A 144,179-nucleotide genomic window follows, 5' to 3' on the forward strand; every position below is an offset into this window, starting at 1 on the left:
CGGTGTCACGGCGAAATTCCACTTTTTTCCCCTCATGGAAGCCGTAAATTGACTTAGAAAAAAAACGACGAAAGGCAGGTGACAAGAACAAACGACATGAACGAATGCAGGTATCACCTTGAAATTTTCAGGGTACCTAGGTACCAACGTGAAAAGTTGCTCGCCGGAATTTAGTACTCATGGTACCTTTGGTTCCAGCGTAGCGCATGCGCGAAGTCAAATCCAGCTAAACTCGAAAACAACCTTGTCGGCACGGAAAACATCAAAGGAGAAATTCGAAAAAAAAATAATACAATGATTTCACACAACAGGCCAGCTATTAGCCTCTCGATTGACAAGAGTTTCATCGCCCTCCATTCATTATAACCAATGTCATCGTGCCCTAGAGAATCAACAAATCAGCTTGCTTATCTCTGCTTACCCTAGGCAAAAAATGCTCATCTTTGAACTCAATCATGACATTGACCTAGTGAACGCCTACACCAAGTTTGAACATTCTAGCTTAATTAGAAGGAGAGTTCTTGTGTTCCAAAGTCCCGGCCCTTCAAATTGCTTCTATTTTTCATTTTCAATTCAAAATGGTGACCATCACGTGACCGAAATCAAAATTCTGATCCGATAGATTTTTAGGTATTCCTTCCAGGATTCCGAAAATATGACGCCCGAGTCTGTAAGTAAAATAGCAAAAAAGCCTTTTTGATTTTTCACGTTTAAAGATGGTGGCACTTCCGGTTCGATCGACAAACTCCATATTTTGTGTACGAATCAGTAATTACTTGTCTAGTATCGAATTTTTTTTTTAGGTCATTCTGACCTATATTTCGACGATTTTTTTGAAAACTTTGATCCTTAATTTCACCAAGGGGAGATAATTTAGAAAATTTCCAAGGACATCATTGAAGTCGCATTGGCAAGATCTACTAACATTCTAAATTTCACGAAAATCGCACAACTATTAAAGAAGTTGTCAAATTGGTAATAACTTCCGGTTCGAAATGACAGCGACGAATTTTCGAAATGCCAAAATCCGAAATTGCAGATTTGAAGTAAATGTTTCAAGATACTCAAAGAAAAAAGAATTAGTAAAATAGGTCAAATAGTCACAGAGTTACAGCATTGTAGGTCAAATGCATTCCTTCGTAAAATTCGGTGATTTCGGATTCGTAAAACGTTTTGAAAATATATTTAATCAACAGCCACCACCCATTTTTGGGGGGATAGGTAAAAGTTTCAGAACGATCCTATGGTTAGATTCTGAGAAATCCGATTTGTGGACAAAACACAAAAAAAAAATAACAATAATAATCTTAACAGAAACAATAAGCTTTCATATGTAATATGAAAGCTTAATAATCTTAACAGAAACAATAAGCTTTCATATGTAATATGAAAGCTTAACTAGATCTGCTAAGCAGATATTAAAGCTTTCATATTCACAGTCACTGTCACATGTCATAGAAATAATATGAACAGAAAAAAAAAATCATTATAATGAGTAAAAATTTGGTGAAGTTAATTCGATTTTTCACTGGTAAATAATTAAATAGACAAGTGGCATAACTTGACCCGCATCCCATCAGCTATCCTGAAAAATGCTGGAAAAATTAAACAAGTAAATTGTGTTTAGTACTGGGTTAATTAAGACAGGCATATGCCTTTGCTATACAGGATGACATGAGGGAAATTTAGCTTGGGAGGTGTAGGCCTGCAGCCAAAATTTCTAGCTAGCTTAGAAACACAACTCCGCTACACGGTCTTCCATAAAAGAAAAACTATACATTTTTGGAAAGCTTATGATGCCAGGAAGACAAAATCTGGGAGTTCCAAGCAAAATGTTTGCAATTTATTGATTTAGGGCCAGATGAAATTCGTCAAAATTGTCAAATAAATGCCTTCATCCTTGACCATGAACAGTTTATTGGACAGATTTTGATGTAAATAAAAATGCTCAAAACACAAATGTCATGGGTGAATAAAGAATTGTGGAAATCCATTAACGGTAAAAAAGAATTATCTCCCTTTCTGTCAAATGCCTGTAATTGATAGACTATCAGGTCATATACTAAAGAGAACTTTATTAATCTATACATACTTTTGCTAATTTTATTGTTATATCTTGGTAGTAACATACCAATATAAATAGTAATATTGTTTCTAGATGAAGACTATTATAATTGAAATGAAATGGGATTTCACATCATAATGCTATGCACGGACTGGGCTAATAATGACAAAAAACTACAATGAATACAATAGTATAAAATGTTGCTATGAAATTAAATAAATGTTGTATACAATATTTAACCGGTTTAATACTATATTATACATAAAAGTGAATGAAATTCAATGTTTACTATTTTGCTTTATACATGAATATCACAGGTCAAATTATTGAAATAAATAATGCAAATAGATTATGATTTGAAACATCTTGTATGTCATTGTTCTATTTGTTATATAAGACTACATGATATAAACTTTTTGATAAGCCTCTTTTATCATATTTTGAACCAATGGAATAAAGAGCAAAGACCTAGAATATATTGTAAATATAATCAGGTTTTTGATCAACTGATCAAAGGAAAATATTGCGAATAAATTTGTTGTACTGCTATTGTAAAGAAATCATCATTGTTTTATTTGATATTTAGAATACACATAATCGTGTATATATTTGAAGTTAAGAGCAATTATGATTAGTGATACCTGTATGACCAACTCTCAAAAGATAATCTCATTAAACCAAGTACTTTTTTTCATTTGTATTAGTTGATATATACTGAATAAAGATAACACAAACAAACAAAAATGAGTTGGCTGTGTGAACACCTCAATGACAAGTGGTATCAGATGCCACTGAGAGAATATTCAAATGCTCCTTGTGATACATTTGTAACACAATTATAACCTAATGTATTACACGGGAGGGGAGTGGGTGGGTCGGGGGGCTTTTCGATTGGCAGGGGACTATTAAAATGGGTAAGCAGAGATAAGCAATTTGATGAAACTTTGTGTATAGTTTCATTACATTAGTACCTTGACCATATTACCTTGACCAAGTTCGACAATGAGCATTCTCTTAGTCAGGATAAGCAAAGCAACTTGATTGGCCGGGACTTTGAATTGGTTGATGCTTTGGGGTATGATAACTTTGGTTATAATGAAGTACTGGAACATAACAACCCAGCTTTTAATTGAGCTAGAATGTTTAAACTTGGTGTAGATGTTCATCAGGTCTTGACTGAACATTTTGAGCTACAGCTTGGCAATTTCATTGGTCGATGCTTTGGGACAAGATAACCTTGATTTCTATCTGACAGAGAGTGATGAAATTTACAGTATAGTTTGATTGCTCGATACTTTTGAAAAAAATATGAAAGTGCGATTAATTAATGTGTCATCTTTTACTTTGGGGTTTTGGCGGGAGACATCAGCCATACTGTTTGCTTGTTTAATATCCCCTATACAATATACGCTCGACCTCAGTACCCGAACTGGGGTAGAAAAGTGGGATCTTTGACAATGAGGCAATGAACTTGTACATTCTTTTGCAGCTGCACAAGAGGGAACATCAACGCCGGATTAACCATGGTGGTGGGGAGGGGGGCTGATACCGACCGTGAAGCCCCGCAAGGGGGTCGGGTCAGGGGGTTCTCCCGCTAAGAAATTTTAATTGGAGGCCGAAAACGTGATTTCATGGCATTTCAGGCACTTGTGTCGGAGCCATTTAGAAGTACCTCCCCCAGAAAAATAAAATTCTGCCACAAAATTAGCCACAATCCATGCGGGTGCTGTGAAATTTCTAGAGGAGGGAGCTGGAACCCATGAGCCCGTTAAATTCGCCACTGTAAATGAGCAGAGCTACATCAAACCTAATTTTGAGTCCCTCAGTGATAAATAACTTGATTCAAAATCGTATTATAGCCCCAACGACGATTTGATGAATGGAGACCGTAACGTTACGACAAAGTCTAACACTGTAAGTACCAAATAGTCATACGAGATATGTGCATCTCATCAAATTCAGCTTATACCATACCCACAATAATGTTACGGAGTCAGTGAGTTCAAGTTAGACAATACGCTGACCTTCCACTGACCATGCTTATAATATAAAATCTGTCAATGACAGCTGATTCATTGTTTAGCTTTTTATATGATATATTTAATATCAATAATATATGTATATGCATGCTTTATTTTACTTTACACGACCTCTAAAAATGCCCCAAATCGTAAAAATACGACTTTTTGGATTTCGATCTCCTTTTTTCGGCTACCCCGGACATTTTTAAAAAATGATACAATGATTTCACACAACAGGCCAGCTATTAGCCTCTCGATTGACAAGAGTTTCATCGCCCTCCATTCATTATAACTATGTCATCGTGCCCTAAAGAATCAACAAATCAGCTTGCTTATCTCTGCTTACCCTAGGCAAAAAATGCTCATCTTTGAACTCAATCATGACATTGACCTAGTGAACGCCTACACCAAGTTTGAACATTCTAGCTTAATTAGAAGGAGAGTTCTTGTGTTCCAAAGTCCCGGCCCTTCAAATTGCTTCTATTTTTCATTTTCAATTCAAAATGGTGACCATCACGTGACCGAAATCAAAATTCTGATCCGATAGATTTTTAAACATTCCTTCCAGGATTCCGAAAATATGACGCCCGAGTCTGTAAGTAAAATAGCAAAAAAGCCTTTTTGATTTTTCACGTTTAAAGATGGTGGCACTTCCGGTTCAATCGACAAACTCCATATTTTGTGTACGAATCAGTAATTACTTGCCTAGTATCGAACTTATTTTTAGGTCATTCTGACCTATATTTTTTGAAAACTTTGATCCTTAATTTCACCAAGGGGAGATAATTTAGAAAATTTCCAAGGACATCATTGAAGTCGCATTGGCAAGATCTACTAACATTCTAAATTTCACGAAAATCGCACAACTATTAAAGAAGTTGTCAAATTGGTAATAACTTCCGGTTCGAAATGACAGCGACGAATTTTCGAAATGCCAAAATCCGAAATTGCAGATTTGAAGTAAATGTTTCAAGATACTCAAAGAAAAAAGAATTAGTAAAATAGGTCAAATAGTCACAAAGTTACAGCATTGTAGGTCAAATGCATTCCTTCGTAAAATTCGGTGATTTCGGATTCGTAAAACGTTTTGAAAATATATTTAATCAACAGCCACCACCCATTTTTGGGGGGATAGGTAAAAGTTTCAGAACGATCCTATGGTTAGATTCTGAGAAATCCGATTTGTGGACAAAACACAAAAAAAAAATAACAATAATAATCTTAACAGAAACAATAAGCTTTCATATGTAATATGAAAGCTTAATAATCTTAACAGAAACAATAAGCTTTCATATGTAATATGAAAGCTTAATAATGATAATCATAATAAATATATAATAATGAATATCTTACTAATTTATTCACAACTACATGTACAGGTATGAGAGAGAGAGAGAGAGAGAGATGCGGTTTAACCTCCACTACACAAACTAGGTCATACTAGACACAAACTAGGTCATACTCGACACAAACTAGGTCATTTCAGGACTTACACATGGTTCAATTTTATTTCAAAAATTCGCATTAGCACTGGGAGGGAACCCTACCCTACCCTACTCCTTGTCAACCGGGGAAACGAAACTACGCTAGTTGACTCAATGACAGACCTCCTGATACAACGCGTACAGGTATGAGTATGAAAGTTATAACAAATATACTATTCAAAAAAAGTAGGGGATATTTGATTTTTAAGTGTTATTAAAGTCACCTAATGAAACTGACGAAGAAACAAATGACAAAATGAAATGAAGTTCACATTCATCGATTTATTCCAAATGATCGTTAGACTAAGTAAGGCACAGACTGACCATTATAAGGGTAAAATGATACCCGGGATCAAACAGCAAAGTTACCACAGCATCACAACCAAGTCAGTAACGGGTAAATCCTCCTCTGTTTGCCAAACAAGCATTGATCCGACGTGGTATACTCCTAATGAGACGTCTAAGGTCATTTTGGTCCAGATTGTCCCATTCCTGTTGCAACGCAGCAGCAAGTTCTTGGACATTGGCAGGACGTTGTTGACGTTGACGTAACCTCTGTCCAAGCATGTCCCAGACATGCTCGATGGGGGAGAAGTCGGGACTCAATGCTGGCCAAGGTAATGTGGTGATGTTCTGTTGTTGGAGGTAACCTGTAACGATCCTGGCCCTGTGACATCTTGCGTTGTCATCCTGGAAGATGAAACGGCGGCCATGACGTCGTGCGAACGGCACAACATGGACTGCCAAGATGTTGTCCCGGTAGTACTGGCCTGTAACACGGCCTGCAACAACATGTAAAGCCGTTCTTCCAGCAACAGTGATGCCTCCCCACACCATAACAGAACCACCCCCAAATCGATCATGTCTGATGACGTTAACTTCTTGGAAGCGCTCGTTTCGACGACGCCACACCCTCCTACGTCTGTCCAAAAAATCAACAGTGAACCTTGACTCATCTGAAAACATCACATTGCTCCAGCGTCGATTATCCCAGTGTTGACGATCCCTACACCAACGACGTCTTGCCTGAATGTGATGATCTCTCAAACGAGGACGTCGGGCGCGAAGGTGACCCCTATGCAGTCGATTCCTAATCGTCTGGCCACTCACTCTCACACCAGTGTCTGTTTGAAGACGAGCGCTGATCTGATTTGCTGTGATGACACGATTTCTCAAGGCCAAGGTACGGATAAATCGATCCTGGGCTTGAGTTGTCGCCCTTGGTCGACCTGAGCGTGGTCTGTCCTGTACAGATTGTGTATCACGGTATCTGGACCATAGCCTGCTTATGACAGACTGAGAAACATTCATCGTCCGCGCCACAACCGCCTGTGTTGTGCCGATCTGTAGCATGCCAAGGGCACGTAACCTGTCATTTTGGGTAAGCCGACGCATATCAAAATTTGTTTTCTGGTCACTAAAACAATTAAACTGATGTTTACACCCTGGAATTCAATGCCACAATGACTGTAACATTCAAAGTCAGAGTCGTGCAAATCTTGGGTTGGACCCCCATGATGATCCCAAGCATCACCTGCATTCCATGCGGTAGATATTGGTGCGTTTGGGCGTCACATGTAACTGGAAATGTTTCTTCTGTTAGGTTCTATAGTGACTTTTTTCGTAGTCATTTGCATATTTTAGTATTATGCCCCCAAAATCAAATATCCCCTACTTTTTTTGAATAGTATATTTCACACTGTGATGCTTTATAATATCTGATTTAATAAATATAAAACGTTTAATGTAAACATCTGATTTAACTATTTGACAAAAGTAGTCAGGTTCGCGAAATTAAACAGAGTGGCAAATGAAAAATATTGCCATTACGCACACTTTATAATTTCATAATCATTATGCATTTCTATTTTATTTTTAAAAACAAAATACAAGGAGAATACCGTTTTTAAGGAAGTACATACTTGGGCAGTTTTCAGAAACTTTGTAATGCTTAGGTTGTTTGAGGAAGATGCATAGCCATGTTATTTAATGATGGGTATTGTGACTCAGAATTTGCTGAAAATTTCAGTCAAATTGATCCACTATGAGCCGAGAAAGAAGCGGGTGAAATATTTGCATAGTCTCGGTCATCATTACTAAAATCATTAATATAAACAGCATAGTCTCGATTATCCACTTTTTCTGATTTAATTATCAACGGCCGTTAGCGGCATATAGGAATCTAATCCAGTCAACATCGAAGGCTAGCCTTGACATCGAGAGTTTATTATGGTCTGAATAAGTTAATTAATGCCTAATTGATAATTTAGATAACATTTCAGGCCTAAAGAAAGACTTGTAATAGGCAGATTTTGCTCTTGCATAATGCATGTTTAAGTTAAGAATTTACTCAAAATTGTTCTTCTTATTTTAACTATAATATAGCCCTTTATAAAACTTTTGTTGTTTTAATGTAGCAAATATATTGATAAGAAACTATGTGCAAAGTGTTGTGTTTCTAGATCAAAGATATTTCTCATAAACAGTGATTGAAAGTTGAGTAAAGTCTTAACTTGAATCTGAGAATGCTTCGTGAACTCGGGACCGGGTCAATATTCACCAAGACAACAACAGGATAAATGAATGATAATTTTATGGAGAGAATTGCTCCTGTCAAAAGGCAAAACCTAGTAACTCACTTTTTTCTTATTTTGAGAAAACAAAGGAAAACGGAATGAATGAATATTAAACCCCAGCTCATCCATTGATTTGACTATTGAGTTACTAGGTTTTGCTGTGGTATACTAGACAAATGAAGGAAGTTGCTAGGTTGTGTCATGGGTGTAACTGCTTACAAAATCAAACGATTGGAATATCTAGTACAACAACAGGAAGCACATACCCTGGTAACTACAAATTTGGCCCTAACTCAATTTTGATAAAAAAGTGAGTTACTAGGTTTTGCCTTTTGACGGGAGATTGTTAGTCCTGCCTAAAGCAAAGAAATAAAACTGTTTTATATCATGATATTTTTATGGATAAAAATAACGACCAAAACAATTTAAAGGTGTTTAATTAAGAGTGACTGGTTAGTTACTGAAGTGCCAAAAAAAATACATAAAAAAAAGAATCATAAAAAATCGATTCAGAGGCTTGCGATTCAATACGCAAATCGTGAGAAGGTGAATCGCAATACATAGAATCAACAATGTATCGTGCCAGCACTAGTGTTTATGTAGTTATTCAAATTTTTACGTTTTTATTAGGCCAATAAAAAAGTCATTCCGTTCCTCTGAATAACCTGTGTCACTTAAAAAAGGGCAACATGGCACAATTTTTACATTTTGTCTACCATATCACCCAAGGTGGAAGAGGACATAAAACCCTACGGACGAACGAACAAACATTTTTATATAAAAAAAAATTAAACGCAGTCTCATTAATTACTGATCAGCAAACCTGGAAATAAGTAGTTCAGCTCTGAACGTAGGTCTCATTACACTACAGGGTGAGTGTTATGAGACCTACGTTCAGAGCTGAACTAGGAAATAAGATACCTGTCACTGACAATGTTAGGCACAGATTCAGGCTTTGTCAGGCACAAAACCTCTGGTGCCTGTCATTTTGTCCGGCACTGATTTGTCTTTTTTATTGATATTATAATCCATGTCCGACACTAACTTGAAAATGTCAGGTACTATTTCATTAGTGTCTGACATTTTGTCAGGTACATCTAAAACTGTTATTTCCAGGCCTGCTGATCAATCTGATTCAAATACAGTTCTATATTTCGTTTTGGTTTTTTTATACTTTTGATGGCCTCAACTACATGAAGATGTGACCAGTTGTATTGGAAGGTCGCATCAAAGGTGATACGAGTCGTCTTTGACCGTATGTCGTCAGACTTTTGATTTACTAATGAGCGTTGATGCTTCTACTGGGATACCCACAGTTCCGTGCATCACATGCGAAAAATTTGCCGTAACAGACTGTTTCAATGACAAATCCCTCACATTAACCAGAACACGGGTTATATAACCACTCTTCTAGATCCTAGTGTAGTAAAGACAAGTAAAATGAAATTTTGAACCATAAAAAACGAAACAAAATAATATCTGTGTTTTAATCACATTGATTACTGATGGTTAAAGGGAAGTAACTCTACAAGGTTTTCTGATGAATCAAGACATTATCTAGTTCACACCCCTATACTGACAATAAAAGAGGTAATTTCAGACCTAACATATGGTTCAATTTTTTTTTATATTTCAATAATTCGCCTTGCACGTGTCGTAGACCCCAGAGAGAGAGAAAACACAAAAGGTTTAACAGGCAACCCCATTCCTTGTCACGTCCAAACGGGGAATCGAAACCATGTCACTTTATTCAGTGACAGACCTTATAATTTCACACACACTCATTAAGCCATTAGACCACCCAAACCCCCCTGAAATAAAAGCATGAAAATAAAAAAAACACCCTCCTGATTCAGATATTTGGGAATGACTGACTTTGAATCAGAATATTCGTTCTGTAAAGAATTTTGAATGCTAGTGCTCATTGTGAATATGCATCTGAAGGTTGTCTAACTCACTGAATGAATGTCCACAAAAAATACATTCATAACATTCACTTACAGAATGGACTAATCTGTGCTGTCGTAACGAATTCTTGCTAGCGAAAGATTTACGACAAACACTACAAAAGAAATGTCTTTTTGATTTATGAATTCTAACATGCATCATAAATGCACGACTTTCTTTGAAGGATTCATTACAAACACCACACGTGAGAAATGTTTCCCTGTCGATTCTCTGGCGTCTATTTTGAGCAGTAACGGCCATAAATTCACATACTTTACATTTAGAAGACTGTTCATTCCTGGAGTGGACTTCATTCATGTGCTTCTTTGCATTAAATTTATGCAGGAATGATTTATGACAAACGCTACATTTGTAATGTTTAACACCAAGTACCGTTCGAGATTTCACCATAGTTACCCAGATATCACTAACAAATGTCTTGGAACATATTTTACATTTTGACTTTTTTTCACCTGCATCTGTCTTCATCTTACCTGTTGCACTATATTTTGGTGAAAAGCATTTTTCACGTCGAAACAAATTTTTCTTGGTACCGTTGCATGCATATACCTTCATATGTTTTACTAAAGAGTTCTGTTCCCTAAATGCATGTTCACAAACATCACATTTAAAAAACTGTCCATGAGATTTTGTTTGATTATTGAGCCCCGAAAAAACGATGTAATTTTTACCAGAAATATTGCTTTGATCGGAATTCTTTATTGCTTTTTCCTCCGTGCATGTATGTTGACACAGATCTTTAAAGAAACTGAATGAATCATCACAGTGAAGACATTTATAGCTCAGTGTATCATCCGACCCTGTTGTAGTTTCTAAATCATCTGTACTTGCTTGACTTTGCGTAGCCAGTGTTGCTGTAGAATGCAGACATCCATGGCTCAGTGTATAGTCCGACTCCATTGTAGTCTCTGAATCATTTGTACCCGCTTGACTTTGCGTAGCCAGTGTTGACGTAGAATGAAGACATTTATAGCTCAGTGTATCGTCCGACTCCATGGTAGTTTTTGAATCATCTGTAGCTCCAGTGCTTTGCGTAGAGTCAAGGATATTATCCGTATCGTTTCTATTATTAAAATTAAACGTTCCAATAAAATGGTCTTGAATACAGATATGTTGTCTCAAATCGCTGTATTGTTGAAAACATTTGTCACAAACTTTATTTTCACATTCAAGAGAAGGGTCGTGTTTTGATTCTTGTACATGTATTTGATCTGAGATGTTGCTTTCTGTGTCACTGTGTTGTTGAAAGTTAAACGGATCGTTACTCACACCAAAGGGAACTGAAGAGCTTGCTGAAGACTCGTTAGTACATCCATCTTCACTAACCAGGTTTACATTCTTTATATCTTCCCACTCATCATAAATTTGTGCCTCTTCGTCTTTCTGGTTTTCATCAATATGTTCACTGCGAGATTTGAAATTCGTATTAATTACAGGATTTTCTTTTGGTTCCTTGTGTTCACTGTGTGGTTCAAAAGACATATTTATTACAGTACATGTATCTTCTAACTTAGTACACGGTTCAGCAGATTCTGTCAAAATGGTTCTGGGAGGAGACACACTTGTTTTCGATTCTTTCTCGTGAACAAGTGTTTGGCTACCTGAACATGCATGTTCTTCCAAATCTGTATACTGCCAAAAACTTTTCTTGCAATGTATACAATGATGTGAAATGTTTTTAATTAGTCTTTCTTCTTTGAAATGAATAATTGGTGGTTCATTATATTCATCTAGGTCTGTCTCCATAAAACCTAGTTTAATTTCTTCATCACATATTTCTTCATCAGGAATTATATTGCTGTGCTCGTTATTTGAGTTCTCTTTGTGTTGAGTGCTGTGGATTTCTAAGACACTGGCATTCTGGAACATCTGATCACAAACAACACACTGATGAAACGTTTCCACACGACCATCAACGTTTTTCTGAAGAAAAAAATATAGATACATATGTTTTAGAAAAGGATATTTAAAGGGACTATCCCGATTTCAACAGAGCCTCAAAAATAAAATTCCGAGTACGTAAGAAATTTAAGTGCCAAAATATAGATGAATGGTGTATTTACCTTGTCTCAAAATTTTAAGATTTCGGGTCAGTGTTTTCGTTGGGTGATCTGATAATCGATTCCTTAAGAGGTCTATACAGTGAATGACTGATGTGCTGTACTTGATAACGAAAGGTAAATTTCACCTACACATTATTTTTATACAATAAAAGTCTGGTACACCGGTCTCCATTTCCAGATGAAGACTGACCGGTTTAAATTGTTTGAAAACATATCACAAATATTGAGTTAGTTGCTCGGCCCTTAGGTACATAGAGGATTTTAAGGGATTTTAACACAAAATTAAGCAGTTTTATTCTCCAAAATATTATCGGGATTGACCCTTTAACGTCTTACTTTTTTGGCACAAACAACATGAATGAAGAGGGCATATTTTTTGCTGTATGCCACACTGCTATCGACTTAGGATTTTTTTATGGATGCACCCTACATCTAACCTCGGATGTAAAACTACTTTCAAGTTCATCTGATTTTCCACACTGATCAGCAGTGAATATTTGCTAGGCCGCTACAATCACTGATAAGGATGACATCAATGCAACTTAACGAGTCTCAAATATTACCTTTTTTCCACCGACAAATTAAATTCTAAATCATTTTTTTGATGTATTAGAAAAATCAATAAAGACGTTTGACGCATTTGTAGGTAAAAATTATTTCCTTTTTAGTATTAAAATGACTAAAAGGCAGCATTCTGCCCGAAGCAGTAACATCTTATGTAAACAATGCATGCGCCATTCAGCCAATGATTGACGCCGCGTGCTGTGACGGCACGTTTAAAGGCTTTTACAGAGATATTAGAGAAGACTTGTAATTCTTTGTGAAACAGATTGCTGATTTTCTTTAAACAAAGAACAACTTTGCAATTAAAACTCTACACATTATTCGAACAACGCATTTTGGGAACTTCTTTCTAAATGCAGCAAGTTTTCTTAATAAGTAAACCTGTAGCCGCATCACAATAGTATGGGTGTAGACTGTAGCTACATATCAGTTACCGCCATACAGCCGAGGTTGGATGTAGGGGGGTGTGGGTCAGTTCATCCCACAACCGTTTCACCTCGGGCTGTTTCATCCCAACCTATTTTTTTATCAGGTTGTTTCATCCCGGGCTGTTTCATCCCCCTTGTTATTATAATAGCAGTCAATTAACTGAGTTGTACTTATTGTTAAATAAACTGTTAAACACTTACTTATAGCTAAATAAACAATTTACATCGCTCGATTGTAAGCGATGTAATTTTAGTGAAATTGGTGTTGAGAATTGGTGTGGATTCGGAAAATAAGCTAAAGCGTATGCAAAGGAAGAAGTTGGACACTATTCATGATAAAATTGCATTGACATATTGTTCTTGGTATTAATGTATATATAAAATATTAAAAATTCATGTAATACCTGTATTTAAATTTTTAGGATGAAACGACCCGATATAAGTGCTATGAAACGACCCGTGTAAATTTGGGAGGAAACAGCCAGGATGAAAGAGCCTGAGATGAACCGGTTGTGGGATGAAACAACCTCCTCCCGATGTAGGGTACCAGAGTCGACTGCCAAGATTTGCCAACTGGATTTAGCTCTGAATTATTAAAATATTTTTTTAAAAAAAATATTGCCCCTTTATATGCTTACCTCTATGGTTTCTTCAGCATAGCTTGTTACTTTTGCAGGGAGAATGCTGGGAATAGCTCCAGCAAGAAGATTTTTCTTTTGACTGGGTAGGCCCAAGGTGACAAAAAATCGATGTTTGGAATCAAAGCAATCTTGGCTAAAATGTTCACTGCATATGTACTTGCATTTTGTCGGTTTCCAATTAGATTTCGATCTACTAAGGTTTACAAATGTAGTCCACGCCTCTCTTAAAGCTTCGTTCCTTGGAAATCTGTGCATTGATGTTCCACTCGGTCGACTCGAACCATTGTTTTTACAGCCCCCAACGCTACACCCTTTTGACCAGGGCATTTTTAAAAAAAAAAAAAAACAATACCGCAACTACGACCAAGATCATCAACTACGGCAGGCAACAATTTATTTCAGACGATGATAATACTGCTGTGGCTGTCGCTATGAATCAAAGTTCGACAGCCTGTTTTTTCTTTGGCAGCCATAAAATACTTTGGTTGTTTCTCTATTATGGACAAAGATCTTACATAATTAGTAACTCACATTATAGTCTCGGATATACATTGCCAAAACGAAGAGAGAGAGAGAGAGAGAGAGAGAGAGAGATGAGGTTTATGGTCCATTCGACACAAATTAGGTCATTTCGGGACTAACATATGGCTCAATTTTATTTCAATAATTCGCTTGCGCGTATGGGTCTTTATAATCAACTATGGGAGGAAACCGGAGAAAACGAAGTTGGACCGGTAAACTCTACTCCTTGTCACTCAGGGCCCTCCGAGGAAAATAAATGTGATGGTGACGAAACCTTTTTTTGCCCCCCCCCCCCCCCCCCGCCGCCCTCCTTTCCCACAATAGTCATATCTAGACAATTCAATAGATTATATAAACTCCAAAGGGACAATAAGAAAAATTCATGCATAATATTACCCATTTCAGTTTTGAACTTTGATATTCATGGGCCCCATAAACTCTTATGGACACCCCCATCCCCCTCCCCTTCCCCGCTCTAGAGGAATGTTGTCAGGAAATCGAAACCATAGCACTTCACTCAATCACAGACTTTACATGTATGATCTAACTCGCACACCTTAGACCACCCAACCCCACATTAGGTGAGTTGTTGACACCAATATACAAATTCACTGGATCTCATTTTGTTAACTTGAATAAAATCTTGTGTATTAACGACAACATCGGGGTAATAACATCAGAACGGGGCCCGGTTTCTCGAAATCTTAAAGATACATTAGTTAAACATGCATTATGCAAGAGCAAAATCTGCTTATTACAAGTCTTTCTTTATAGTGGGGTGGTTAAGCAAAAAATCGTGCACTTTGGTTTATAATCATGAAACTTGGCACATAGATGGCGTCAACCCTACTGATTATTTTGGGATGTGGATCCACCTCAGCAGCTCCCCCTGGTGGTCTTTACGGCCATCTTTTCCAAAATGGCCGCCTAATTTAGATAACATTTCAGGCCTAAAGAAAGACTTGTAATAAGCAGATTTTGCTCTTGCATAATGCATGTTTCATAGAGGACATATTACAAGGCATATCAAACAGAAAATTCACGATTATCCTAAAATTCTGGCCACCATTTTGAATTTCCCCCATCTTAGATTTTGGCAACTTTTTTTTTAGTTTGATTTTAAGTTTAATGACTTTGAAAACTCTTTATATTACATATTACAAATCATATCAAAGAGTGAAATGACTTTTATCTGACAAATCGACCATTTTAGATAAATGCTGGTTGCCATTTTGAATTTCAGCCATCTTGGATTTTGGAAACTATTTTTTTATTTAGATTAAATTTAAGTTCAGTGACAATATAAACCCTTTAAATTATATATTACAAACAAAATCAAACAGTGAAATGACTTTAATCTGATCAATCGGCCATTTTGGGTATATTATGGCCGCCATTTTGAATTTCCGCCATCTTGGATTTGGGAAAACTAGTTTGAGAGATTATTTTTCAGTTCAATTACAACAAAAACCTTATATTTGATATATTACAAGCCATATATTGCGTGATAATCACCCATCCCATCTGGGAATTCAGTTGTCTTCAAATTTTGGCGGCCATTTTTGAAATCAGCCAAACCCCAAACGAAAATGACGTCATAGATAAATCTTTTTTCAAAAATCGTGTTCAGCTAGCAATTTCGCCTTTGGAAATTGCTGGCCTGAAATGATTTGTAAAAGAAATTGTCTTATGGTGACACCCCTAGTTATATGTATATCAATGAATAGGCGGCCATTTTGGAAAAGATGGCCGTAACGACTACCAGGGGGAGCTGCTGAGGTGGATCCACATCCAAAAATAATCAGTAGCGTTGATGTCATATATGTGCCAAGTTTCATGCTTTTAACCCAAAATGCACGATTCTACCAAAAATTCTTCCTTAACCGCCCCACTATTAGGCCTGAAATGTTATCTAAATTACCAATTAAACATTAATTAACTTATCCAGACCATAATAAACTATAGATGGCATCGCTAGCCTTCGATATTGGCTGGATTAGATTCCTATATGCCGCTAACGGCTATTGATAATTAAATCAGAAAAAGTGGATAATCGAGACTATGCTGTTTATATTAATGATTTTAGTAATGATGACCGAGACTATGCAAAAATTTCACCCGCTTCTTTCTCGGCTCATAGTGGATCAATTTGACTGAAATTTTCAGCAAAATACCTTTACACTATCTAGTTTTTAACTATTATAGCGAGAACTGCCATATCTTTATCTTATCTCCCATAATGTATCTTTAAGAGTTTAATAAAGAGTTGGTCATTCTTGTTATAATGATTAAAAAATACATGATAAAAACAGAAAATATTGAAAATTTCATTCAAATTACTTCATTCTCAGCCAAGTTATCATTGTTTGTAGTTTTGACAAGATGTGTGCAAAGTGGTAACCAGGGCACTGGTATAATCGGGACTTAGCATCGGTTTCCCATTTTTAAATTAAATTTTTAAATGGCAAACCATTTCAATCTAGTTAAAATCTCGAGTATCCGATGCATCGAGAGTCGATTATGGTCTTGTTTTGTTAATAAATGTCTAATTAATAGTTTATATAACATTTCAGGCCTAAAGAAAGACCTGCAATATGCAGATTTAAATTTGCATAATGTATGTTTAACTAAAGATAAAATCCAAGTTTTAGTAGATACTTCAATTTTTTTCTAAGCAATTCAAACAAGTGCTTTAGAATTCAATTTGCAAAAGAAAGAAAATTAATACTGAGAGCTAATTAACTTGCACCGATGTCAGCCCTTTCAGTAAATGTAGCAGCCTAACGAATATTCACTGTTGATTAGTTTGAGGAAGAATTGGCAAAATAGCCTACATTATATACAGCATAACCAAACAGTGTGCTAAGAGGGAAATTTTGCCTAGGCAGCGGCACTATTTGGTCTACTCTTAGATCGAATTCCAGCTGCCAGGGGATCTTTTACATGCAGGGGATCACGTGGCTAAGTGGGTAAGGCGCTGGCTCGCTAGTCTGGAGGTCGGGTGTTCGATCCCTGCATTGGCCGAGAAAGTTCATCCAGATTTTCCGGCGTGGTTCCCCCTTGTCTGTGATGCAGGGCGGAGGGCCTGACAAGGACAGCTGTCTAGTCGTTCGGATGGGACGAAAAACCGAGGTCCCGTGTACACATTGGCGTGCACGTAAACGATCCCTTGGCAGATGGAATTCGATATAAGAGTAGGCCGTAGTGCCGCTGCCCGGGCAAAATTTCCCTCATAGCACACTGTATGACGTATGCCCGTCTTCATTAGCCCAGTTTAGGAGCAGAACAGTAGGACGTTAAACCCCATTTCATTTCATTTCATTTTTTTTACATGCACGCCAATTTCGTCCCATCCAAATGACTAGACATCTGCCCTTCTAAGGCCCTCCGTCTTGCACCACTTACAAGGGGAAACCACGCCGGAAAATTCCAATCAGCTTTCTCGGCCAATGCGCAGGGATCAAACACGACCTCCATTCTAGCGAGCCAGCGTTGTATCTAGATAACAAACATCCTCTCTCAACCCTCCGTGTTTCGAGATAAGAGATGGTGTTATATATAGTAGCAAAGCCCAACGCAAATCACATTGGGCCTCAGTAAGCAAAATTGGCAATATTTTTCATCAAAACAACGATTGATTATTGTTATTGAAAATATTTCTACCACATCCAACTACAATTAAACATATAATCCTAGCTGAAGCGGGTATAGATCATCGTATTTAAAATCGAGGCGTGAAGCCGTTACAATAAGAACGCCATTTTTAAACGGGGGATGTATGGCGGTGTTTGTCGGATAAAAACAACGCTTCATTAATTTAAACGCAAATATTTGGAGTTTAAAGGAGCTAAATCGCCAACATTTGGGACCTAGAAATTCACAAAAGTGGGTCGCAACGCCTATAATACTGTAATATGAATGTATATAAACTGATTTACATTTAATGGTGTCCGTTTTTACTCCAATTTCAAATCAGTTATGTTCGGCGAAATAAGTCAGCAATCTCAATCGAGTGCAAATTTCTAGCGTCTAGTTATTCTAGTCTACATAACTCCATTTGATTTGGTGCAATGTGTCTAGCCTCGTCCCTCGAGTCTCTCAATACAACTGGGTCTGAAGCGCATTATGGTACACGATTCGTGTACCAATGTTAAAAAAATTATTTTATCTTAAATATCGGATATCAGAAGCTCATCTTTTCCCGGTAAGTTTACATCATCAATGTTGATTTAAATTGACCAATAATTCGTGTTTTCGATGTCAAAGATTTTGGAGGATTTTGAGTTACGGACTTAGGTCCTTTAAGCGATAGTTGCGCCACAACATTGGCCTCTGTAAGTTTAATTAGTCATAATAGTATTAGATTAACTTATTTTAAAGATGTTACATGCATTAATAAAGAAACTGAGTTTGCCACTTGGAACTAAAGACCTCCAATCGTAGCTAAAAACAAGCACATCAGTATATTTCAACGATTTTAGCTACGTTCTCGTAGCTACGTTATACCACTTAGCCACCGTGGCTCCCCAGGACGTTAAATCACATTTTACTTCTAAATTATAAAGTAATTGGGTACTTGTATCATATTTAGCATTTCTGGGCCACAAGTAGCTAAGTCTTTAACTCAATATCATCCAAAGTCTTCGACATTGAAAACATGAATTATTTGGCAATTTAAATCAACACTGATGTTGTGATCTTACCGATAAAATAAATATTTTACCATTGGTATACGAATCGTGTACCATAATGCGTTTCAGCACCATTTGTAACAAGGGACTCGAAGAACAAGGCCAGACATTTTTTCCACAAGTCATGTCATACGGTGACCTCGTATTCTTATCTGGAGAGCATGCGCAATAAATATTATTGGTGTAGACCGGAATAACCAGACGCTACAGATTGCCATTCAATTGAGACTTCTGCCGTATCTCGCAAAACATAACTAATTAGAAATTACAGTCAAAACAGAAACGGTTGAATGTAAATCAGTTTATATACATTCATATTACGCATTGCGACCCTTTTGTGTCAATTTCTAGGTCCCAAATATTAGCGATTAAGCTCCTTTGTCTTTAACAGCCTTCAACGCAATATAGACATAACTGCTCTCATATAAATTGATTTCAATTGACAATTTAGCTATTTTTTGATGTAGTAAATTATATGACATAATCTCAGAATAAACTCGACTAACAGAGCACACAAGTTACCGAACAGAGTCATGGGTTACTCGTGTTCTGTGAGTCCACGTCTGATTTATTTAAACAACGATTCCCAAAATGGCTAATATGACAAACGTAAGGCGTTTTTATCGACCACTGATTAGCCAAAGTGATTTGCATTCAAACAGATTTTCATCTTTAACGTCCATCTAATTCAAATTGGTTACCCTAATCAACGAATTTATCGACACCGATTTCCGAAGCGATTACATCAAATCGCCAAATCACTTTTATCGATTTGGCAAGTCGATAAAAAAAAAGTCTGTAGCTTGGTCGCAACTGACGTCAAAATTTTTGGACCATTCCCGAATTTTTGGACAAAACCCAACCCTAACCCTAGCACGCGGTTCGTGTCAGTGTTGCTAAAAATTAACCATCATCTCGTTTATCAACGCGAGATTTCGTCAATTCACCATGGCCGGTATTGTGAGGAATGTCTCCCTTGTGCAAAATTTGACAAACGTAAGTTAACAAAAAACTGATCCTATAATAATTACAACGTTACCGTGACGGGCCCGACTAATCACCGGAATTCATTTACAATCACCGGAATTCACATATAATTACCGGAATTCACATATAATCACCGGAATTCACTTCGAAAACCCCCGATTCCTCCCACAAATCTAATTTATTTTAAATGTATAATACATTATAATGTAACGAATTACTATTTTGATATTCCCACAGGCCAAATAAAGGCCCTGTGGGTATATTTATTTGAAAGACTACCGGAATTCATTTCAAATATATGCATCATGATTATGATAACGTAGGGCGCGTCGTTAGGCCGAACTCCAAAATAACACTAAAAACAATTTGCGTCGAGTTACCCAATAACTCCAAAATAACAACCAATAACTTCAAAAATATTGACTGTGGAAACACAAAATAACTTATTTAAATTGATTTCATTTATTTATTTCAAAACAAGTTACGATGTCGATGACAGAAAATGACAATCAACACAATTTGCAATTATAAATAAATAAATATAGCTATAATATTAAATTGTCTATTGCACTATATATACCATAATATGTTTCGTGTTTATAATTACTGTTTTAATAAACTATTAATCAATCTTTTATTACAATACATTACAACGAATTGCAACGAAAGTGTACATTTGTTTCTTGTCAACAAAAATCACATACACGAGTTATCTCCCGTTTACCTCCGATTTGGGCACAAATCAGCGAGGCTTCTTAAATTCAACTAAATTGTTATTTTGTGTTTCCACAGTCAACATTTTTGGAGTTATTGGGTAATTTGACGCAAATTATTATTTTGTGTTACATGTATTTTAGAGTTCGGCCTATTGGGTAATACGACGCGCCCTACGTTATCATAATCATGATCGGTGCATATATTAGAAATGAATTCCGGTAGTCTTTCAAATAAATTCACCTACAGCGCCTAAAACATTCAGCAAAATTACATAGGTTTAGCAACTACAATACAAGAAAAGAATATCTTGACTTAAGTGCACAACTTACCCGAGTCTCCCCGAGTCTCCCCTACACACAAAAGTAGAACTAATAATCCCGTAATAAGACCTTAAATTCAACTAAATTGTTATTTTGTGTTTCCACAGTCAACATTTTTGGAGTTATTGGGTAATTCGACGCAAATTATTATTTTGTGTTACATGTATTTTGGAGTTCGGCCTATTGGGTAATACGACGCGCCCTACGTTATCATAATCATGATCGGTGCATATATTTGAAATGAATTCCGGTAGTCTTTCAAATAAATTCACCTACAGCGCCTAAAACATTCAGCAAAATTACGTAGGTTTAGCAACTACAATACAAGAAAAGAATATCTTGACTTAAGTGCACAACTTACCCGAGTCTCCCCGAGTCTCCCCTACACACAAAAGTAGAACTATTAATCCCGTAATAAGACCTTCCAGGCCATCAGTAAATATAAATATTTACTTTGAGAAATAACTGCACTACTGGTAGGCTACTACATGTTTAATCGTGTGAAAGCCGTAAAAAGTTGATGATAAGCTATCAATTTCCTATTATGCTAAATTTCAGGCTATCGAAGAAGAAATTGACAGTTTTGCTTATTGAAGTACTATCTGATTAGCATCATACTTTGCCAGGTAAAACTATATAGTAGTAATAGTACCATATCCCATCTCGAAACACACATGGTTGAGAGATGAGGTTTCTTATTATCTAGTGATTATATAGTATGAAAAACACAGAAATTTTCCTGGCGTGAAAAACGATACCGATTTCTTAGTGTCCTAATCCTACTTTATTTTATTTTTCAAGGTGATATGCGAAAGAAAATAGTTTTTAAAAAAAACAACAAGGAATGATGTTACCGATATATCTTTATATTGCATGAAATTAATTAATTGTGTTCTAATTTTTATATTACATAAAACTAATAATGTTATACATGTAATTTTTATACACCCACATTTTCATGTGGACCACTGTGGACGTATTATGCCGTCGCCCCTGTTTGTCCATCTGTCAGATTTGTAAAATGTATTCTTAATTGTATCTTAAAATAAAGATAATATTTTTTTTTTTAGAAAATCACAGAATTAGTCTACATTTACATTTCATCAGATAAATACAACGAAAAACAAATCTCGAACTACAATTTTCCAAATAAAAATCTACAAATACAAATCTTGCAAAACATTTCTCTGAAAACATTTCTCTGAAAACATTTCTCTGAAAACATTTCTCCAAATACATTTCTCCAAAAACATTTCTGGACATTTATCGAACCGGAACATTATGACGACATGAGCGGAAATCAATCTGGCATACAATAAGTCACCATACAATAATGGGGAATCGAGTATACATGAATCACCCTTCTCAAAAAAGGGCGTGTCACTGTTGCATTGTGGGAGGTCGGTGAACAACCCCACTCGTAGGCGGCCATTACTTTGCATTGAACTTCTGACCAAATTTCGAAAAACGCCGATTTTACGTTAATTGTAGTGATGGGGGATATTTCATATGATGTGATAGAGACAGAGATGGTTGATGCACGTAAAGGATACCCCAGAAAGCACATTTTGAAGTATACAGATCGCAAAAAGGTAACATTAAAACTTCAAAACAAACAGCTGTCAAAACTTAATGAGGACTTAAAATTTCGACCAACTAGTGTCTGTTCTCAAGCTGAGCTAACTGTAGAGAGAGTAGAGAGAGAGAGGGGGGGGGGGTCTTGATGATCATCTTATAGATTGGTAAAACATTCTGGGGAGCTACGGTGGCTAAGTGAGTAAGACGCTGACTCACTAGCCAGAAGGTCACGGGTTCGATTCCGGTGTTTGCCGAGAAAGTTCATCGGCATTTTTCCCAATGGTGAAGGACAGAGGACCTGACAAGGACAGCTTTCACCGAGGTCTCGTGTACACGTAAAATATCCCTCTGGGGTTGGAATTCTATATAAGAGTAAACCGTAGCGCCGCTGTCCAGGCAAATATCCCTCATAGGGCACTGTGTGTTGTATGCCCATCTTCATAAGCCAAGTCGGAGCAGAACAGTATAGGAATTAAACTCCATTTCATTTCGGTAAAACAATCTGCACATCGCTAAAAACAAGATGGACAACTGTTTTGCTTTTCTGGGACAAACTTTTATGTTTTATCAACGCCGAGCAATAACTTCGATCGCTTGACTGCTCATACTGACTTGCGTTTGTTTGGATTTGTTTCATCTGTTTTGTAATATTCTTGAGAATTAATGATAATATTTAGTTAGTAAGGTCCTAATATGTACACGAATAACTGGGGGAGGGTGGGGGTCACGGCCGAATGGTTAGCCCGTGTGCGCTGGTGCGCGCTGTATCATGATGTTTGTCATTGAGTCAACTGACGTGATTTCAATTTTCCCGGTTGCACTGCAGGCCCTCCCACTGCTACGCGCAAGTGAATTATTGAAATAACATTGAACCATGGTAGTCCCGAAATGACCTAGGCTGCGTCGAGTGGACGTCGACGAAGACTGGCTGCGTGTACAAAACAAAGATGTGTGGACTTGTAATTTTATCGATTTATGCTGTCTGCAGACATATTTATTGGTAGAAGTTTATTTTAAATCTGATCGAATCAAAGCCGGGAGATTATCTAGCGTTGATTTTTTGATTTTGTTTTCTTAATTAAATATTAAATAATGAATTTGGGTACAAGAGATCTTAAATTATGCCGTGAGAAATGTGTTATTGTTGCATCGTTACTTTAAAGGGGAAGACCAACGATTTTCAACAAGGTTTCCATAAACCTTAAATATATATTGATAAATAATCCCCTCTGTAACACAAGCAAAAAAGTTTTTTTAAGCGAGAAATTAATTTTTATTAAACCGGAAGTGACATAGTTGGTTCAACACGTTCACTGGTCTCTATAGTAAGCATACAGATTTGGCATAAGTTTACTCCTGTATTGTGTTCACGCGTCGTCCTTTGGCCAAAAATCTGATCAAATGGGTTGTTTATTAGGATATTATAAACACGAATTTATGTTTTTTTAACGTTTAGTACACAAAGCCGTCGCGGAAATTCACTCATACTGAACAGTACGCTGTGCCTCAATTCACTCCACATGGCTAATTGTTTAAATCACGTGGTTTGATTGACAGCTTGCAAGTGAGAGACGTTTCGTCTGCTTGAATGTTTTTGTGCGTGCTGAGTCTGCTGACATTGTTTTTATTTATTTCAACAAACTTTTGGCACATATATATTCAAATAAATATATAAATTTCCAAAGTATGTCAACGTCAAACACCAACGTATTGGAATAGAAAATATCTGTTCTATGGGTTTGCAGTAATGCCGTATAAACATTCGACCCCAGCCATTCTCAAGAGGAAATGGAAGAAAAAAGGGAAAGCCGTTCACGTCGACATTATGTGCCAAAATGCACTATATTATATGTCTTACATGCCCATAATTTTGATCTGTTTATGTTGGAAAAAGCTGTCAGCAAGCACAAAAACATCGAAGCAGACGAAATACATGTCACTTGCGAGTTGTCAATCAAACCACGTGATGTAAAGAATTAGCCATGTGGCGTGAATTGAGGCACAGCGTACTGTTCAGTATGAGTGAATTTACGCGGCGGCTTAGTGTACTAAACGTTAAAAAAACATAAATTCGTGTTTATAATATCCAAATAAACAGCCCATTTCATCAGATGTTTGGCCAAAGGACCACGCGTGAACACAATACAGCTGTAAAATTATGCCAAATCTGTATGCTTACTATAGAGACCGCTGAGTGTGTTGCACCAACTATGTCACTTCCTGTTTTAATAGAAATTAATTTCTCACTTACCAAAACTTTTTCGCTTGTGCTACAGAGGGGATTATTTATCAATATATATTTAAGGTTTATGGAAACCTTGTTGAAAATCGTTGGTCTTCCCCTTTAAGCCTGGTTGTTATATCGACACCTTTGCTGTTGCATCATCTGCACCCAGTAGTGTTTATTCATATACCATATAATGTTATGTGTATAACTACTGTATTAGCACACTAATGGATGGTACATTATTTTTAGTACAGTATTTATTGATTAATGGTTTAAATTTTAATTCAACCAATTTATCTAATAAACAAAGGTGTCTTGCATCAATAACTATGACGTTTATAGGGTGTCCTAATTGCAGAAGATTTTAATGCAAACAACTTACGTATTCTGTTTTCAAAATCTTACTTTAATTACAAACGCTGATTGCCCCATGATACTGGTTCAATAATGATCAGAAGATTATATTTTAATGGATATGTTATTCAAGATTTGCTACACATCACTGTCAGTAGCATTCAAGCGGTAATCGTTCCTCATTAAATTTTTTCGCTAAGTCACATTAATCGTTTTGTTTAATGGTAACGATATGAACTTTTTTGTGTGGGATAAACTTTTATTGCGGTTGATTAAGATTCTACGACATGTGGGTTTGGTTGTGTTTGTATTAGCTTGTATAAACCATCCCTGCTATAATGAATGTGATTATGAACTGTCGGTAATCTTGGTTTCAATCGCCCTGGCGGTCTACCGTGATGCCGAATGTCATCAATTTTCTCATTTCACAAAAACACGAATTATTCAGAATACATGTGATAATTCTAACCTTATGTTTACAAATAAAGTCAGGCGGCGTTTAGACTGTGGAATTTCTTGTACACGGGAGTCTAAGTGTAGAAGATATTTATACTGTTCTGTGAACTCCGAGTGTACATGAAGATTATACCAGGATGGTACAGATTGTATAAAGGCTGATGATACTACTGGTTGTTCTTGTTATAGAAAGGTTCGTATGATAATTAAAACAATTTGTACCCTATTCACACCATTATTAATTTTAAACATACTGTATTTCTAGTTTTCATATACCTTTTCACTAGTTATTGGTCTCCTTCGAAATTTTGTCTTTGGGATAGATCCCTTCCAGGGTACATTTCCTGCTATGTACGTCCTGGTGGTGGATGTAAAATTTGGGGAGGAATCTAAATAAAATGTTGTTGCAGATTACCTAAAATATTTGAATATTTCTGAAGACAAATACAATAAAGATAACATAATGTTTCAGGATATTGGTCAAACTGAATCATCAACGATAACGTGTCCGTTGGGATTTTATGGTGAAAGCTGCCAACATGTAATAATAGGTAATATTGTATTTCCATATATTTTTTTATGGGGAAACCTCTCCTGTCGTAAATATTGATTTAATTCACGACAAACATCTAGGGTGAACGACGGATGAAGTTAATTAATACAGTTTTGCCGCTCTAGAAACCATGCTTTTCATTAATATTACACATTACCAAATAGTAGCCTGTTCTGTTGGCTATTCGTCTCTTAAGCTATTTTCCACGGCTTAATACTATTTAACATGTAATCCACCTGCTTGAATTCAAAGGGATTATCTGATTAGATAATTCAGGTTAGGTTGTAGGTGGTACTGGCTTTTGATTGTATCCCGAAAATATCTGTTGCAGATATGTGATGCCGAATGTTGACAAATTACACACTTTATTAGCGTTAACCATTCGGCCACCAACCCCCTAATATTGCCCGAACAACGGTGTTACAGCCTACTTTTATGTCAAATTCCGATTTGTCATCGGGTACACGGGACCTCAGGGTTCCTGTCATTCGAAAGACTATACATTTTTATTGCCATGAGACCATCCGTCATGCGCCAAAGTTGGGGGGGGGGGGGAAGCCCCGCTGTAAACTATGAAATACAATTAAATGAATATATATCGTCCATTACAGATTGCATAGATGGCACACGACAGACCTTCAATATAAGTTCTAATTTTGCCCTATTCAACCAAGTGCAACATTTGAACCATTTGAAGTTGTATGTGATACTAAATATGGTGGTGGTACTATCATTCTGGAGAGAAGTATCAGATGCACTTATGAAAACTTTAATCGTTCACTGGAGGATTATGAAAAGGGATTTGGAGAAGTTCCAAAGAATAGATGGATCGGTTTTGATAAACTCCAGGCGATCATTAATGAAAACTTGGATTTGAATTATTACCTTCACTTCGTCCTTTTCAATTCAGACTGGATGGCATGTCATCAGTTTTACCAGGGATTGAAACTCGGAAACAAATCCTCTGGCTACGCAATGATGTTTGATTACAATGAGGGCGACTGTGGTGATTCCATAACTGGGAGTTGAAATCTTGAAGGACGGCCATTCCCCACCTATGACGCAGATTACACCGACTATCGATGTGCTAAACGATACAGAGGCGGCCGGTGGTTCGCGAACCATCCTAACTGTACCAGAAGCTTTCTCACTGGATCTATGGCTGACTGGATAACTAACAATATCTGGCTGGATGATAAAAACAACATGGTCATTACAACAGTGTTATTATTTGGACAAAACACGCAATAAAGCACATATAATGATGTTTACATTCGTTGTCCGTCGCCTGTTCGCATTTTCGACTCCTTTTCGATAACTGTCTTATCGATTTTTAAGCCAGAATTATAAGTTTGCATGTGCGATTCCTTTGACCCTAATCTATTAGTGTATCTCCACATTCGACTCCCCCGAAATAACATAATTTCAAATGCTAGTGCACCTTAAATGGACAACATTATATATCTGACGCACTTTCTTCTGCTTCTCTAACGCCTCCCCATGGAGTTTAAGTAAGTATGGTGGATGTTATTTCAGTCTGATTTGATCATATTTGATTCTATAAGAAAGTATGGTAAATCTATTGTTTGGATCTGGGTTGATCGCCTAAATCTGGGATGGTTTAAAAAGCGCCTATGTGGACACTTTTCGACTAATCGAAATATTTTAAACGGATGTTTGTTAAGCAAGGTTGTTATTATATTGATATAACGTTTTTGCTGATTTAATACACAAGTCAGACAGTTAATATACATTATGGACGAATAAATAACGAGCTGACAGTTCTCAACATAATAATCAAAAACTAGATAATGTAAGGGAATATGTCGAAAATATCAGTCAATTTGCTCCACCCTAAATTGAGATATTAGCCGTGGAATTTTAGGCCTAGCCTCGATCATTATCATCATTACTAAAGTCGGTACGATGAAAAAACATCAATGAACGTTGAGCAGAAAATCGGATTAAATTCAGATAAAATCCGACACATCAGATGACGTCAAAAGTTGATTATGGTCTGTTCGTGTTAATTAATGTCTAATTAATAGTTTATATAACATTTAAGGCCTAAAGAAAGACCTGCAATAGACAGATTAGCTCTTGCATACTGTATGTTTAATATTTATTTCAGGAGTCAAATGCATGTATCTTGTTAATTTACAAACTGTTGCTATTATATAATAAAACACAACTGAATATAAAAATGTATGTATCTTTTAGGTTTCAAATACATGAACCTTTTTCTAGATCCCCCTCCCCTCCCCTCCCGCCTTTCGAAGAAAGCAGGGACTATTAAAATGGGTCTGTCCGTCTGTCAAAGTTCGATAATGAGCTCAGGGTAAGCAGAGCGATAAGCAATTCCAATGGGCGAGACTTTGGATCACAATAACTCTCCTTCTGATTGAGCAAGAATGTTCAAACTTGATGGTGTTCAAAGGCGAGCATTTTCTGCTTAGACGAAGCACAGATAAGCAATTTGATTATTTGGTGCTTTGGGACACGATAACTTTAGTTCTAATGAAGTGAGAGTGGCGAAACTTGGTGTGTAGTTTCATTAATTACATGAATACCTTGACTAAATTCTATAATAAGCATGAAACTTAGAGTATAGTTTCATTACCAGGTATTCCAAAACTTTGACTTAAGTTTGATCGTGAATATTTTATGCTTAGACTAAGTATAGATAATCAGTTTGATTGCTCAATACTTTTGGAAAACATAAATGTGCAATTAATTGATATTTGTCATCTATATATTTTGGGATTTCCGCGGTGGACATCAACCTCAATGTTGCCATTAATATGTAATTAAGGAAAACGGAATACACAAATATCTGCTTGGGTGTGCTTGTGCAAATAGCGACATAGATATGAGTATACTTGTATTATGTACCATATTTGTCTGATGGCAGTGTGAGAGAGAGAGAGAGAGAGAGAGAGAGAGAGAGAGAGAGAGAGAGAGAGAGAGAAAATGGGGTTTAACTCCACTCGACACAAACTAGGTCATTTCGGGACTAACATATGGTTTAATTTTATTTCAATAATTCGCTTGCGCGTAGGGGTCTTTAGCAGTGGGGGAAACCGGAGGACCCGGAGAAAACCCACGAGGTTAGACAGGCGACCCTACTCCTTGTCACGTAAAACCCACGAGGTTAGACAGGCGACCCTACTCCTTGTCACGTACAACCGAGGATTCGAAACCACGCAAGTTGACTCAATGACAGGCCTTATGATACAGCGCGCACGTGCTAACCATTTGGCCACCCCCCTCCCCGCATTGTGAAAGCGATAGGCACTAACGGTTAGAACTGTAGGATTTATACTGAAAGTCACATTTTATACTACACGTAGCAACATCATTCTCAATTATTAATATCGTCGTGATCTATTGATGTTACATTCAGACTATATTACTTGAACGAGATATGCAATCTTCTTTGATTGACATTTAGTAATTGGAACATATTAACACAAGGAACAATTTTATTGATACAGAATTACTGAGTTTAATACTACGCGATGGTTTACTTGATAAAGACGAGAGTATCCTCGTCGAAACGTTGCATAATATTAAACATAGTAATTGTGTAACCATAAAATTGTTCCTTGTGTGAGATGTACACTCAGGCTCTAGGACAATTAAACAATAAATAGTTTCCCACTATGAATTGTTTAATTGATTTATGATTGAAAATTGAAAGGATTTGATTAACCCCCCCCCCCCCCTGCCCCCACGCACACCTCTACTGAGGGGTTTCAGAATTGGCAGTAAAAAGTAGTCTTCAGACAGGGAGGGGGGAGTGCGGGCTACTAATTTCTTCCTTCATTTGGCCTTCAAAACATGTAGAACGAATAGTCCTAGGGGACGATTAGACATAGGGGACGAATTGTCCGAGGACGAGTTATCCGAGGATGAATATTCCTAGAGGATTAATCGTCCAAGGGGACGAATAGTCCGGGGGGAAATTGTCCGGGGACGAATTGTCCCGTACCCGTACAATCATTCATTTTTATGAGTGGTGCGTTTTCATTGGGCCTGCATATGTAATTCCCGACAAAAAAACATACTATTATACAGGGACGAGGTAGGGCTAAAACACAGATACGAGGCCAAACAAAAAATCCGCTCTTAGAGAACCATCACAACCTGCTCCACTCAAGCTAGTCACATAAACTGGCGCCGCTCTTAAACGAATACTGATTACGAACTAGGGAGACAGACCTCATCCGATAAACGAAGACGGCGACATATTTATATTCCATTGACTTTATCTCATTAGCGCTGATAAGCTCCAGGACGGCATCGCAGGACTCCAGCAATATTGGCACGAATACGTACTTGGTTTGCTCCTCATGAAACTAACATTTCATTTTGAACGCTTTCTGTTTGCATCAATAGTTGATTGACACAATTTCCAATTACCGCGCATTTTTGCAAAGATCCACAGATTAAACATGTTTTACAACACAAGATGCACGTTGTATGTAGTTAAGGTGGTGAGACCAACCCTTCTATTGGAGATGCAAATTAACTGGACTACAAGGATAGGCATACGACCTTATACCTTAACACTCGACATGGGTGGCGCGGGTCTTACTGTTTTGGTTTCCGTATATGACCGTCCTGTAATCTGATAATGTAATAACAGAACAGAAACCAAGTTTAGCCTTCACAAATACCCCACTTCCAGTGCCGAGAGGGTCATTTAAAATAAACCACTTAATAATGATGTAGTATCAATTTTAGTTAAATTCTTTATTAATGTATATATTTTGCAATCACGAATCAAATATACAGTGTTTGTCAAAATAACGATATCAATGTGGTCACCAAAATCGACTAAATTTATTATAGAAATAAAAACTTCATAACCACTCCTATGGCACAAGTTCATAAAATGGACAGCAATTAACCATTTGCCAAGCCTTAAATTATGATTAGATTCATGCGAAATTGGCTATTTCGGGACAATGAACCCGAAATTGTTTTTATATATCCATTGATCGTATATCTTCTTACTATTAAAATTCATAACAATTAAGGAATAGACAGTTTTGTTAAAGGTTGAAAATACAGTTTTTGTCAAAAAAACGTCCCCACCGATGAACAACAATATTGTTTATTTGATTGAATATAACGACCATTTGTAGTCTCTGAGAAAATCCGAAAAATAAGCAGAGTGTTTTACTCCCTAATAAATATATCCATTTTTACAAGAATGGACATTATAAAATTGTGTAAATATATTTATTTGAGGTTTTCAAATGAATTCCTTAATAAAGGTAATCTACAATTTACATAATATTTGTAGAGCAAAATCTACATAACGTATTATTTTGGTGCAGTACATCAATATTTTCCAAAGCAATATGTAGATCAAAGCTTTATAATCTAAAGTAAAATATAAACAATATTAGATATAAATTTTATAAAATCAAATTAATGTACAGAATATTTGTACAGTGAAATCTACGTAACGTATAATATTATCTAGCAATCAGGCAATCTGTTTCACAGAGGATTACCAAAGTCTTCTAATATCTCTGTAAAATATGACTGCCTTCAACACGTGACGTCAAAACACGCGACGTCAATCATTGGCTCAATGCGCGTGCATTCTTTACACATGACGTTACTGGTCCGGGCAAAATATTGCCTTTTACTCATTTTAATATCCATTTACAATAAATAGGAAATAATTTTTACATCAAAATATATGGCGGGACGATTTACCCAATACTACCCAATACCACCCCAATACCACCTCAATATCACCACATACTACCAAATACTACAACATAATGATGCAAAATAGAAATATCGTTTGATTTTTTTCAAAAATAGAGAGTTATATCGCGGGAAATGTACTTCAAATGCGATACCGATATCTGGCTGTTCCATTTGCCTCCCTCTACCACCCCCCAAAATACCAATAACCCAATACTACCAAATAGTCATCAAATACTACCAAATAATACGCAATATGATCAAATAACAACCGAATATTGTCAAATAACAGCACATTATTATAATTACTGCAACGAATATTTGATAATTTACAGAAAATTGAAATATTTACGCAGTTATCTCCCTTTACAACTGACCAATAGAATTTAGATTGCTACTCAAATTAATCATCTTGTTGGGCTTTGCAGTTTGTTTCCTAGACGACGAAGTTAAAATAAGGAAAACAGGTTATTATAGATGCCTACGCTATAGTGTTATAAAATAAACAGCTAAACATCCAAATTAAAGAGTATTTTATAGGTTGATTTAAAACTGTTCATTTAACGGTCTCGTGATCTATTCAAAAGTCTTCTTGTACTATAATTATTTCTTCATCCTGGTGATTTTAGTAATATAACACGCTGTCTACAAGTGCACTCGGTCCTGTAAAAAATCATTTTGGTATAATATGTCAGGAAAGCACACGAATTTATCTTTATATCTGTCTCGTCTTCTTTGTCTTTGAAATGATTCCGGTTCCATACCAAGCGCCTTTGAAAAAAAAACCTCTTTTCAAATTTTACCGATTCTTCGAATATTGTCACTATTGAACAAATTCTAAGTATTCTACGGTATATACCCGCAGGTGACGATGTCGCGGTGATGTCATTATCGCCTAAATGAATAGACACGGTCTCCAGTTTCCTCCCACAATGTGTAATGCTTTACACGTATATACATTCAACCTGACTTAACAATTAATCGAAGGGGTTAAGATTGTTGATTGGGTAATCAAATTCTGTTTTATTTATATTATCAAAGAAACCGACAGAGCTGTAACAGGCCACAAATGATAGTTTTGATGAACTGAGATGTGTCGCGTCGAGAATTACACACTGGAAAGAAACATGTGCAATTTCGTTAATTTTAAAATACAACATCGTACAGTCAGTAAATACGCAATAACTTAATAGTTGACATGAAAAAAATGAACATAAACATTATGCAATTGTTTTGTTAAAGCATTAATTTTAAAATAGATACAAACAATCGACACTAACTAGGTAATTTCGGGACTAACATATAGTTCAATATTATTTCATTAACTCGCTTGAGCGAAGGGATGTTTAACAGTGAGATGAAACCGGGGGACCCGAGAAAACCAACCTTGTTTGACAGACGACCTTATCAAGTGGTAAGAGACAGACGGGTGATTTTGGGAATAAAATATGGTATATCGTCATACTTGTTTTTCTTATTTTAAGTTTGTCGTCTTCGAAACCAATTGCAAAGGCAAAGAAAATGATTAATCAGTGCAGCAATCTAAAATCTATTTACCGGTTGTAAAGGGAGATAACTGTGTAAAAATTTCAATTTTCTGCAAAATATCGAATATTCGTTGCAGTAATTATACTAATGTGCCGTTATTTGACAATATTAGGTTGTTATTTGATCATATTGGGTAGTATTTGGTAGCATTTGATGATTATTTGGTAGTATTGGGTTATTATTGGCTTTTTTGGAGTGGTAGAGGGAGGCAAATGGAACAGCCAGATATCGGTATCGCATTTGAAGTATATTTCCCGTGATATAACTCTCTATTTTTGAAAACAATCAAACGATATGTCTATTTTGCATCATTATGTTGTAGTATTGGGTAGTATGTGGTGATATTGAGGTGGTATTGGGCTGGTATTGGGTAGTATTGGGTAAATCGTCCCACCCTCCAAATACTTCAAACGTCTTTATTTATTTTCCTAATACATAAAAAAATGTTTTAGAATTTAATTTGTCGGAAGAAAAAAGTTAATATTTGTGGCTCATTAAGTCGCATCGATGTCATCCTTATCAGTGATTGTAGCGGCCTAGCGAATATTCACTGGTGATCAGCTTGATTATTTAGGTGCAGTAGATCAGTATTTCCTAAGCACTGTGTTGATCAAAAGCATTATAATATAAGGTAAAATATAACAATATTAGATATAAATAAAATCATTTCAAATTAACTTGGTCAAAGGCGATTAAAAAAATATCAATAATATTCAGCAAATTGAACGCTTATCTTAAATATATAACACTAATAATATCAAATTAAATGGGATTATACATTCTTTATAGAGGCATTGCGGGTGCTTCTAGGAACAATTAAATAATAAAAACAAAATGTCATGCAATTAATCATCAATAAAATCAATATCAAGCCTCATTACAAGTCTGTTGAAGAGCAGTTCGGAATACAATAAGGTATTTTTATCAAAAGTTGGCCATCCCTTCTTCTTGGGTTATACCAATTTACATTTCAATGACGACGGCATATGAAAGATCATCATTGTCCAGTGTTTAATCCGCAAATGTTTCACCATATTTAGGAGCACCAGAATTCGTTTCAGTTTTTTCCGTTACGTCACTTCCTGCAAAGACGCCTATGCTGAAATTGATGAAGGGTCAAAATGGTTAATTTGCAGTCAGGGTAACGTCAAATCTGTTAAAGGAAAAGGTCACTCAAGCATGTTATTTTGCTTACACGCTCTATTACAATAATATAATGACGGCACCATATTCTGGTATTCAATAATACTCAACCACTCAGAATTTAGATTGACGGTTGTCGTTAGAATGGACTAGCATTAAAGACGACATGCCTAAATGTAAAACGTTAGAGTGTTTAAATAAGACCAGCAAAATCGGAATTGGGCCCACTTTAAAATAACCAAACCCACATCGAATACCAGGGGAAAGGAACGGGGTTATTCTCTGGTTGAGAAATATTGGTACCGGTCAAGGCTGTGTTTGCCAACAGTTAACTGGTTCTTCACTGGATGACGTCACACATTCGGATACCAATTTGTATTTTCGTTATATTGTTGTTTTAGTGGACAAAACATTTTAATTATCAGAAGTATAAATTAAAATGTATTTCCCGGAGAATGTCTTGTTTACATGAATCATTCCTTTAAGTAAATCATTACATTGGTTTTACTTAAAATTATGACGTCATTGGCCCCGAGAAATGAACACAATGGTCGCAACGATAATAATCTATTATGAATGTCTATAAACTGATTTACATTCAGTCGTTTCTGTTTTTAGTGTAATTTGTAATCAGTTATGCTCGGCGAAATATGTCCAAATTGAATGGCAGTCTGGTTATTCCAGTTTACACTGATAGTATGTGTGATATGTTTAGTCTCCTGTTTGTGGACATGAAACTTCATTTTCTTGCACATTTAGGTCCCTTTTCCTTAATTAAAATGTGTTCTTTTGAAATGGATGTCATAAGAAAAAATCTAATTGAGAATATTTGTTTTGCAGGTGCATTTTTGAAATTAACCCAGATAACGCACAGAAATCATGAAAAAGAGGAAGACTCGAGTGTGCCAAAAAGTGATATAACTAATCACTAAACTGTCAAACTTTAAATGGATGAAGTACAGTTACAACAATAGCAACAATATACCGGTACTGTGAGACGGTATACGACGGTATAGATGCCACATTTTGGTTCAAGGTGCTTTAAATTCTGGACCACGGTTTGGTTAACATGGTACAGATATTTTAACTGTCCATTTTCATCCAATGCAGAATACTCCCCTGTAGTTCATGTGACAAGAAGGAGAAAAGATGGCTTTCGGCAATGAAACATGTGTCCTGCTGAAAGTACATTCCCCTCCGGCGAACCAAAAATCATGGATATAGGAACATTTTGAATCAAAAACGTCAGATGGAAAAGCAATGGCTAGAGAGCTGGAAACACGTCCAAGAAGAAATACTGCGATACGTATCGTTGCAGCCTATGATGCAATAATGTTCATGCATGTGCAAACTTTAGGGATAGGCCTATTGAGTTTATGGTTAGTTTTTATACACCAGCACATAGTGTGTATAAAATAGGTGATAAGGGCCCGAGCCACAACCAGTGATACTTTGTAAATGAGACTTTAAACGCACTGCAAGAAATCTTTTTAATGAATCTTCTTAATTAAACTTGAGATAAGATGTCCGTTTACTTTAATGGAAAAATCTTTTGGTCATTTAATTTGTCCATCAACCATTTGGTACATTTGTAAAATTATCCTCAGTTCATTTTGTCTCTAAATATGCGGCCGTGTTGCATAAACATTAAAAATGTGTAACTCTCATCTACACATTTCATTTTGGGACTGATTCATTAACTTTGTCAGTAGTCGAGTTCCATCTAAATTTTTATCAACGAGACTGAATTTATGCCATTCTCACTAAGGAATGTACATGCTTAGGCGGAGTTATTGTGCAAAATTTAATGATATACATTTTCAAACAGAGATAAAGCTAATCATTGAAACAAGCTGTACATTTAAGGTGGAATATTAGGAATTCTGCATTGATGCTGTTCTTGTTTTAAAGTCATGATACTTTTGGGGTTCAATAATTGTTAGATTTTAAATTGTTCATTTAAACATTTAGAATGCAAATTCGTTAATTCCCAAAATTTGAATTATTTCATTATTTCATTAGATCATGTTTTACTGTTATAATTTAGTTTCATGTTGATGTTTTAAATAATAGATTTGAGGTCAATATTACAACACCTTGGTTAAGATTTTAGAAAAAGATTTGAGGATAATTCTATTGTAACACACTGATTATATATTTGTAGAATAGATTCAGAATGTTGTTGTTGTACTATAAAAAGATTCATTTGAATATTATAATGTAAATGTTACATGTACAAGAATTTGAATGGATAATTTCGTTATTGTTAAATTTATATTTAGTTGCTACCCATTATTTGATACATCCATGAAAATTTTCACATACATTTTTTAATTGCTGGAAATTTTTGTTTGCTTGTCTTGTGAGAACTTGATAAATATTTTGGAGAGTTATTTCCCTTGTTAATAGGGCAACAAATTCTCTCTTTTTTTTAAAGTCGTCACTATTCCATGTACAAATGTTCATTATTATTAATGAAGAATTATGTAAGGAGCTTTGTTTTTGTTGAAATATACCACCAAACTGCTTGACATCCAAAGAATATGTTAGATCTCTAAACATTCTCCATATTGTAATATCAAATCTGCTCTTGATCCAATGTGTTAAAAATATGAATTTGTGGGTGACAGGTTTTTTTTTTTTAAGGCAGTTGTTAGCTTTACTTACTGACAGTAATCTCCAATTTCCAATATTTTCAGGTCTTTTATTATATCTTAAACTATCATGTAAAAGCATTTTTGAGGAATTGTATCTTATATTGTTTTGAATAATTAAATTCTGTTTTAAATCTTAAGTAAATGTCTTTTTGATGCTTATCATACCATAAGTTTTTTACAGCTGTAAAACATTTTCCGTAAAATTTATGAACAAATGGCTGGCAGCTAGGTTGCCAATCTTTGGTCGTAATTTTTACGACATGTTCGTAAAAATATATTTACGGTGTGTCGTAATTTTTACGTACATTGGTTGGCAACCTAGCTGCCAGCCATTTGTCCGTAAATTTTACGGAAAAAGTTTTACAGTGCACAATCCTTTGTGAATTTACATTTCGCTAACGGAGCTCCCTCCACCTGGATATATACAAGCCGAGATGGAGACCAAACCTACGACTTTTATCGATAACGGGACTTATGACCCCCCCCCCGACACACACACACACACACACACACACACTCATCGCCTACTCTTTACACAAAGTTTCTACTTACATTTTCAGACATTCACCTGGAACTTGAACTTGACGGTCCTGAAAGAAGTCGATGATGTATGACAAAGCCCTCTCTCACCTGCAAATAAAATTGAATAAATTCCATGTCCGGCCTGGAAGTTATTACATAACATCAATTATGAATCTTTTTCCATACATTTAAATTGACATTATGATTGTAAATTTGTATGTATTTCGTGCGTTCTGACTATTAAAATATTGTAGAAACATGGTTTGGATTAAAATGCAGTAATTTACTTTAAAAAAAAGATGGATATATTTTAATTACCTTTTTGTTCAGGCCACAGTGAAAGATGAAAAGAGACAAACCCTATAATACAAAAATACAATAATCATTATTGCTTGTTATGATTATTTAAACTATCATTAGCTTGTTATGACCTTTTAAATTACCATTAGCTTGTTATGATCTTTTAAATTATCATTAGCTTGTTATGATCTTTTATATTACCACTAGCTTGTTATGATAAAGTACAATCTTTATCATTAGCTTGTTCTGATCATTTAAATTATCATTATCGTGTTATGATATTTTATGATCTTTTAAATTACCATAACTTTATTATTATGGTCTTTTAGAGTACAATAATTACCATTAGCTTGTTATGATATTTAAATTACTCTGATCATAACTATGTTGTTATGGCTGTTAAAAGTGAGAATAACACCTAGACCTATAGGTAGTGTAACATACTTGAATGCAAATAGTCCAAATCATCTCCATTATGCAACAAGAATATTGTGTTCAGCAATTATTGCCAATGATCAGATTAATTATAGTAAGCAGTTACACGGATTAGGGTTGATATTAGTTCTATATCGCCTTGTTTAGGGTTGATATTAATACAGATAGTACTGTAATCATGCACATCCATCACGATTATAATAATATATATTATACCCAACAAACACATAACTCTACCCTGTCAAACAATAAACGCATAGGTGATGTGGACAGAAGAAAAAGGTTTTACAAAATATCGTTATTTGTACAATGTTGGCGCATGTCCATGTTTCTGCAATGGGATAGCATGCCCAAATGTCATCTAAGCACAAGCTGTGTGTTCATTGCAGGAAACAGGTGTGAACTGTTCAGATTTTTTCTCGAATGCACGCCAAATTAGGGGAAGAAGATTTCGGTAGTGGTGGGAATTTAAAGCTACGATGCTCGCAATGACGACAGTGACAAGAAACCAAGACTAAACTCGCCGAATCACCTCCGGGTAGATTAATCGCGTATTTTGTCATACAACACACGAACGTGCATCAGAGCACTATTCCAGGCCTCTGAGATAAGCACCAGCAGTTCCAATCAGTATAAAACCGTCCCCGAAGTAGAAGAAGTCGTATAACAACTGCAGTACAAAGCAAGATCGCTACATGTGGGTTCATTACTTGACGAGAGCCAAGTATGTGAAGGTGTCTGCACCAACAATTCGGAACCGACTTCGAGAAGCTGATTTATAAGCTAACAAACCCTATTTTGGCCCCGTCCTGTTGACCTCGACCTCGACGTTTACGGGTTCACTGATGTATGAATAAACAGGGGTGGAACTTTGGAAACTGGCGACGATTATTGTTAAGCGACAAGTCACGTTTCCATTTACAACCACGAAATGGAAGACAGCATATGTACAGGCGTCGCAATGAAAGTTTTGACAACAACTGCTTTGAGCAAGTTGGCACATTCGGTAGAGGTGTGTCATGATGTTGGAAGCCATCTCCTACAGCAGCAGAAGTGAACTTGTTCTCGTACAATGTAACCTAACAGGTGTTTACTTCCGGGATGGAATTCTTAACAGCGACATGCTTCCCATTTTGGATGATTAAGAGCACGTAAAACAGCACGTGTAATAATTGATTTCCTACAGAATGAGAACATTAATTTGCTGTTATAGCCACCAAGATCGCTAGATGTCAACCCCATTGAATATCCTTGGGATAAACTGGACAGACATCTATGTCGGCTTCACCCGGTGTCCCTGACGCTTCCGCAACTGTCACATGCACTGCAGGACGACTGCCACGCCCATGCGTTTCTTTTTTGACATAGTATATCACAACCAGCAAACACACTATACGAAACAACGACGCAAGAGTCACGTTACGCTTAGAGCTTTTTTTCCAGAATTTGTATCAGTATCAACAGTTATATTTCCGGTCCCTCGTCAATTTGTAAACACAAAATAATCATATTTTCGAAACATATATTAATGTTAGAAAACGACATAGCGCATCAATAATAATCACGATTATTTTTATTGAATAATCTTTTAGTATATTGCAAAACGAAATCACTAATTGATTTTGTATTGAACACCCTTTATATTATAAATCTTACCAATATTTTCGGATTGAAATGTCTCAGAATTTCCATCCGGTAGATTTTCCCCAACTAGTTTACTCACTTTGTCCATCGTTTCCATTAAATCTTTGATTATACTGCTATTCTAAATGAGGGAAACAAATTATAGACATTTCGTATATGATAATAAAGTCACCAAATAGTTTTATATATAATATTGTTTGTTTGCAAATACATACATATAAGTATATGCGTATAATACAAACGGGATCAGAACAAATTGTACAATTTACGAATATTATCCAAGTATAATCTAAAATATTTACAATTACCACTGAAATTTAATTTAATACATAGTTATATACATATATACATGCTACCTTAGGATAATAAATAAGTCCATTTCGTTACATGCTCAATGATTATTAACAGTGATAAACCACTGGAGAATTAGAATAATAGCTACAGATTACATGTGAATCGTTTCGTTTCTTTTATGTAATTTTGTACGGTGAGAAAAATGTGGATATTAAAAGATTTAGGAAATAGAGTAGAACCATCTAAATAAATTTTATGCAAGTAAGTGATGGCGCTGTAACACATATTTTGAGCAATCAAAGAAGTAGTGAAATGAATTTTCAATGCTTTTATTATCACATTTGCAGTATGGATTTTGAACGATGTTTGATTTATTAAGATCATAATTTAGATCACTACAGGTATGACGTATACGATTATGGTAAATGGATAATTTTCTGCTACCAATGTTTCTTAATTTTGGAGGTTTGACTTTAGTCTTGATATTGGTTTTAAACTCAGATAAAGATAGAGTGGATTTTAAACCCGGACGTAAACTATTAAATTGTTGAATGGTTTTAGGAAAAAATGAGTTCTTTGTTACAGTTAAACAAACAAGTGGTACTTTTAGATCATTACAGTTTCTAAGATTATAACTATTGCTATGATAACTTATTATGTCTTGAAGATAAGACGGTCCTGTTTTGTGAATAAGCTTATGTAGTAAGCACAATCGTCTTATCCTTCTGCGATCATGTAATTTAGTCCATGCAGTCTCAAAATAAAGCGATTCACGAGATGCATAAATAGTGCAACCAGTTACCGTGAGGGCAGCTTTAAGCTGCACTTTTTCTAGTTTTTCTGAGTTATAATTTGAACAGTTATCCTTTACTTCGCAGGCATACCAAATAGTTTTAAAAACGTTCAACAAAAATAAAAGAAAATAGCTTAGTCTACTCATGTCTCCGATGGGCATGATTCTTCACAAATACACACCACCGGATTTTTGTTCACATGGAATTTGGTTCCTTTAGATTTTAGGCAAATGGCCTTCAATTGCTGTATGTCTTGTGACTATAATATGTAAATTATAAATATTGTTACCTCGTATTCAAGTGTCTTCATATTTTCAGATTGCTCAGAGTCAAATAATGCGCTGACCAGTATTACTGATTCCTACAAATATGAATACCAATACAACTGAACTCACGATTTGTACAAACAAATAACATTCCAGTAGAAAGTGAACATATTTATATACTTTGTATCTACCCCACAAATACTCAAATTGATCACTGATCAAGAGGTTAAAATTAGATTTACATTAAATGTTATAATATATAGGGTAATAGTGTAATCACTTACCTTAGCAAAATGTTTAGTTTTATTCTGGGCTGAGGGCAAGTTTTGGGTTGTTTCATTTGTAATTTGTGTCAGGGTTTTCATAGCACTTATCATATGAAGAATTTCGCCCTTCTCTAATTTAGATTGTTTGGTTATTTTGGTCAGATTGGCTAGCAACTTATCGGGTTCGGAAACAACAATTCCGGCTTTTACCTGTTCAATCTGAAATAACCCAAATAAATAAACAAAATGAAATACATTTTGGACGGTCTATTACACTTCATTGCACTTCGGAAGGTCTATTACACTTCATTGCATTTCGGACGGTCTATTAAGATTTTTTTAAACAATATTTATTCAGAAACTGAGGGGATTGGGGAACAGGCAAAGCCTATATAAACCCCTCTTCCGGTTACAAATAAATTACATAATATACAATATATTGAAAAAAAAAACAAAGAAGAAAAAAAATGAATAGTCATATATATATATATATATATATACTATTCAAAAAAAGTAGGGGATATTTGATTTTGGGGGCATAATACTAAAATATGCAAATGACTATGAAAAAAGTCACTATAGAACCTAACAGAAGAAACATTTCCAGTTACATGTGACGCCCAAACGCACCAATAGCTACCGCATGGAATGCAGGTGATGCTTGGAATCATCATGGGGGTCCAACCCAAGATATGCACGACTCTGACTTTGAATGTTACAGTCATTGTGGCATTGAATTCCAGGGTGGAAACATCAGTTTAATTGTTTTAGTGAGCAGAAAACAAATTTTGATATGCGTCGGCTTACCCAAAATGAAAGGTTACGTGCCCTTGGCATGCTACAGATCGGCACAACACAGGCGGTTGTGACGCGGACGATGAATGTTTCTCAGTCTGTCATAAGCAGGCTATGGTCCAGATACCGTGATACACAATCTGTACAGGACAGACCACGCTCAGGTCGACCAAGGGCGACAACTCAAGCCCAGGATCGATTTATCCAAGAACTTGCTGCTGCGTTGCAACAGGAATGGGACAATCTGGACCAAAATGACCTTAGACGTCTCATTAGGAGTATGCCACGTCGGATCAATGCTTGTTTGGCAAACAGAGGAGGATTTACCCGTTACTGACTTGGTTGTGATGCTGTGGTAACTTTGCTGTTTGACCCCGGGTATCATTTTACCCTTATAATGGTCAGTCTGTGCCTTACTTAGTCTAACGATCATTTGAAATAAATCGATGAATGTGAACTTCATTTCATTTTGTCATTTGTTTCTTCGTCAGTTTCATTAGGTGACTTTAATAACACTTAAAAATCAAATATCCCCTACTTTTTTTGAATAGTATATATATATATATATGTACTCATAACCCAATAAAAATATTTACATGTAAACATAAATTTGAAATAATTAAAATCAGCTATTTTTTTAAAATTTAAATCTTTCGGTTTGTTCGATAAAATTATGTACCTCGCTAAATATTGACACGTTTTCGTCGTATGTTAGTGTTTCCGATCCACATAGTAGCACTTTAATGTTTTGCTGTGTCGATTGTTCTATGGCGAGCATCTGAATACGAGGAACATATAAGGAGGTAGTGGATAAGAATCTTCTATTGAATTACCACATGAACATTCGGGAGTATTTGAAATATGTCTTGTAAATTTATGAAAATTTAGATTACTGCAGCCTAGTATGTATAATTTGATTTTTACGTTTGCCAATATAATAAAAGAGAGGTATTTTCGGGTCATATTTAGAGAGTTCTTGTTTACATTTTGAGAGTGATAAGACATCTGTTATGGACGGATTTAGGCTGTTAGGAATTTGATGATTTTGTGATTGAAGATATATAGGGAATTGTGTCATAAGTAACAAATTCCGTTTATATAATTGTCATCTGTCAAAATGTATGTTTCCCTGTCGGATGTTCAATTACATTATACAGTTTTGTGATTGAAGGTCAACAGATTATTTTCTTTTACATCGAAATGAGTCTTTCTTGCATCGCATATCCCATCACAATTGTCCAGAATCCCAACTACTATTCAAATTATATCGAGAAAAGCTAAACTCAAGAAAATGATGTAATTAGATTAGAAAAAAACTGTCATGCTGTATTTAGCTCAATACAAGTGGTGAATGTGTGTAATAACGTAACCTGATTCATGATGGTTGTCAATGATGCTTGAATACACGAACTGTAATCTTCCGTCAACCACTTCCCATCGCTATTACAATATCTAGATACACTACCTATAAAGAAAGAACGGAAATGAAAAGTCCTACTGGGCTAATGAAGACGGGGAAAGTTTGTCAATTAAGATAATATAAGAAAAATATGCGACAGAATATCGTAGCTATATGTCAACTCCTCAATGAATTCTATAGAAACCTGATTATAGTACATGAACATATCTCACGGACTACGGTATTCGAAGAAGAGTCAGGAGGTAGTGACCGTAGGAGGTAGCCTTAAGTCTACTATTATTAAGGCATTTCCAAACGAACAGGCTTAATTTAATTCTAGATTTGGTGTCCCCTGGGGTCGGCCAGTCACATTCCCCTCTTTACAGAACTAGCCCATACAGCCAAGTCGTGGTGTAACAAACGAATTAAATTGTTGTTGTATTTTCAATTATATTGCGTGAAATATTACCTGCGTATCCCAATGGGCAAGACTGTTCAGCTGTGGCATCTTGTGACGCTTCCGGCCAATGTGTTCCTCTTTCATCAGTATCACGTGGACAGGTTAGCGGTCCTTAAATCATAGAAAAACATTTAAGCTTCTGAAAAGGGCACATAATAGGCCGAGTTTGTATTTTCGCAATGAATACGAAAATGTTGTCAAGAGTGCGTCACAAAATATAAATCTAGGTTAGAATCATTTCTTTGTCTTTACATTATTTAAGATTTTCTCATTATTCAATACAAAGAAACCAGAACATTTAGCTACTTATACTATATTTGGTACCTTTAATGATGATTATCTTGGTTGTGTTGCCTTTACCCCGACCGGCTATGTTTAATCCAATACATGTTAAATTGGTATCCCTGGCCACAACCCTGTTCAATTCAGAACCTAGAAAACAGAAATAGAATAAAATATAGTACTATAGACACGACAGGTCAATAAGCCAGATATTACGTTACAGTACTTCACCATAGGAAAATGCTACTGTTTTATGGTTATCTTAAACCTTAAAATAAGACAATAAGACACTTAATTAATTTGTAAATCACTTTATACTATATACTTGCCATTTTGTATATTAATTCCATCCTTTACCCACATCAAAGTTGTATATACACCGACTGGTTTTAAAACTTCACACATTAAGTTGATGCTTATACCACATCTGACATACTGGGTTTTTGGAACACCGACAGTTGGGGGAGAAATAATTGCCAAAGGAATACTCCCAATTTTTCTTCCATAACGACTTAGGTCACTAATATGACATTGTACTGTACCTGAAAATCCACCAGAATTCAAATGCATGTCCTTATAAATGTAAATCTTATTTTAATGTCGGATTTACCAATATCTAGTAATGTGCTTCATTAATCTTTGTTAAATTAAACTGAATTATTTTCAAAAAATATCTAGAGACGTGTGTAATGTTTCATTACCTTGAACTACCATTTCAATATTAATCTTATCGAATGTTTGGTATAATGTCAACCATTTGCGAGTAATATCTACTGATGTGTATAATACTGCAATAACTTGATATACCACGTTTAATATAAATCTTATTTAATGTTTGTAACCATTTTGGTGTGATATTGCTGCAATAACTTGATGATCTTATTACATGTTTGACTTATTAGTTTATATAAATCGCCATGTGATATCTAGCGATGTTAGTAATTATTTCATTACCTTGGTCTATCATTTTAATATTTGTAATTGTTAAATTAGACTGTAATCGCCATGGGAACTCCAATCCGGTCGAGATTTGGAATCTTGATGACAACAAAGGTCGAACAACGGCACCATCTAATGTCCATTCCACAGAAACCGAACCAACTGGCTTTATAACATCAGCCTCACAGAAGATGATAACAGTATCGCCACCCAGGATGTGTTTTGCCTTGTTCAGTATTTTGAGAGTTGGAACAAATATATGACTACCTAAAAGTATACATGTATTCAATGTATGGAATGGATTTAACATGAATTTTAACATCATCACTATTACAAAGAACTTGTACTTCATCTTGTGTATGCAAAATACAACATATATTGTATATTATAGTAAATACAACATATATTGTATATTATAGTAAATACAACATATTATAGTAAATACAACATATTATAGTAAATACAACATATTATAGTAAATACAACATATATTGTATATTATAGTAAATACAACATATATTGTATATTATAGTAAATACAACATATATTGTATATTATAGTAAATACAACATATATTGTATATTATAGTAAATACAACATATATTGCATATTATAGTAAATAATGTTAAACACTGGTATCACATTTCCTTTAGGTGAATGCATCGTCCACGTCACATTGTTGTTCGTTCGTTCGCTCCTAGAGTTTTACGTCCACTTCCACCTAAGGTGATATCATAGACAAGTACATTGCTCTTATATTTATTGTTACTTAACTAAATGCTACCTTGTATGTTTTTTTCTGTGTCTAGATGAAACAATTTCGAAGGGCCAAATAATAAACAAACTTGTTTTGAATCGACAATTGTAATGCTATTGACAAACATTGTAAAGACACGCAAAAACATAAATTTGTTTACACAATAGATTTATGGTCAACAAATAACAGATTTTGGGCTTAACATATAATACAGCTATAATTACTTCTGTTATTAAAATGGACTCGCCCACGGAGAATCCCAGAATCACTAAAACTAGCAGGGTGCAGAAGTAACGATTCGGTCTTTTTACAAACGGCTTGGTTAGAACATATGAGGTGAACATCTACCCAAGAATCTTGCCTGAAATGAAAGGAACAAAGCTACATTTGAAATGTGTTAAAGATATTTAATGTGATATAACGCCTAGTCTTCAGTTGATGTGGTAAATTTTGATATCCGAGAAATCGTGATTTTATCATGATAACATATGAAAATTTTCACCGGATTCCAGATACCAAGTTTTATATACTGTGTAAAATATGATGTCTTTCAACCTGGCAATCATAAACTTGTAAATAATATTATATAAATTTGCATAAATAACCAACCTGAACTGTATTATATGCACGCTAACTGATTTATCTACAACTTTACTTATCTGTTGATAGAAGAGGAAAATGAAATAGCTAAATGAAATAGGTAAATATAAGACATGATTTAGAACATTATATAAATACATATTGATCCAAATCTCTGCTATTTAAAACAAAAACTGACATACCATGTCTGTAACATTCTTTACTTGGTTTCTGTATTCCATGGTTGAATTATCTGTTAGTTCTCTTGTCCAAGATATGTACGTAGATTGGAACCACATTAGTCCATAAAAAGCTGTAATCATAGTGATTATATAAATTCAGTGCCTTTTAAATACTTTGGAATCCCATGTCACCTTGATTTATATTAATGCTAAAGATTTCGGCAGTAATTATCGAAGGAAAACAAAAGTTGAACAATCAAATAAACAGTGCTTAGCAGAAAATAGAGATTAAAGATCATGTCTTGTCATGGACCAAATGGAAGGATTCGTCAGATACTCGAAGCTCGTGGCGTTGGGTATGCAGTCAGTTTAAAACTTACCAAATTCTAATTGAAACTTAACATTGACATGTATAGACGGGAACTGAACCATTATCACATTAACAACGATGACTTCTTTTTTAGCCACACTCGTGGTGACGCCATCTTGAATTATACTCACTATACCATCATGAAAGCTCAATTCAAGTCCTGAAATGTTTAATAGAAAATATTAAATGGGAAATCCCAGATATATTGCTATTAAAAATATGTTAATTCCTTGTGGACTGCTCATTACTCTAGCTCTATCTGAATCTGTGATGAAATGAGGTTCTATCTGAATCTGTGATGAAATGAGGTTTAACGTCCTACTGTTCTGCTCCAACGTGGCTAATGAAGACGGACATCCGCCATACAGTGTGCTATGGGGGCAAATCTGTCTGGGCAACGGCGATATCGAATTCCAAATGATACGTGTACGCCAATGTGTACACGGACCTCGGTTTATTGTAATATCCAAATGACTATACGTTGTCCGTTGCAGGCCCTCTTTCCTGGACCACTGACAATCGTTATGCAGATCACAAATTCAACAATAAACATACACATAATATTTCGATCACTTAAAGGGGCATTATGGAAGATTAGATAAAGATCTCGCAGTTCTCACTATAATAGTTAAAAACTAGATAATGTAAAGGGTATTTTCTGAAATTTTCAGTCAAATTGATCAACTCTGAACCGAGATATTAGCTTTTTGAATTCTAGGCCTAGCCTCGATCACCATTACTAAAGTAGGTACGATAAAACATAGTCTCGATTATCCATTTTTGGATTTAATCATCAAATCCAGTAAATATTACAGGCTAGCGATAACATCGAGAGTTGATTATGGTCTGGATAAGTTAATTAATGTCTAATTACTAATTTAGATAACATTTCACGCCTAAAGAAAGACCTGCAATAGGCATATTTAGCTTTTGCATAAGGTCACAATGATCCGCAGTGAATAAAGACAAATTAAATTCTAAAACATTTTTTTTATGTATTAGAAAAATAAATAAAGACGTTTGAACTATTTGTAGGTAAAAATTATTTCCTATTTTAGTGTAAATGGGTATGAAAATGAGTAAAAGGCGCCATTCTGCTCGAATCAGTAACGTCTTATGTAAACAATGCACGCGCCATTGAGCCAATGATTGACGCCGCGTGATATGACGTCATGTGTTGAAGGCAGTCATCTTTTACAGATATATTAGAAGTCTTTCGTAATACTCTGTGAAACATATTGACATAAGGTATGTTTAACAGTACATCATTTACAATTGAACACATATAATGCGTCACGGTGGTGTGTGTGTCATACTGTTTTTAAAAAATCTGAAATCCCTTTAAACACTTTAATAGTACTACCTTGTTGCAGTGCTGTGTGTATGACATCATAACGGACTGAATATCCTCTAGAAACTGCACAATTAATCTGGCCAATTGGAAGAGTTTTAACACTCTGAAGTTCTCCGATATTTACCGCTATCTTGTTAGTTGAAGTGCATTCTAACCTTACTATAACTATCTGTACTGTTACATTTGTTGATAAACTTGGTTTACCATCATCTGACATCTAAATCATAGAAGAACAACACTTCAGCTTGATAATAACATTAATAAACAAACACAGACAACAAAGTTTCGCAACAGCACCTTTTGTGTGTATTGCTAGTGTACTGCGAGATATACCAGAATGTCAACGGTCCTTTACATCATAGGGGCCACAAGGGCTCAGTTGCCTGGAGGTCGAGTGTTCGATCCCTGCATTGGCCGAGAAAGTTCATCCCACTTGTATGCCTTAGGGACCGTTGTCACTAGTCGATCCATGTGGGGCGGCACACGCGTCAAGCGCAGGTAATGGAACCTACAGGTCGATCTAAAGCAACATCGACACACGTTAAATAATATTGGGCCACACTTCACAGATTCACACTACTGATCCCATTACCTGAAAATCAATGATCGCAGGTGCAAGAGAGAGAGAGAGAGAGAGAGAGAGAGACAGAGACAGACAGAGAGAGAGAGAGAGAGAGAGAGTATACAGCCCCCACCCCGAACATTTTCCTGCACAAATCCCTGGTTTGAGGTGAAACTAAAATAAAACGGAGAAAGAAGTGGTTCAATGATGAAGGCGCTGATGATGAAACATTAGAAATAAATGATCTCAAATGCAATTGTTTATTTCAAAGTTTTGGACAGAGTAATCAATAGTTTCGGTGATCCTTTCGCTGAATAACATGATCTTGTAACAAATTTCTAGTGTTCGATTCCAAGTCATTACGACGATAATAACGGAACGGGGATCCGACAGAGATTCTGCTATATGATAACTACTCATCATTCATAGAATATTATAATGAATTGTGGTAGAAAACAACCCTATCCAGCTCAGAGATACTCCCTTTATCACCTCAAATAATCTCGATACGGTTCACCCAAGCTGACGGACATTCAGCAGGTTGAAGCTGTTCAAGAACATTTTAAGAAGCACGACGGGTGAAGAGCGTCTGCATGGATTGAACGTGAATTGGCTCACACAAGTGACTTCGGTAATTATTATTGTTGAAGCAGATTGAGATTAAATGCCCCTCTTTCTGAGCCGGTATTCCAATTACGCCACTAATTAGACAATTGCCCCTCATTCCATATCAGGTCAGACAAGTGGAAACCAGGCCTAAAGATTGAATGTCGCCAACAGAATTAGACTGTGTTTTGGCACCCACCCCTACAGTATACATAACATAAAACAGCGTGATATAATAATAAACCTACTTTGACTTGCAATTTTATTCTTTGCATATCATAGTTAGTGCTAATTTTCCTATGGTGCAGATGCAGCTTATTTTTGTTGATGGTTGCAGAAACCAAACTATTCTCTTGGTAATCTGAAACATTTTATCCAAATCATTTTACCAAGAGTTATTAGTAGATCATCGAAGATCGACATTTTCAATGTTTTCGTACACCAAAGTGGTCTTTTGATAATTTGTATCAGGTAAACAAATTATTTAACTAATTTGAACCTTGTAGAAATCACTAAATTGTCCCTTTCCCAGATATTTGACATTGTATGTAAGGCATTTCACATCATCATCCGTTATCCTGAATTAATTATCGATTTTCGCCCAGATCTGCATATCAGATTATGGAAGACTGTTGGTAGGGAACTACCCTAGATATAAAAACCGTTGAATCCAGTTTTCTGCATCTTCTTGCGGGCCTACTGTGTCTGTCCCACTCAATTCCTGGCCTTCAAGTCTTTAGATCTTCAAACATCAGTAGTTTCAATTGTTTTGGTACCAAACCGTCTCGTGATGATCAGTGTCACGTGAACAAATTAATTTGAACCTTATAGACCCAGTGAGTATCTTCGAAGTCAGATTAGTAAACATATGTCAATAGCCACGACAGGAACCCACGAGTCCAAGAAAGTCAGGATCGGGTAAAAATTAAGAACAATTCATAAATGGGAAAACTGAAACCATCCTAATACCCAATAAAGAAGTTATAAAAAAAAGTGTACGTTCTGCAGTGTATCGGTACAACTGGGAAATACATACAAATGGGGCGTGGATAGTGTTGCTATATTTGAAAGGGTAATTAATTGTTAAAATGACTTTTATTTGTAAGAGTATAAATCAGGTTTACTTACTAACAGAAGTGAGTGTTATACTACCAGAATCCTGTGCTTGTGATTGCTTTATGACATCGAGTGCGCCAAGTTCAGCAATATTTACAATCCAGTTAATAATTCTATGTGCAACTGTTGGTGGCCGATTAAATGTTATCAATATGTTTAGGATTGCTGTTCTACCCTGTGAAGAATCTTCCTTTGCTATTATGGTAAGCTGTAAAAAGAGATATTTTAATATGAATCGTGGTTTATTATCAAGGTTGTTCATAAAAGACATGTTGTTCTTGACAACTTCAATTAAAGGAGCTAAATCACTAATATTTGGGACCTAGAAATTGACACAAATTGGTCGCAACGCATATAATAATGTAATATGAATGTATATAAACTGATTTACGTTCAGTCGTTTCTGTTTTTACTGTAATTACTAAACAGTTATGTTCGCCGAAATAAGCCAGAAGTCGCAATCGAATGGCAATCTCTAGCGTCTGGTTATTCCAGTCTACACCGATAGTATTTATTGCGCATGCTTTCTACAAAAGAATATAGGGTCACTGTTTGACATGACGTCTGGAATATGTCTAGCCTCGTTCTTCGAGTCCCTTGTTCCAAATGGCGCTGAAACGCATTATGGTACGCGATTCATGTACCAATGGTAAAATGTTTATTTTATCTTGATTATTGGATATCAGAAGCCCATCATTACCCGGTAAGATCACAACATCAATGTTGATTTAAACTGACCGAACATTCGTGTTTTTAATGTCGAAGACTTTGGATGGTATTGAGTTAAGAGATTTAGCTACTTTCAAGATACATACATATTAAAATTTACCCCAGCCGCTTGGTACCTCAGATCAAACAATGACTGTGTGTGTGTGTATTAGTGTGGATTTTGAAGGGGAGCCAGATCCGACTGAGGGGACTGTGGGTGTGGGGGGATATTTATATAGGTATTTGTTTGACACTGACTGGGTATAATGATTATGATTATAATGTTTAAAACCACATTGAAAAGACGTAAATATTTCCAAAATCAACAAACCATGAATGAGAGCGTGTCATTGCGTCCGCTCTACCTGGCCCCTGACGTATATTTCCAGTAGATCACAAATCATATCTGGATGGATTACTCCAACATCTATATATATAACACCCATACGTAAATAATACTTACCGGTGCTTTGGCTTCTTGTATCTGGTATAGCGCTGTAAGGCGCAAACATGGCTTCAGTATTTGTTTATTCCTTAAGAGTTTAAACAATTTAAAGAAACCAAATGGATCCTCATTGATGCTAAATATCAAAGCATCGTCGTCGTCAGAACACAGTGAACTGCTATCAAATGAACCAATGTCCATACACAGATTGTCCAAGGATAGGTTGCCAGCTTTTATATAAAATTCAAATTCATGAACCCCTGGTTTGCAATTTGGTGGAGAGCCTACTGAAGTAATAAAACAAATGTTCACAAATGTCAGCCTATCAGATTTCTACGTAAAATAATCCTTGCAAATCAACTAATCCAAAGTTCCATTTTCTACATAAAATAGCGAATAGAAATCGATTCATATTGCTGTTAAAAATGTATTGTAAATTAAAACGGGTTACCGTTCTTGAAATGGAATCCCAGTTTGTTAATCGTTACCTGGTATTTCTTGGGAAATGGTAGAAGATTGTGCAGATGATTCTAGAGTCTTGGTAGTTGCTAACGGACTAGTGGTAGTTTTGGAAGTTTCTGAAGTACAAATGTAAAGGTAATAGTGACTAAAGGAATAAGAATAAATAGTTGATATGATCCTTTGGAGAAATAACTCATTAACCCGTGTTACATAATGGCAGATGTTATTGATAGTTATCGTGCCATCTTGACAGTTGACAGTAGAATTGATTAGAATATCTTTATGTCGGCTATCCCCACTCACTAGTCCTTTGTCTGGCAATCTTGTCAGATCCTTTGTCTAGATGGGGGATATAAGCAAGAATGAAAAAGGCGATAGTTCTGTGAAGGCGAGAGCGTCTGAGTTAAGACCGGACAGGGGCCATGTAAGTTAGTTGGGGACCAAGAGTGACAAGCCAAGCTAGGATCATGGCTCCCTCAACACAAGCTAATTCTGGAGTCTTTAACTATAAGACGTTTTGTACTTGATATGTGTGAAGAATAATAAAAGTAACGTTTGAAATTAAACCAGTGTTGTCATCATGAACCGACTCAAAGAACCTAAAAGTGTAAGTATATTTTACAGGCTTTGGGAACGTATAGTTGAAAACGTATAGGTACTTGTTTTTAAGTAGCACTGCTTGTTGTTTGTTTGGAAGGAGTAGTGGTTGTTCATGCGGTAGTTGTTGCGGGGGTATGAATGGTTTGACTAACTAGACTAAGTAGTAACTTCTGTCTCTAATTGAGGTACAATGTTCAAACTTGGCGTAGAATGCCCACAGATTATGTATATTGTAACTTAGTTTGGCATTCAACGTGGTTGGGGATGTGACTCATGAAACAAATAGTATACCTATGGAGTATTATAGTAAGCACTTAATCCCCCCAAACCGCCCGCAATACGTACATCTGAATAGTCATTAAACTATTTATTAGCCATTCACATTGCAATTCAATTTATGACCAAAGTTTACGGAGATTAATTTAAGTATTTTAAAATATTTACATACAACAGTACGTTACCTATATTTACATACAACAGTATACTACTGCAGTTTGTTACCTATATTTACATACAACAGTACTACTACTACTACAGTTTGTTACCTATATTTACATACAACAGTGTACTACTACAGTTTGTTACCTATATTTACATACAACAGTGTACTACTACAGTTTGTTACCTATATTAGAAGATTTTTCAGATGTTCAAGACAATGTGAGAAGCTCCTGCTCCCAACAAAACGTATAGTTAACAAAGTAATGTCTTGGACATGGATGACCATAAAGTAAATACAGTAATATAAACTATATTCATATCTCCACAATACTTTTAATATAATCTTACCATTACATATTACAGACGCGTCTCCAGTATGACGACACGCGCTAATATAATAATATCTACAGTCAGTAAAATACTCTTCACGTCCATTACATCGTACCCAGGTTACTTTATTCCCACGTCCCTCTCCAAAGTAGGCGCGGCGTTTACTTATTGCTCCTGTCCTAAAAATATAAAAATATTATTATACGTTCAACTATTCATTGTAAACAAAACTACACTGAATTAATACAAAACTATATATTCGTGTACTAATTCGCACAAATACAATAACATTTATTGCAGCAAAAAATGGCAATAATATAATTCAAGCACTGTATTAAGATTGTTGCATATGCTAGAGCGTATATTATTTCACGTTGTATTTTTACCCGCTACATCCTAGTTGTCTGCAAACCACAGATGTAGCATTATCGTACCAATAATAATCACAAACTGTTTTCCATTCTCTTTTATCACGCACCCCCCCCCCCCCCCCGGTGTAAGAAGAATACACCCTTCGTATGTCCTGCGTGTCATGGCATGCGACTAAAAGGATCCATGTAATGGGGCAACGTGTTTGACGTGCGTTGCGACCTGTGTCGGTGGAATCCTGGTCATTGAGCGAGCATTTGTTTCGCGAGGCCTTTCTCTCTGCAACACATTGCCTTGACTCACAATTCACCTAGGCAGGAGGTCAGTGTGGCCGACTCTGATCATTCGGCTTTAGTCGTGTTTAGCTGACGAGTAAGCGCACCCTTCCCATAAATCTGTAATGTATTTGTTGCAGTTCTACCTTTGTGTCCTGAGTGCCTACTCTAAAGTCCAACCTCGTGGGTTTTCTCCGGGTCCTCCCACTGCTAAAGACTCCTACGCGCAAGCGAATTATTGAAATAAAATTGAACCATATGTTAGTCCCGAAATGACCCAGTTTGTGTTGAGTGGACGTTAAACCCCATTTCTCTGCCTCCCTGCTCTAGAAGTCAGTTCTCTTTGACTTCCAATATTTGTTCATTTATGAAATTTAACTTATATATTGGCGCGACTTTGAACTTTCCTTTACCACAGATATCCAGATGATATCAGACTTATATTGTTATTTCTCCTAGACGGAACCGGCGATTGAAATGAACATTATTTTGATTATAAAATTACAACTTGATTGGGTCATACTGGAGTTATTTCCCCTTATTAATGTCGCGCTATTATGTAACTAAGCGACGTTATTGTCTTTTGTATACAGCCCTGAAGACGCCGTACGGCCGAAAGATATTGGCAAATATGTAAATGTAATTTAAATACAGATTTTTCCATTCAAATCTTAGTATTTTGGATAAGGTTTTTAGAAAGAAATAGCTAATTTCATCTTAGCTAGCGCTTTTACCCACTACGGGGATCAGACATTTAATAATGAGATAGTAAACAATTACATGACGTAATGGCGTTATTAATACATAATATTATGTACATGACAATAATAATATCAAATATAAATATTTTAGAAAATCAAATACCATATAAAATTATGCAGCATTTAATTTAGGGTGCCGTTCTTTATTTTCTAGCAAATTATTATCCGACCAGTTGAGTTTACATAAGGGAAAACCCTAAATTAACCCTTTCCACATGTATCTAAGTGTTCGCTTAGTGGAATCATTCTGTGTTTGGGATTAGCAATGTGGGATCTGTGTAGGTTCATCCTTATGTTGAGTTGTGATTCAGGTTTGCCTATATACTTTTCATTACAACCTGGACATATCATATATTTTTACTTTTACAGGTCATAGATTGATTTACTTTAAAATTTACATTTTCATTAATTTTTACTGTTTTCCGTTCAATAATGTTGTCACAAGTTTTACATCTATTGTCCCCACACTTTGTGACACTCGATTCTGTGACTTCAGACCCAAATTTTGAAAAAGTAAGTATTCGTCGTAAATTTGGGGGTTGTTTATAAGAATTTATAATCTTTTTGGTATCCCATATTTCAGACATTTTTTACTATTTCTTAATAAATGAGTATGTTTATTTATTACATCACTGGCTATTTCTTGAGTTGGGTTATATGTTGAAACTAATGTTAAGTCTATGTTTTAATCGTATGTCAAGTATTGGTGTGTATCTGTTGGTTTGTAATATAGGTCAGTTTTTAATTCGCCATTATTTGGCACTATAACTGTTACATCTAAAAAGTTTATAGATTTTTTCTGTTTTCAATAGTGAGGCAAATATATATATATATATATAATCTTTTATTACCCATCTATTCAATGTAGACAAACCTAAACTAAATAATATTATATAGTTAATAAATAACAATATACGTTGAATTAATATTCTATAGTTAACTATATATTCCTCTACTAATTCACACAAATAATAACATTTATTACAGCCAAATATGACAATATTTGAATTCAAGCACTTCATCAATTACTGTATTAAGATTGTTTTATTGTATAAAGTGTATATATTATTCCATGTCGTATATTTACCCATTATATCCTAGTTGTCTACAAACAACAGATGCTTCTTTATCGTCCCATCCATAATCACAAACTGTTTTCCATTCTCTTTTATCAAACACCTCAACTCTTCCTTCATGTGGTCCTGATCCATTTACTAGTCTCAACGGAACAACTAAAATAACCGGTAGACTGACCATTAGATATAATATTACCCAAATCTAACTCAAAATGTCGACTGAGCTCTAAAGAAAACGCAACAGTTATACTTATATGGAAATGTTAATTCTTACTTGAAAATGATTAAGTTCAAAATGTTTTTGTTCTAATACATCGTAGCAATTGGCCCGATAACATTATAATTTCCTTTTGAAAATAAGTCTGGCAGTCGTTATCTTTTAGCATTTATAAATATGACCCAAACATTGTACACGTGTACATGTAGTTTATCATATGTGTACATAACTCGTCACAAACTAGGAATCGTAACGACGCCACTTGACTAAATTACAGACTTTATGATCTAACTCGCCCCAACCCTACACATTACCCAGGTGCACTGTAACAAACATTGTACACGTGTACATGTAGTTTATCATATGTGTACATAACTCGTCACAAACTAGGAATCGTAACGACGCCACTTGACTAAATTACAGACTTTATGATCTAACTCGCCCCAACCCTACACATTACCCAGGTGCACTGTAAAACATTACTGTAAAATAACAGTAACAAAAATGGCTGTTAAATTTTACAGAACGTCTCCGTAAACTAGTTTTACGTCTTGTAAGCAATTTCATAAAACAAGTGATTCATGTAATTTGGCATAAGAGTTTGAAAAGGGAGTCGAATCATTCATAAACGTCAACATTTACAGTGGTATGTGTCTAATAAAACAGCAAAAAAAATAAAAAAATAAAAAAAAATAACTGGTCTCCATATCTTGAGCAGTTATCTCTCTAAAACTGGGAACTATGTTGTCACCCCCTCTCCGTCCGCCCACCCGTCCGTTCACATTGTATTTGTGGGAACTCCACAGGTCACAATTTTAATCCGATTTTGACGAAACTTGGAATATAAGTTTATATCCAACAGATCTCGATATTGGGATGTATCGGACCGTAATTTCATGGGTTATGGTCCCTGATTGTTCGAAAATTCACGTTTTTAGCGTTTAGCCACACATTTTTAGCGTTTAGCCACACGAGATCAGAGGTGTCAATTTTTATCAGATTTTGAAGAAACTTAAAACGTATGTTGCGCATAACGGACCGCCACTTCCAGGGTTATTTAGCCTGTGAACTCTCTAGATGTCACAATTTTTATTTGATTTTAATAACCATTAAAATATATAACCGTTGCACCATAATGAAGGTTTGGCTTGAATTTCGTGAAAATCTGGCCCTCACTGTCTGACAAAATGACCGCTCTCCGTGTAAGCTTGTGGACTTTCTTGACATGTTAAAATATATGTATATATCCCAACGATCTCGGCGGTTACTTAAAGGGGAAGACCAAGGATTTTCAACAAGGTTTCCATAAATCTTAAATATATATTGATAATTAATCCCCTCTGTAAAACCAGCAAAAAAGTTTTCGTAAGCGAGAAATTAATTTTTATTAAACAGGAAGTGGTGTAGTTGGTTCAACACGCTCACTGGTCTCTGTAGTAAGCATACAGATTTGACATAAGTTTGCTGGCTGTATTTTGTCCATGCGTCGTCTTTTGGCCAAAATTCTGATCAAATGGGCTGTATATAGGATATTATAAACATCACGTGGATTCTATATAAATACATATTTAAGATTTATGGAAACCTTGATGAAAATCGTTGGTCCTCCCCTTTAAAGGCCAGGTTAATAAACGACGAAAGCAGATCTAAAATATCAAAAATAATAAACTTAACCGCTTTGATGTATTTCAAAATGAAGTGTTGATTTAGACTGATTGGTTTGTATTATTGGCTATTATTAAATCTTATCGATCGCGTATACTTAAGAACAAGGTCATCGATATCATCCGTTTTGGAAATAATCTTACTTTGCCACAGTTTTGTAATTTCTTTAGTTTAAATTAAAGATATACAAACAGAGTGTTAAAATATTTTATAACTTACGAGCGTAGATGTCCTCTGAGAATGACTAGTGACATTTTAAAACCTAAATGTAATCCAATGATTTGTGTTATAGACTTACATTTACATACGACCGAGAAGTCCGGTGTGCAACCGCATTCTCCGAATCTAAATGCTGGATGTTTGCAAGCACTTAGAGATAACTCATTTCCTTTACAATTAATATTAGATACCAGAACAGGGCCTGACCCTTTACCAAAATCAACATTAATATCAGGATCACCACCATCACTGTTAAATAGAAAGATGATACACAAAGTAGAGATTCACAAATCAACATTATTATCAGGATCACCGACATAGCTATTAAATAGAAAGTTGATACAGACGGTAGAGATTATAAATTCAACATTAATATCAGGGTCGCTATATCAGGATTAACATCTTCATTGCTATTAAATAGAAAGATAATACACACATTGGCACGATGTATATCATTACAGTTTCGTTCCGAAAGATTCAGTAGACTGTCAACTGATGAACACGCAATCAATGCCCCACATTGGTTTAATCTACTGACTTTTCACCGATATAACAAACCAACACATAAAATCAATTGATCCTGATCAATGCCGAGAATATAATTAACGAATTGATTTGGGTGAATTTGACTAAAGACGTTGTGTTAAAATTATCGTTATCTGTTATACAGAATTGGAATACATTACGGATTCATACTTGTTAAATCCTAAATTACGGCACGCTACACGAGCTTCTTCTTGTCCAAAACCATCACGGCAAACTCCTTTAAATGAACCGTTGTGCCATACCATCACTCGTCCTTCCATAGCATTGGAGCCTCCTATCAATGTAACATCTGTTGACAAAATATAAGTTAATATGGTTATCAAGGACCGCCCGAGCTTAGAAAGGCTTTCTCCACCGACTGGCTAATGACGACGGGCAAAAGCCATACAGTGTGACATGTCAGGGAAATTGGTGCCTCTGCCTATTCTTATTTGAATTTCAATTGTCAAGGGCGTTCTTCATGCACGTCCCATGCGAACAACTAGATACTGCCCTGTCAGGTCGTCCATCAAGGTACTGCTGACATGGGGACAACTACGACGGTAAAATCTCTAGGAGCTTTCTCGGCCAACATCAAGAGAGAACCCGGAACCTCCAGGTTACCAAGCCAGCGTCTTACTCACCGAGTTATTTAATCATATATAATTATATTTATTATATATATATATATTTACTAAAGTGGGGCTCGATAACTGCGATTCTATTTGAGTGAGAAACTTAGTGGGTGCTTTCATTTCACCAATAAAATGGTGAAATTGGAACGTGTGTGTGTGTGTGTGGTGTGTGTGTGGGTGTGTCAGTGGGTGTTGATTAGGTGAATGCCTTGACGGACTCTTACGATGAACAGTAGATTGGTTGAAACACTGAAATAAGAAAAGTTTGATTCTATAGGATGCAGGGGTTACATAAAGATTTTGTTGGGGGGAGGGGGGTGTTAAGGAAAAGACTGATGCACATGTCCCTAATACGAGTGACGCAGTCAGGGACCAAGCACCACAGATGACAGTTTTCTAGGAGTTAATAGAAAAGCTGGGAATAGGGGGTGGGTGGAGCGGGGTGGTTCCAAATCCAGGGCGCAATCCACAAACACACCCCACAATGAATGTCAACAACATATTGGTTATAACACTGGGCTTCCCGGTAGAACACAGATCGTATTGCCTATATAGTTGTTCGCGAATCGTTTTATTCAAGTTGACATAGAGTTTATGTCATATAATAATGATGATTGTTATTGATTTTGTTAATAAATTTATGTGAACCTTAGGGGCAGTGGCTCTAACACTGGGCAACATGGGAAAAATTAAACCAATATCTGGCATTTGAGGTCATTGCTGGGAGCAAATTCTTGTGAACGAGAGAACCAGAAATGGGAGTCAATGGGACAGAATCTCGAAATCTGCCCCTGTCAATTCCGCCTGTTTTGCAAGAGTTGTCACAACATTTGTACAGTCTGACGCCCCACGACCCACGCACCAGTGGTACTGCGAACTGGGCATTTCACTATAAGCGTGAAGGTTTGGTGGCTGAATGGTTAGCGTGCGCGCGCTGTATCAGAAAATCTGTCATTAAGTCAACTGGCGTGGTTTCGAATCCCCGGTTGTACGTGACAAGAGTAGGGTCGCCTGTCCAACCTCGTGGGTTTTCGCCGGATCCTCCGGTTTCCTCCCACTGCTAAAGACCCCTACGCGCAAGCGAATTATTGAAATAAGATTAAACCATATGTTAGTCCCGAAATGACCTAGTTTGTGTCGAGTGGACGTTAAACCCCATTTCTCTCTCTCTATAAGCGTGAAAATGATAGTGCTAAGACCACAGGAGTGAAAAAATTATGTCATAATAGAATCTAGGGGCGCAGACCCGAAACAATTTCAGATATGTAACTGACCTTTTAATTTTTGGGGACTGGGCCTGAAAAATTTTAATCAATGTCATGACAAATGGGACCAAATTCTCCTTCACGAGGGGATAAGTTATGGAACAGAATCTTGAGCCCCGTCCGTCCATTTCGCCTGTGTTTTTTTTAGAGTAGAAATAACAATTCTACAGTCTGTCGCCCCACTCACTAGTGGTACTACTAACTGGGCGATTCAATGTAACTGTGAATATGATAGTGATGAGATTGTATAAGACAGAGGAGTTGAAGAATAATGACATAATAGATTATGTAACTGAACTTTTAATTTTTTGGGACTGGGCCTGAGCGGACTTTGTCTCAAGGGGGCGCTTACTTGGTCTCTAAATGCCATTTACTGGACTTTGGGGTCTAGGGAAAGGTTTTGCAGAATTCCGATGGTTAGGAAATACTTACAACATGAGTAAAATACGTTTTAATTTCTAATGGGATTAAATAAGCAACAAGAAAAAATTCTTAAGTTCAAAAGATCGCCTTTACATTTCATAATTTAAAGATTTTTTACGTATTTCTGAAACAAACTATGCTTCCGATAACTTCGTACCATTTGTTCGACTATTGTTATTGGTATGACAATCAATAATACAGGCTCTCTCAATTTCTAATACTAACATTTTTTATTTTTCAAACATGACAAGTTGACTAGGTTATTTTATACTATACCGTTGCAATTTAGGTGCACGGATTCACACAAAATTTTTCCCTTTATTTTGGCATTGTTTACCTCATTAATTCATTTAATCTGAGACAGACTGCAGTGAGCACTTATTTTGAGACCTACTATGTGACGTAAGAAATTTAGGTGTACGTATATTAAACATACATTATGCAAGAGCTAAATCTGCCTATTGCCTTTTACCCCAGAAATGTTATATAAACTATTAATTAGACATTTTTTTAACAAAACAAGAAAATAATCGACTCTCGATGGCATCGGATACTCGGGATATTAACTAGATTAAAAGGTTTCGCCATTTATAAATTTAATTTAAAAATGGAAAAGCGAGGCTAAGTCCCGATTATACCAGTGCCCTGGTTACCACTGTGAACACATCTTGTCATAACTACAAACACTGATAACTTGGCTGAAAATGAAGTAATTTGACTGAAATTTTCAATATTTTCTTTTTTTCATCATCTATTTTTGAATTATTATAGCAAGAATGACCAACCCTTTATTAAACTCACAAAAGAATAAGGGTAAAAAAAACCATTTCTTCAAACATGATAAGTTGACAAGGTTTTTTTATACTAAAGATTTTGGGTGAGTAGAGTGACGTATGCAATTTAGGTGCACGGATGCACGCAAATACATAAAATTTGTTACCTATATTTACATACAACTGAACTACTAGTTTGTTACCTATATTTACATACAACCGTGCACTACTACAGTTTGTTACCTATATTTACATACAACAGTATATTACTACAGTTTGTTACCTATATGAGAATATTTTTAGATGTTCTAGACAATGTGAGAAGAAGCTGTTTCGTACATAACGTGTAAGTTAATTGAAGCAATGCCTTGGATATGGATCACCGAAATGTGAATCATTATTATAAACTATACTTTAATATAATCTTACCATTACATATTACAGACGCGTCTCCAGTATGAGAACACCCGCCAACAGAATAACGACTATATCTACATTCAGTTAAATACTCTTCACGTCCAGTACAGTATACCCAGGCTACTATATTCCCACGTCCCTCTCCAAAGTAGGCTCTGTGTTTACTTATTGCTCCTGTCCTAAAAATATAAAAATATTATTATACGTTCAACTATTCAATGCAAACAAAACTACACTGAATTAATACATAACTATATATTCGTGTACTAATTCGCACAAATACAATAACATTTATTACAGCCAAATATGGCAATATTTTAATTCAAGTACAGCACCAGATACTCTATTAAGATTGTTTTATTGTATAAAGTGTATATATTATTCCGCGTCGTATATTTACCCACTATATCCTAGTTGTCTACAAACAACAGATGCTCCTTTATCGTCCCAGAATCCGTCACAAACTGTTTTCCATTCTCTTCTATCAAACACCTCAACTCTTCCTTCATGTGATCCTGATCCATTTACTAGTCGCAACGTAACAACTGAAATAACCGGTTGACTGACTGTCAGAGAACATATTGCCAAAATCTAACTAAAAATATCGACGGAGGGCTAAGGAAAACACAAATGGGTTATTCCAATATTAATTCTTACTTGAACATGATTTTTTTCAAAACTTTTCTACGGTAACTTTATAATTTCCCTTTGTAAATAAGTCTGAAAGTCAATATCGTCTATTATACGGATACATAACTCGACACAAACTAGGAATACCCTACACATAACCCAGGTGTGTAACTACTGACTGATTAATGTACAATGTATCATGTATGTTATTTGATCTCTCCGTTTTTTCATCTTATCCAAACAGATTCGTTAAGATTGAAATCCGGACTTCATATAGGCCACGTTACTAAATGACGAAGGACGATCATAGATATCAAAAATTATAAACTAAAACCCCTTTCGTGTATGTTAAAATGCAGGGGCTATTAACAAATTGTCTCGATCGTTTAATTATTTTTTCTGAACAAGGTCATCGACTTCATGTGTATGTAGTGATCAATCTAACTTTACCACGAGTCTTGTAATATCTTTAGTTTAAATTAAAGGACCGATATACAAACATATTGTTAATATATGTCCTGTAAGAATGACTGGTTACTGTTTCTATAGACTTACATTTACAAACGACCGAGGCATCAGGTGCACCACTGCATTCTCCGATTCTAAAATCTGGATGTTTGCAGTTGGATAAAGATGACTCATTTCCTTTACAATTAATATTCGACACCAGAATGGGACCTGACCCTTTACCAAAATCAACATTAATATCAGGATCAACGCCTTCATTGCTAAATAGAAAGATTATAAACAAAATGTTGATTATAATATTAACATTAAACATACATTATGCAAGAGCTAAATTTGTCTATTGCAGGTCTTTCTTTAGGCCTGAAATGCTATCTCAATTATTAATTAGACATTAATTAACCTATCTAAACCATAATCAACTCTAGATTTACTGCATTACTTTCCTTTACGATTTAACAATTAAATGGATAATCGAGACTATGCTGCTTGTACTGACTGTAATAATGATGATCGAGGCTAGGCGGAAATTTCAAGGGCTTAGTTCTCGGTGCATAGTGGATCAATTTAAATGAAATTTTCAGCAAATTGCCTTTATATTATCTAGTTTTTAACTATTATAGTGATAACTGTCAACTCGTTATCGAATCTCCCATAATGTATCTTTAATATCAGGAAAGATTATATAGAAGGATAATACATACAATGGATTGAGTAGAAATGTTTTTATCTGTCGACTGTTGAACACGAAATCAGTTATATCCCACATTGGTTTTATCTACTGGTTTTTGACCGATATAACAAACCAACATATAAAAAAATCAGTTATGATCATCAAAGTTCAAAATATATGTAAGTAACGAATTGAATGGGGTGAATTTAATTAAAAGATGTAGTGGTAAAATTATCGTTATCTTTTATATAGAATTGGAAGACATTGGAGATTCATACTTGTTAAATCCTAATTGACGACACACTACATGAGCTTCTTTCTGTCCAAAACCATCAGGACAAACTCTTCCAAATGAGCCGTTGTGCCATACCATCACTCGTCCTTCCACAGAATTGGATCCTCCTACCAAAGTTACAACTGCGGACAAAATATAATTAAATGGCTATCAAGAATCACCCGTGCTTAGAAATAAAATAGGGTTTAACGCTGCACGCCGTACAATGCGGCATACGGGAAATTTTTCCCGGACCCTGGTGCTACTGCCTATACTCTTACTTTGAATTCCAACCGTTAAGGTTTAGTTTACATGCACGATTATATACTGTCCTTGCCAGACTCTCCATATGGCGACTGAATCCATTCATGTGATTTGATGTTTGTTGTTTATTGCTTGCAATGTCCGAGTAGTTTTTGTCGGGACTGTAGGTTTGTGTTTCGGTTGTGTTTGGTTTGTGTGCAGAGCTCCCTCTTCTAATTGAGGTAGAATGTTTAAACATGGTGTATATAATTATGAAGTGAATGCCTTGATGTAGACCAAAGATGATCGATCACACTCTGCTTAGGTCAAGCGATATGATTGATTGGTGCTTTGGGAGACGATAACTTTAATTCTAATTAAGTGAGAATGATAAAAATTTGGTCTATAGATTTATTAAATCAATACGTTGAATAAGTTCGAACATGAACATGTTCTGTTCAGCTTAATTGGAGCAATAGGCAATTTGAATTTAGATAATAATAATAATAATATGATTCATTCTTATATAGCGCATTCTAAAACATAACAATTTACACAGTAAAAAGCATGGCACATTTTCAACGCGCTTTACAAAAAAAAAAATATATATATATATTTAAAATAAGATCTTTACAGATAATAAAACTACATAAGAGGAAAACTTCAGTAAAATTGCAATAAGCTACGCGCTTTACCAAATATAAAAATTAAAAGAAGATTGTTACAGATAATAAAACTACATAAGAGGAAATTTAAGTAAAACTGTAATAAGATATGTAAAAGAGTAACTATAAGATAAAAACTTCAATAAAATTACAATAAGCTACGCGCGTTAATATCCGAAATGGCGTTGGAAAAGAAGAGTTTTGATTAGTTTTTTGAAAGTTTCAATGTTCATCACGGCTCTAATTTCGCATGGCAGTCTATTCCATAATATAGGGGCATATCGTGAAAAGATTCGGTCACCGTAAAATTTATTGTTCGCTCGACCTTTGGGGTAGGCAAGTGATGGTGCTTGGGTAAAACGGGTGACTTTTTGTGGGCGCCTGATGTCGACGAGTTTGCAGAGATATGACGGTGCCATATCGTTCACAATCTTAAATATAGTCAGTAACACTTTGAACTCAATACTTCCAACTACTGAGAGCCAATGTAATCTGAACAAAACGGGTGAGATAGACTCGCGTTTTCTGGTTCTAGTAACCAATCTCGCAGCAGAATTTTGTAGACTTCGCAACTTTTTCAACTGAGTTTTGCCAAGGTTATGATACAAACTGTTACAGTAGTCCAATCTCGATGTTACTAGGGCATGTACTAACTTTTCTGTTGTCTCTTGACTTAACAAACGACTAATGCGACCGATCTTGAATAGTGCAAAAGACACACTCTGACAAGTTTGCTTTATGAAACTTTCTAGTGAACAGTCGGAATCGAAAACTACACCAAGATTACGAACACTGTTAGAATAGGCTCGTTACCAACTCGAACAGACTGACTGGGAACGGAGTCACCAAAACGTGACTGGAAATGAATTACTTCGGTTTTGGAGTCATTCAAAACAAGTTTGTTGTCAAACATCCAGGCTCTGATTTCATTAATGCAAGTCTCTAACGATTGAACTGAAACTTACGGATCTTTACATACTAAATAGAGCTGACTGTCATCTGCATAGATCATGGCATTTAGATTGTGCTTGGTGATGATCTCTTCAATGGGAGGGGTATACAACGTAAACAAGGCCGGGCCCAAAACGGTACCCTGGGGAACACCACGTATCAATACTTCTTTCGAAGAAAAATTATCATCATTAACGACAACAGATTGGGTCCTACCACTCAGGTATGACGTAAACCAGTTCAAAACTGTCCCAGACAGGCCGAAGCGGTTCGTCAGTCTACTCAACAATGTATCATGATCTAGGGTGTCGAATGCAGCACTCAAATCGAGTAGAGAGAGCAATACATGACTTCTAGAATCAAGAGCAGTGGTAATATCATTGTTCATATGAAGAAGAACTGTTTCGCAGCTATGATTGGGCCGGTAGGCAGATTGTCTATCGGTGTATAATGAGTTATCAGATAGATATTTATGTAAACGTTTCATCACAACTTTTTCAAGTATTTTGAACATGAACGGTCGGTAGGTTGGAAACGGGTCGAAAGTTTTTCAAGATTGGTTCAAGTCCAGGTTTCTTCAATAGAGGACGGACCAGGGTGGTCTTAAAGGAGTTGGGTACTGACCCAGTTTTAAGTGATTCATTTATGAGAGCAGTAATGTAGGGGGCAATGCAGTCCACATGTTTCTTTACTAGTTGTGTAGGAGCCGGGTCAAGTCCACAAGACTTGTTTGGGGCGTTCATGATCAACTTCTTTACCTCGTCTACAGAAACTGATTCAAAAGTGTCAAGTGTGGATGTACAAGTCTTCTCTTGCTGGACAGGCACAGAGGAAGTGAACTTTTCGCATAACTTATCTACCTTTTCTATGAAAAATGTGGACAGCATGTCAGCTGCGGCTTGCTTTGAAGTTGCCGATTCAGGGATGACATCATTCACAGCAGTTTTCTGACCAATCATATCATCAACAATCTTGAAAAGACCCTTTGAGTCAGCATTTTCAATCTGATCTTTGTGGTGTTCAACTTTAGTGTTTTCAACAAGTTCACTGTATTTCTTCTTCTCGGAGTTAAGAATGTCTTGGTCAATCTCAAGACGGTCACTTGAAATAAATTGTCTTTCAGCTTTTCTGAAAGCTTTCCGAGCTTCCGAAATATTGTCATTGAAGATATAGAGCTCGATATCTTCGATTATATTTGAGTGAACGGGGTGAAACTGTTAAGTGTAAGCAGAGCAATAAGCAACTTGAATTACTGCAAGACTTTGGTGCTCGACAACTTCGATTCTATTTGTGTTAGAGGTGTGAAACTTGGTGGATACTTTCTATTCACCAATAGTCTTTTTCTAATGGGGCTAAGTAAAGACTTCTGTCTGATAATAACAATAATAATAATAATAAGAAGAAGAAGGAAATCGTCTTATATCGCGCTCAGTTATGTCCGCTGGTCATTTCTAAGCGCTTCACAGTGAGTTCAACTACTGTTCTTTCACAAATATTTGCTAAACAGATGCGTCTTTATAATCCGTGAATGGCATTTGGCGATTGAACATAATATAACACAACACAGTTCTATGGATAACAATCTCTATATTATATACACACGACGTTTCGACAAGAATTCACTGGTCGTTATCAAGCATACAAATTACAAATGAGAAAACAAATTGTGACAGTGTTATAAATAGGTACATTGAACAATAATAAGAGAAACCAGAAGTTAAAAATTGACTTAAAACTTGAAAATAGAGATGTCGTGTGCATCTGTCGGGAAGCTCATTCCATAAATATGCACCACGAACTGGTAAAGGGTATTTTCCATACAATTTATTATAACTGGGAAACGAAATCAGTGCAGTGACAGAAAACATGGCTTTATGGATAGTTGTCAGAATTTTATAGTCAATTCTGTCTTCAACAACCAATAGAGTTGTATAAGTTTATTGGTGATGTGATCTGATTTTTTAGATCGAGTGACTAAACGAGCTGCATTATTTTTAGAAACCTCGTGATGTTTTAAACAATATGTTGGTGCTCCTGCTAGCAGTCCGGTTGCAAAATCAAGTTGAGATAGCACTAGCGATGACACTACTTTTGCGGAAATGTTGTCACTAAACCTTTCTTATTATCTGGTTGATTTGCGGAGAGGATGACATTATTTCATCCATCATATATCCCAGATTTTTAGTTTCCTTTGTTAGATAGATGGTGTAGTTTCCGACTTTTAAACCAGGAATTTCTCTAATGTGTTTTTTTTTATCTGAGATTTAGGATACATAAACAAAAATTCAGTTTTTTCATCATTTACTTTAAGTTTGTTGACAGACATCCATAGGCGAATATCAGTCAAACATGTTTCTATTTTATGTATTGATTCTCGCAATGATCCAGGGTTAGAAATACCAAACGAACAATACAACTGAGTGTCAACAGCATTGAACATTTTGTCTTCGGTTAAGAGGTCCAAGTTGAAGCAGTTATAGCAAAAATAATAAGGACCCAGAGCTGATCCTTGGGGAACTCCAATGGACAACGAGACTGGGTCTGAGAGCGTTCCCCTATTATTATTTGCTGACTCCTGTTTTGAAGGTAAGATTGAAGCCAAATAGCACATTTCCTGTGATATCGACCAGATTTTCTAGTCTGCTAAAAAGTATTTAGTGGCCGATAGTGTCGAACGCTGCACCTAAAGTGAGTTTCTAAGATAGAGGGATGGGTTGGGGGAGTAGAAGAAACAACTAATTTGGGACGTCTACTTTAATGGCGCGAGTCTTGTTAGGACAGTCTGTAGTCTTCGGATGGGCGGGATGACAAAAAAACTGTGGATGACACGAAAAACCCGTGGAATGCAGTAGCAGTATGCTAAACGAAGCAAGCGTAGTAATTGTGCCGAAACATTGCCCACATTGCACGTCTCATCCCTTTTAACACTCCCACCTCACCCGTCTATCTTAGAAACTCACCTAAATCCTCTTCCAAGGCAATCAACACTGGAAATAAGTTCATCTGGCAACAATAACATTAATCCTTAATATGTAAACATCGCTGACAAGCAATCGTATACCCGTAGTGCTGTTCACTGAGCTAGTGAAAATTCAGCTAAGGCACAATCTACCATTTTATTCCTTAATTGGGTGCATTTCAAATCCACGTCCTTACAATATCATACATATACCTGTCGTAATGCCTGTTTAAGCATATACATGACATAAACAATGACTTCACTGCAATGTTTTTGGTAACCCAGGCTAACAAATTGTATAATTTCCACGGTATTCTATACTAATTCCCCTTTTCACAAGAGTAGTTCCTTCTTCTGGCGCTAACGTCAGAAATAGTAAAGAACCTACGCGCAATAAAGCATATTATCTTTATTTGAAACACAATTCCTGCATGTCCCTTCCATGCTTCTGTAGGCTACAATCGAAATATTAATTCGTTCAAACGAGATAATTAATTCGTTCAAACGAGATAATTAATTCGTCCAAACGAGATAATTAATTCGTTCAAACGAGATACTAATTCGTTCGAACGAGATACTAATTCGTTCGAACGAGATACTAATTCGTTCAAACGAGATACTAATTCGTTCAAACGAGATACTAATTCGTTCAAACGAGATAATTAATTCGTTGAAACGAGATTAATTCGTTGAAACGAGATAATTAATTCGTTCAAACGAGATACTAATTCGTTCAAACGAGATAATTAATTCGTTCAAACGAGATACTTATTCGTTCAAACGAGATACTAATTCGTTCAAACGAATTACTAATTCGTTCAAACGAGATAATTAATTCGTTCAAAAGAGATACTAATTCGTTCAAACGAGATACTAACTCGTTCAAACGGATTAATATTTTTTTTTGTTTGGCACTAATGGGCCTTCGTACCATACAATGCGCCATACGGGAAATTTTGCCCGGATCCTGGCGCCACTGCCAACTCTTACTTTGAATTCCAACCGTTAAGGTTTATTTTACATGCACGATTAGATACTGTCCTTGCCAGACTCTCCGTCCTGTGTCACTGACCACGGGGGCCACGTCGGAAAATCCGTAGGATCTGTCTCATCTAGAATGGTTTCCTATCGTTGTATTTTAATGGTTTGACAATCTATTAAGCAATACATATTATGGGCACTGAATGCTTGCATGTCCGTGTAGTTTGTGTCGTGACGGCAGGTTTGTGTTTTCGGTTTTGTTTGGTTTGTGTACAGAGCCAGCCTTCCTCCCCCTTCTAATTGAGGTAGACTGTTTAAACATGGTGTAGATATTTATGAAGTGAATGCCTTGATGTAGATCAAAAATCACACTCTGCTTAGGTCAATTAGTATGATTGATTGATGCTTTGGGAAATGATAACTTTAATTCTAATTAAGTGAGAATGATAAAACTCGGGTCTATAGATTTATTACATCAATACGTTGACTAAGTTCGATCATGGGCATGTTCTGTTCAGCTTAATTGGAGCAATAGGCAATTTGACTGTAGAGCTCGATAACTTCCGTTATGTTTGAGTGAGAGAGGTGAAAGTGTTCACTGTAAGTTAGATGTGTGAAACTTGGTGGACACTTTCTATTCACCAATAAACATATTCTACTGAGGTTAAATATAGACTTCAGTCTGATTGGTCGAGTCGTTGGAACACACTTTAAACTTGATGTATGTGTTTAATTATGTGAATGACTTTACGGAGTCTGACGATGACCATTTTCCACTAAGGTTAAAGATGCATTCTGTAAGAGCTTAATCAGCCTATTACAGTCAGGTCTTTCTTTTGGTTTTAAATATCATATTAATTATTATGTAGACATGAATTAGCTTAACAGGCCTATAATCAACTCTGTAGACCATCAGATGGCTGAGATTTAAATGGAATTAAACATCGAGACTAAGTCATACTTGCTCAGAATTAAGTAATTTGAATGACATTTTCAATATATTCATTTTTCATTATTTATTTTTAAACTATTATAGCAGGAACGTCCAGCTCTTTATATAAATCTTACATAATGCATCTTTAAGCACAGATAAGCAATTAGATTGGTTTAGACTGAAACTCAGATTATAGTTTCATTACATCAATACCTTGACTGCTTAGACTAAGTGGTGATATGTGATTGGCTGGTCAAATTTATGGAATTTAAAAACGTTCCTATTGGGGTTGACGTTTATTAGGTGAATGTCTTGACGTGGTGTTTGTGTTATTAACATACCTTGACGGAGTCCGATGATGACCATTTGCCACTAAAGTTAACTAAATATAAGCAATTCGATAGGTTCAGACTTTGAAACAAGGAAACATCGATTCTGAAAGAGTGAGAGGGCTGTACCTCGGCTATACATTAACACCTTGACTAAGTTCGGTGAGAATTTTCTACTTAGGCTAAGTAGGATAATGTAAGCGATTGGATTGGTCAAGAATTTAGAACATAACCACCCTACTATTAATCGAGGTAGAATGTTCAGACTTGGTGTAAAATGTTCAAACTTGGTGTAGAATTTCAAACTAGAATGTTCAAACTTGGTGTAGATATCCATTAGGTGATTGTCTTGACTAAATTCAATGATACCCATTATGTATATATAATCCTAACTTATAATTAAGTTTGGTATTCAACGTGGCTTGGGGATGTGGCTCATGAAACAATTACCGGTAGTATACCTATAAAGTATGGTAAGCACTTAATTCCCTAAAACGAAATGGGTTTTAACTTCTTACTGTTATGCTTCGACTGGGCTAATGGAGACGGGCACACGCCATACAGTATGCTATCAGTGAATTTTGCCCGGACAGCGGCACTCTGGCCTACTCTTATATCGAATTCCAACTGCCAACTGATCTTTTACGTGCACGCCAATGTGTACACAGGACCTCGATTTAGTGTATCATTCGAACCGATTGAACAAGCTGCAGTTTGTTACCTATATTTATACAAAACAGTACTACTACAGTTCGTTACATATATTTACATACAACAGTAGTTCTACAGTTTGTTACCTATATTTACATACAACAGTACCACTGCAGTTTTTTACCTGAAGGGGGTTGGGTGGCCGAATGGTTAGCACGTGCGTGCTGTATCATAAAGCCTGTCATTGAGTCAACTGGCGTGGTTTCGAATCCCCGGTTGTACATGGCAAGGAGTAGGGTCGCCTGTCCAACCTCGTGGGTTTTCTCCGGGTCCTCCGGTTTCCTCCTACTGCTAAAGACCCCTACGCGCAAGCGAATTATTGAAATAAAATTAAACCATATGTTAGTCCCGAAATGACCTAGTTTGTGTCATGAGGACGTTAAACCCCATTTCTCTCTCTCTTTTTGTTACCTGAATTTGCATACAACAGTACTACTACAGTTTGTTACCTATATAAGATATTCTAGACAATGTGAGAAGAAGCTATTTCGTACATAACGTGTAAATTAATTGAAGCAATGCCTTGGATATGGATCACCGAAATGTGAATCATTATTATAAACTATATTCATATCTCCACAATACTTTAATATAATCTTATCTTTACAAATTACAGACGAGTCTCTATAATGACCACACCTAACAGAACTATATTTACAGTCAGTTAAATACTCTTCACGTCCATTAGACTTTGGAGCTCGACAACTTCGATTCTCTTTGTGTTAGATGTGTGAAACTAGGTGGACACTTTCTATTCACCAATAAAAATATTCTACTGAGGTTAAATATAGACTTCAGTCTGATTGGTCGAGTCGTTGGAACAAACTTTAAACTTGATGTATGTGTTTAATTATGTGAATGACTTTACGGAGTCTGACGATGACCATTTTCCACTAAGGTTAAAGATGCATTCTGTAAGAGCTAAATCAGCCTATTACAGTCAGGTCTTTCTTTTGGTTTTAAATATCATATTAATTGTTATGTAGACATGGATTAGCTTAACAGGCCTATAATCAACTCTGTAGACCATCAGATGGCTGAGATTTATATGGAACTAGCAGGATACCCGGCTTCGCTCGGGAGTCATAACTCCAAAGCCGGAAGTGGTAGACTAACGCCACCTGGCCTATGTTACTCCCCGGTCCGAGCTACCCCTATACCCCAAATTTCAGACTCGGGGCAGACCTAGTGTAGCCGCCAACCCCGAACAGACCGGCTTCGCTCGGGGGTCATAACTCCGAAACCGGAAGTGGTAGACTAACGCCACCTGGCCTATGTTTCTCCCCGGTCCGAGCTACCCCTATACCCCAAATTTCAGACTCGGGGCAGACCTAGTTTAGCCGCCAACCCCGAACAGACAGACTTCGCTCGGGGGTCATAACTCCGAAACCGGAAGTGGTAGACTAACACCACCTGGCCTATGTTACTCCCCGGTCCGAGCTATCCCTATACCCCAAATTTCAGACTCGGGGCAGACCTAGTGTAGCCGCCAACCCCGAACAGACAGGCAGACAGACAAACGACAGTCACAAATATATATATAGATTAAACATCGAGACTAAGTCATATTTGCTCAGAATTAAGTAATTTGAATGACATTTTCAATATATTCATTTTTCATTATTTATTTTTGAACTATTATAGCAATAACGTCCAGCTCTTTATCTAAATCTTACATAATGCATCTTTAAGCACAGATAAGCAATTGTATTGCTTGAGACTGAAACTCAGATTATAGTTTCATTTCATCAATACCTTGACTGGTTAGGCAAAGTGGCGATATGTGATTGGCTGGTCAAATTTAGGATAATGTAAGCGATTGGATTGGTCAAGAATTTAGAACATAAGAACCCGGCTATTAATCGAGGTAAAATGTTCAGACTTGGTGTAGAATGTTCAGACTTGGTGTAGAATGTTCAAACAAACTTGGTGTCGAATGTTCAAACTTGGTGTAGATATCCATTAGGTGATTGTCTTCACTAAATTCAATGGTACCCATTATATATATATAATCCTAACTTATAATTAATTTATGCTTCGACTGGGCTAATGGAGACGGGCGCACGCCATACAGTATGCTATGAGTGAATTTTGCCCGGACAGCGGCACTCTGGCCTACTCTTATATCGAATTCCAACTGCCAACTGATCTTTTACGTGCACGCCAATGTGTACACGGGACGTCGATTTAGTGTATCATTCGAACCGAATAAACAAGCTGTCCTTTTCAGGTCCCCCGTCCTACACCACTGACAAGGAGAAACCACGCGGAAAATCGCGATGAACTATTTCCCAGAAACCGCCCTGAATACGTAAAACTGAGTAGTCGTTGAAATATTTATTAGCCAGTCACATAGCTATTCAATTGATGAGATCGGTACCCAATATGCGGAGATTAGTATAGATATCTTAAACTATTTACATACAACAGTATACTACTACAGTTTGTTACCTATATTTACATACAACAGTATACTACTACAGTTTGTTACCTATATTTACATACACCAGTATACTACTACAGTCTGTTACCTATATTTACATACAACAATATACTACTACAGTTTGTTACCTATATAAGAAGTTTGCGCAGATATTCTAGAAAATGTGAGAAGAAGCTATTTCGTACATAACGTGTAAATTAATTGAAGCAATGCCTTGGATATGGATCACCGAAATGTGAATCATTATTATAAACTATACTTTAATATAATCTTACCATTACAAATTACAGACGCGTCTCTATTATGATAACACCGGTCAACAGAATAATATCTACAGTCAGTTATATACTCTTCACGTCCAGTACAGTCTACCCGGGTTACTATATTCCCACGTCCCTCTCCAAAGTAGGCGCGGCGTTTACTTATTGCTCCTGTCCTAAAAATATAAAAATATTATTATACGTTCAACTATTCAATTCAAACAAAACTACACTGAATTAATACATAACTATATATTCGTGTACTAATTCGCACAAATACAATAACATTTATTACAGCCAAATATGGCAATATTTTAATTCAAGTACAGCACCAGTTACTGTATTAAGATTGTTTTATTGTATAAAGTGTATATATTATTCCGCGTCGTATATTTACCCATTATATCCTAGTTGTCTACAAACAACAGATGCTTCTTTATCGTCCCACCCCTGGTCACAAACTGTTTTCCATTCTCTTCTATCAAACACCTCAACTCTTCCTTCATGTGATACTGATCCATTTACTAGTCGCACTGGAACAACTGAAATAACCGGTTGACTGACTGTCAGAGAACATATTGCCAAAATCTAACTAAAAATATCGACGGAGGGCTAAGGAAAACACAAATGGTTTATTCCAATATTAATTCTTACTTGAACATGATTTTTTTCAAAACTTTTCTACGGTAACTTTATAATTTCCCTTTGTAAATAAGTCTGAAAGTCAATATCGTCTATTATACGGATACATAACTCGACACAAACACGGAATACCCTACACATAACCCAGGTGTGTAACTACTGACTGATTAATGTACAATGTATCATGTATGTTATTTGATATCTCCGTTTTTTCATCTTATCCAAACAGATTCGTTAAGATTGAAATCCGGACTTCATATAGGCCAGGTTACTAGATGACGAAGGACGATCATAGATATCAAAAATTATAAACTAAAACCCCTTTCGTGTATGTTAAAATGCAGGGGCTATTAACAAATTGTCTCGATCGTTTAATTATTTTTTTCTGAACAAGGTCATCGACTTCATGTGTATGTAGTGATCAATCTAATTTTACCACGAGTCTTGTAATATCTTTAGTTTAAATTAAAGAACCGATATACAAACATATTGTTAATATATGTCCTGTAAGAATGACTGGTTACTGTTTCTATAGACTTACATTTACAAACGACCGAGGCATCAGGTGCACCACTGCATTCTCCGATTCTAAAATCTGGATGTTTGCAGTTGGATAAAGATGACTCATTTCCTTTACAATTAATATTAGACACCAGAATGGGACCTGACCCTTTACCAAAATCAACATTAATATCAGGATCAACGCCTTCATTGCTAAATAGAAAGATTATAAACAAAATGTTGATTATAATATTAACATTAAACATACATTATGCAAGAGCTAAATTTGTCTATTGCAGGTCTTTCTTTAGGCCTGAAATGCTATCTCAATTATTAATTAGACATTAATTGTGATAACTGTCAACTCGTTATCGAATCTCCCATAATGTATCTTTAATATCAGGAAAGATTATATAGAAGGATAATACATACAATGGATTGAGTAGAAATGTTTTTATCTGTCGACTGTTGAACACGAAATCAGTTATATCCCACATTGGTTTTATCTACTGGTTTTTGACCGATATAACAAACCAACATATAAAAAAATCAGTTATGATCATCAAAGTTCAAAATATATGTAAGTAACGAATTGAATGGGGTGAATTTAATTAAAAGATGTAGTGGTAAAATTATCGTTATCTTTTATATAGAATTGGAAGACATTGGAGATTCATACTTGTTAAATCCTAATTGACGACACACTACATGAGCTTCTTTCTGTCCAAAACCATCAGGACAAACTCTTCCAAATGAGCCGTTGTGCCATACCATCACTCGTCCTTCCATAGAATTGGATCCTCCTACCAAAGTTACAACTGCGGACAAAATATAATTAAATGGCTATCAAGAATCACCCGTGCTTAGAAATAAAATAGGGTTTAACGCTGCACGCCGTACAATGCGGCATACGGGAAATTTTTCCCGGACCCTGGTGCTACTGCCTATACTCTTACTTTGAATTCCAACCGTTAAGGTTTAGTTTACATGCACGATTATATACTGTCCTTGCCAGACTCTCCATCATGTGTCACTGACAACGGGGATCACATCGCAAAATCCGTAGGAGCTGTATCATCTAGAATGGTTTCCTATCGTTGTATTTTAATGGTTTGACAATCTATTAAACAATACATATGGCGACTGAATCCATTCATGTGATTTGATGTTTGTTGTTTATTGCTTGCAATGTCCGTGTAGTTTTTGTCGGGACGGTAGGTTTGTGTTTCGGTTGTGTTTGGTTTGTGTGCAGAGCTCCCTCTTCTAATTGAGGTAGAATGTTTAAACTTGGTGTATATAATTATGAAGTGAATGCCTTGATGTAGACAAAAGATGATCGATCACACTCTGCTTAGGTCAAGCGATATGATTGATTGGTGCTTTGGGAGACGATAACTTTAATTCTAATTAAGTGAGAATGATAAAAATTTGGTCTATAGATTTATTACATCAATACGTTGAATAAGTTCGAACATGAACATGTTCTGTTCAGCTTAATTGGAGCAATAGGCAATTTGAATTTAGATAATAATAATAATAATATGATTCATTCTTATATAGCGCATTCTAAAACATAACAATTTACACAGTAAAAAGCATGGCACATTTTCAACGCGCTTTACAAAAAAAAAATATATATATATATTTAAAATAAGATTTTTACAGATAATAAAACTACATAAGAGGAAAACTTCAGTAAAATTGCAATAAGCTACGCGCTTTACCAAATATAAAAATTAAAAGAAGATTGTTACAGATAATAAAACTACATTAGAGGAAATTTAAGTAAAACTGTAATAAGATATGCAAAAGAGTAACTATAAGATAAAAAATTCAATAAAAATAAAATAAGCTACATGCGTTAATATCCGAAATGGCGTTGGAAAAGAAGAGTTTTGATTAGTTTTTTGAAAGTTTCAGTGTTCATCACGGCTCTAATTTCGCATGGCAGTCCATTCCATAATAAAGGGGCATATCGTGAAAAGATTCGGTCACCGTAAAATTTATTGTTCGCTCGACCTTTGGGGTAGGCAAGTGATGGTGCTTGGGTAAAACGGGTGACTTTTTGTGGGCGCCTGATGTCGACGAGTTTGCAGAGATATGACGGTGCCATATCGTTCACAATCTTAAATATAGTCAGTAACACTTTGAACTCAATACTTCCAACTACTGAGAGCCAATGTAATCTGAACAAAACGGGTGAGATAGACTCGCGTTTTCTGGTTCTAGTAACCAATCTCGCAGCAGAATTTTGTAGACTTCGCAACTTTTTCAACTGAGTTTTGCCAAGGTTATGATACAAACTGTTACAGTAGTCCAATCTCGATGTTACTAGGGCATGTACTAACTTTTCTGTTGTCTCTTGACTTAACAAACGACTAATGCGACCGATCTTGAATAGTGCAAAAGACACACTCTGACAAGTTTGCTTTATGAAACTTTCTAGTGAACAGTCGGAATCGAAAACTACACCAAGATTACGAACACTGTTAGATGGTGAAATAGGCTCGTTACCAACTCGAACAACTCGAGTAGAGAGAGCAATACATGACTTCTAGAATCAAGAGCAGTGGTAATATCATTGTTCATATGAAGAAGAACTGTTTCGCAGCTATGATTGGGCCGGTAGGCAGATTGTCTATCGGTGTATAATGAGTTATCAGATAGATATTTATGTAAACGTTTCATCACAACTTTTTCAAGTATTTTGAACATGAACGGTCGGTAGGTTGGAAACGGGTCGAAAGTTTTTCAAGATTGGTTCAAGTCCAGGTTTCTTCAATAGAGGACGGACCAGGGTGGTCTTAAAGGAGTTTGGTACTGACCCAGTTTTAAGTGATTCATTTATGAGAGCAGTAATGTAGGGGGCAATGCAGTCCACATGTTTCTTTACTAGTTGTGTAGGAGCCGGGTCAAGTCCACAAGACTTGTTTGGGGCGTTCATGATCAACTTCTTTACCTCGTCTACAGAAACTGATTCAAAAGTGTCAAGTGTGGATGTACAAGTCTTCTCTTGCTGGACAGGCACAGAGGAAGTGAACTTTTCGCATAACTTATCTACCTTTTCTATGAAAAATGTGGACAGCATGTCAGCTGCGGCTTGCTTTGAAGTTGCCGATTCAGGGATGACATCATTCACAGCAGTTTTCTGACCAATCATATCATCAACAATCTTGAAAAGACCCTTTGAGTCAGCATTTTCAATCTGATTTTTGTGGTGTTCAACTTTAGTGTTTTCAACAAGTTCACTGTATTTCTTCTTCTCGGAGTTAAGAATGTCTTGGTCAATCTCAAGACGGTCACTTGAAATAAATTGTCTTTCAGCTTTTCTGAAAGCTTTCCGAGCTTCCGAAATATTGTCATTGAAGATATAGAGCTCGATATCTTCGATTATATTTGAGTGAACGGGGTGAAACTGTTAAGTGTAAGCAGAGCAATAAGCAACTTGAATTACTGCAAGACTTTGGTGCTCGACAACTTCGATTCTATTTGTGTTAGAGGTGTGAAACTTGGTGGATACTTTCTATTCACCAATAGTCTTTTTCTAATGGGGCTAAGTAAAGACTTCTGTCTGATAATAACAATAATAATAATAATAAGAAGAAGAAAGAAATCGTCTTATATCGCGCTCAGTTATGTCCGCTGGTCATTTCTAAGCGCTTCACAGTGAGTTCAACTACTGTTCTTTCACAAATATTTGCTAAACAGATGCGTCTTTATAATCCGTGAATGGCATTTGGCGATTGAACATAATATAACACAACACAGTTCTATGGATAACAATCACTATATTATATACACACGACGTTTCGACAAGAATTCACTGGTCGTTATCAAGCATACAAATTACAAATGAGAAAACAAATTGTGACAGTGTTATAAATAGGTACATTGAACAATAATAAGAGAAACCAGAAGTTAAAAATTGACTTAAAACTTGAAAATAGAGATGTCGTGTGCATCTGTTGGGAAGCTCATTCCATAAATATGCACCACGAACTGGTAAAGGGTATTTTCCATACAATTTATTATATCTGGGAAACGAAATCAGTGCAGTGACAGAAAACATGGCTTTATGGATAGTTGTCAGAATTTTATAGTCAATTCTGTCTTCAACAACCAATAGAGTTGTATAAGTTTATTGGTGATGTGATCTGATTTTTTAGATCGAGTGACTAAACGAGCTGCATTATTTTTAGAAACCTCGTGATGTTTTAAACAATATTTTGGTGCTCCTGCTAGCAGTCCGGTTGCAAAATCAAGTTGAGATAGCACTAGCGATGACACTACTTTTGCGGAAATGTTGTCACTAAACCTTTCTTATTATCTGGTTGATTTGCGGAGAGGATGACATTATTTCATCCATCATATATCCCAGATTTTTAGTTTCCTTTGTTAGATAGATGGTGCAGTTTCCGACTTTTAAACCAGGAATTTCTCTAATGTGTTTTTTTTTATCTGAGATTTAGGATACATAAACAAAAATTCAGTTTTTTCATCATTTACTTTAAGTTTGTTGACAGACATCCATAGGCGAATATCAGTCAAACATGTTTCTATTTTATGTATTGATTCTCGCAATGATCCAGGGTTAGAAATACCAAACGAACAATACAACTGAGTGTCAACAGCATTGAACATTTTGTCTTCGGTTAAGAGGTCCAAGTGGAAGCAGTTATAGCACAAATAATAAGGACCAAGAGCTGATCCTTGGCGAACTCCAATGGACAACGAGACTGGGTCTGAGAGCGTTCCCCTATTATTATTTGCTGACTCCTGTTTTGAAGGTAAGATTGAAGCCAAATAGCACATTTCCTGTGATATCGACCAGATTTTCTAGTCTGCTAAAAAGTATTTAGTGGCCGATAGTGTCGAAGGCTGCACCTAAAGTGAGTTTCTAAGATAGAGGGGTGGGTGGGGGGGGAGTAGAAGAAACAATTAATTTGGGACGTCTACTTTAATGGCGCGAGTCTTGTTAGAACAGTCTGTAGTCTTCGGATGGGCGGGATGACAAAAAAAAACTGTGGATGACACGAAAAACCCGTGGAATGCAGTAGCAGTATGCTAAACGAAGCAAGCGTAGTAATTGTGCCGAAACATTGCCCACATTGCACGTCTCATCCCTTTTAACACTCCCACCTCACCCGTCTATCTTAGAAACTCACCTAAATCCTCTTCCAAGGCAATCAACACTGGAAATAAGTTCATCTGGCAACAATAACATTAATCCTTAATATGTAAACATCGCTGACAAGCAATCGTATACCCGTAGTGCTGTTCACTGAGCTAGTGAAAATTCAGCTAAGGCACAATCTACCATTTTATTCCTTAATTGGGTGCATTTCAAATCCACGTCCTTACAATATCATACATATACCTGTCGTAATGCCTGTTTAAGCATATACATGACATAAACAATGACTTCACTGCAATGTTTTTGGTAACCCAGGCTAACAAATTGTATAATTTCCACGGTATTCTATACTAATTCCCCTTTTCACAAGAGTAGTTCCTTCTTCTGGCGCTAACGTCAGAAATAGTAAAGAACCTACGCGCAATAAAGCATATTATCTTTATTTGAAACACAATTCCTGCATGTCCCTTCCATGCTTCTGTACGCTACAATCTAAATATTAATTCGTTCAAACGAGATAATTAATTCGTTCAAACGAGATAATTAATTCGTCTAAACGAGATAATTAATTCGTTCAAACGAGATACTAATTCGTTCGAACGAGATACTAATTCGTTCGAACGAGATACTAATTCGTTCAAACGAGATACTAATTCGTTCAAACGAGATAATTAATTCGTTAAAACGAGATTAATTCGTTGAAACGAGATAATTAATTCGTTCAAACGAGATAATGAATTCGTTCAAACGAGATAATTAATTCGTTCAAACGAGATAATTAATTCGTTCAAACGAGATACTTATTCGTTCAAACGAGATACTAATTCGTTCAAACGAATTACTAATTCGTTCAAACGAATTACTAATTCGTTCAAACGAATTACTAATTCGTTCAAACGAGATAATTAATTCGTTCAAAAGAGATACTAATTCGTTCAAACGAGATACTAACTCGTTCAAACGGATTAATATTTTTTTTTTTGTTTGGCACTAATGGGCCTTCGTACCATACAATGCGCCATACGGGAAATTTTGCCGGATCCTGGCGCCACTGCCAACTCTTACTTTGAATTCCAACCGTTAAGGTTTATTTTACATGCACGATTAGATACTGTCCTTGCCAGACTCTCCGTCCTGTGCCACTGACCACGTCGGAAAATCCGTAGGATCTGTCTCATCTAGAATGGTTTCCTATCGTTGTATTTTAATGGTTTGACAATCTATTAAGCAATACATATTATGGGTACTGAATGCTTGCATGTCCGTGTAGTTTGTGTCGTGACGGCAGGTTTGTGTTTTCGGTTTTGTTTGGTTTGTGTACAGAGCCAGCCTTCCTCCCCCTTCTAATTGAGGTAGACTGTTTAAACATGGTGTAGATATTTATGAAGTGAATGCCTTGATGTCGATCAAAAATCACACTCTGCTTAGGTCAATTAGTATGATTGATTGATGCTTTGGGAGATGATAACTTTAATTCTAATTAAGTGAGAATGATAAAACTCGGGTCTATAGATTTATTACATCAATACGTTGACTAAGTTCGATCATGGGCATGTTCTGTTCAGCTTAATTGGAGCAATAAGCAATTTGACTGTAGAGCTCGATAACTTCCGTTATGTTTGAGTGAGAGAGGTGAAAGTGTTCACTGTAAGTTAGATGTGTGAAACTTGGTGGACACTTTCTATTCACCAATAAACATATTCTACTGAAGTTAAATATAGACTTCAGTCTGATTGGTCGAGTCGTTTGAACACACTTTAAACTTGATGTATGTGTTTAATTATGTGAATGACTTGACGGAGTCTGACGATGACCATTTTCCACTAAGGTTAAAGATGCATTCTGTAAGAGCTTAATCAGACTATTACAGTCAGGTCTTTCTTTTGGTTTTAAATATCATATTAATTATTATGTAGACATGAATTAGCTTAACAGGCCTATAATCAACTCTATAGACCATCAGATGGCTGAGATTTAAATGGAATTAAACATCGAGACTAAATCATACTTGCTCAGAATTAAGTAATTTGAATGACATTTTCAATATATTCATTTTTCATTATTTATTTTTGAACTATTATAGCAGGAACGTCCAGCTCTTTATATAAATCTTACATAATGCATCTTTAAGCACAGATAAGCAATTAGATTGGTTGAGACTGAAACTCAGATTATAGTTTCATTACATCAATACCTTGACTGCTTAGACTAAGTGGTGATATGTGATTGGCTGGTCAAATTTATGGAATTTAAAAACGTTCCTATTGGGGTTGACGTTTATTAGGTGAATGTCTTGACGTGGTGTTTGTGTTATTAACATACCTTGACGGAGTCCGATGATGACCATTTGCCACTAAAGTTAACTAAATATAAGCAATTCGATAGGTTCAGACTTTGAAACAAGGAAACATCGATTCTGAAAGAGTGAGAGGGCTGTACCTCGGCTATACATTAACACCTTGACTAAGTTCGGTGAGAATTTTCTACTTAGGCTAAGTAGGATAATGTAAGCGATGGGATTGGTCAAGAATTTAGAACATAACCACCCTACTATTAATCGAGGTAGAATGTTCAGACTTGGTGTAAAATGTTCAAACTTGGTGTAGAATTTCAAACTAGAATGTTCAAACTTGGTGTAGATATCCATTAGGTGATTGTCTTGACTAAATTCAATGATACCCATTATGTATATATAATCCTAACTTATAATTAAGTTTGGTATTCAACGTGGCTTGGGGATGTGGCTCATGAAACAATTACCGGTAGTATACCTATAAAGTATGGTAAGCACTTAATTCCCTAAAACGAAATGGGTTTTAACTTCTTACTGTTATGCTTCGACTGGGCTAATGGAGACGGGCACACGCCATACAGTATGCTATCAGTGAATTTTGCCCGGACAGCGGCACTCTGGCCTACTTTTATATCGAATTCCAACTGCCAACTGATCTTTTACGTGCACGCCAATGTGTACACAGGACCTCGATTTAGTGTATTATTCGAACCGATTGAACACGCTGCAGTTTGTTACCTAAATTTATACAAAACAGTACTACTACAGTTCGTTATATATATTTACATACAACAGTAGTTCTACAGTTTGTTACCTATATTTACATACAACAGTACCACTGCAGTTTGTTACCTGAAGGGGGTTGGGTGGCCGAATGGTTAGCACGTGCGTGCTGTATCATAAAGCCTGTCATTGAGTCAACTGGCGTGGTTTCGAATCCCCGGTTGTACATGGCAAGGAGTAGGGTCGCCTGTCCAACCTCGTGGGTTTTCTCCGGGTCCTCCGGTTTCCTCCCACTGCTAAAGATCCCTACGCGCAAGCGAATTATTGAAATAAAATTAAACCATATGTTAGTCCCGAAATGACCTAGTTTGTGTCATGAGGACGTTAAACCCCATTTCTCCCTCTCTCTCTCTCTTTTTGTAACCTGAATTTACATACAACAGTACTACTACAGTTTGTTACCTATATAAGATATTCTAGACAATGTGAGAAGAAGCTATTTCGTACATAACGTGTAAATTAATTGAAGCAATGCCTTGGATATGGATCACCGAAATGTGAATCATTATTATAAACTATATTCATATCTCCACAATACTTTAATATAATCTTATCTTTACAAATTACAGACGAGTCTCTATAATGACCACACCTAACAGAACTATATTTACAGTCAGTTAAATACTCTTCACGTCCATTAGACTTTGGAGCTCGACAACTTCGATTCTTTTTGTGTTAGATGTGTGAAACTAGGTGGCCACTTTCTATTCACCAATAAACATATTCTACTGAGGTTAAATATAGACTTCAGTCTGATTGGTCGAGTCGTTGGAACACACTTTAAACTTGATGTATGTGTTTAATTATGTGAATGACTTTACGGAGTCTGACGATGACCATTTTCCACTAAGGTTAAAGATGCATTCTGTAAGAGCTAAATCAGCCTATTACAGTCAGGTCTTTCTTTTGGTTTTAAATATCATATTAATTGTTATGTAGACATGGATTAGCTTAACAGGCCTATAATCAACTCTGTAGACCATCAGATGGCTGAGATTTATATGGAACTAGCAGGATACCCGGCTTCGCTCGGGAGTCATAACTCCAAAGCCGGAAGTGGTAGACTAACGCCACCTGGCCTATGTTACTCCCCGGTCCGAGCTACCCCTATACCCCAAATTTCAGACTCGGGGCAGACCTAGTGTAGCCGCCAACCCCGAACAGACCGGCTTCGCTCGGGGGTCATAACTCCGAAACCGGAAGTGGTAGACTAACGCCACCTGGCCTATGTTATTCCCCGGTCCGAGGTACCCCTATACCCCAAATTCAGACTCGGGGCAGACCTAGTGTAGCCGCCAACCCCGAACAGACCGGCTTCGCTCGGGGGTCATAACTCCGAAACCGGAAGTGGTAGACTAACGCCACCTGGCCTATGTTATTCCCCGGTCCGAGGTACCCCTATACCCCAAATTCAGACTCGGGGCAGACCTAGTGTAGCCGCCAACCAGGAACAGACCGGCTTCGCTCGGGGGTCATAACTCCGAAACCGGAAGTGGTAGACTAACATCACCTGGCCTATGTTACTCCCCGGTCGGAGCTACCCCTTTACCCCAAATTTCAGACTCGGGGCAGACCTAGTGTAGCCGCCAACCCCGAACAGACCTTCTTCGCTCGGGGGTCATAACTCCGAAACCGGAAGTGGTAGACTAACGCCACCTGGCCTATGTTACTCCCCTGTCCGAGCTACCCCTATACCCCAAATTTCAGACTCGGGGCAGATGTAGCCGCCAACTCCGACAGACTTCGCTCGGGGGTCATAACTCCGAAACCGGAAGTGGTAGACTAACGCCACCTGGCCTGTGTAACTCCCCGGTCCGAGCTACCCCTATATCCCAAATTTCAGACTCGGGGCAGACCTAGTGTAGCCGCCAACCCCGAACAGATTGGCTTCGCTCGGGGGTCATAGCTCCGAAACCGGAAGTGGTAGACTTACGCCACCTGGCCTATGTTACTCCCCGGTCCGAGCTTCCCCTATATCCCAAATTTCAGACTCGGGGCAGACCTAGTGTAGCCGCCAACCCCGAACAGACAGACAGACAGACAAACGACAGTCACAAATATATATATAGATTAAACATCGAGACCAAGTCATACTTGCTCAGAATTAAGTAATTTGAATGACATTTTCAATATATTCATTTTTCATTATTTATTTTTGAACTATTATAGCAATAACGTCCAGCTCTTTATCTAAATCTTACATAATGCATCTTTAAGCACAGATAAGCAATTGTATTGCTTGAGACTGAAGCCTCAGATTATAGTTTCATTTCATCAATACCTTGACTGGTTAGGCAAAGTGGCGATATGTGATTGGCTGGTCAAATTTAGGATAATGTAAGCGATTGGATTGGTCAAGAATTTAGAACATAAGAACCCGGCTATTAATCGAGGTAAAATGTTCAGACTTGGTGTAGAATGTTCAGACTTGGTGTAGAATGTTCAAACTTGGTGTCGAATGTTCAAACTTGGTGTAGATATCCATTAGGTGATTGTCTTCACTAAATTCAATGATACCCATTATATATATATAATCCTAACTTATAATTAATTTATGCTTCGACTGGGCTAATGGAGACGGGCGCACGCCATACAGTATGCTATGAGTGAATTTTGCCCGGACAGCGGCACTCTGGCCTACTCTTATATCGAATTCCAACTGCCAACTGATCTTTTACGTGCACGCCAATGTGTACACGGGACGTCGATTTAGTGTATCATTCGAACCGAATAAACAAGCTGTCCTTTTCAGGTCCCCCGTCCTACACCACTGACAAGGAGAAACCACGCGGAAAATCGCGATGAACTATTTCCCAGAAACCGCCCTGAATACGTAAAACTGAGTAGTCGTTGAAATATTTATTAGCCAGTCACATAGCTATTCAATTGATGAGATCGGTACCCAATATGCGGAGATTAGTATAGATATCTTAAACTATTTACATACAACAGTATACTACTACAGTTTGTTACCTATATTTACATACAACAGTATACTACTACAGTTTGTTACCTATATTTACATACACCAGTATACTACTACAGTTTGTTACCTATATTTACATACAACAATACACTACTACAGTTTGTTACCTATATAAGAAGTTTGCGCAGATATTCTAGAAAATGTGAGAAGAAGCTATTTCGTACATAACGTGTAAATTAATTGAAGCAATGCCTTGGATATGGATCACCGAAATGTGAATCATTATTATAAACTATACTTTAATATAATCTTACCATTACAAATTACAGACACGTCTCTAGTATGAGAACACCCGCCAACAGAACTATATTTACAGTCAGTTAAATACTCTTCACGTCCATTACAGCCTAACCCGATTACTATATTCCCACGTCCCTCTCCAAAGTAGGCGCGGCCTTTACTTATTGCTCCTGTCCTAAAAATATTATTATACGTTCAACTATTCAATGCAAACAAAACTACACTGAATTAATACATAACTATATATTCGTGTACTAATTCGCACAAATACAATAACATTTATTACAGCTAAATATGGCAATATTTTAATTCAAGTACAGCACCAGTTACTGTATTAAGATTGTTTTATTGTATAAAGTGTATATATTATTCCGCGTCGTATATTTACCCACTATATCCTAGTTGTCTACAAACAACAGATGCTTCTTTATCGTCCCACCACACGTCACAAACTGTTTTCCATTTTCTTCTATCAAACACCTCAACTCTTCCTTCGTGTGATCCTGATCCATTTACTAGTCGCAACGGAACAACTGAAATAACCGGTTGACTGACTGTCAGAGAACATATTGCCAAAATCTAACTAAAAATATCGACGGAGGGCTAAGGAAAACACAAATGGGTTATTCCAATATTAATTCTTACTTGAACATGATTTTTTTCAAAACTTTTCTACGGTAACTTTATAATTTCCCTTTGTAAATAAGTCTGAAAGTCAATATCGTCTATCATACGGATACATAACTCGACACAAACTAGGAATACCTACACATAACCCAGGTGTGTAACTACTGACTGATTAATGTACAATGTATCATGTATGTTATTTGATCTCTCCGTTTTTTCATCTTATCCAAACAGATTCGTTAAGATTGAAATCTGGACTTCATATAGGCCACGTTACTAAATGACGAAGGACGATCATAGATATCAAAAATTATAAACTAAAACCCCTTTCGTGTATGTTAAAATGCAGGGGCTATTAACAAATTGTCTCGATCGTTTAATTATTTTTTCTGAACAAGGTCATCAACTTCATGTGTATGTAGTGATCAATCTAACTTTACCACGAGTCTTGTAATATCTTTAGTTTAAATTAAAGGACCGATATACAAACATATTGTTAATATATGTCCTGTAAGAATGACTGGTTACTGTTTCTATAGACTTACATTTACAAACGACCGAGGCATCAGGTGCACCACTGCATTCTCCGATTCTAAAATCTGGATGTTTGCAGTTGGATAAAGATGACTCATTTCCTTTACAATTAATATTCGACACCAGAATGGGACTTGACCCTTTACCAAAATCAACATTAATATCAGGATCAACGCCTTCATTGCTAAATAGAAAGATTATAAACAAAATGTTGATTTTAATATTAACATTAAACATACATTATGCAAGAGCTAAATCTGTCTATTGCAGGTCTTTCTTTAGGCCTGAAATGCTATCTCAATTATTAATTAGACATTAATTAACCTATCTAAACCATAATCAACTCTAGATTTACTGCATTACTTTCCTTTACGATTTAACAATTAAATGGATAATCGAGACTATGCTGCTTGTACTGACTGTAATAATGATGATCGAGGCTAGGCGGAAATTTCAAGGGCTTAGTTCTCGGTGCATAGTGGATCAATTTAAATGAAATTTTCAGCAAATTGCCTTTATATTATCTAGTTTTTAACTATTATAGTGATAACTGTCAACTCGTTATCGAATCTCCCATAATGTATCTTTAATATCAGGAAAGATTATATAGAAGGATAATACATACAATGGATTGAGTAGAAATGTTTTTATCTGTCGACTGTTGAACACGAAATCAGTTATATCCCACATTGGTTTTATCTACTGGTTTTTGACCGATATAACAAACCAACATATAAAAAAATCAGTTCAAAATATATGTAAGTAACGAATTGAATGGGGTGAATTTAATTAAAAGATGTAGTGGTAAAATTATCGTTATCTTTTATATAGAATTGGAAGACATTGGAGATTCATACTTGTTAAATCCTAATTGACGACACACTACATGAGCTTCTTTCTGTCCAAAACCATCAGGACAAACTCTTCCAAATGAGCCGTTGTGCCATACCATCACTCGTCCTTCCATAGAATTGGATCCTCCTACCAAAGTTACAACTGCGGACAAAATATAATTAAATGGCTATCAAGAATCACCCGTGCTTAGAAATAAAATAGGGTTTAATGCTGCACGCCGTACAATGCGGCATACGGGAAATTTTTCCCGGACCCTGGTGCTACTGCCTATACTCTTACTTTGAATTCCAACCGTTAAGGTTTAGTTTACATGCACGATTATATACTGTCCTTGCCAGACTCTCCATCATGTGTCACTGACAACGGGGATCACATCGCAAAATCCGTAGGAGCTGTATCATCTAGAATGGTTTCCTATCGTTGTATTTTAATGGTTTGACAATCTATTAAACAATACATATGGCGACTGAATCCATTCATGTGATTTGATGTTTGTTGTTTATTGCTTGCAATGTCCGTGTAGTTTTTGTCGGGACGGTAGGTTTGTGTTTTCGGTTGTGTTTGGTTTGTGTGCAGAGCTCCCTCTTCTAATTGAGGTAGAATGTTTAAACATGGTGTATATAATTATGAAGTGAATGCCTTGATGTAGACCAAAGATGATCGATCACACTCTGCTTAGGTCAAGCGATATGATTGATTGGTGCTTTGGGAGACGATAACTTTAATTCTAATTAAGTGAGAATGATAAAAATTTGGTCTATAGATTTATTAAATCAATACGTTGAATAAGTTCGAACATGAACATGTTCTGTTCAGCTTAATTGGAGCAATAGGCAATTTGAATTTAGATAATAATAATAATAATATGATTCATTCTTATATAGCGCATTCTAAAACATAACAATTTACACAGTAAAAAGCATGGCACATTTTCAACGCGCTTTACAAAAAAAAAAAATATATATATATTTAAAATAAGATTTTTACAGATAATAAAACTACATAAGAGGAAAACTTCAGTAAAATTGCAATAAGCTACGCGCTTTACCAAATATAAAAATTAAAAGGAGATTGTTACAGATAATAAAACTACATAAGAGGAAATTTAAGTAAAACTGTAATAAGATATGTAAAAGAGTAACTATAAGATAAAAACTTCAATAAAATTACAATAAGCTACGCGCGTTAATATCCGAAATGGCGTTGGAAAAGAAGAGTTTTGATTAGTTTTTTGAAAGTTTCAATGTTCATCACGGCTCTAATTTCGCATGGCAGTTTATTCCATAATATAGGGGCATATCGTGAAAAGATTCGGTCACCGTAAAATTTATTGTTCGCTCGACCTTTGGGGTAGGCAAGTGATGGTGCTTGGGTAAAACGGGTGACTTTTTGTGGGCGCCTGATGTCGACGAGTTTGCAGAGATATGACGGTGCCATATCGTTCACAATCTTAAATATAGTCAGTAACACTTTGAACTCAATACTTCCAACTACTGAGAGCCAATGTAATCTGAACAAAACGGGTGAGATAGACTCGCGTTTTCTGGTTCTAGTAACCAATCTCGCAGCGACCGATCTTGAATAGTGCAAAAGACACACTCTGACAAGTTTGCTTTATGAAACTTTCTAGTGAACAGTCGGAATCGAAAACTACACCAAGATTACGAACACTGTTAGATGGTGAAATAGGCTCGTTACCAACTCGAACAGACTGACTGGGAACGGAGTCACCAAAACGTGACTGGAAATGAATTACTTCGGTTTTGGAGTCATTCAAAACAAGTTTGTTGTCAAACATCCAGGCTCTGATTTCATCAATGCAAGTCTCTAACGATTGAACTGAATAGAGCTGACTGTCATCTGCATAGATCATGGCATTTAGATTGTGCTTGGTGATGATCTCTTCAATGGGAGGGGTATACAACGTAAACAAGGCCGGGCCCAAAACGGTACCCTGGGGAGCACCACGTATCAATACTTCTTTCGAAGAAAAATTATCATCATTAACGACAACAGATTGGGTCCTACCACTCAGGTATGACGTAAACCAGTTCAAAACTGTCCCAGACAGGCCGAAGCGATTCGTCAGTCTACTCAACAATGTATCATGATCTAGGGTGTCGAATGCAGCACTCAAATCGAGTAGAGAGAGCAATACATGACTTCTAGAATCAAGAGCAGTGGTAATATCATTGTTCATATGAAGAAGAACTGTTTCGCAGCTATGATTGGGCCGGTAGGCAGATTGTCTATCGGTGTATAATGAGTTATCAGATAGATATTTATGTAAACGTTTCATCACAACTTTTTCAAGTATTTTGAACATGAACGGTCGGTAGGTTGGAAACGGGTCGAAAGTTTTTCAAGATTGGTTCAAGTCCAGGTTTCTTCAATAGAGGACGGACCAGGGTGGTCTTAAAGGAGTTGGGTACTTCCCCAGTTTTAAGTGATTCATTTATGAGAGCAGTAATGTAGGGGGCAATGCAGTCCACATGTTTCTTTACTAGTTGTGTAGGAGCCGGGTCAAGTCCACAAGACTTGTTTGGGGCGTTCATGATCAACTTCTTTACCTCGTCTACAGAAACTGATTCAAAAGTGTCAAGTGTGGATGTACAAGTCTTCTCTTGCTGGACAGGCACAGAGGAAGTGAACTTTTCGCATAACTTATCTACCTTTTCTATGAAAAATGTGGACAGCATGTCAGCTGCGGCTTGCTTTGAAGTTGCCGATTCAGGGATGACATCATTCACAGCAGTTTTCTGACCAATCATATCATCAACAATCTTGAAAAGACCCTTTGAGTCAGCATTTTCAATCTGATCTTTGTGGTGTTCAACTTTAGTGTTTTCAACAAGTTCACTGTATTTCTTCTTCTCGGAGTTAAGAATGTCTTGGTCAATCTCAAGACGGTCACTTGAAATAAATTGTCTTTCAGCTTTTCTGAAAGCTTTCCGAGCTTCCGAAATATTGTCATTGAAGATATAGAGCTCGATATCTTCGATTATATTTGAGTGAACGGGGTGAAACTGTTAAGTGTAAGCAGAGCAATAAGCAACTTGAATTACTGCAAGACTTTGGTGCTCGACAACTTCGATTCTATTTGTGTTAGAGGTGTGAAACTTGGTGGATACTTTCTATTCACCAATAGTCTTTTTCTAATGGGGCTAAGTAAAGACTTCTGTCTGATAATAACAATAATAATAATAAGAAGAAGAAGAAAGAAATCGTCTTATATCGCGCTCAGTTATGTCCGCTGGTCATTTCTAAGCGCTTCACAGTGAGTTCAACTACTGTTCTTTCACAAATATTTGCTAAACAGATGCGTCTTTATAATCCGTGAATGGCATTTGGCGATTGAACATAATATAACACAACACAGTTCTATGGATAACAATCACTATATTATATACACACGACGTTTCGACAAGAATTCACTGGTCGTTATCAAGCATACAAATTACAAATGAGAAAAAAATTGTGACAGTGTTATAAATAGGTACATTGAACAATAATAAGAGAAACCAGAAGTTAAAAATTGACTTAAAACTTGAAAATAGAGATGTCGTGTGCATCTGTCGGGAAGCTCATTCCATAAATATGCACCACGAACTGGTAAAGGGTATTTTCCATACAATTTATAATAACTGGGAAACGAAATCAGTGCAGTGACAGAAAACATGGCTTTATGGATAGTTGTCAGAATTTTATAGTCAATTCTGTCTTCAACAACCAATAGAGTTGTATAAGTTTATTGGTGATGTGATCTGATTTTTTAGATCGAGTGACTAAACGAGCTGCATTATTTTTAGAAACCTCGTGATGTTTTAAACAATATTTTGGTGCTCCTGCTAGCAGTCCGGTTGCATAATTCAGGTGAGATAGCACTAGCGATGACACTACTTTTGCGCAAATGTTGTCACTAAACCTTTCTTATTATCTGGTTGATTTGCGGAGAGGATGACATTATTTCATCCATCATATATCCCAGATTTTTAGTTTCCTTTGTTAGATAGATGGTGCAGTTTCCGACTTTTAAACCAGGAATTTCTCTAATGTGTTTTTTTTATCTGAGATTTAGGATACATAAACAAAAATTCAGTTTTTTCATCATTTACTTTAAGTTTGTTGACAGACATCCATAGGCGAATATCAGTCAAACATGTTTCTATTTTATGTATTGATTCTCGCAATGATCCAGGGTTAGAAATACCAAACGAGCAATACAACTGAGTATCAAGAGCATTGAACATTTTTTCTTCGGTTAAGAGGTCCAAGTGGAAGCAGTTATAGCAAAAATAATAAGGACCCAGAGCTGATCCTTGGGGAACTCCAATGGACAACGAAACTGGGTCTGAGAACGTTCCCCTATTATTATTTGCTGACTCCTGTTTTGAAGGTAAGATTGAAGCCAAATAGCACATTTCCTGTGATATCGACCAGATTTTCTAGTCTGCTAATAAGTATTTAGTGGCCTATAGTGTCGAACGCTGCACCTAAAGTAGCTAAGTCTCTAATTCAATATCATCCAAAGTCTTACACATTAAAAACACGAATTATTTGTCAATTCAAATCAAAATTGATGTTGTAATCTTACCGGGAAAAGGTAGGCTTCTGATATCCAATATTTATAACAAAATAAACATTTTACCATTGGTACACGAATCGTGTACCATAGTGCGTTTCAGCGTCACTTCTAACAGGTGACCAGAACGAACGAGGCTAGATATATTCAACAACTCATGTCAAACGGTGAAGCCATATCTTATCTGAAGAGCATGCGCAATAGGCTGGGATAACCAGGCGCTATAAATTGGCACTTGGTTGAGACGCATGCCGTATTTCGCTGGACATAACTGATTGAATGTAAATCAGTTTATATACAATCAGATTGTATTATTATATGCGTTGCGACACATTTGGGTCAATTTCTGGGTCCCAAATATTACCGATTTAGCTCCTCCTTTAACTCTAACAAGACCAATAATATTCCACAGTTGCTATCTCAAGAAGTGTTAATGTCCGATCGCGATTTTATTTTCAGTAGATCTGTCTCTATACTGTGACCTATATGCAAATTGTAGAGGTTCATGAAGATTATCTAGATGTGCTGTGATTTGTTGCGCTACGACCTACTCAAGAACTTTTTCAAGGAATGGTAAATTAGAAACCGGTCTATAATTCCTTAAAATATCTTGATCAAGACTATGTTTCTTTAATAGTGGCAGTACTAATACGCATTTCAAAGATGTAGGTACTGTTGCTGACAACAGGGAAGTATTTATAATCTTGTTGATGATGTCAATAAGAGAATCGAGCACAAGCCTCTCCTTGAGTAACCACGTTGGAACCGGATCAAGAGTGCAGGTTGCAGATTTCGCCCTAAGTATCGTAGCCTTAACAGTATCGGTTGTCACAGACTCAAATACTTTGAGATTAGAAATTGAAAGTGAGGAGATATCGGGAAAAGGATCAATATCATGGGTTTCGCTGTTGAGCTTTTTTCTTAAAGACCACACAAGATGAGAAACCTACATTGCATGTACGTATAGCCAATGGCTACTATATCAACTTTACGGTAAGTTCACACCAATCTGATTACAATTAATTCGGCTGTTAACGTTTAAGTATCCGACACGCCAAAACACTTTACAATCTCTCAATCACGACCTTATTACGGTTGATTGGCTGGTGACTACACATAGTATATACATTATCTATACAATATATCACTCTCTGTACAATAAATCACTGTCTATACACACCACTAGTGGACAAGTGTCTATTGACGGTCCAATTAACATGTGACTGGCCTAATCATAATCACCGAATTATCGTCTTGCATTGTTATAGATTAAACATTTGTGATTGGAATATTTTAGAGTGAATTTAAAATGCCGTATCATGCCGAATATCCATTTAAGCTGCCTTTGTTTAAATGGGCCACGTGGCAAATGAAGACGACCCAAGCAATTAGCGCATTTACAGGTAATTTGGATAACCCCGTAATACTTGATATCCCAAACTATTCTTTATAAGTACCAGTCATTTGTTGATATATTCATTAGTAGCTATATCTATCTATATATATATATTTGTGACTGTCGTTTGTCTGTCTGTCTGTCTGTTTGTCTGTCTGTCTGTCTGTTCGGGGTTGGCGGCTACACTAGGTCTGCCCCGAGTCTGAAATTTGGGGTATAGGGGTAGCTCGGACCGGGAAGTAACACAGGCCAGGTGGCGTTAGTCTACCACTTCCGGTTTCGGAGTTATGACCCCCAAGCGAAGCCGGTCTGTTCGAGGTTGGCGACTACACTGGATCTGCCCCGAGTCTGAAATTTGTGGTATAGGGGTAGCTTGGACCGGGGAGTAACATAGGCCAGGTGGCGTTAGTCTACCACTTCCGGTTTCGGAGTTATGACCCCCGAGCGAAGCCGGTCTGTTCGGGGTTGGCGGCTACACTAGGTCTGCCCCCAGTCTGAAATTTAGGGTATAGGGGTAGCTTGGACAGGGCAGTAACATAGGCCAGGTGGCGTTAGTCTACCACTTCCGGTTTCGGAGTTATGACTCCCGAGCGAAGTCGGTCTGTTCGGGGTTGGCGGCTACATCTGCCCCGAGTCTGAAATTTGGGGTAAAGGGGTAGCCCGGACCGGGGAGTAACATAGGCCAGGTGGCGTTAGTCTACCACTTCCGGTTTCGGAGTTATGACCCCCGAGCTAAGCCGGTCTGTTCGGGGTTGGCGACTACACTAGGTCTGCCCCGAGTCTGAAATTTGGGATATACGGGTAGCTCGGACCGGGGAGTAACATAGGCTAGGTGACGTTAGTCTACCACTTCCGGTTTCGGAGTTATGACCCCCAAGCGAAGTCTGTCTGTTCGGGGTTGGCGGCTACACTAGGTCTGCCCCGAGTCTGAAATTTGGGGTATAGGGGTAGCTCGGACCGGGGAGTAACATAGGCCAGGTGGCGTTAGTCTACCACTTCCGGTTTCGGAGTTATGAACCCCGAGCGAAGTCTGTCTGTTCAGGGTTGGCGGCTACACTAGGTCTGCCCCGAATCTGAAATTTGGAGTATAGGGGTAGCTCGGACCGGGGAGTAACATAGGCCAGGTGGCGTTAGTCTACCACTTCCGGTTTCGGAGTTATGACCCCGAGCGAAGCCGGTCTATTCGGGGTTGGCGGCTACACTAGGTCTGCCCCGAGTCTGAAATTTGGGGTATAGGGGTAACTCGGACCGGGGAGTAACATAGGCCAGGTGGCGTTAGTCTACCACTTCCGGTTTCGGAGTGTGGATTTGACTTCATTACTTAACAGTACAAATAAATTTTTGGGTAACCATCTAAATCGAGTAACAGATTGAGAAGGGTCATCTAACTATCTTTGTGTATCATCTATATATATATTTGTGACTGTCGTTTGTCTGTCTGTCTGTCTGTCTGTTCCTAGAACAATGGTGTTATAAACTATAGTCCATCTCTTTTTTAAGAATAAAACTGCATTGATTTTAACAAATTTAACTTTTATTAAATAACATTAAATAATTTACACATATACAAATGTATTGATTTTAACAAATTTAACATTTATTAAATAAAATAATTTACATATATAAAAAATGCATCATGGATGACAAAAACGTATCAACTTTAATTTTTACATTATCTGGTTGATTATTGTGTTCGGATCCAATAGTGGTAAGAACATCATTCTTGGTGTTTACAATAGCTGGACGGTATTTGGTCTGCTTGACTTTATTTGTGTATTATATTTCGGCCTCCTCGATTATTGGATTAAGAGTTCATTAACGCCGAACACCAGTGAACAGTTCTTGAGTATAGTTTTAAGATCAATTAAAGGATTGACAGTCTGCCGGCATAGTGGGAACATACCCTCGAATCGTTTGGACTGCACGCGATGGTAGAGTGTTGTGTTATTTAATTAGGGGATTAAGGAATCAGTCAGGTGTTAATAGGTAATTAAGGAATAAACTGTGACGTCACTTGCGCCTGAGAGGATTAAGAGTGTTTTCGATAATTGGCAAAGTCGTTTTTACGAGAGGTCTCTTTTTTCGACTTTGCGTGAAGATAGCTAAATTAATATTAATCAGATTCCCATACTTACCGAAACGTATTGTCGTCCATCTTATGTGCACTTTAAATTACTGACCTTATCTCCAAAAAATTGACAAATACCTTTTGCCAGTTGTTGGTTACTGGTGCTAGAGGGAAGCTTACTAGATACGCAAACCGTGAGAGATTTCACAACTTTGAAAGGTCTTTAGAATCTGACGAATCTAATTTAGAAGTGTAATATTTCGATTTAGCATGTTCAATTTTCTTCACAACCGCTTCTGCCTTGGATTTATATATTTCCTTGTGTACCGCTAACTCCGATTTCCGCCATACTCTCTAAGATTTTCTGCGCTCCTTCCTAGCCTCATGAATTTCATCAGTGTACCAAGACTTGAGATTTGTACCGTTAGATTTCCTAGATTTCCGAGGTACTACCAAATCGAGAGATTTTGTAAGATTGGTATTGTAGTCGTTGACCAGAACATTTATAATATCACCTGGATCTTTTAGAAAGGATTTATTTCGTTCCTGAGCCAAATAATGTTCAACATCAAGATTTTTCAGTTTTCTGCGAGCCATTGTTTTCACAGAATTCGTTTCGTGTTGGAATGTCACATCACCAATTATCGGATGATGGTCCGAAATAATATCATCACACACAGTAACGTATTCCACAATATCTGTTTTTTAAATCACTATTTTTTTGTTATTTGGAGGAAATTATCCGTATTAGCATAGCAATATCCGTGATTTGGGGTGTATAACTCGTATTGTTACCATAAAATCTGTTCTTTTAGAAACATCGGTATTTTTATCAATCTGATTAAAAACAGATCTATATTTCGTCTCGTTTTTTTATACTTTCGATGGCCTTCACTACATGAAGATATGTCCAATTGTACTGGGAGGTGGCGTCAGGGGTCATACGAGCGGCTTTTGACCCTATGATGTCAGGCAATGATTAATCAATCAGCGTTGACGTTTCTATGGATTTACCCACAGTTCCCTGCAGAGCACGCCAAGAACTCGCCGTAACAGACCGTTTCATTGACTAATTACTTACATCAACTAGATGGCCTGTTATATACTCTTCAAAAAAAGCAGGGGATATTGAAATGTAAATACCTATGCAGGTTGCGATATGATAAATAGTCATGGATACTTGACATGCTTTGAGAGTATGTTCACAGATGAAGAACTTATCGCCCCAACAGAACCACTGAGCTGCATGGCGCCATACGCGTGGGATGGGTTTATTGTCAAATGAATGGTTGATGAAAACTGCCGCTTGCTGGTTTATCCTATCCATGTTTGCTTTCCTATTGGTTCTTGCATAGGATTTACTTTTTAGCGTATCTTTGCTTTAGTGTTTTACGTTTAATTTGATCGGGAGACGTGTTCGTCAACGTCAACGTCAACCGACAACACTGCAAGAATTGGAAGTGGCACTGCAAGAGGATTGGATCAGATTGCCCCAAATCGTGATTGGGCGGTTGATTAGGAGCATGCCACGACGAATTGCTGAATGTCTGAGGATTGGTGGAGCAATTACTCATTATTAAGACAAATCAAAAACGTCCATTTTCACTTTTGACAGTGTATCTCTTTGCGAGTGAAATGGGGCCGTCAGATAAACCGCCCATATGAACTGTTTATGTTCATGTGTAGTCAATTGGCCTGATATTAACATACAATGGTTACCTCTAATAAAAACAGCAGTGCATTTCCGCAGTTTTGTATTGTTTCTGAATATCCTCTACTTTTTTTTATGAGTATATAACAACTCTTCTAGATCCTAGTGTTGTGAAGGCAAGTAGCACGAAATTTTGAACTATAAAAAACGAAACGAAATAGGATCTGTGTTTTAATCAGATTGTATTTTTACATTCTTTTCAGCATATTAACCGTTATAATCTGTTTATTACCAATATAAACTTATACACTTTAAAATCCCTACTTCTTGTTATTTGAAGGACATTATCCATATTATCACAGAAATATCTGTTATTTGAAATAGATAACTTGTATTTTTACGATAAAATCGGTTGTTTTAGTTGCATTTCTGTATGTGGACAGAAACGTCTGTATTTTTACACACTTTTCAGTATATAAGCTGATAGAAACTGTTTATTAGCAATATAAATCGTATCATTAATCAAAAGACCTGTAATATTCCAGAATAACTTGTATAATAACGGCACTGTTCTGTTAATTCACATAGTTACACTGCTGTTGGATTCGGTTAACGCATGCGCGTCACAGACTTAAATTATGGCGGTGAAAATTCGAATATGCGCTGACGATGCACAGTAAAGAACAGAGGGAAATTCACAATAAGATGTGAAGGTAAGTCTTACTAATAATATTTATGTAGAATGTTCAAACTAGAATGTTCAAACACGATGTAGATATCCATTAGGTGAATGTATTGGCTGAATTCAATGATACAGGTTATGTATAATATAATCATAACTTAGTTTGGCATTTAACGTGGTTATATATTATTTTGAAATCTGGTACGAATCATTGAAGTCATGAGAGAATGAATCATGTCGATTTTCAGCCTGCTGCGACTTTTTGTTCTACAAAAAGCTTATGAAAGGGATATAGGCTATAGTATAGCTTTGTGGTCATGAGAGGACGAACCCTATTAACTTTCAATTTCATCATATTTACATACTCTTGCGTTTATATTTAATATAGGTGTAGCTCCTTAAGGCACTGCTGTCTGTCAAGTCTGTCAACTCCACCAGAATCCTTACTTGATTAATCCGCCCCTCGTCACATCATCCTCTAGTTTTTGAGCTGAGGGCCCCGGGTTACAAAATGATAAAGTGACAGTTAGTCTTTATCTGTTTTTTCATGTCATGTAAGTGAACCCGACCAACTTTAAATGTTTAGCTGACATATAATCTGTTTTTACTTTTCTTGGTTTTGTGTTGATTTTGTATTGAATAATTGAATGTGTTTATAGAACATGGTTAGGATTTATTTGATATGCTACATTTGGTTTCTCGTCTTTTATATACTTGTATAATGCTCAACTTACCTTGGCAAATCACCGACGCGTCTTCTCCATGACCACAATCTTCGTTTCCCCAACCACTATGAGAACATTCAGCTAGTGCCATGTTAGATGCTTGACAATTAACAGCAGCTAACCAAATTTGACCAGTACCTCGTCCAAAACTGGCATCTGGGAGAGCAACCGCCCCGGTTCTAAAAAAAATAGCTCTAATTATATATATGGAATATGCATTAATTCAAAAATGTAAATTTGGGATTAAATAAGGACTATATCACTGACTAGCTGATACAGTTGACTTATGATAGCGATCCAGAGCCTCAAATATGTGCACTAATAAAAACATTCACGTGAAAATGTTCATTCAATTATTTATCAATGAAGCCCTTAAAAATATCTCCTTTACACGTTGGACTTTTGAAAATAATTTGATACGAAACTTGGATAAAACTCGGCGATTTTTTCATTTAGTTGAATGAACAGGTTCTCAATTCAGAGTCACCTCGTGCAGTTTCGTCCTTTTCTATCTTTTAATCTCACGCTCGCAGCATCTTACTGACTCTGCAAGACTGTGAAATTTACTTTTACGTCCGCGAGTTCAGAAGTTGGGTTTTTGTTAGCTCTAAATGCCTTGTAACAAAATATACTTTACCATTTGATTTGAGCAATCTGACCAAACAGCTCTGGGCAAACATTACAAGTCATGTAATATGGATTATTAATAAATTCCAGACAATTTCGAATTTTAATTAAAATGTAAAACAGGTACATATTCTTGGGGCTACTATCAGAAATGAAATGAAATGAAATGGGGTTTAACGTCCTACTGTTCTGCTCCTAAACTGGGCTAATGAAGACGCACATATACGCCATACAGTGTGCTATGAGGGAAATTTTGCCCGGGCAGCGGCACTATCGCCTATTCTTATATCGAATTCCAACTGCCACGGGATCTTTTACGTGCATTCCAATGTATACACGGGACCTCTGTTTTTCGTCTCATCCGAAGGACTAGACAGCCGTCCTTGTCAGACCCTCCGTCCTGCATCACAGGCAAGGGGGAGCCACGCCGGAAAATCTGGATGAACTTCCTCGGCCAATGCAGGGATCGAACACCCGACCTCCAGGCTAGCGAGCCAGCGTCTTACCCACTTAGCCACGTGATCCCCCGGCTACTATCAGATGATCTGAGCGTGTTTAGTAGCAACGTTCCTGGGATACCTAGCGTTAGGGTCAACGCGATAGAGAGATTCTGATTCACAATCCATGCCGAGATGTTTAAATTATACTCAACATATTTTTGACATAAAAGGAATAGCATTGTTATGTAAAAAAAACATTTTCGTGTTTAAAAATCATATGTTATGTCATTTATTATTACACAAACACTTGATAATGTGAATTTATTGTCAACTAAGGCACATTTTTTTTTATTTTGTCGTACTACACCATTTTTGCTTATGCTTTTACAACCGTTATACCATATGTCTTGGTGAAATTCGAGTGCTGTATCAGAACGTATTTCGCATATGAATCTTTTATTTTGTATTTACCTCACCAATTTAAAATAACTATTGTTTCTCGAACTAACCGAAGTGATATCGTTATTTAATATCTAATAGCTCCCACATCAACTTTTTTTTTTAATACGAACTAAATTATTCATTTTTAAAAAAGTTAAATTATTTGATCTATTGAGCTATCATATCGCGCTCTCGTGTTTAAAAAATTAAACGGTATACATATGCTACGAAGAATCCCGATTGAGTTCATTAAGTATTCGTTACAAGGCGAAGGTTGAAATTCAAATGTGACCAAGGACATTAACTCTTTATGATAAAACAAAAAAATCTACCGATGCAACACCATAGGTACCAGTTAACTTTCGACAAAGTTACAAAAAATATTGAAATGTTAAATCAAACAAAAATCCAACTTAGATTTAATTGTTTATGAATGGTGTTTTTAATGGTAAGTCTTATCATATATTTAAAAATAAGCCCCACATATAGCTCGTTTATTGTACTTATAAACCTAAGCCATGCACAGATAGTGGTTAGAAATCATACAGTAGTCCATGTTCCTGAAGCAACGACTGCAAGTTTTACAACATCTGGCCGTTGCTTGTTTACTTCTATAATTCCCGAACTTATAGCTATGTTATCTACAGACATGTGAGCAGTAGCTTCCAATCTGAGATTGTGACATCGCGACCTCCACGGAAACCGTTGAATGAACCTTGAACTTTGCAACTCGATTATCACAGGTAGACATTTTAGCTTGAAAGCGCGAGACTTGGTATTCGCGACAATCGAGGAATCTGACAGGCTCACAAGTTGGGCTTGATAAGATGTACGTAGTCATTGAGATGACAGTAGTCATTAATTAGCAGGTGTGTAACCAGTTATAAAAGATGCCACTAATGGTGTATACATTTTTAGACACCAAGCCTGCAGTGAGGGGGGGGGGAGCATACCATACGACCGACCTGGCACCTAAACACTAACCCTACTAAGATGACATATAGATGTCCGCATAAAGATCAAATACCAAATAATATGTTTTTGATTTTAAAAAAAGGAAGAACTTCACAGTAAACCACTCCATCGCTCTCTTATTCTTGTCTGCGATGTCACTTTAGTGGAAGCAGACATCAAAAAGCAACAATATTCACGCCTTTAACACCTTGTGGCAACTATTTTTATTTAAAAAAGTATTTTTGTTCAAGTCAATGATATTAACATTACTGTGTATTATACACGATATCCGACAGTCCATAGCAATAAAGCGAACCAATAACACTGAAAATCAGTATACAAATCATTGTTTAAAAAATTCATATACATGTACGTGAAAGCGAATAAGGCGATTTGTTTTGAAAAGCACGTTAGTCTTTAATAGCAGAAGTAACATTTCTTTACATAATAAAGCATGCCAAGATATATTATCAATATATATATTATAAAAAAAATACGTAGAAAAAAGGAATAACCACATGTTTTTTGGCTAACGTTTTCAGTTCTCCTGAACCTCTTCAGGGGCCGGTTGCTCAAAACTCAGCTATTTAAAAGATCGTTATCTTGATAACGTGCCGTTAAATTTCTGTTGATTTCAACACTGCATGGTTTAATAATATTCTAACATTTTAAAGTACTTTTCGTTCGTCTTGGGACTATTCATAAATAATGTCATTACATAGGGATGGACACCATAGTACATGTATATTCATAAATAATGTCATTACATAGGGATGGACACCATAGTACATGTGTATTTATACATACAGTATTTACATAGTAACACTGTGGTTTTAATTGGCTATAGTTACCATTGTCTATGGTTACATAGTATATAGATAACTAACGGAACCCATATATATGTTACAGGAAACAAGCATAATCAGTAATTATGTATAATTACTGAAATTTTCAGGTATTATGTATAACAACTGATTCACTCAGTAATTATGTCTAATTACACGTGCTTTAATCTGTTGTATGTGTGTACAATTTAGGAACAATGAGTGGAAGATAATCTTGGGATAGATTAAGAACATTAATGTAAAATTAACGGGGTTTTTTTGTTTGTAGTAAAATGGTGTTCCATTAATTTACTTTTTGTCATGTCACCGACTTTCATTTTATAAAAGGGAAAATTTGAAATTTCACTTGTAGGTGTTGTACACGTAAGTGCCAATTTTCAATAATACAATCCCGTTGCGTACTCTATTCCGTAGATGTGTATGGAAGGGTATCGCTGCCAATATTAAATGGCCTGTGACAATGTCGTTTACATTGATGGTACGTAATACCGGTAATGATAAAGTCAAAATACCTCTAAGGCAAGAGTTAAATGTAAAACGTCAAATGGTAAGTGTCAAATGACAAATGATTTGTTAGAAAATTATTTGATTGACGTGTCTACATTTTACTCATTACGTTTTATATTTGCGCTCTGCCACATCTCATTTCTCCTATTGTTTTGCTCCGAACTTGGTTAATGAAGACAGGCACACTATAAGGATTTTCACCGCACGATAACAGTAAATCAAGCTGGTACACTATAATAAACTATCTAGACGACCGTGCGTAATCCCGAATGTGCCAGGATATAATTGATAGATTCAAAGAGCCAAAGAAATATACTTTCCAGTAATTTAAAACAAAATAACTGGAATTTCGTATAAATACCCGTATTTTGACGGTCTTTCTATCAACAGAGTTAAGTACAGTCTAATTAACCTTGTTCTATTAAGAAAAACCCAAAAATATGTAAGCATTAAATGATATATTTAAAGAGAGGAATGACAATACATTTTTAGCTTAGTTTAGCCCCCCCCCCATCCTTCCTTCACTTCAACTTTAATCTTATTTTGTAAAGTTATGCAAATATGATTGTGCCAAAAACTATTTGCATATTTGAAAAGAGCAATCAGTGATACGTAACATGGTATCTGGAATTTCGTATTTAGACCAGTATTTTTACTTAATAGGCCTTTAATGGTGTTTCCTACCACGCGATGTTTTTCAAGGTATGCTAATCTAAATGTGCCAGTTAATTATTTACATATTTCTAAGCAGCAATGGGCGTGCTTCTAGCGATAGGTAGCATGGTATCGAGAATTTCGGATTAAGACCTGTATTTTAACATTGAATACACCCCACCCCCTCCGCAATCATGGCAATAGATTTTAGTTCCATCCAACTTTGGTCGTTTTGCAGGGAGTGTGAATGTGCCAGAAGATTATTTACATATTTGAAAAGAGCAGTTATAGGTAACATTTTGGATTTTTTTCTATCAAGACTCGTTTTTTAAAACTGAATACCCCCCCCCCCCCACACACACAAGTACACTTAAACCTGCATTATGCAAGAGCTAAAACTGTCTTATTGCAGTTCCTACGTTGGGTCTTAAATAAATTAGTAATTAGGCAAATTAACTAATCCACCAGACCATAATCGATGACATCGTTAGTCTGTGATATTTATTGGATTTGAATTATGAAAACACGATTGTACTAGAAAACTATTTACATATACTCAGCCAAATTAAAAACTTGACACTTGGGATTTTTGGGACTAGATTTTTAATATTTGGTTTAAGGCAACTATTTTAGTGTTATGTTGTGCACAGATGACCTTGACATCAACAGAAAGCAAGAATACGTCTCGCCGAAAGTCCTTGACATTGATAACGTTCGTGATGTCACAGTACCCCCCAAAATGAAATTCACAGACTTGGAGAACAATCGGAATAAAGTGTTTAGTAACGGTTGTGGCCTCCTCTAGCGTCTCGTACTGCCACACAACGTCTTCTCGTGGATCTCAGAACATTAGTAAACACTACCCGAGGAAGACGTCGCCACTGCTCAGCAAGAGCATGTTGAAGGTCCTGCAACGTCAGTGGTGGATTCACTTGCTGACGAACACGTCGACCCAGTTCGTCCCAGATGTGTTCAATAGGATTAAGGTCGGGGCTAAGCGACGGCCAATCCAGGACTTGGGACACCGGCATTTCTTAAAAATTTCTGGGTAGCAATTGCTGTATGGGGTCTAATATTTGTCTTGTTGAAACGTTAGTCCAGGCCCATGTCTCTGCATGAACGGAAGAAGAACAGGTTGCAAAATCTGATCCCTGTACTGGACAGCATTTAAGTTCCCTTGGACAACAACAAGAGGAGAACGTCAATGTGCACAAAAAGAACCCCAAACCATGACGCTGCCGCCACCAAATCGGTCACCTTCTCTGACGCATACTTCAGCGTAATGTCACCTCGTCTGCGGTACACTCGGACCCTGCCATCGTTAAATCTCAAAGTGAATCGAGATTCGTCACTAAAGACAACCGAATTCCACTGTCTTTGAGTAAATCTTATGTGTCTTGTGACCCACACAAGTCGGTTACTGCGATGAAGAGGTGTCAATATTGGTCCATTATAGAGCCTCCGAGCTCGAAGACCAGCAGTCTGCAAGCGATTTCGAACAGTTTGTGCAGTTACCCTTCCACCAAACATCTCTCTACTTGTGGAGGTTGCAGTGACAAATCTGTTTCTAAGATGACGTAATCGTATTGCTTGATCTTCCTGGAGTGACGTCACACGTGGCGCTCCCGCCCTTGGGCGGTCGGCAATAGTTCCAGTTTGAAGCACTCTCATTCTAAGATTAATTATTGTCTGGCGTGAACAATTAAAGGCTCTTGCAACAGTGACCACAGACTGACCAGCATAGAGCCTACCTATAGCACGTAGACGTTCTACATTTGAAAGGCGCGGCATTTTCTAACAAAGATGAAAATAACAATTTTAATTTGTTTTTCCAGTTCAAGTTACGTGTGCGTGTTCAGTTTAAGCAAACTTGCATCGATTGACCTCACGAGTTTGTGTTTGCACGTGTTTTTCAGGTTTTTCATCTTTATATGCTCAAAAGTTACGTGATCCACGTGACTTTACAATTTTATGAAATTAAAGGCTTCTTACTACTTACTATCGTTAGAAACACTTTAAAAATTTATTTGACTTACCAGAAAAATTTTTTTGTTGAAATTCATCAGTGTCAAGTTTTTAATTTGGCTGAGTATATTTACAAATAGAAATGAACGTGCTTTTCACTAATAAGTAACATGATACCTGCTGGAAATTCGTATTTGGACATTATAAAGTAGATCCAAAGTTTCAAGGTAAGTAAATTTCCACCCCAAACTTAGGCTGCCTGACTACAGCTAGCTCCGCCTGAGAACAAGTATAAAGTAGATACATCGCTGTGTGCAGTATGGTAAATTTCTTATTGTGTGCTAAGCTAATTTCCTGTTATAGTGTCGTGAATATTTGACTTTTTACATTTAACTCTTGCCTTAGAGGTATTTTGACTTTATCATTACCGGTATTACGACTTTGTACATTGTACTTTTTACATATAATCAATGGAAAAGGCATTGTAGCAGAGAATTTAATATTGGCAGCGATATCCTTCCATAGATGTGTGCCAGTATCTCCGATATAACATTTTTGACACAATTACATGTCAAGACACATGAGATTTTTTTGTGTCACAATAATAGACCGGAGACACAATATTAATTGTAGCCTGGGGTCTCAGTGGCGGGAGTCCATCAAATGGGCACAAAACCAGACCCAACTTTTCTATAGTAAAATTTCGCGTAGAATACGTTGCCGAGTGGTAATCAGTCCGCCTTTGGGGCGTTTTCGAGATATTCGGGGTTAAAGATCGAATGAGGTCATTTGCACTGAAAGTAGGCTGTAGTGCCGCTGTCCAGGCAAAATTTCCCACATAGCACACTGTATAGCGTATGCCCGTCTTCATTATCCCAGTTCGGAGCGGAACAGTGGGACGTTAAACCTCATTTCATTTCATTTCCGAATATCTCGAAAACGCCCCAACGGCGGACTGATTACCACCCGGCAACTTATTCTACGCACAATTTTGGTATAGAAAAGTTTGGTATGGTTTTGTGCCTATTTGATGGACCCCCGCCACTGAGCCTCCAGACTACAATTAATATTGTCGTTGACAATAATAGTAAATTTATGAAAATTATATTTCTTATTTGGCGATGTATGGTCGCAACATTTACATCGAAGATCCGGGCATTTAGATACATAACAACCGGTCCTTGTGATATAATTTTGCTTTGGTTAGGGGGCGTTCCAGATTAGGTGGTGGTCTTTGTGATTTAATGAATTATTTCCCGTGAAACAAAGTAGTTCAGCTTTACTGTTGTGTTAATATTTTGGATACACACACACACACATATATATATATATATATATATATAAGAAAATGCCGAGGAAATATAAATTATATTTACGGGCTAAATCCAAGTTGTCGACAAACAACGGACGCATCTATATCGTCCCAACCATCATCACAGACTGTGCCCCATATACCATTATGGAACACTTCAACTCTTCCTTCGTGTGGTACAGATCCTCCAACTAGTCGTATCTGTTGGGATGCTATAATGAAATAGTCAAAACCTTAATATAACATATTACTGACACCCTTACACCTAAAGCCTCACAAAACAAATTTCATTAATACTATTTAATACCACACTCATAAATTGTATACCAAATATATATTGGTACTTCACCACACAATGGTAAGAGAGACATGCCTTAACTACTGACATTTCGCAAGTACAAACAAGTAAAATGTTCATATACGAAACAATTCTTACACACTGGATTGCGCGTAAAATGATATTTAACATTTTAAATTTAGAGAGGATAATGTGAAATACCGAAATTCTCCCAACCCTCACATTGCACATAGTGACATTCAGTGGCATGGTGAAACGGTCGCGGTAGATGGGCGAGATTGTGTAATGACGCCCCAATGGAGATTAGCAGATGCAATAGGCGTGTGTGGGGGGGGGGGGTGGAACTGTGGCTATTTGCCCGAAAATTTTCTCCGGAATATTTAGAATGAATCAATCATATATATTCTCTGGTAGATGCGGGTAAACAAGTTTGGGTGTATGAATATAAAATCGTAAGCGCTTATTAAGGAGGATGGGAAAGAAAGGCATTGATAATAAAGTTAGGTCATAAGTCCTTATTTCTATAAAACAGAGAAAAAACCAATTCTAAATACAAGGAAGCAATCGGAAAAGCTCCCCCAAAATTGAATTAGTCCCCCCCCCCCCAATATTTCGCAGACAATAATGATTTTTTAGGAGTGTTCAAATTGGTAGGCGATCCGCGCTCGTAGCATGGTCCACCGAGGCCTGCCTGTCATCATCACCTCCTGATCCTCTTGTCTTGATACCATACGTGCTTTCTACATAACTACTGTGGGGCGTGTTGGTCTACTGTCACTGACCACGTGTACTCGCTCATCACACTCACGACTCCTCTCGTTTCGCCTAGTCCTACCAGCCTAGCACCCGACTCGTGTCCAGAGTTGCCATTTGCACTGGCAGAACTGTTGAACATTTTTGAACGTTTTGAGATTGAGAATTCGTGATGCATTTGTGATAGAAAGAGACCATCGTCTTCTGATGACGTGACATCATCGTCTACCACACCGGCACCAGGATCAGCAGCACCTCATGCCAACGATTCACCGCCTGACGTCCAGTCCAAGACGAGAGCGCCTTTATCTGATCTTGGCGATGCTGTGCCAGCCAAGCTCCGTGTAGTGAACCCACCGAAAACTACGTTTGGGGAACAGACTCGCTCATTTCAAAGTAAGTGGTACACCGACCGTTCTTGCCTCGAGTACTCGTTTCAAAAGGACGCGTGTTTCTATTTTCCGTGCCGGAAATATCTTTCTAGTAATGAAAGAGATCATGTTTTTACGCCTATACTGTAATTCTATGAATAGAATAATACAATACCTTGCAATTTGATACTACAGCGTAAATCAAAAGACACTCTCTACTGCCCTCAAGATGATATCGGCGGGAGAAGTCGAAGAAGGAAATTTCAGTAAATTCAGCCATAAAAACATGCCCCAGGCACTTCAATTTGAGGCCCAGGAATGCACTCAGATGCGAGGAGAAGGCATCAAATTTTCTGGGGGAGGTATTTGTGTGGGGATTTGTCTGGCGAGCCCTTTCTCGGCAACACATTATAATCCTTGAGTGGCATTTAGCGATTGAACACATTAAAAACACAACACAGTTTATATGGAAATACAATCACTGGTTTTATAGTGGTTTATAGGCATAGCACGACGTTGCGGAATGAAAACACTGGTGATACCGAGGGTGGTAATTTGTAGGCTAGGCACTTGACTGATGGTGATCATGCTGCAATAGAACTAAGCTCAGCTCAGCTCAGCTCAGCTACTCATACGTTATACACTGCGCGAAAATCTGTAAAGCTCTAAAACTACATTAACGCAGCGTATCACGTGAGGATACGGATTAGTGATACAAATTGGTAAAATTCCGCTTGCCAGAAGTCTCTAGTAGGCTTAGCAAGTAGACGTAGCTAACAATAACAATTATCCTGATACATTGTTAATGCCTGGTTTGCGAGGATGCTGTGTTAATTATCACTGCAACCAGGACGTTTAGAAATATATTTAGTCATACGCAATAATAAAGAGGAAGAATACTATATCATAGACATATATTAAACACTACGAATGGGTAAAATTCCGCTTGCCAGAAGTCTGATACAGGTTTATACACACCAAAGGCCTATGACGAAATAATTGTTATTTAGCCCACAGTTTGTGTCTTTTGGACATTTCTAGTTATTTTATAACTTCAATCATATTGCTTTCTTCAGTTCATAGATGGATAATTAACTGTTATATAGTTCATAAATTTGTAATTATGCTAACAACACAATTAAGGTGTTATACTGTATACATCTATTATTACAACTTTCTTTTGTCTATATTACATTTATGTCTTTGTTACCCCCTGATTATTGTTAACCCCTATCAATTAAACTATTATTTAAGTTTTAATTATCCTTTCATCAATTTAACTATTATCTTGCATTATAACAGCATATGTCTATGGCTTCTTTTTTTGATGCAACACATTACTTTGGCCCATGTTTCACCTAGACGAGGTCAGAGTGGCCTACCCTTATCAATCAGCTTTGGTCGTTTTAGCTCTTTAGAATGTACGTTTTCCAAGTTCAATTCTTTGTTGTTTTCTATACTCCGCAAGTTTACCTGGTGCTGAGTACATTCTACAGAGAGTCGGCTTGGGTCAATCAGGTTAGATAAGTATTTCTTACTTTCTGGCTTGAGTATACCCATCGCCGAGCCTGGAAACCACGCGCCGGATATCCGCGCTAGTCCTCCCACTGGTAGACAGGGCAGTAACCTGGGGGACGACGAGGGGTGAATTATAAACAAATATCGGAATGAATTCCCCAGTCCCACAAGTAAAGAAAAGAATAACAAACAGAAACGTCCTAATACAAAGAACGTTTCTAACTTATTTAATACAACAATCAAATCTTAGAAGGCATGGTCGAGGTTTTTCTCTTGATTCAGAGTCCTTCTACCGACCTATCTAAAGTGTCGCCATTTTTAATAGCCAAATGTATAGCCGGCCTGTGATCCCAAAGCTATCAAAAACTGAATTGTCGGGAACGTCACAAGCCATGTAGTCGCCAAACATTTGCCGCCCCCCCCCCCCCGGGCATTCAAATATCATTGATCGCCCCCGCGAGAGATGACTGATGATTAGGGGATCCCTCACGGGGGAAAATGGATCTGCAAAGTTTCAGGGATACCTCCCCGGTCTGTTTTCCCCTTTCTAAAGGGAACACATGGGGAAAACTCCAATGCAACATTGAAATTTTTCGCAGTTGTCCTGAGGCCTTTCGATGATTCCACATGGCTCGCGATGCCCCCGAAGCTTCCCTGGGACACCTGGGAACCTGTCTCCCGAGGCTCATCATTTTCCATCGGTAGTATCGCCGAGGCAATAAATGCCCAGTGGGACGGAGGCGTAAGTGCCGCCAATATGCCACCATGCAAGGGACTGAGATGTGCATATACAAATACGCCCCGCACCTTAAGCAGAATTAAGTTCAAACTTTTGTGCATAGCCTACTAATGCCTTAAAGGTGAAGCACCAGACTACTTATCCTCAATGCTTATTGATTATGTCCCCCAAAGAAATCTTCGGTCCCAACATGAACTACGTCTGGTGGTACTCAACTATAGACTTAAGACATTCGGTCATAGATGCTTCTCATACACTGCACCAAGCCTATGGAATTCATTACCCTTGACCTTAAAGAATTCACAATCACTTAGCTGTTTTAAGAGGCTGTTTATTAGTTGTTAACATTAACTGTTTTTTTTTTATCCTGTGATAAGTGGAGAGCTAAATTCGCATTGAGCATTAACTTTAATTGATCTGTGCGCACTATAAGAACTCACTATTATTTATTATTAGTAGTATTCTCTTTTAATGCAGAGGAGCCCATGGCCTTATATTCTCTTCGATTCTGAACAGGCGATTCCAAAAACCACGACTGAACCAAAACGTTTCAATAAACAATGCATGGTATAATTACAATTGCAAATCCTCTCTTAAAGAGCGTGGTCGTATTTTGAGACGATTAAAGAACCACCCGCCTATGGCGAATATTGCGGCATACAAAATGGTCCGGACGAAGGCCCGTAGAACCATACGTCAATCAAAGAAATCTTCGATGCAAGGGTATGTCTCAAAAAAGCATGGTATAATGACGATTGCAAATCTGCTCGTAAAGAGCGTGGTCGTATTTTGAGACGACTTAAGACCCACCCTTCCATATTGTTGCATACCAAACGGTCCGGGGCAAGGCCCGTAGAACCATACTTCAAACAAAAAGGAATCTTCACGGCAAGGTTTCGTCTCAAGGATTAATTATTGTACCAAGTCAGTATGGAGTAGGATTAAAGGTAAAAGTAGTACATTATCAGTTAACCATTTAATTGTTGATAATACCATCTTACTAACATTTCCTAATATGGCTAATTCTCTGGCCAGTCATTTTCATTCAATTCATCAGCCAATTTCTCCTCTGATGCCTTTCGGGGCATTACACATCAAAAGGGGACTAGGCGTCAAGTACCGCAATGATGAATGCTATAATAATAGTTTTTCAATTGCAGAGATTCGTGATTAGCTTAAACGAGGTCGCGATACGAGCATGGAACACAGCAACTGGAAGATAGGTCATTTAAGGTACGACTGGGATCAATATTCTCTGACCTCAGGGGTGACCTCAGGAGAGTATTTTATCTCCAACAGTCTTTGCAATAAAAATTAATACCGATCCAGCATGCATTTAACCAGGTACAACTGGCGCTTTTTTTGTTGATGACATTGGTTGATATGCTATGGCTATACAGACATGCGGATAAGCGAACGTAAATTGCAGCTTTGTTAGAATTCACGACAACAATGGGCAACCGAAAATGGATTTCGAAAATCGAAATCCAAGAATGTCGGCCTGCATTTCCGTCAGAACCGAGGTTTGCATCCGGATCCAAAACTTTTCTTGGATCGCAATCTCCTTCCAGATGTGGATAAAACCAAATTTCTGGGGTTAATATTTGATAAGAGTTATTCCCCACATTAAAAGCCTCAAAAAGAAATGTCTGAAAACCATCAACAGACCGTAGTGTTATGCTTCGATTATATCAAGCATTAATAAGTTCAAAAATCGATCATGGGTGTATTGCATATGGGTCTGCCCGCGAGTCTTATCTGAAAGAGCTCGACCCCGTACACAATCAAGGAGCATTGCATGCATCTCCAATGGACAGTTGTTGATACGTCGCGACGCACGAGTCCTCATTGCACAACCGACGTAGCATTATGCTACGAAAATAGCATCTTTACCATGGGCATTTATATCTGCTTAAAACTAACCCCGTTCCATCGTTTGGTATTCGCATCCAACCCCTTTTGTCAGAGGCTCTTTTCAGCCATGACAGTATTACGAATACCCCTTTCTTTGTGACTCCACCGTGGGTTATATCTCTCACAAAGATCGATTTCGATCTTATTCAACATTATAAGAGAGATACCAGCCCCACGGTGTTCCAATCTCTCTTTCGAAAGTTAAGGCCTAAATATTGTGATTATGCCCCAATTGTTACAGATGGTTCGAAAGATGGTGATCGCGTAGCTTCGGCAACCTTGACACCATCTTAGACCATCGTCTTCCATATTTACAGTTGAGCCCCACGCCATACTTCAAGCTTTGAAGTTCATTCAGTTATCTAATATACTACAACACGTCACATTTGCTGATTCTCTGTACCCCCCCCCCCCCCTTCAGGCATTTAACAATACAAAGCTTGAACACACATCGTCTTTTGCTGGCTCCCCAATCATGTGAATATAATGGTGAATGATCAAGCAGATTTAGCTGCCAAAGCTGCTTTCGATCTTCCCCTATCAATTATTTTATTACCATATAAAGATTTTAAAACATGTATAAATCATTTCATCTATAGCTGCTGACAACGGTCTTGGGATCTTGCCAAACTCATATAGATCCAATAGGAGAAAGAAAGTTGTTTTGTGTCTCGCTCTCGCATATGTCATACATTTTAACTCATATTTTCATCTTAAAACGAGAGCCTGGGCCTGAATGAGAACACTGTTAAGTCGTTCTGATAGATTGCTAGCATCTCAAAACATGTTAGATGCAAATGCTTCCGTTGCTAGATATCGTGGATATCGTCATATATTTGGCGCAATATGGACCGGTTAGAGCTGACGTGCCATGAAAGTACATTCATTCATTCTATGGTCTATATTATACGTACATCATAATCACATCAAAAACTTCGAATTCATGTCTGCTACTCAAGAAATTATCATACTCCAGGGGTGGGGAGCCCCCCCCCCCCAAAAAAAAACAGTCCCGTTCTAAAAACGGGCAGGAAGTACTTAGTCATTATTCCTGTATTAATTGAAATATTAACGTTTATAAAACCTGTAACAGATAGTATAAACTTTCTGATCAAGTTTTCCATATTTAGTATAGTATATATATAATTGATCTAGACATAGCAATTAAATTAATATAGAATCTTTCTTACCTGTTCTCACAGTGTATACCAATAAATAGATGAATGCAATTGTAATGAACATCTTCAATTCTAATCAGTTAATTCGTTTTGACTATCAAAATACCAAAATATAGTTACAATATATACCCTGACGATATTTTATAGGGTCGATGCTACAAAGATTCCATTGGATGAATCTAGCAACGTGACTGTGATAAACGGGAAAGACATATTCCATTGGACGAATCTATACGTCATTTATACGTTTTTATTATTTTCGTCACTTATACCCACTGCACACATATGTATGTATTTCCGCTCATGTTTCCGACAAACAATGTTCGTAATATATATTAATCATTACAAACATTAAACTAACACTTTATCACGCAATTAACATTCCGTAATTGAATATGTTTATTTCAGTTTGAGTTCATGCGTTCATATCTCTCCGTGTGAGTGAGACATTGGTTTACAGGGGTGGGGGGGGGGTCTCTTCCAGGCCTTTATAGTAGGTATACATACTCAAGTCAGTTTTTATAATGAATTACTACGATCACAATTCATCATGGTATTTACCTCTTTATGTATAACTTACCGGCCGAGCGAATTAAAGCTAAAGGCCCATAGGCGTAAGCGAATTATTGAAAATGAACCATGTGTTAGTCCCGAAATGACATAGTTTGTGTCCAGTGGACGTTATACCTCCCTCTCTCTCTCTCTCTCTCTCTCTCTCTCTCTCTCGGGCTAATTCAGAAAGGACATATTATTTGATTGGAGTAGCGGGGAGCAGATCTAATCCGATTGAATCCAAACCGGGACGTTATTTACCTTCCTATTATGAGTTCTTAAACATACATTATGCAAGAGCTAAATCTGTCTATTGCAGGTCTTTCTTTAGGCCTGAAATGTTATCGAAATTATTAATTAGACATTAATTAACTTATCCAGACCATAATCAACTCTAGATGGCATCGCTAGCCTGCGATCTTAACTGGATTGTGAGCCGATTTACTGCATAACTTTCCTTCTCGATTAAACGATTAAATAGATAATCGAGACTATGCTGTTTATCGTACTGACTTTAGTAATGATGACCGAGGCTAGGCAGAAATTTCATTCGCTTAGCTTTCGGTTCATAGTGGATCAATTTGAATGAAATTTTCAGCAAATTGCCTTTACGTTATCTAGTTTTTAACTATTATAGTGAGAACTGCCAACTCGTTATCGAATCTCCCATAATGTATCTTTAATTAAATAAAAAATAATTAATTTGATTAAATTTTATATATCGTTCAAAAACTGCAAATGACGCAAATTTAATCCATATGTGAGATGGGCATCACCATTTCGTGCATATCGACCATCATGTACTTGAAGTACAGGGAAGTGTATCAAAGTGTATCGTTTCGTAGTGTTTAATATATGTCTATGATATAGTATTCTTCCTCTTTATAATTGCGTATGATTAAATATATTTCTAAACGTCCTGGTTGCAGTGATAATTAACACAGCATCCTCGCAAACCAGGCATTAACAATGTATCAGGATAATTGCTATTGTTAGCTACGTCTACTTGCTAAGCCTACTAGAGACTTCTGGCAAGCGGAATTTTACCCATTTGTATCACTAATCCGTATCCTCACGTGATACGTTGCGTTAATGTAGTTTTAGAGCTTTACAGATTTTCGCGCAGTGTATAACGTATGAGTAGCTGAGCTGAGCTGAGCTTAGTTCTATTGCAGCATGATCACCATCAGTCAAGTGCCTAGCCTACAAATTACCATCCTCGGTATCACCAGTGTTTTCATTCCGCTCTACTCCACTATACCCTGGGTTAATCCATAGGGTTTCCACGATTTCAAATTATCTGCCCTGGCCTTGATTGTAGGTAAGGTCTACGAACCAATCAAAAAACAGTTTACAAACAAGTCGTTTCGCCTTCGATTTTATAAGGGTAATTGACCAAATTCATGTCCATTTACTGAATGATTTATGTAAACAATGCAGATATTTCTAATTCATTTATAATTAATTGTGGGGATACCGAGGATGACAAATTACTGGCGGGAGCGAAGTCGCTCGACAGTCGCTGGGCTATTAAAAAAACAAGCCAACAGTGGGGCTGTTGTCCCCCGCCGAAATCCTCAAATAAATAGATGACACATATTAATAAATCGCACATCTATTTTTTTCAAAAGTATCAAGCAATCAAACTGATTATTAACAATACACAAAGTTTCATCAGTCTCTATCAGATAGAATCCAAGTTATCTTGTCCCAAAGCATTGACCAAGGAAATTGCTTACATGAATCTCTGCTTAGCTTTAGCTCGATATGTTAATCATTGAACTCAGTCAAGACGAACATCTACATCAAGTTTAAACATACTACCCCAATTAGAAGCAGAGTTGTTATGTTCCAAAGTCTTGACCAATGAAAATGCTTATTGCTCCTTACCCCAAGCAGAAAATTCTCATCATCGAACTTAGTCAAGGTATTGATATAATGAAACTATACACCAAGTTTCGTCACTCTCACTTAATTAGAACTAAAGTTATCGTGTCCCAGCATCAACCAACAAAATTGCTTATCTCTGCTTACCGTAAGCCGAAAATGCTCATGTTCGCACGCCATCAAGGCATTGACCTGATAAACACCTACACCAAGTTTGTACATTCTAGCTCAATGAGAAGGAGAGTTATTGTGTTCCAAAGTCTCGGCCAATCAAATTGCTTATCGCTTTGCTTACCCTGAGCAGAAAATGCTCATTATCGAACTTAGTCAAGGTATTGATGTAATGAAACTATACACCGTTATAGTTTAATCGTTAAATCGAGAAGGAAAGTTATGCAGCAAATCGGATCATAGTCCAAAAAATATCGCAGGCTAGCGTTGACATCGAGAGTTGATTATGGTCTGGATACGTTAATTAATGTCTAATTAATACTTTATATAACATTTCAGGCCTAAACAAATACCTACAGTTGGCAGATTTAGCTCTTGCATAATGTATGTTTAATTACCGTGTTAGCCAACAATACAAATAATGTACAGTGAATTTGTTTTAAATAATGCACGTAAAACGCCTGACTTCTCTTGATTTCAAGGGATGCCATGAATAACGATAATACATTATCACAGTAGTATCGATGATCTTCGGCACTTAACATTAAAATATCGGCTTCAAAATATGAATCCAATTTTGCCGTAATAAGCTGACCGTACTAAATTCTAGGTAGTAGCCCATATATCATATATTTTAATGATTATTTCTTAATATTATAGTAGGTTAATATTATAGTAGGGTGAATTTGGACTCAATAGTAAATGTTTAATACGTCGTGCTAATCCGCACAGTATTACTCAGTTCAGTAAACTATATTTTAATGCACAAAAAACACATACTTATGGAAAAACAGCTACTTATTTATTTGGGCGACGTTTCGAAGAGTATTCTCTCAACGTTATCAAGCTAATACAGTAATACAAGAATAATGAGATCAATATATACAGAAAACTGTAACAACAATTCATGAAACCATACAGGACAACAACAAGATCAAAGGGGTTTATTCTACAAAAACTAATTAAGTGTGAAGAGTAGCCATTGAGTATAGTTAAGCAATTAGGTAGCTATGATGATAGATACAATACTACCGGCAGAAGGGGTTAGTACCTACAATACAATTATGATATACCATGGTTTGTTTAGATAATGGTAATTAACTTTATATGTCTGTGTGATTAAATGTACAATTAGACTAGAGTAACCCATATGTGTAATAATTCTAAGAAATAGAGTGGATATAACTGATAAATTGATAATAATATTAGAAAAATGAAAAATAATAAAACTGATAAAAATTCAAAGGTTTCTTATCCACTGTACTGTAGAATGAGTGGGGGTGATGGAAAACACATAATTTAGGTATATTTAATAAGTTCATCATAATATTATTATCAATTTATCAGTTATATCCACTCTATTTCTTAGAATTATTACACATATGGGTTACTCTAGTCTAATTGTACATTTAATCACACAGACATATAAAGTTAATTACCATTATCTAAACAAACCATGGTATATCATAATTGTATTGTAGGTACTAACCCCTTCTGCCGGTAGTATTGTATCTATCATCATAGCTACCTAATTGCTTAACTATACTCAATGGCTACTCTTCACACTTAATTAGTTTTTGTAGAATAAACCCCTTTGATCTTGTTGTTGTCCTGTATGGTTTCATGAATTGTTGTTACAGTTTTCTGTATATATTGATCTCATTATTCTTGTATTACTGTATTAGCTTGATAACGTTGAGAGAATACTCTTCGAAACGTCGCCCAAATAAATAAGTAGCTGTTTTTCCATAAGTATGTGTTTTTTGTGTATTGCTCTACCCAGTTACTAAATGCCTCTTAAAGATTATATTTTAATGGATCTTAATCCACCTTAATTACCCCCCATTTATATCTACTTCATATTGTCTTATATATCTCATTAATCACCTGTCTCCAGTATTCTTTGTTTTAAACTTTAAATTGGGCTTATAAATTATTATTAACGTCTACGGGCTATAGCGTTTTAGTTACCAGGGTATATTGTTTGTATAGAAGATAGATTTATAAGATTAATGCCCTAGGCGATGCATGGGGATATATAGACCCAAATGACAGAATTTGGGGGAAGTCTGCTACACACGTGTCTTGGGAGATCAGCTTAGATCGCATTCCTAAAGACAAACCTTATTTACCTGTATTTGGATATTTGGAGACATAAGTTTATGTCAATTCGCATTATCCACATTGGAGCTTATTTACTATTAAGCATTGAACCAATAACTTTTATATGAATTGTCTGCTGTTGATTATTGTTTACCAAAGAATATAGTAATATTAACAACCAATAAGATTCCTGTCTTCATTTAATCAACAATGAGAAATCCAGAAATTACACAAGAATTGCACTTTTACAATATACATGCATGTTAATTTATTATATCCATGACTTTAATATTGGAACTGACCTCAATGCTCCACACCAAATTTTTATACCATATATTGAAAACCATCCAAAAGAGAGAGAAATGGGGTTTAACGTCCACTTGACACAAACTAGGTCATTTCGGGACTAACATGGTTCTATTTTGTTTCAATAATTCGCTAGCAGTGGGGGGGGGGGACCGAAGGACCCGGAGAAAACCCCTGAAGTAGGAAAGGCTACCTTGCTCCTTGTCACGTACAAACGGGGAATCAAAACCACACCTATTGACTCAATGACAGACCTTTTGATACAGCGCGAACTTGCTAACCATTCGGCCCTCCCGCCCCCATCTGTTCAAAACTGCAGTCTCTATCGCGTTAACAAAGTTTTCGCTGCGGTATTTAAAAGTATTTTTTTTATTCAAATTTGCTGTGAAGCATTATGATTTTGGGGTGATTACCCATAACGATTTTCAAATTTGATTTGGGATCAATGATTTAAAACCTTGTAGAATCAGAGCACTGCAGGACTTTTTGTTCCGGAGATATATTATGTATCTGAAAAACCTAACGAACACGATACAGATTAGAGTTCTTGACCAATGGATATTTTATTCCTGACAAATTTGGTGTGTGGGCGTATTTCCCGGGCAGGCTGAGAAAGTCGAGGAGGAAAGTTGTTGGGGAATTTATGTCGGCTAATAAAAAGCAACAGCCAAGAAAGAAAATGCACCTCCATAGTCACCATTACTTACCTATTATAAATTACGGTATGCCTAATCAGTGTGGCTCAGTTTTGTTTATATTTGTTTCTTTGTTAAAGGTAAAGAACTGGATTGCACAGATATTCACTTGACATTCTAAGGAATTCATAGATTAACTGATTAATTGATAGCACTTTTGTCTCCCTTGTAATCGTACAGGTGTATCAAAGTACTATATAACTTTCATCAAATTAAACGGTCATTTAGGTGCTTAGAACTGTATGGGTTTTGATTATATATGATATTGACTTTTCAACTCTGTATAAACTTATGTTAAGGCAGGAACTGGCGATGATCCATTTAAACATGTAATTAATCCCATACAAAGGCGTATGCCCGCCTTCTATTAGCCCAGTCGGATCAGAACAGTAGGACGTTAAACCCCATTTAATTTCATTTTATGAATTGTATTATTTAATAGGTATCCACTCGCAAATGGTTCTCTAAGGGAAAATAAATGTTTTACTAAGATGATTAATTTTATCAACATTATCACATTTCCCACTAATTTGAGCCAGCAAGCACACAAACACGGCATCATCACTGCAAATGTTTAGACATCTGGAGCACTGTAAAACATTTCTGTGAAATAACAGTTAAATGGCTGTTAACTTTTACAGAACTTCTTGTAAGCTGTAAAATTACAGAGAGCCGATTTGATAATCATTTCATGAAAAAACGTGATTAATATTATTATACAGCCGGTTAACAATTTATCTTCTTCTAGTGACTTAAGCATCGCGTTTTGTCCCATTGATCTAGTGGTGATTTAAACGTGCGATCTGTGGTGGAATTCTGCTTTAATCGTGGCATAATGTTGTTTTCTTTTTCAAAAACAACGGACCTCATGAATGATGATGATGATGACATGATTTCGACGGCTATACGACGATAACCAAGACAGTATGGTTGTATAAACGACAATGATTAATCATTAAGCAGATATGATGTTCCGCTTCAAACCTCAATATATTGTAAGTTTATGTTTCAGAATTATTTTTGTCTTTAAGCATGCATGTTGCCATCTGGGGGTACATTTTAACATGTTTTTACTATCTGTTCAGTGTTGTATGATTTAAAAAATCATCCGTATGATTAATATCAGACCTAGTTTTAGTTTTTGTACTAACGCGCTAATTGGGCAAGTGTTAGATCACACACAGTGTAAGAGTAGCCCAGGACACAGTACAGTTATGGGGAAGTTTCGCCCAAGTGATGAATATTGACAATGCCTTTAAAAGGACGATAAGGTGAAGGTCGCTGTCAAGTTAAAACCAAAGGTCGCTGTCAAGTTAAAACCAAATTTTGCACAATATGCTGTATTCCTATGGTATTTTTAAAATCGTCTATTTGTCAGAAATAGTTTGTAAAATTACAAGAATATTACATAAATTCGTTTATTTGTCCATTAGGAGATATAATAAGCTCTAAATTTTGCCAAGATGTCTTACTATTATAGCCTACTTATCATACAACTAACGGGACAATACTTTGTTCAAAGTCAAGGATGTCTGGTTACATGATCGGCGTCTAGTAGTCTCGGTCACCCAGAACCCATTAGTCCTCAACATAGTACATTCGTCTGAATGATAGCGGCTAATCATCTTGTGGTTACCAAAACAGATTCTCAAAATAAAACCTCAATAACACTGTCAACAGATTGAAAAACAAATCTGACTTTTTCATTTTCATTGCAAGTGTCAGATAATTTCCGTATAGAATTAATTGTAAGAACAACAAGGCCGCGAGTCGATGGGCTCATAGATAAAGTTAAGACTTGACAGCCGAGACTGTCACTTCCGTCTTGTTTCCGCGCGTCCTGACGGTCAAGCAAAGTGAAAAGCCTAAGTTGATTAGTAAGAACAAGAAACGCAAAATTTTCTAAGCACACCAGTCTGTCAATAATATACTGTCAACGATAAGCAGAATTCATACTAGCCAACTACATGTATAAGAAATTCACTGGACGACTGTGACTACAATGAAATCATGTGAATGGTATGGTTAATCCGAGCCTTCGACAAATAAGATAAATTGAAAGTTATAGTTTATTTTTAGTAATTAGGTTATTATTATTATTATTATTATTACATGTATTTATATAGCGCTTCTTTCATGATAAACATGTTCAGATGAGCTTTGCAATTACAATAACATAACACAATGGATAAAATCACAATATCAATATAGATGGGGTTTTAAAAATATGTAGTTCGTGTAAAAATAGAAATATAGAAATTCACATATAAATAAAAACAGTAATATATCAAGTGTAAAAAAAATTATGTAAAAGCAAGAGTAAATAGGTGGGTTTTGAGTTTCGTTTTAAAAACAGGAAGTGAATTACAGCTGCGTATATTGTGTGGGAGTTTATTCCATAATTTTCGTGCACAAAGCACGATTGCCTCAGGCATCAAGGTTCGATTTTTTCTCCTTTAAAAGAAAATGATCTTGTGATCTTGAGAAGAACGTAAAGGTCGGGATGGTGAATATAGAGTTAAAAGATTGGATAAGTAAGATGGAGCAAGACCATTTAGACATTTAAAAGGTTATGAAACCAGAAAAATCTCTCGATGACCGCGACTATAGTGAAATCACGTGCGTGGTATGGCTAATTCATAGTTATGTTTCTATATATTATTTGTAAATAGACATATCTATAAATGTGCACAACACCTACAAGTAAAATTCCAAATTTTCCCTTTTTATAAAATGAAAGTCGATGACACCACGAAAAGGAAATTAATGGAAAACCATTTTTGACTGGGGGGGGGGGGGGGGGGCGGCGGTGGTTGGTGGTTGGTGCCCAAAAAATGTAGTTAGGTTCTTAGTATGTTACATAATAATAATAAATTCGCTGTTTAATTGAACACATTCAAGAACACAATATTTTTTTATACAGCTTTTACAAAGTACAATTGTGTGCCCAAATTTTCCCAGCATTTGGTGCCCAAAATGTGGGGCGACCGCTCCCCCCAGCTCGTACGCCTATGTATGTAACCATAGACAGTGGTAACTATAGCCAATTAAAACCACAGTGTTTTAACTGTATGTGTTAACCGATCTAGCCTTATATAAGATAAATTGAATGTAGTGTATATTTATTAATTAGGTCACGTTTTGATAGCGACATATTTCATTGCATCTCTTCTAATTAATGTGCCAGGAAATAACTTCTCGTATATTCAAAGAGCGATAACAAAACCTTTCCGGTCATGTATTACACGATAACTAAGGCGTTTTTACGAGAAAACAAATCGGTTTCGATTACCTATCTCGTTTTGTACAAAGACATAGGTTTCGAGTTGGTATTCGAATCGGTTCTCGTAAACGCGATGAGTTGCCTCGCAAGATGGCTGAAGACTGAAGAATTGAGGAAAAATGTTTAAAAAATTCACTTTTCTTTATTATGTTCTTGGCGGCACCGCCCAAAAATAAAAACAAAAAGTTGTACCAGTTGACTGTCCCCAAATGCCCCGTATTTTTATTAGGAATGTCCATAATATTCATATTTTAACGTGAAATTCAAAAGAAAATGTTGGGGACGCCATCTTGGAAATCGAATCGTCAATCGGCAGACGAGCAAGTTGGAAGATTTGCATAATCGATTTGGCAAATCGTCGTGGTAAATACAATTAGGTGAAACCGATTAGGCTAATTTTTGCCGTAAATGTGTTTGGAAAGGAAATGCAAATCGATTAGCCCTAATCGGTTTCTCGTAAAAACGCCTCTAGAATTTCGTATTTTGACTTTTAAATACTTCCCCTCACTAAATAGAGTTCAGGCGATCCAAATTATGTCTGTTTTAAAAGTACGTAAATATGAATATGACAGAAAATATTTTACAATTTTGAAAAGGTTATAATAATGAACATTATTCGTAAACTAAGTACAATAATTATGAAAAATAAAGTTGATTAATTATTTCATTCAAGTTTATATATTGAGAGGGTGAACAATATCTTAAATCTATGTATTCTCGTAGAGCATTTCCTATTCTCTTATCACTTTACTTCCGGGAACTTTTATCGTGACAATTTATTTAATTTACAATATTTAATAATGATTTATGTTCTAAATTATATTTTGTTATGTTATAATGATATTATAAGTAATTGATATTGTTGCACATAGTAGATTGACTTCCCAACAATGCAGTACGTCCACATACACGATGACATAAATTACTAATATATATAATACTATGATAAATATTATTAAAACGCTTATGAAGCTGAGTTTCAATTGACAAATCTTGACATATAATATTTAATAAACTATTGTGGTTTCTTGGGGGAAATGTTGAATACTTTCCTAACCTGTTTTCTCTAGACTACATAAAAACTATAATGGCTTTTGTGAGAAATCTCATAGTTGGCTCTCATAAAGGGGCATGCGATAAGGTTTGAATGATTTATATTTAAATCTAGATGAGGAGAATATAAAATTTCTTAATGTTACATTACTTTTAACAGTAAAATTATTTATACATTGACGTAAATGTTCACGTTTTGACGAACTATGACGTAAATTTCCTCAATGGGATTCAGATTCGACAAGTATGAGGGGGGGGGGGGGTTGCGTTTATAAGAAAATAGGTTTAAGATCCGGATTTCAGAGGATTTGCATGGAACACTTAATCCACAAAACAGACGATATGTTGTTGTGGCCATTTTTTGTTTTCAATTTTATCTCCTAAACAATTTGATTAAATTACAGAAAGAAAGAGAGAGTTTAACGTCCACTCGACATAAACTAGGTCATTTCGGGACTAACATATGGTTTAATTTTATTTCAATAATTCGCTTGCGCGTAGGGGTCTTTAGCAGTGTGAGGAAACTGGAGGACCCGGAGAAAACCCATGAGGTTGGACAGGCGACCCTAATTCTTGTCACGTACAACCGGGGATTCGAAACCACGCCAGTTGACTTAATGACAGGCCTTATGATACAGCGCGCACGTGCTTACCATTCGGCCATCCAACCCCAAAACAAGATAGAAATTTGATGGATATTTTGTGTTAAGCGATCGACTATGTCATGCAGAATTAGTATTGTGACCGACCTACTGTGTCAGATCCATCGCCGCAACAGTGTATTGCATGTATAGCAAAAGATATAACTCAACCAATTAATATTGTATTTTATATAAATATAACCTAACAGTGTTATTTCTATGTATTATAAGCTAGGTTTTATAATGTCGGATTTTAATATATATCACTCTTATTTATATCTGTATTATAATGATCTTAGTGTCTCATAGGTCACTTTTGGCCGGACACTTTTATGTGTGTGACACTTAAATAAAAACAAACTTACTTACTTACTTACTATATTTCCGCTACCTGAAGATATGACCGACTGTAAAGGTGAATTTTGACTCCATAACGTCAGTCATCCGATTACCCAATCAGCATCGGTGAGTAAGACGTTGGTTCGCTAACCCGGTGGGCATGTGTTACATTCAGGTGTTAGCCGAGACAGTGCAGCTGGATTTCCCGGCGTGGTTCGCCTTTTATCGACTAACCGTTTAAAATGAATGTTGCCAATTTACAACAGTCCTTCAAGGGGAAGACCAACGAATTTCAACAAGGTTTCCATAAATCTTAAATGTATATTCATATATAATCCCCTCTGTCAAACAAGCCAATATATTTTTGTAAGCGAGAAATTAATTTCTCCTTCTTTTGATCCCTGCATTGGCCTAAGCAGTTCATTGGGATTTTCTGGGGGTGGTTTCCCCTGTTCAGTGGTGCAGGATGGAGGGCCTGACAAGGACAGGTGTCTAGTCGTTCGGATGGGACGAAAAGCTGAGCCCCTTATACACGTAAAAGATCCCTTGGCAGTTAGAGTTCGATTGAAGAGTAGGCCATAGTGCCGCTGCCCGGGCGTATGTCCGCCTTTATTAGCCCAGTATAGGAGCAGAACAGTAGGACGTTAAACCCATTTCATTTTAATTATTCTTCTTATTCTTCTATTAGTGTTTAACGTTTTATTTATTTGTATCTTAACGCACGTACAGGGGGGGGGGGGGGGGTCTTTCCTGTGGGAGGAAACCGGAGTACCGAGTAAACCCATGAGTTTAAGAAGGCGCCCCCTTTCTTCAAGCCACACACGCTCACACACACCAGGAATCGAAACCATGTAAGAAACAATTCTGTCAAAAAACAGAAACAATTCTGGCAGCAGATTTACCAGATTTTTTTCTGTAGTTTTTATTCTGTTTGTATTTTAACAGACAATTTCTGTTAAGTAACAATAGCAAGTTTCTGTAAAATTACAGGAAAAAAATCTGGTAAATCTGCTGCCAGAATTTTTCTGTTTTTTTACAGAATTATTTCTTACAGTGACTAGGTCATCCCAACCCTCCTGTGTATAAAAGGGATACTTATAAACCGTTGTCTCCAATGTTGAGTGAAGCCTGCATTACTAGGTCGGGACGATTTACCCAATACAGTTGAAAACACTAAATAAACTTCGAGAATATTATTGAGTAGTATTTATTCTGCTTCAATTTAATCAAATTGAAAACCTTTATAATTAGTATTTGGGTGTATGTCAGATGTGAAACGGAGTAGACACTCATTACAAAACAGTATACTCAATTTTGGATATCGCAGTCTTTTAGCATTTAGGGCAGAGATATATTCTCGAAGAACGAAGTAGATGGGTCTGTGTGTGCAGAATAGGAAGACCAGGGCCTGGTATTGTCAAGAAAGTCTTATCTATTTTAGAGGCTTATTGGTGACTCAAAGATCCGTGCGAAAGTTACATTATCTACAACAGTCACGAAGCTATAAAAAATGACAATATTTATGTACTTTTAACCTTTCATAAAAAAATGACCACCCCCGTACGAACAAAATAATTAAACTTTTTTTAACTGTCAGCGTATCGAACTATTATGGGATGGTCCAGGGGACAATTTTTAAATCACTGGATACATATTTGAAAATGATAGGGAGCTGGGGATCAGTAATCAAATTGATATTGAAAAGTTTTTAACTAAACATACTGACACAATGTAGCATTTATATAAAAACATGTAGAAAACAGCATTATTTCAGTGAGATAGACGGAGGATCTGGCCTTAAAGCACTTAAACCTGTAACTCAATATTTCCCATGAAATCACTAACACGAATTAGTGTTCAATATAGGTCCATTTCAATCAATATTAGTGTTGTTATCTTTAACACACAATACACATTGTATAATGTTATCTTTAAGACACAATACACATTGTTGTATAATGTTATCTTTAAGACACAATACACATTGTATAATGTTATCTTTAAGACACAATACACATTGTATAATGTTATCTTTAAGACACAATACACATTGTATAATCAGTACGCAAGTCGTGTATTCTACGGTTTCGGGCGACATTTGTAATGACATTAGAAACACGAATTAGGCGTAAATGAATATCGTTAAACTAGGACTGTTCATTACATCTGTTTCAAGAAAGCCTGCCATACATGTTCATGTCCACATTCTTTCAGGATTTCAATTATTCCAGCTAGGACATCGTTACCTCGATAAAACAGGATATTGATTAGGTAATTAACGGCTGACTGACTTCCGTCCGATGTCTTCCTTTTCTTGTCTGTACCTTGTTCTCGTCAGAAATAATACAAGATCGAAAGAAATAACAAACAAGGTCGCCGATGTTTCCTTTGAAATCGTCTATCAATTCTACAGAACGATTCCTCCATATCTCGTAGAGGGCGTCTTTCATTATCCTTCGCGGTACAACAGTTCTACCTACAAAAGAAAAACAAAGCAGGAAAACTAAATTTAAGTTCGACACAACGGTTCTAGCTATAAAAAAATCGGAAATGAAGGGTAGGAAATGGCTATGTATCAGAAATTAGTTCAGAGGGTCGCTAAGCACTACAGCAAATTTGTAACGACCCTTAAGCTCCGAGGGTCAGAAAAACATGGGGTCGTGGAAAATGTGCTTTGAGTGTCGAAAACATGCCACTTGACTGAATTGTTTCACGCGCATTGAACCACTAGACAAACACGCCCCCTCCTTGACGAAAAACGCTCTAGCAGGGGCAAACTTATCCTACCAGCACCGCACATGCAACCCCAGAAATATAACTTACAATAGTTATGATTGTCTAATAATATTGCGGTGACTTAAGACATTAGACCCAATCCCATTCGTAAAATAATGTTATGCTCTTTGATTTTTAACAAACTGCGGAATATAGCTAACCAAAAAGAAATTGGAATGAAATGGGGTTAAACGTCCTACTGTTCTGCTACGACTGGGTTAATGAAGACGTGAATACGTCATACATGTACAGTGTGCTATGCTAGAATAAAATACGGAATAAAAACCTTATTTGGTTGCCAAACACATGTAATAAACAATAGAAAGAAAGAGAGAGTTTAACGTCCACTCGACATAAACTAGGTCATTTCGGGACTAACATATGGTTTAATTTTATTTCAATAATTCGCTTGCGCGTAGGGGTCTTTAGCAGTGTGAGGAAACCGGAGGACCCGGAGAAAACCCATCAGGTTGGACAGGCGACCCTAATTCTTGTCACGTACAACCGGGGATTCGAAACCACGCCAGTTGACTTAATGACAGGCCTTATGATACAGCGCGCACGTGCTTACCATTCGGCCATCCAACCCCAAAACACGATAGAAATTTGATGGATATTTTGTGTTAAGCGATCGACTATGTCATGCAGAGGAAGTATTGTGACCGACCTACTGTGACTTTTTTACCTGTGTTTTTCCTGTGACTTTCTTTCCGCGCACCCCGTTGACTTCCTTCCCAAATATGGAATAAAACTGTGACTTAGACCTTTCCGCCCCTGGGCTCTTTATATGGTTTAACTGGTTAGACATATTCTAGAATAGATTTCCTTGCAGAAACTAACAAACTGTAGGAAATTACTTGGTTGAAAGGGCGTTTGTATTATAACCATACCGCATATGTCCCTGTTACAATTTCAAATCATTTTATTGCTTTTGTGATCGAAATATCAGTATTCTAACAGATAGCATTTGCGATATAGTCCAATTTTCAAAATTATCAGGCGGACCACATCGGCGCAAATAGGTGCCGACACGCCTTTGATCTGGTGGTGGTGTGTGTGGGGTGTGTGTGGGGGGGATGATTAATCGTTGGCGTATAAACATAAATACATGATCATATTATCGTTAAGCTGTTCCAAATTTCAATACGTTTCCTTTTTAGTACTAGTTGAACAATCCCCGCCAAAACTCTAATCTGTTGAAGTGAAGTGGGTCGTGTTCCTGGTGTAAAATCAGTGGTATGGGACTTATTGTATAACTAGGTTAATGGTGGTATGTCTGCTTTAGGAATCCATTAGCTGTGCAGAAAACAAACTAAATATGGTTGTATCTTGTTCGTGTTGCAAAATCCACGATCGCCACGCCCCCACAGTTACGGTAACAATAATTTTTGTATGGGTTAGTGATGGTATGTCTGCTTTGGTCATATTACAGTAACGTCCACTCGACACAAACTAGGTCATTTCGGAACTACAACAAATATAATATAGTAATGGGCTACTGTATACCTGTGTATATAGATTGAGATAGCCACCACGTGTTCTTATGGCGATAACATGATACAGCAGTGGTGTCTTTGGCATTGGGAGGATGCAGGAGGACCAGAAAAAAATCCCACAAGGTCAGACAGTCAACTTTACACCTTGTTATGTAGGCCTTCACGCGAGAGATCGAAACCACGCCCATTGAGTCAATGGCAGACCTTAAAAGCTTTTAACGACTCTTGATTCAACTACCCAACACCCCCAACTCAACCAAACACCAGCTCCCCCGCCCATGAGTCAGTTTTTGAAATACGGCTTGTAAACGGAAAGAAAACTGAAATAGATTTAAAGAACATTTGGGCTTTATTTGATGTTTATTGTCAATCATTTGGTAATATTGAAGTTTATCTATTATTAGCAGGCAAAGCATTCCCGAGCTTTTCGGCCATGTTGTTGTGAGAAGCCCCTTTCATTGCAGCTATAATTCTGGGTGAAACATAGTGACCTGTTTGAAAGAGTATGTCCACAAGATTTATAGCTGCATTATGATCGCCGTCGGCACTTTGTTTTCGCTCCAGTTGTTTTTTGTCGTCGCTGCTAATGATACTGTAAGAAAAAAAACACAGACTTGCATATAAGGTCTTTCCATATCTTGTAATGTGCATCAATCATTTTACCATACTCCAAATTGTCTGAAATCAGAAAAGATTAGAGAATGCAGATTAATCTATTGGAATCAACACATACTTTATCACCCAATGTTCTCCTAAGTAATTGAAAATATACACCACCTATTTATTTAAAGTATATATTCCCAAACAATATGGCAGAAATTACACGACATATGGATCAATAATAATCTATACATAAATGTTACTAGAATAATTAAATATTTTGGTATTATATCTATTCCTGTAAGATTACAGAAAATGTTCCAAATACCAGAAGTTATATTTCATATTATTTATAAGCGAAAACTAAAATAATTTTAATAATATACAACACAGTAGATGGATACAATATTTTAAAAATTAAACTAGACATTATGTTTCTATAATTTACAGGGTTTCAAATTGTATTATTACGTCTTTGTGATCTTTTCAGTTGTCAAAAAATTAAATTATTTTCCTAAGTCTAGCTCATAAGCCGTAGATGCACGTACGGTCGGTTGTGAGCTAGGCTTAAAATAACTATAAGCTGCAAATTAGGCCAACATTTAATTCATCATATTATATGCAATCACCTTGATGTTTACCAATGCTAGTCAGGAGAACTATTTCATATATTGATTTAACATACTAAGCGTTGAAATAAAATTGAACCAAATGTTAGTCCCGAAATGACCTAGTCTCTCTCTCGCTCTCTCTCTCTCTCTCTCACCCTTTTTAGCAAGTATATATGGCCGACCCAACACAGACATTTAAAGCGATAATTGTTGGTTATATTATAGAGTGACACTACAAAATGGTCACGCGTCCTCGTATTAAATAATTGAAAATAATATTCTGATTTTTGGGGAATGGTTCAAAACGTAAAAGGAATGCAGAAATATTATGATTACTTACTATAGCTACAGTCATATTGTGTATCAAAGTGGAAGCGTATTTCTGGAGGATATTGTATTTGTTACCGCTTGGATATATGGTGTTTACCACTATGAAGTAGTAAACAACATATTTATCGTATTGGGGTGCACTGGCTGTCATTATGAAATTTGTTCTAGGTTGCCTAATGATGATGCTATTTGCTATAATACCGCCTATGGTACCCCACCCATTGGCACTAGTATGAATATTATGGTATCCCACCCATTGGCACTAGTATGAATATTATGGTATCCCACCCATTGGCACTAGTATGAATATTATGGTATCCCACCCATTGGCACTAGTATGAATATTATGGTATCCCACCCATTGGCACTAGTATGAATATTATGGTATCCCACCCATTGGCACTAGTATGAATATTATGGTACCCCACCCATTTGGCACTAGTATGAATATTATGGTATCCCTCCCATTGGCACTAGTATGAATATTATGGTACCCCACCCATTGGCACTAGTATGAATATTATGGTATCCCTCCCATTGGCACTAGTATGAATATTATGGTATCCCTCCCATTGGCACTAGTATGAATATTATGGTATCCCTCCCATTGGCACTAGTATGAATATTATGGTATCCCACCCATTGGCACTAGTATGAATATTATGGTATCCCACCCATTGGCACTAATATGAATATTATGCCAATATAATGAGTATATAATGTAGTATTTTTATTCACTTGTTTAAAATCTTCGAACTTGACCAGTCTGATTACAGAATGACCATAGAAATAGAATTGAAATGACATTTACTTATTATCATTCAAATAAGCCAACAATTGAATTTTAATTTTGATGACATATAAGCAAAATCTCATGAAAATATCCTAGAATAAAGTTTTGAGGTGTAGAATTTTTTGCCACTGCAAAGAGAGACCAATCAAAATCCAACAAATTTCAATTTTAGGCTAAAATATATCTGTTTAATCTCTTTCATTTTATTTTGGGACCTTCTTCCTGATGGGTATGAGTATCACATTTGCTCACCACCACAACATAACTCTGGCGGCTTCATCGCAGATATCCGTGTGGCCATCACAACGGAAACAGAAGCTAAGAAATGGAAGGAAAACTATGTGGAGAAGACTAAACTAAAATCACTGTCAGAGTGAAAAAGACAAATCCTCATAAATATCTTTGCCATAAACTACAGATGACAGCACAATACTATACCAAGGTCAAGAGCAGCAGATGACAAACAGAAAGAACACACTTTGTCCAGTATAAGTCTTTGTGACCGTGAAGCGATTCGTAGTTAAGAGAAGCAAGTCAGTAATTCTTACATAGTGACTGGTGAAAGGTCTAATAAGAAAATAGCTTAATTAACACGAGGTAGGCCTAACACATCTTACCATAATCATAGAATAATAACGAATTCCGTGGTTGTTGTGTAATACATGTAAGTCAGTGAAATAGGGGTATTATGCTTACATACCCAAACGTTCAGTACCAGTATGTTTCTCCAAGCAAGACTTAAGCTGGGGCTAAGACTAGGGGCATTCTGCAGATGATGAGTGGGAAGGACCGCATTGATTCAAAAGAAAATCTAACTGCAAGTGCAAATCAACTTAAACTCTCTTATTATGCTCAGTGTCTGATGATCCATCTTTCTTCCAGAGCCACGATAAACGACCGGCATCTCCCCAAGTTTGCCACAATGATAAGAATCAACTCCACGTATAATCATGCCGTGTATATTGCAGGCTCGTTGAAATACCGCAATGTTTCTGATGAAACGGTTGAAGATTTCAAGAATTTGTTCTCAAGAGGTCATTCCCCTGAATCCGCTCTCAACAGGTTCAAGTTGGACCTTCAAATGCAGCATGGACCCGGATTGCCAGTTTTTTCACAGGTAATATCAATAGCAAAAGACAAAGTTATTTCGGGACTAACATATTGTTCAATTTTACTTCAATAATTGTCTTGCAGATAGGGGTCTTTAGCAGTGGAATGAAACTGGAGGAACCGGAGAAAAACGACGAGGTTGGACAGACGACCCTACTCCTTGTCACGTACAACCGTGGAAACGAAACCACGTCAGTTGACTCAATGACAGACCTTATGATACAACGCGCACGCGCTACCTATTCAACCTCAGCCCACTCAGCTCCAAACAGTTATTCCATTACCTTGGTGTAGGGGAAGAAATAACAGCTTTTAACTATTGACACAGACTGTCCTTTAGAAAAATGAAGCTGATTGTGACATGTTGCTATACACGAAAGTATGTAAAAATGAAGCGTTTACGTGTCCTTTTCTCACTGCAATTCTATATTTTTTTACAGACTGTACAGGAAGTTATATGAGAAGTCCTATGGTACTGCCCCAGGAGAACAAATGCTGTTGGATGTTGATGGTGCTATTCAGACGTACAACAAGCACCAAGGACTACAGTGTGCCAAAATGACCCCGAAAAATTGTCATTGCTAAAGACCTCTACGTGACTTATTAAATGAAATTGTACAACATGATAGTCCTGAAATGACCTAGTTTCTGTCGAGTGGATGATAAACAACATCTCTCTCTCTCTCTCTCTCTCTCTCTCTCTCTCTCTCTCTAAAATATTTGGAATACTTATGTAAAATTTGAATTGTTAAAGATACATTATTCAAGAGCTAAACAACATCGGATACTCACGATTTTAACTAGCTTAGAACGGTACGGCCATTTAATGATTTAATTTAAATATGAAAGAGAGACAATGGCGGGGGGCATGGTGGCTAAGTGGGTGGGACGCTGGCGCTAGCCGATCCCTGCATTGGCCAAGAAAGTTCATCGGGATTTTCTGGTGTAGTTTCACCTTGTCAGTTGTGCAGGACGTGGGGTCTGACGTGGATAGTTGTCTAGTTGTTCGAATGTGTATACATTGGCATGCATGTAAAATATTCCTTGGCAGTTGGAATTAGATATAAAGGTAAGCCATCGTGCCGCTCATAGCACACTGCATGGCGTATGATTGTCCGTCTGCATAATAACCCAGTCGGAACAGAACAGTAGGATGTTAAAGTCCATTTCATTTCATTTCAGCAAGAACGGACAGCTCTTTACCTAAATCTTACATAATTGCTTATAAAAACAATACGTTGAATCATCGATGGTGGGTGATGAAAAAAAAACTTCCTTGAGCCATTGCAGGTCAATGTAACTGTAGGGCCTTGCCTTCTTTATAGTCAGGAGGGTTGTGTGGCCGAATGGTTAACGCATGCTCGTTGGATCATAAGGTCTTTCACTGAGACAAGTAGCGTAGTTTTCATATCCTCCAAAAACTACCTCCCGACAAAGATAAAACCTTATTTGCCACACCATCTTAGAATTTTCTTTTCCAACGGCTATATTTTACCATACTTAGATTACTGTTCCACGGTTTGGGATAATGCCAATAAAGGTAAACTAGAGGTCCTGTATAAACTTCAAAAGCGTTCGGCAAGGAGCATTTTGGATGAAAAACCTGATTCACTTTCGGCACCTTTATTTGAATCTCTAAATTGGCTTACAATCTACCAACGCATTCAATACAACCAAGGAATGTTCACCTTCAACATTCTAAGAGACAAATTGCCTACATATTTATATAACACATTCTGTGAAAATTATAAATTGACTGAAACTATACCATGACATTGAGATCAGAAAGTCAACATAAATTAGCAATTCCAAAAAGTAAGAAAAAGGCAATGACAAGAACATTCCAATATACCGCCTCTGTATTCTGGAATTAACTACCTCAAACTGTGAAACATGTGTCTTCAAGTTTTATCTCCAAAAAGGAGTTAGTAAAACACGTTAATTACTGTTGTCCCCTAAATGTATGTTTATTTGCCCTTTTTTCCTTCTTTCTTTCTTGTTTGTTTGATATGTCTTTATTATAAGCTAATTATATAATATGATATATATGCACTTTGTAAATATTATTACTGTGTAGTTGCTAGTTTTATAGAGTAGGATGGACATGTTGAATATTAGAACTAGTGTACTAAATATGTTCCGTCAGAAAATAAAGTCATTATTATTATTATTATTATTATTATTATAAACAAATAAAAATATTATGGAAGAAATCTGACTGATCGGTGTTAATATCCCAGTGGGAACAACTGACCCACGCTACTAGTGTGGGATAACATGTTCGCCTGGCTGTCTCGACAGGATGGCATTTTATTGATTCTAAGAATTTTTTCCCAGCTCATGCAAAATTATAAACTATACGCGCCTTAAGTAACCAAAGTATACATTGTCAAGAATATACATGCAACATTATTTAACATATGGACACATTGTGATTTATGATAAAATTGACAAACAAAAGTATATTCTAGTTTCGTTTAATAAGTCATAATTGTAATATAGCGACTCTTGGTCCATATATTTAGATTTCAGTTAATGACCAAGTAACTTTAGACTTGAGTATCTTTAAACCAAACACATGATATAGGAATCTTGGTCATCCAAGAGATATGGGTTGTCTAGTAATTAAATCATTAATTAAGTTAGATATAGTATCGTTCAACCTGGCCGGGTGTCTTATAACCAAGCACATGATATAGGAATCTTGGTCATCAAAGAGATATGGGTGGTCTAGTAATTACATCATTAATTGAGTTAGATATTGTATCGTTAAACTTGAGTATCTTTAAACCAAACACATGATATAGGAATCTGGGTCATCAAAGAGATATGGGTGGTCTAGTAATTAAATCATTAATTGAGTTAGATATAGTATCGTTAAACTTGGGTATCTTTAAACCAAACACATGATATAGGAATCTGGGTCATCAAATTAAATCATTAATTAAGTTAGATATTGTATCGTTAAACCTGGGTGTCTTATAACCAAGCACATGATATAGAAATCTTGGTCATCCAAAAGATATGGGTGGTCTAGTAATTAAATCATTAACTGAGTCAGATATGGCCTTATCAACTTAATTAAAGTAATTAAGATTAAGAGAACATTGGTTGTATTGCAATGTCTCAATCTGTTTCACAGAGAATTACGATAGTCTAGAATAATATCTCTGTCAAAGATGGTTGCATTTGCATGTGCCGTCACAGCACGCGGCGTCAATTATTGGCTGAATGGCGCGTGCATTGTTTACATTGTGTAAACAATGAAGATTAATATTAAGAAAAAACACAAATTATGCTCTTTAATAAATTTGGCAAGACATGTTTCCAGAAATTTTATATAAACAATGCTGAACTTGAAAATGTTAGTGAATACAAATATCTAGGTATCACAAGTTCAGTCATCCAGTTCTCTTAGTAAAGGCGTTGAGTATTTAATGGATAAATCATTGAAGGCATACTTTAAGATTATAAAAGCTTTTTCTCATATTAATGTTTCGCCTCATATATTATTTAAACTGTTTGACTCATTAGTCAGACCTATTACCTTGTATGCATGTGATGCTTGGGGTGATTATATTAACACAAACATTAATAACACCTTAAAAATTGAAAAGCTACATTTTAATTTGTGTAAGAGTATTTTGAAAATTCACAAAAAGGCTACTAACTCAGTTGTTCTTGCTGAACTAGGCAGATTTCCTCTCTTTCTAGATGTGAAATATAGAATGGTTAAGACATGGATAGAATCTGAAGTTAAATGTTATATATAATTCATTAATGTCGCTAGCTATCACAGAGATGAAGACTTCTAATAGTAAATGGCTTAATCAAATACAAGTTATATTAGAGGAAACAGGAATGGGTGAAATATTAACTGCCGCAAAAAATGAAAATTTTAATACAGAATTCTTTTTACACTTATTTAAAACCCGATTACATGATATATATATCCAGTCCTGGAAACACACTGACCAGAGTAAGACTGTCAAGCATCTAAATGGACATATGAAATCAAATTCAAAACATGATTTTATTATAATATTAAGAATTCTTATAACATGGAAAATTATTTATGTGCACTGAAAAAAGATGAAAGGGGTGCACTCAGTAAATTTAGACTTAGTGCACATAAACTGGAAGTTGAAAAGGGAAGATACAGTGAACCCTTTATTCCTCGTAATAAGAGATTGTGTAAAAACTGCAACCTTCAATTAGTAGAAGATGAAAAACATTTCTTATTGTATTAATAATAAATTTTATTCGTACACTAAGTACAATAAATACATATAAATATATACAAGTTCTCAATTAATACAGAGTTGATTAATTATTTCATTTAAGTTTATATATTCAGATGGTGAACAATCTCTTAAATCTATGAATTCCCGTATAGCATTTCCTATTCTCTTATCATTTTCCTTCCAGGAACTTTTATCATGACATTCTATTTTATCTACAATATTTAACAATGACTTACGTTCTAAATTGTATTTTGTTATATTATAATGATATGATAAGTAATTGATATTATTGCACATAGTAGACTGACTTCCCAACAACGCAGTACGTCCACATATATGAAGACATAAATTACTACTATGTATAATACTATGACAGAACTTAATAAAACGTTTATGAAGCTGAGTTTCAATTGACAAATCTTGACATATAATATTCAATAAACTATTGTGGGTTCTTGGGGAAATGTTGAATACTTTCCTTACCTGTTTTCTCCAGGCTACTTAAAAACTCTCTACTAATGACTTTTGTGAGAAATCCCATAGTTGGCTCCCATACAGGGGCATACAATAAGTTTTGAATAATTTATATTTAACTTTAGATGAGGAGAATGTAAAATTTCTTAATGTTACATTACTTTTAACAGTAAAATTATTTATACATTGACGTAAATGTTCATGTTTTGACGAACTATGAAGCAGATTTCCTAAATGGGATTCAGATTCGACAAGTATTGTCCATTTTATGATACTTTGAGGCAACAATACCTTTCACCATTCATCAAACCTCATATAACTGATTCAATTCAACTTAATATATTAATCAATAATGAAGAGTGTATAGAAAATGTTAGAAGTTTTGTATTAATTGCCTTTATGAAAAGAGAAATATAAATATAGCTTTGTTAATTGATTTGTAACATTAAATATTGTCGATTAGATTCATATGTACCCCTCTTGAAAGCTAATGTTAATTTGTAAAATATATGTAGATAGATATTGTTATGCATCACGTGGTGAAATGTTTGTTGTAACTTCCATGCTCATGCTTGTACATGTAGTTGTGAATAAACTGTTATTATTATTATTAAGACGTTACTGCCTCGGAGAGAATGCTGCCTTTTAGTCATTTTGAATCATGATACCCATTTACACTAAATAGGAAATAATTTTTACCTACAAATATGTCAAACGCCATTATTTATTTTTCCATTACATAAAAAAAAAAACTTTTTAGAATTTAATTTGTCGCAGGAAAAAATTTAATATTTCTGGCTCATTAAGTCGAATCGATGTCGTCCTTATCATTGATTGTATCGGACTAGCGAAAATTCACTGCTGATCAGTGTGGGAATATCTCTGTTCCCTATATGGCCACAGATCACTAATTATTTCCCGATTGACTTTAATGTTAATTCTCGTCTCTTAGACCGGCTCTAACTTTTCCCAAAATTTTCGTTGAGTAGAACGCTTTCTGCCACAGATGGAGCAACATGTGGCAAACTCTTGCCCAAAAGCATGTATGAGGTTCACCATGGAAAACTTGAGATACACAAGCTGGAAGTAGAGACAACTAAACATGCAATTTCCGGCCCTACATTTCAACGTAACCAACCTCACAACTCTTGTATCCTTCCGCCTTTAAATCATGAATATTCACCAAAACCAGGCAGAAAATGTATTTTCAAACCCTTTTTTTCGATTCTACACCAAAAAGTCAACAAAAATCGCGATGCAAAAGGGGGAAAAGGGAAAGGGAGAGAGAGACTAAAAATAACTTTGGCCCTTGTTGTGCCCGTGCATTCGGATTCTTTGTTTGACCGAGTGTTTATTTGATTTTCCGCGCAAAATTCAATCAGATCAGACGACAAGTAATCATAAAATGTCGGAGCCTAAAATGCCACTGAAAAGAAAGAGGTACGGTATAATGCTGTTATCGCTGAATAATCTAATTTCCTTGCTCAATTAATAGACCATATTAATATCTCACGTATCAATCAGATTATCTCAACCTCAGATTTATATGTTCTCGCAGCTAACGAACTTCTAAGTTCTAACACGGGAATCACGTGGCTAAGTGGGTAAGACGCTAGCTCGCTAGCCTGGAGGTCGGGTGTTCGATCCCTGCATTGGCCGAGAAAGTTCATCCAGATTTTCCGGCGTGGTTCTCCCTTGTCAGTGATGCAGGACGGAGGGCCTGACAAGGAAAGCTGTCTAGTCGTTCGGATGGGACGAAAAACCGAGGTCCCGTGTACACATTGGCGTGCACGTAAAAGATCCCTTGGCAGTTGGAATTCGATATAAGAGTAGGCCGTAGTGCCGCTGTCCGGGCAAAATTTTCCTCATAGCACACTGTATGGCGTATGCCCGTCTTCATTAGCCCAGGTTAGGAGCAGAACAGTAGGACGTTAAACCCCATTTCATTTCATTTCTAAGTTCTAACACCCCTTATAAAAAAGTCCTATAGAAAAAGTACAGGTTTCTATAGAAGTTTGTGGGATTCTATAGAATGCTATAGAATGCTGCAGGAAAACAAATTCATTCTGTAGTTTTTTTTCACATGACTATAGATTCAAAAACATGTACTATAGTTTTGTGTAGGATTGATAGATGAATATTTTCCAAGTGTAATTTCCTACAGAATTCTATAGAATACTGTAAGAAACTATTGGAAAAAAAAATAAACCTACAGATTCATTGGGCTGCTATAGTTTTCTATAGAACTAACCTGTATCCTCGAGTCATTTGAGTAATCCTTCAGTTTTCTACAGCGTTTGTGGTAAAAACTATAGTTTGCTATAAAACTAACTTGTATTCTTATGTCAGCTGGCGTTCTTATAGATTTGGTGGTAAAAACTATAGTTTTCTATAGAACTAACTTATTGTCTCAAGTCAGTTGTGTGATCCTATAGTTTTCTATGACATTCTGACATTTTTTTTATAGATTTTGTGGAGAAAAATATAATGCATGAGCCTTCTATAGTTTTCTGTAGAATTTATATGTATACTGTACTTAAACCATTTTAACGAATAGCCTACTATAGTTTCCTACATAATAATGTAGAAACAATGTTCTATACCACAGATTTCATAAATTGGTGATGTCTTTTATTCATACTATAGTTTACAACAGAATTTAGTGAGGCACTTGTGTGAATTCTGTAAACTTTTCCAACATAATTTTCCTGGATACGGTTTCCTTTATTGTGATACCAAATGACAAACTAAAATAAGCTTACCACGAAAAATAAAATATTAAGTATAAAATAGTGTATATAATATGAATGAAATAGTGATACATGTTGACACTCAAAGGAATTCCCCACCCACCCTCCAAAAAATGCCAGTAAATGTAGATCTTCACAACAAAAATATCAGATAATAAATTATTCTTCAGATAAGTCAATGAAATAAAGACAAAGTTTATTTAAACTATAGGATGTGCGCTACAGAAATTATAGAATATTTGGGGCCGTTATTTCCTACAGGCCCCCAAAATTCTGTAGAATACTATAGAATTTTATCCTATAGAAAATGGGACACGCCCCCCCCCCCAAAAAAAAAAAACTCTATAGTTTTAGTTTTTCTATAGAATTATATACAATACTACACTGGTATTCTGTAGGACTTTTTGCTAAGGGACCAGTGCAGGGCGTCTGCCATGCTAGGCCTACTCTAATCTATAGGCTTTTTAATAGATTAGACTGGTGGCTAGCCTAATAATAACCGCATTTTTAATTCATCGCTGCAGACACCATGAATGTAGAGCGTCTCCTATATAGGTTATTGTCGGCTTTATAATAACCGATTTTTAATTCATTGTCGAAAAAATGGCGAATATTTAACCGGTCCTTGGTTGGCCGAGATCACCTCAGCCATCACTTCACTAAGAATGATGAATCGGGGATTTTTGTCAGAAATACTTAATTTACTTCTTTGATGCTTGTTACCATTGGAAATATTAATTTTTTTTATATAAAAATTATTATCAATTTTGGATAAACATTGAAAGCCAACGTGATCCCTGCTCATTATACATGACCATTAGTTCAAAAGTGTAATGATTCCATTCCATTACCATTAGCTCATCCCTGAGTGTAATTTCTGTCAAAGGTATGTAGGAATGCAATAGGAAATACATCGGACACAAAAAAAAAACGTAGTGGAAGTATATGCCCGCCGAATGTGAACTACTCGGGTTGGTCTAGTCTTAGTCTGTATGTGGAATACAACTTGTCACCTCTCGAGAGTTTCGAGATTCAGATTTATTTTCTTTCTGCTAATGCTTCGTACCCAAACTATAACTGGCAGACATCAGACAAATGGCTGCTAGAAGTAATCAAAAGCTAGCAGACAAGAATAAACATAGTTCAAAATATTCACCTCTTTGCACAATGGATTGATCTGCTCTAATCACGTGATCAATTCTGTCCAGTGGTCGCCGTCGATACTGATTTACAGTAGAAAACACAGAATATAACAAAAAGAAACGAAACGAAATACAATATTAATAGTAGTTTGAACCTTACAATTCACCCTGAAGTTAGTAGTGTACCAGGATACTGTTTATATTTTATGAAAGAGAATAAAATGTTGTTTCAAATGGTATGTGATAATATACTTGTATTTTGATTTTTCATATTGCATTCCACTGCGACAAGACAGCATCCTATATCAATATGGCCTCGAAGTCTGCTACCCCACCCCTCTTATACTTTACAATTCACCCTGTAGATATTAATGTGCCAGAAAAATGATTACATTTTATAAACGATAATAAATTTCTCTTTTAAATGGTATATGATATTATACTTGGAATTTGATTTTTCATATAGCATTTCGCTGTCGCATATTGACAGCATCCCGTATAAATACCGTCTCAAGGTATGCTACCCCACCCCTCTTATACCTTACAATTCACCCTGTAGATATTAATGTGCCAGGAAAATGATTATATTTTCTGAAAGATAATACATTCCTCTATTAAATGGTATGTGACAATATACTTGGAATTTGATTTTTCATATAGCATTTCGTTGCCGCAAATGACAGCATCCCGTATAAATACCGTCTCAAGGTATGCTACCCCACCCCTCTTATACCTTACAATTCACCCTGTAGATATTAATGTGCCAGGAAAATAATTACATTTTCTGAAAGATAATACATTCCGCTATTAAATGGCATGTGACAATATACTTGGAATTTGATTTTTCGTACAGAATTTCGCTGATGCAAATGACAGCATCCTATATTAATATAGCCTCAATGTCGGCTACCCTCACCCCTCTTATACCTTACGATTTGGAAAGAAGATATCAATGTGCCAGAAAAATGTTTATATTTTATGAACGATGATAAATTTCTCTCTTAAATGGTATATGGCATTATACTTGGAATTTTATTTTTCATATAGCTTTTCGCTGTCGCAAATGACAGCATCCTGTATAAATACCGTCTCCGGGTCTGTTACCCCACCCCTCATATACCGCATAATTCACCCTGTAGATATTATTGTGCCAGGAAAATGTTTATATTTTATGAACAATAATAAATTTCTCTTTTAAATGGTATATTATATTATACTTGGAATTTGATTTTTCATATAGCATTTCGTTGTCGCAAATGACAGTATCCCGTAT

At 36.5% G+C, this 144,179-nt stretch overlaps 4 protein-coding genes and 1 long non-coding RNA gene across 6 annotated transcripts in view; 2 read left to right on the plus strand and 3 right to left on the minus strand.

Moving 5' to 3' along the window:
- Nucleotides 1-7,269: 7,269 nt before the first annotated feature.
- Nucleotides 7,270-14,270, minus strand: LOC126810066 (zinc finger protein 611). Its single transcript, XM_050535020.2, has 2 exons — nucleotides 13,808-14,270; nucleotides 7,270-12,037 (listed from the first exon to the last, which is right to left on the minus strand). Exons 1-2 carry the CDS (start codon nucleotides 14,135-14,137, stop codon nucleotides 10,061-10,063), a joined length of 2,307 nt encoding a protein of 768 aa, XP_050390977.1. The 5' UTR covers nucleotides 14,138-14,270; the 3' UTR covers nucleotides 7,270-10,060.
- A 5,296-nt stretch (nucleotides 14,271-19,566) lies between these two features.
- Nucleotides 19,567-28,411, plus strand: LOC126810157 (uncharacterized). The gene is made up of 6 exons (XR_007675047.2): nucleotides 19,567-20,019; nucleotides 21,606-21,673; nucleotides 22,118-22,639; nucleotides 25,695-25,855; nucleotides 26,135-26,213; nucleotides 26,827-28,411. It is a non-coding gene; the product is annotated as an uncharacterized LOC126810157 (long non-coding RNA).
- A 5,415-nt stretch (nucleotides 28,412-33,826) lies between these two features.
- LOC126810084 (uncharacterized) lies at nucleotides 33,827-54,246 on the minus strand. 2 transcript variants are annotated; one of them, XM_056098646.1, is made up of 21 exons: nucleotides 54,217-54,246; nucleotides 52,854-52,943; nucleotides 52,384-52,652; nucleotides 51,225-51,420; nucleotides 50,345-50,457; nucleotides 48,938-49,145; nucleotides 47,585-47,734; nucleotides 47,226-47,335; nucleotides 47,053-47,102; nucleotides 46,668-46,804; nucleotides 45,702-45,953; nucleotides 45,077-45,289; nucleotides 44,790-44,897; nucleotides 44,475-44,576; nucleotides 43,977-44,071; nucleotides 41,830-42,030; nucleotides 41,569-41,640; nucleotides 40,204-40,312; nucleotides 38,131-38,172; nucleotides 37,843-37,920; nucleotides 33,827-34,589 (listed from the first exon to the last, which is right to left on the minus strand). In XM_056098646.1, exons 3-20 carry the CDS (start codon nucleotides 52,564-52,566, stop codon nucleotides 37,847-37,849), a joined length of 2,415 nt encoding a protein of 804 aa, XP_055954621.1. In that variant the 5' UTR covers nucleotides 52,567-52,652; nucleotides 52,854-52,943; nucleotides 54,217-54,246; the 3' UTR covers nucleotides 33,827-34,589; nucleotides 37,843-37,846. The 2 variants fall into 2 exon arrangements, with proteins under 2 accessions (XP_055954621.1, XP_050391003.2); XM_050535046.2 differs by lacking the exon at nucleotides 54,217-54,246 and having other exon boundaries at nucleotides 52,384-52,649; nucleotides 52,854-52,915.
- A 28-nt stretch (nucleotides 54,247-54,274) lies between these two features.
- On the minus strand, nucleotides 54,275-115,644 carry LOC126810128 (scavenger receptor cysteine-rich domain superfamily protein-like; the record flags this gene model as incomplete). Its single annotated transcript, XM_056098647.1, has 11 exons — nucleotides 115,564-115,644; nucleotides 108,845-108,992; nucleotides 101,045-101,214; nucleotides 89,934-90,072; nucleotides 89,088-89,260; nucleotides 88,304-88,448; nucleotides 87,930-88,090; nucleotides 59,477-59,615; nucleotides 58,860-59,029; nucleotides 56,691-56,835; nucleotides 54,275-54,377 (listed from the first exon to the last, which is right to left on the minus strand). Coding segments are annotated over exons 1-11 (1,545 nt in total), but the record flags the coding sequence as incomplete, so codon positions are not given.
- A 17,745-nt stretch (nucleotides 115,645-133,389) lies between these two features.
- LOC130010649 (uncharacterized) overlaps nucleotides 133,390-144,179 on the plus strand; it is a gene marked incomplete at its 5' end in the record, with an annotated part of 11,738 nt that continues 948 nt past the window's right edge. Inside the window, 2 exons of the mRNA XM_056098415.1 lie at nucleotides 133,390-133,553; nucleotides 134,162-134,254. Coding sequence (XP_055954390.1) covers nucleotides 133,390-133,553; nucleotides 134,162-134,254 — 257 coding nt within the window. The remainder of the gene's footprint in view (nucleotides 133,554-134,161; nucleotides 134,255-144,179) is intronic.

Source organism: Patella vulgata, chromosome 2, assembly GCF_932274485.2.
Source record: "Patella vulgata chromosome 2, xgPatVulg1.2, whole genome shotgun sequence".
NCBI lineage: Eukaryota > Metazoa > Mollusca > Gastropoda > Patellidae > Patella > Patella vulgata.

Excerpts from the sequence above, each read along its gene's own strand:
- LOC126810084 (XM_056098646.1), bottom strand. The coding sequence starts at position 52,566 with ATGGACATTGGTTCATTTGATAGCAGTTCACTGTGTTCTGACGACGAC. Across the intron at positions 47,103-47,225 it reads TAAAGAATGTTACAGACATG|ATAAGTAAAGTTGTAGATAA; the intron begins GTATGTCAGTTT and ends TTCTATCAACAG. Across the intron at positions 40,313-41,568 it reads TGAAGACACTTGAATACGAG|AATAGCAGTATAATCAAAGA; the intron begins GTAACAATATTT and ends TCCCTCATTTAG.
- LOC126810066 (XM_050535020.2), bottom strand. The coding sequence starts at position 14,137 with ATGCCCTGGTCAAAAGGGTGTAGCGTTGGGGGCTGTAAAAACAATGGT. Across the intron at positions 12,038-13,807 it reads ATGCTGAAGAAACCATAGAG|AAAAACGTTGATGGTCGTGT; the intron begins GTAAGCATATAA and ends TTTTTTCTTCAG.